At 41.3% G+C, this 109,813-nt stretch overlaps 2 protein-coding genes and 1 long non-coding RNA gene across 5 annotated transcripts; 1 reads left to right on the top strand and 2 right to left on the bottom strand.

Moving 5' to 3' along the window:
* Positions 1-20,273: 20,273 nt before the first annotated feature.
* On the bottom strand, positions 20,274-39,654 carry TLR5 (toll like receptor 5). Of its 3 annotated transcripts, XM_015857231.2 has the most exons (4): positions 35,425-39,654; positions 33,486-33,592; positions 30,440-30,633; positions 20,274-24,091 (listed from the first exon to the last, which is right to left on the bottom strand). In XM_015857231.2, exons 2-4 carry the CDS (start codon positions 33,486-33,488, stop codon positions 21,502-21,504), a joined length of 2,787 nt encoding a protein of 928 aa, XP_015712717.1. In that variant the 5' UTR covers positions 33,489-33,592; positions 35,425-39,654; the 3' UTR covers positions 20,274-21,501. The 3 variants fall into 3 exon arrangements, with proteins under 3 accessions (XP_015712717.1, XP_032299290.1, XP_032299291.1); XM_032443399.1 differs by lacking the exons at positions 33,486-33,592; positions 35,425-39,654 and adding an exon at positions 26,419-26,530 and having other exon boundaries at positions 30,440-30,546; XM_032443400.1 differs by lacking the exons at positions 30,440-30,633; positions 33,486-33,592; positions 35,425-39,654 and adding an exon at positions 26,419-26,740.
* On the top strand, positions 29,571-53,114 carry LOC107311036. The gene is made up of 4 exons (XR_001553839.2): positions 29,571-29,667; positions 30,113-30,341; positions 45,217-45,346; positions 47,749-53,114. It is a non-coding gene; the product is annotated as an uncharacterized LOC107311036 (long non-coding RNA).
* SUSD4 (sushi domain containing 4) lies at positions 42,518-102,371 on the bottom strand. Its single transcript, XM_015857237.2, has 8 exons — positions 102,145-102,371; positions 67,696-67,908; positions 60,925-61,104; positions 57,697-57,885; positions 46,539-46,730; positions 45,935-46,079; positions 44,491-44,873; positions 42,518-43,605 (listed from the first exon to the last, which is right to left on the bottom strand). Exons 1-8 carry the CDS (start codon positions 102,263-102,265, stop codon positions 43,577-43,579), a joined length of 1,452 nt encoding a protein of 483 aa, XP_015712723.1. The 5' UTR covers positions 102,266-102,371; the 3' UTR covers positions 42,518-43,576.
* Between the last annotated feature and the right edge of the window lie 7,442 nt (positions 102,372-109,813).

The following is a 109,813-nucleotide window of genomic DNA, read 5'->3' as shown; positions in this document are numbered from 1 at the left end:
GCCTTTAAGACATGGGCCTTAGGGGGCTCCTAGTGAACACATCTGCGGAGCATAGGATGTTTTGAGCTGGTTAGTTGAGATTTATTCTGAGCCAGCTTTCCATAACTGCATACTGCATAAGGAAACCCCTGACTGCTTCTACTAATAAATGCCATTAAATAATGGTGAGGTAAGCGATGAAGACTTGCTTTATATTTTCATTATATTTTTTAAGTCCTCAAGGGTTGATGTAGTAATAAAAAACAAATGGGCAGATGAGGAGTTGTAGTGTAAGGTGCTCTTAGAAAAGACTGAAATGGGCTAGCAAACTGTATCGCCGCTGTATGTGACTTTGCCATTGCCTCCCTGCTAATCTCCTTTCTGAATCACATAGCTGGACAAGGAACAATCAGTGAATGAATTCCATGAATGAGAATCTTCCTGGGAGCAGGACTTGCATCTTGAGCCTGATACCTCAGGAAGGAAGACACTACTTAACCATATTAGACACCTCAGTAGTGTTGCCCATAGGCTCTGTATTCAAATTACAATTACATTTGTAGGGTGGGTAACAGAGTGGTTAGTTTAACTGAAATAGTGTGATCATTTATAGTAATCATTCAAAATATAACACCATGCTTAATATATATAATCACTCTGAATGCAGCAACCTCCTGCAAAGTGTTTGTCGATGGGTTGGAAGCTTCTATACTAATATAAGGGAATTTTTAAGTTATTTACATCATTTTGGTTTTTTTAAGAAAATTAATATCCATAAATTTACAATAATCTGGAATTACTTTTATTCTTTATTACTTGATGTAGAAGTATTCCTTTAAAAATGCTTTGAATTAGGAACACCTCCAACTTTGTCATATGGAGTCCTAGCAGTTACTGTAAGAGAGGTCTAAATATGCAAGTTGACAAATGGCAAAGTTTTAGCACTGTAAGAAATGTCAAACGTGATCAAAATAGAATCTATATAGACAGTATTATGCTGCTTAATATAGGTAGCAGATGGCTGATTTAGACCAAATTCACACTGACTTCATTGAATTGGACCTTAAATTCTTTCCACATGCTGGCAAGCTGTATTAAATTTCACTTCTGCCAGCAATATGCCAGTTGATGATAAATCCCCTCTGTTGATGGTAACTTTCTTCTCCAGGTGACAGAGGAGCCATCAAGGAGAGGTGCTGTGCTGGACCTCATACTCACCAACAAGAGGAGACTGGTGGGGAATGTGAAGGTTGAGGGCAGCTGTGGCTGCGGTGACCATGAAGAGGTGGAGTTCAAAATCTTTAAGACAGTAATTTTTATTTATTTATTGCCTTTTTTTGGATGCCCTTGTAGCTTAATGTCTTTCCTGACGTAGTACTGAATCTGATACATGTCAAATGTAGCTCTTTTGGTTGTTAAAATACACTGAAGGTAACTAATTTTCCATGTATTTCTTGTAGCTGTAAAACTGCTTCTAGAAATGGATTTTCTCTTGCTTACGCAGTTCTTGAAACTCAACTTGTGTATCATAATCTCTGATCCTTTTTCGTTTGAGATGCATATTTCCACTTGGAGAACACAATGTGTCAGCTCTCTAACAGTTCACAGCTGTTTTTTGCCATTAAATAGGGCAGAAATAATGAATACAATGTTACACTGACACAACTTTGAATACTTACATCAGTTTGTAGCTACGTGATTTTTGGGGTTTATTTGGCGTAGCATTGAAATAGTGAAATCTTCAAAAAGGCAGCAGGGAGTCCCTGTTCTGAAGCATGAACCTTGTAACATAAGTGACAGGTAGTAGGTTATTCTTATCTTCTTTGTTTAGCATCATCTTCACGCACACACCAAAAGACCAAAAAAAAACCCGAAAACACTGTAAAAAAGTAATTCAGGAAGTATTAAGCAAAGCATCATAAAACTGAAGAATGCTCAGGCTGGAGTGTCTTGCCAAGAGGTGAACTCTGCTGCTTTCTCAGTTCTGTATGGATCTCACTTAATATGTCCCATATGAACAGCATGGTCCTGTTGAATGGGAATTCAACAAACTCTGACATAATTTAGATCTATAGCCTTCAACTAGTCCAGCTAAGGTAAGGTGAGGAGAGACTGATGCATTGAAATACTTTAGTACACAATACAGAGGGACTAAATATCTTGAAAATATGTGGAAATCACAGTATTTGAAACTAAAGGCTTATGTTCTTGCAGTCATAAGCATTAAACTCAGCAGTAAACAATAGCATGTAAAAGACTGTTGATGTTTTAATTAGGGAACTGTAAACTTCTGTGCATTTAATATTAGTGGCAGTTTAAAAGAGCAAATTTCATGAACATGCAATAAATGTTGATGTGTGTTCAAGAAGTCCTGTAACTCAGAGCCTGAACTGCCTCCTGAACGATCAGCTCAAAACTGAGACCAACCATAAGAGCAAAACATGAGTCTGCCTGTCCATCTTCTGGCAGATGCTACCTCGTTATGGGCAGCAGAGGAAGCAGGTTGAAGTCTGTGCTTGTGTTTTTCCCCTGAAGAAAGAAGCTGACTAGCACAGATGTTTCAAAGGTCAGAAGGCAGATAAAATCATCTTACGAAGTCCTTCTGAGGCTGTGTAGAGGTAACTGAAGCCTTGTGGAGGTGCTTGGATTTTTCACTTGCCAAATATATGGCCGGATTTTCATAGCTGTTACTGATTTCCAAACTGATTGTCCAGCTTTTCATTTCACCCAGGTTATATGTAAAAAGTGACCTGGTCTGTTTCTGTTTTGGCACTGTCAAAGAAATACTATGCCCTTATGCTTAAGTTCCTGTATATTTTAGGTATATAAAGTCTAGAATAATATTCCCTAGTCTTAAACTCCTATTGTTATAAACTGACATTTAAAGTTGTCATTACTTCAGCATTTTTATTAATAGGCCGGCACTGCAGAGACACATAAACTCTGTTTTCATTTATCATTACTTCATGATTGTATTTCATGATTCCTTTAAACTAAAGAAGTGTAAATGCTGGCCTTGCATGCACAGATGATTCAAGATATCTACAGTTAGCTTTAAAACTGCTTGAAACCACTGGCAGAAAAATAACAACTTCATCTGTAGCAGTCAAACAAAAGCGTAATGTACTTCATTTCTAGTGGGTCTCTGTACACAGCCCTGTGTCCAGCACTCACCTCTCAGGGCTACTTCCACCTTCGTTCTCTTTCAGTTCTTCTTTCCAGCTCAGCTCTGGTTCCTTGCAGTGTCTGAATGACCTACAGGGTGAGAGCTGGTTGTTGTACTGCAAGGGGGCAACCAGTCTGGTGAGGCTGCAGTTATGCTGTTTTGTGTCTACTTTTTAAACATAGGTTTCCAGTCACAGACCTTGAATGAGACCCACTACTATATCTCTCTTTGTTCTCTGAGCAGGAGAGATCTCCAGCAGTAAGGCAGGTGTGATGGCTGACACTGCAGGGGACCCTGGGCTGTGCAATCCCCAAGGATTAGTCCCCAGTCCTGAGAAGTATCAACCATTTATCTTTATTAGGTCTACCCTCTCTGGGCATCAGAGAGTGGCTCCCTCCTGGTGCTTCTATACTGAAATCCTTGCTGCCAAAAGGCCTTGCTGCAGGATGAGCCCCCTCTTGCTCAGGTAGGGTTTTGTTGGAGCCCCTTGTCAGCAGAGAAGAGCTGCAAGAACTCATTTATTTAAGTGGCCTTGCCCATGAGATAGCTGTTGTTTGCATTGTAACCTCCTCTGCTACCTGGGGACTGAGAACGGGGCAGGGGCAGCATGAGCTTCTCAGGAGACTGTAAATCTAAAGGCCACGGGTTTCAATCTGTTTTGTCTTCTGGCTGTGCTAGAACTCAGAAATTGTCCTCACGTCTAACACTTGCTGTCTTGTTCCTGCCTTTTGATCCACTTTAGCCTGAGAAGCCTGACTGATGTGAAGCCTTGCTGTAGTCTCCGGCTTTCACTATTGCTCTGGTTTCACATTGTATTTTAAGATAAGAAAAGCACAGATTTGTTCAGATGTTGCTGCTGCTGCTGGTGTCTTCCCCCTTCCCTCCACCCAAGTCCATGCTATCTGGAAATGGGTCCACCCTTCCTTAGGAAGCCCAGACAGCAAGGAAGCCACAGCCTCTTTGTATTTTTAATTTAGATGTGCCTGAATGCATGTGGATTTCCTCAGAGCTATCAAAGCTCTCAGATTGGTTTGTTTTCTTCTTTAGAGGATCTGAAGTCTTATCTCCAGTGTATCCAACTGGTCACAGATCGTTTGTAACCCCTCCTGCAGTGGAGGGGAAATGGGGAAGACAAACTGGAGCTATGCCAAAAGGCTACCGTTCTCAACCTCTGACATCCCTTCTCCGCAGGATACCAGCTGATCCGTGATTGATTATCTGAACTGGGATGTGGCTCCCAGCTTGGAAGCTTTGCCATATACTGAAATAGTTCAGTAAGTGAGATCAGAGAGCTCCTGGCTGCTTGAGTTAGGGGTGCAGCAGACATTAAGTATGCTGGCACCTAGGGCTCATTGCTGCCACTGAGAAGGTGGTGTGTGCATCCGGGGCTGTGGGGTCATGCCTGAAATCCCTCTGCTGTCATTGTGAGAAAAAAAAAAATTCTTCATGCATGAGATGAAAAACGATTTTTAGCCTTTGAGGCTCAGACAGCAATTACTGTAACATGGAAGGAAAAAAGAAAAAAAAAGGGGAAAGTGAAAAAGAGAAAGGTTTCTTTTGTGTTAACTGCTGTGTCATTGTGTTGGACCTGTGTGTGGAATAACATGGAAAAAGTGGAAAAGCAGAGGAAGAAGTATTTTCTTCCCTCACTGAGGTAGCAAGCTTGGTAAATGGGTTACTTAGTTTTCATAAATGTGGTTACTTGACCAGGCAAAGGAAGGGATTGACGTCCTGTGGTACTCACCCTGTTCCTCCTTGCCACCTCAAGGCATTGGAAGTCAATGCTGCATTGTGTTTGAGGCTGTTTTATACAATATTTTGTAGTAATTGCCTTTTAGGGACAGAGAACCCCCTCTTTCTTGATAACTGGTAACCTATTTCATGATAGGGTAGAATCGCTGCTTACGGTGCTCATGGGGCACAATGCATTTAGCCCAGTTCTTTTCTCATCTTCCCTGTGCCAATGCTTTAAACTCAGTATATGCTGCAGCAGTGTGCTGGCTTGGGGCAGTTTAATTCAGTTGACTAATCTATTGTTTCTATTTGTTTGTTTGCATAGGTTTTAACAGGAAAAGGTGTGGAGTTTAGTCTATGGCAGCAGACAGCACTCACCCATGGCACCTGGTAATGCTTCTTTGTGTGCACTATTCATATGAATCAAGAAGTTTTAAATATTGTGTGCTAAAATGCTGAGATTCAGGATCTTCCAGTATGTAGATGTAGAAGCTACATAGCTTTCTTGAAAACCTCTGTACTTATACACAGAAACCATCACTGAATTGAGGTTTTGAACAAATCCTGTTCTTACAGTATCTAATTCTAGCATTTTTGCAGTTCAAGCTTTCAAATACACCAGCATACTTTGCCTAAGGAAGCTCAGGTTTACATTCGCTTCTAAAAATGTCATCTTTTATTTCCAGCTTTCTACGAAAATTTGGCCTTTCTTCACATGTATAGATCTGCCCGCAGTATGCCAGTTCATTCCTTATCTCCAGAGGGGCTGCCCTGCTTTGTTATATCTAGAGCTGGATTTTGGGCAGATGCACAGATGTCAGTGGGGACAGCATGTGGCTGCCTGCTCCTCCTCTCCAAGCCTCAGGCCATTGTGGGAACCTAAAGCCTGCTCTTTGCTTCTTCAATACCAATTCAAGGTACTGATCTAGTTTTAAAATCAATGAATAGATCCAGCTTTGGCAACAATAGAAATTGAATGTTAATCTGTGTTTGTCTGTAGCTGCTGCACTCTTGTGGGACCATGCCAAGCACACAGCCTTGGCATACCCATTCTCTTGATGAATGATAAGGAGAATAGCTTAGAAATTATCAGATGAATCCAGAATCAGAACAATCTGAGGATACATTTTAGAGCTTCCCTAGAATGCCATTTCACACTCGAGTACTTAAATTGTGAACTTCGTTCTCATATCTCTAAATCTCCCACTCGTCCTTCCTCTACTGACAGGTTTACTTCAAGCACAGAAGAATGTTGATCCCCAGAAGGGAAGACTGCCAGGCACTACATGGTATCAGCAATCTTGTGGACAGGACAGCAGCAAAAGAAAGTGCAAAATAAGGCAGGTAGATTTGTTCTCCAGTATTTTTGTTCTGCATTGCTTCTACAGCTCTTTGTGGGTCTTCCAGATTTTACACATAAGTGTGAGATCAGCTCTGGAACACAAGGATGTTACCAGAGAGGCACAGATACAAGCAGTAGGGAGAGACAGGTAATTAATGTACATATTAACTACTCCTGATTCAGAATTTACACAGCTCCAGGAGAAGGTACAGTCTTATAAATTACATTTTCACTGTGTTTCCATGACTGTTCTTATTAAAAATTATGTATGAAATAGAAAGATAAGCCTAATTCTCAGGTGGCGAGTTAAATCTATATTGGTGGCAGAAGAATAAATCGTTCTTCTGACTGGTAAATAAAAGACTGAACTTGCTACTCCAAGGGTTTTTAATATTGATTGAACAGGGATAAAAGGGATGTATGTAGAGGCAGAGGAGCTGAGCCTGAGTCATTTATGTGCCTCTGAATGAGTATATTACTGTCTTGTTGAGTACTAGACTTCAGTGCTTCAGAGTTAGGAAGCCAGACTTAACAAAGGCAGTTTGACCTTACAGGACACACAATTAGAGCAATCAGAATTAAGCACGGTGTGCAGATGATGATGGGAACTGTGTTATGGGTCCTTGGTGGATACACAGACGGTGTGCTGGGAAGTAACTAGTACCTTAACAGGTGGTTGTTAATGCATTGGCGTGAATGGGAGAAAACACCCGTATATGGCTCATCTGCCAGAATTTAAAGAGGAAAGCCAAATTTTTTTATCTTTTTATTCGTTACCTTGACATGGGTTGCTACTCTCTCTACTCTTCGTACTGCTATAGGAATTTTCAAGGCAAATGAGTTGTCTCGTTTGCCTTTCCTACTGTCTTTCCAGTGCATCCTGTTGTGGCTGCCTCAAAAAAGGTTTAAATCCTCGTTGTGTTTCCAATGTAATTATGTTGAAGTGTTGAGGGACAAGGGTGGAGAAGCTATTTTTCCTTGATCTCAGTTGACGATCAGTTTGTCCTCCTGAAGTATGACAGCTGGGATCTTTGATCACTTTTCATTGGCTGGTGAAATATTAGATATTATTCATACAAATACATAATTCAGCTTTTGTTCTCTGATCTGGTTTTGCTGGACGATATCTGAGCTGAAGAGAAATGAACAAGGAAAACGCTGCACTGATGCAGTGTGACTGATGTTACATGAACAGAGATTGCAGGTTTTTCCTGCCCTCATTTCCTCTTCCTGTTGGTCCTGAAGTTAATGAAGATTTGAAAAGAATTATTCAGTATTGCGTTTGTATAATAATTATTGATATTATGAACAGTGAAGTTTTTAAACATGAAACATACTGACATTTCATTGGGAAATTATAAGTGCTGTTGCTGTAGGGGGTTGTATTAAATACAGCGCAAATAGTATTTATTCAAGTGAGGCAGGAAGTCAAAACCTTCCCCGAGACTTTATAGTTCAGGAATTTCTTATAAATTTTGCCAAGAAAGCAACATGTCTATGAAAACAGTTTCTGGAGTAAATCAAAATCCTCGTTGCCCTTAGGGACTCACTGAGATGTTCTTCTCAGATATCAGCTGCATGAGAGATGAAAATAAATGCGTCTTTCTGACTGACTGCTCTCCTACCTCATCTTTCCACCAGCCTGAGGAGAATTAGTGGAGTCAGAGTTCTGGAATGCACATGGAGTTGTCAGGAATCTTGATGTTTGAGGGGCCTGAGCCTTAACTTAAATCCTAACAACAGTGGCTGAACTAGCAATCTTTTAAAGAAAGAACAAATATATTAAATTTAGCCATTTAAAGAAATAAACTCTAATTATCAGCCCTATAAATTACCATCCTTAGCTGTAACTAGCCATAGACTGGCAGCAGCAAATGCTAGTTTAGTTCTGCTTGCCATTCAGCACGAGATAGAGAGCAAGAGTAAGAAACACAGTGAGGCCTATGCTCCTGTAAATGTCCTAAAAGAGAGAAGCTGGAGAGCAAACAAGAAACTATCAGTCTTCTTTCCTAATTGGTCTTCAAACTGATGGCTGAATGATGGCCAACTTCAGAAACACAGACTGCCAGAGACTCATATTGTTGTTGAAACTGTTATGACCACAATTTTGTTCAAATACAGTTTGTAACATCTTGAGTTGTGAGTGTTATTTTAGTGCTTATGAAGTGGGGAAGCAACAATATGAGAAAAGCAGAAAACATAATTTTGAAGACCTTTGCAAACAGCATAAGCACTTCATTAATTCCAAATCTTTCACCAACATTTTTACCAAAGATGCCAAGGTTTCTGTGTGGCTGTTTGACGTTTTCTCTTTTTATGTATATAGATTTCATAGGAAGATGATTCTCACAATCAGACTTTTGCTGGAAATTCATGTTTTATGTGTTTCTTGAAACAACAAAACCCCACTGTCTGATAAGGTTAGCTTGTTCTGTCTAAGAACTTTGATCTTGTTCCTGCCCCTGGCCTTTGTGCAGCTTTGTCTCCTTTTGTATAAATCACAGCCCGGTCTTTTCATTCCAATTAGGGAAGAATGTCAGGTATGCCTGTGTCAAACTGCCCGCATAACCTTCACTGCTTGAAGGTACACACAGACCACAGCCTCTGTGTAACAGAGCCTAAGGTATCTGGTTTATCTCTGTCACTTTTAGGTAGAGTCACCTTCTACACTGACTTTTTCAGCTAACTTGACTGAATTGAGTGTCTGCCCACAGTTTCAGTGAAGTTATTTGGGCATTTTAGATGCTCATCAAGATCCAGATGTATTGAATTTCCATTTGCAATTACCTTCTTTTCTAATCTCAAGTTAGACTATTCCAGTAATGCTTGGCTCTACTTTTTGCTGATTTCTATTTTTCACACAAAAACAGTTTGTTATTTTGCTTAGCAAAAACAGTGCTGTAAATGTTTATATTTCATACATTGTACCTTGCAGCCACTTTGAATCTTCAAGATCTCTATCCAGTGTTGCCATACTTGGAGATATGGATTAGTCAGGTTCATCTGGTATTTCAGATATTGCTTGGAAATGAGACAGAAACCACTGGGTTAGACTCTGACGTCTTCCACATGTTACTAAGACTATATAAAAAGACATTGCAGATGCTGAAATACTTCCATGACTTAACTGTTCTCTCCAGATACTTACACTTAACCATTCTGAATCCATTTTGTTCAAGGTCAATTGCATTTATGTTTGGATGTTGGAAACAGTTTCGTTTTGTAGTGTGTGCAAATGGAGTGAAAGTCACTGAAGTCATTCATGTGTAATCCAAAGCCAAATACAGTACTCAAAACTAAAAGAATTTTGCCTTTAAAGTGTTATTGATGGATTACCTGGTTCTTCCTGTTCCAATAATAGCTTATCTGATCCTTTCTCTGAAAAATGAAATCACATTATGAAATTACATTAGTGTGCATTGAGAGAGTACCAGTTATCTGCTCTGACATTTTATATATTGATTGAAACTCCGAGAGGCAAGAATGTCATGATTTACAGCAGTACTGTGGAAAACTGAGAAGCAGATGAGGTGAGGTTACAAAACATAAGCAGTAAATGGCACAGGCCTGACAGAGCTGCTCTGTGATTGGGATGTGGGAAGGAAGGACATGAGGAGTTCTGGTTCTCTGACGTAGGTTCGGTTCATTTGGCTGTTTTATTTTTCTATCTCATCTTGCCAACCTATGTGGAGCAAAAACTACTGATAGTAAGAATATGTAATAATACCTAACCCAGAATTTCTTATTTATAGATCTCAAAAATGCTTCAGAAATGTAAATCAACAAAGATGCCCAAACGTCGACAGCCCAGTAGGTTGCCAGGTCAGCCAGGGCAGCCCGCAGCACTCACAAGGCTCAATCCAGAGGTCTGTCCTCTGGGCTGTGTGGCCTCTAACCACAAGAGCAAGGAAGGGTGATGTCAAGAGTGTGTTCCCATCCACAGTCTGAAATAGCAGTCAAGTTGCATATAACTTAAACTGTTTTGTGAGGCATGTTTGGTTTTGTCAGCCTGCCAACCTTGGCCACTAAGAGAGAGCACAGAGTATCTTTTAGTGGAGGATTTTTAAAAACAAGTTTGGTTTTTTGTGTGTTTTTGTTTTGTTTTGTTTTAATTGCTATTTACACGTTCCACCCTTTGCCCTTTTTCAGCTGCAAGGAGATCTTGTTCTATTTTAAAAGCTAGGGCAGGAACTTAAGGCTAGAGACTGTGGCCAAATCAAACAGGAATCTCACCAACCTAATAGAGGGCTGGCTGATAATAAAGGTTGTCTTCCTAAGCCTTTAAAGTTCTGTTCCTCCAAATACATTCACTTATCTGAAGCCTCTGGCTTCCCATGAGAGGGTATAAACATCTCCCTGTGCAGCAGGGTACCCTTTGACATTAAGAGGAAAATACAACTCCAGATAAGTTGAAGAAGCTTTTATGTCTAATCTCAGTAAGCATTCAGAGGCTGTGAATGTCTTTTCATCCTGAGTTGTTGGGGGTTTGTTTTGTTTTGTTTTTTGACTTGGAACACATTTTGCATGGAAGTTTAGTACATCCCTCACAGCTTTTTTATTTTTCAGGCCAGTCAGTGCAGTGCTTGTTTGGTCAGAACTTGTGTGTTTACTTGGCATCTTCAGTACATAAAACTAGTGCTGTTTGCATGGCTTCCATGCAGCCAGTTCTGCTAATATTTTAAGACTCTGACTAATGAGGCTTGAAAGTAAATGTTTTCTGATGTTAACATTGTACCTTACTCACAAGAGCGAGGTTTGGTATTCTATTTTTTCTCACTGGCAGAAGTTTGGATTTTGTCAATTCACTGGTATTCCTAATTAGGGTGATTTAAATAGGTGGAAAAGCTTTTCATCTTTTCATAGGTGTTGAGAGGCTGTCAGTGAACAGCTCATAGAGAGCCCGGCTCACATAAAAATGCATGAGCTTATCCATGTGATTGCTGAGCCACTGCACTCCTGCAGCAATAAGAATCGACTCCTCTAGGAGTGCTGGGCTCCAGCGTGCACTCCTGGACCTGCTCACAGCTCCTTGCTTCATGTGGCACTGTGGGATGGGTTGATGGTTGTATAATGATAATCTTGGAGGTCTTAATGATTCTGTGATTCTGTCATACAAATGAAGTGTGGGAGTCCCCCTCTGCCTCCCAGGCCCTTCCACACCAGGTGTTCCCAATATCCCAACCACCTTACAGCTATATTTATTTCCTTGGAGAGAAAAAATTCCCTTGAGGCTCATGACACAAACTTGTTTTTAGATAAAGCACATGTATTCAACCACCATAATTAACCTTCAGCTTTAAAACCTCCCTTTTCAGATCAGCTCCCTACAGGCTAATTTTTCTGTTTGCAGGAATGCAGGAGCAATGCACAGATGGGCTGTCGGGATACTTCACCTATTCATTAAGTTTCATTAGGCAGAATTTGCTCTTTGCCATTTACGAATGTGACACTTTCTGATATAATTAGTGTTACTCCAATCAGAATAAATGGCTGCTTCATTACTTTTAAGTGGGTCATTAAAGTGCCATTCCTGTCTTATGCCTCTGAAGCTGACAACTGTACCTGCACACTCCCTTTTGTGAAGTCAAATCTAATTTCAGAAGGCAAATGGAGAAGGTAACGTATCAGGGCAGATGCTGCTTGTGGCTCCTGCTGAGAGTGGTTCCCAGGCAGCTGATTTTCCCATGTGCTTGATACTCTGATATACTGACAGAACTATTTGCTAAGGCACCTTTTGAAGAAATTCCCAGGGGCATCAAAAACCTGGGAAATATTTAAAATACATATGGATAATATTCTGTTACTGTATGAATTCTAGTTAGAACTGTGTGGTTGTTACAGGGGAAATGCGCAGACTGTGGCTTATCAAGTGCAGACCTTGGATCCTTGCTTTCCCCACACTTATCCACAAGGATGTCCTCTTTCCAGGGGTCACGCACTGCTTGCTTGTAACCTGGGTCTAGTGGCTCTTTGTGTTTCGCAAAGAGGTCTTGCAATTCCTGAATCATTAGATAGCACAATGCTGTAAGCACCATTTTCTGAGGATTGAAGGGCAGAAAAACTGTGATTCTTATTTTGGGAAGTGACAGAAACATCTATTTTGCGAGGGAGATTTGAGAGCAGTGGCTCAATGTGACCGACTCTTTCTGGTAAATTCTCCTTCTAGATACAGAAACCTTTGACAGCTGCATGTCAATGCAGCTTAAGGCCAATGCAGGAGATGCTTAAGGCCACATCTGCAGGAGAGGCATCCTGATAGTTTGGGATATTGTAAGGAAGAAGCAGGATGGAAGCTGAGATTATCTAGTTGTCCTCATGAAAATCTAATGTTAGTTTTAAACTCCTCAAGAAGGGGAAAGATTTCAGAACACGGAGCGCACGTTACTTTACATCTTGCTGTGGGGTTAATCTACTCAAGATGTAGTAAAAATGGCTTTTCCTGAAACTAAAAGATTAATGGAACCCCCAGGGTAGGTTTCTATTGATGAAAGTGTGTCAGACTTTGGATTGCTAAAAATGTTAAGAAAAGCACACAAACCCAACAACAAATATGCCACTGCCCACAAAAATCCATCCATTCATTTCTCTGCATTTATTTGTTTTTCAATAGTTTCCTCCAATTTTCAAGATTTTTTTTTTCCTGCCTTGTAGTCTCTGGTTCTCATTTTACCATGACTTTTCCCCCCAGTTCATCCAGGTTGCAACCATCAAGATATTTCTCTGGCTCTCATCTCAAGTGACTCATCAAAGCCAAAGCATCCATTAATCAATCACTATTTTATCAATCAGCTTTATTTCTGGTGGTGTCTTTCTTTGTAGTGCGGAAAAGTTGTTTGAAGATGTTCTTCCCATCCTCCCCAAAATCAGAGGATATCATGGAGATGAGCTGCAAGCGATATCCCCTGTGATCACTACGCAGTGAGTAGGTCAAAATACACAGAGGTGTGAAAAAAGACAAGAGGGAGCCAGACAGGAGGGATTTGTCCTTCTAGGCACATAGTGATAACTCATTGGGTATTATTAATGCTTGTACACTGGAGCCGTAAAGGTGAGGGTTTGGCCAAAGGTTCATAGGTTCGGACAGGATGTGCTGTTTTGTAATGCAAATGAAATACAGTCAAAAGGATATGGAGGGGACTCTGACCTGAGTGTAAGGGCTACCAGGGGGTCACTGGAGTTTGGTATACATAAAGTACAGATTCCTCCAGAGAAGCTCTTCCTCAACTTTTTCCTTCAATCTCAGGCAAAGGGGTAAAACAAAGGTCAAACAGTTAGTGTTCTGAGCTCATCTGAGAAGCAACAGAACCTATAGCGTGGCAGAAGGAAGGGAGAAGCTTTGCAAGGAGAGTCACTGTGGTGCTTCTGCAAAATTCAGGGCTTTTCGATGGACTTCACCCCTGTTGTTTTATCATTCATGTGAAGTATGGGCCAGTTTCTCGATAAATGGCCTGCTCCCAGTATGGATAACAGACACAAGGAATACTCCCTTCCTTTGGAAACTGAGAACAACCCTGCTGTAGCAGGTATCCTCTAATATTAGAACTGTATCACAGAGGCTGGCATAGTGGAGTCATGCAGAGGAAGTGTCAGTAGCTTTGTATCTATGTCCTGTACGGGGTTGCCATGTGAATGGGACAGTCCCCTGATGTGCCATCAGGGCAGTTGCACCCTGTGGTTGGCTGGCTGCAGCCTGGCTCGTCTCTCTCTGCAGGGATGAGCTGGTAGATGACTGGATCAACCTTCCCTATAATGTTTTGCTACAGCTGCTCTCAAGCATTTTATAGACCTTCCTCATCTCTTAGCTTGCAGGTAGCTTATTCCTCTCCTTCAAAGTGTCTGGTACATGTTTCGGACTGCACACGTGTCCTGGTGTGGAAACGGTCACACTGCCAAATCCTCCAAATGTTGTAAAATTCCAAGAGCCAGTCCAAGTCTCTTAAAATAGCACATGTCTGAGCAAACTTCCTGGGGTTTTTTAAACAGCCTTCTGATGTGTGTGTTGGGGTATGAATGGAACTGCGGATTGCTGGAGTGTCAAGGGGGTGAATGTGTATATACCCAAATGAGAATATTATGAATGAGTCTCTTCAGAGAAGAACAGTGATGAAAAGGACACTGTTAGCAAAAGCGACCGCAGAAGTACGAGCAAATACTCGGAAGGAAGAACACCCAGGGGGAGGAGTGGGTTCCCACTTTCCAGTGAAATACATGAGTTTCTTTTCAGACGTTATGCTAAATAGGAAAGATTTTCCAGTTTTAGTAAATAAAAAACCAACAAAAAACATCAAAAAGAAAACCTGAAATAATGTCTGTCCTCAGTGAAAGGCCTTTGGGGCACGATGGGAAGTGCCAGAGCAATGTACTTCCATGGCAGTAGGGCAGGCAGAGCTCTCTTAAAAGGAAGTACATTTTAATAAGTTGCACTTTCACCTGTCATTGCAAAGCCTCACTATTTTGGATGTGTTGACCATTGCAGCCCTCTGAAAATAGGCAGATTTGCTGGACTCCCCATGAAAAAGATGAATGAATGCGGCAGTAAAGACAGTGATCTGCCCAAGATTCATTCAGAGTTGGTCATCTTCATTGTGGGCCTTCAGCTTCTCACACCATTCTCTACCTTTCATTTAGTCCTTGTACCTGCAATGTAAGCAGATGAGGAACTGATAGGGAATGTGCCCTCTGTAGTAACGCAGCTCACTGCTTTCTTTTACCTTGGAAACTACTGCTAGCTTCAGATCCAGTTTTCTTCTAGTTGTTGGTAGTTCTGCTTTTGCTTAGCTGGGTTCTTCAGCTTTCAGATCAGACTACAGATCTTCTGCAACCTGTATTTTCTTTCACAAGGTGATTTTTTTCCATCTTGCAGCCAGGGCCCAAGCAAGGAGAACGGTGTAAAAACGGGAAATGGGACAGAAAACTAATAGGGCTTTTCTAAAGCCTGTCTTTCCCAGCTGGAATCTGCTTTATCTGCCTTCCATCAAACTAGTGGGCACGGTGGTGATGGGTTGACAGTTGGACTAGATGATCTTGGTGGTCTCTTCTAACCTTAATGATTCTATGAAATTGGATTCCTTACTGCTCCTGATAAGGAACTGTAAAGCCAGGAATGAGTGAAAATCAGCTTGCTTCTTATTGATCTGCCACCTATTCCTTGTTCTTGCTGGAGCATCTTTGAAGAGTACCAATGGATCTTGGTAAAGGTACCATGTGTTGTGGATTTCTCTTTGCTTCACAGGAGCTTGTATTTCTCCTTGAAGCATGGGTTTTGCTAGAGGCAGTACTGGCTGCTACAGCTAAAGGCTGGGCTGGCATCTTCTTACCAAGTCAGGCCTCTGGCAGGAGAGGCATAGTCCAGATTTCAGAGAAGGAGTTTAAAGGTCTCTGTGAGCTTTCACAGAACCCTGGTTAATCAGTGTGGTGGATGTGTCTGGGTGAATGGTTTGTAGGTCTTTCCTGGCTCTTATCCATGACACACCCATTCCTGCCATGCGTGACTCACAGCACAGGATGGTCCTTTCCTGGGTGAGCGCAAATACATTTGCAACAACCAAAAAAACAGGAATTCTTCACAACGTAGAATGAGGGAGATAACAAAAAGGAGTCACAAAGCCCTCAAAGATTGGAATTAAAGAAGCTGACACTGAGAATTGCTTCCAACATGAGCAATTGGAACATGCTCACTGTGTAGCTTGTTGTTTTGTATGAGGATTCTCTGTTTGCTCCACTGCTCTCCATGCAGGCTTGAAGCAGTCTGATAACACTGTTATACTCTGGGAGCTTGCAGAAAGCAGGTGCACAGGTGATCAACCAAGTGCAGTGACTGCTCATAAATCTCTTTTTGCAAGAGGCTGGTGAACTGGCAAAGATTAAGATACTCTAAACAGCAGTGTATCATTAGAGGCATGCTAAATAGAATGAAGACTTCTTTGATAATGACTGATATATACATACAATGTAATTATTATCATTGAAAATACCGACTTCCTTTCTTTGAACATCATGTCTAAACAGGAAAAAGCTAACCTTCCTGTTTGGAGAATTGTTAGTTTCAGAAAGAATATATTTTTCTCTCCTACTTGCAGTTTTCAAAGATTTTATTTTTAATACAAATGGAAAAGACAAACAATAGGCTATCTGAAAGGAAGGAAAACTGCGCGTCTGAAGCAAACATAGCTTGCTATGAATAGATAGTCTTTGCTCTACGAAATAATTCATGTCACATCTATATACCAAACTTTGCATATTGGGAAAGGAAACGTGGACTTATTTTTGGCAGTACGCACACAGCACAGAAAGCAAAAGGTAAGGAAGGTTAGACAGGGAAGAGAACCCTCCTTCAATCCCTGTGCAAGAGAGGATCACTGAAAAGTTGGGTTGACCCAACAGTAGTGCCTAGGTACGGTACCAGATTGAATAAATAGTCTGAATTTAACATTTCTACTTTGTGTTTAGCATGGAGTGTTCTCTGTGGTTGACATCTGTGCTCACAGTGGCCTTCTGTTGAAGGAAATACCAGTGCAGCAGCATCTGCAGTTCTCTTCTATTGTATGGAATCTTGATGGCTGCCAGGAGCAGCCCAGTGAAATTGAAGACCGAGTTGCCCAGCTCATCTTTACAAAGGATGAAATAGAAAACAGGTAACTAAAAGGTGTGTATGCAAAAGTGTTGTACCCCAAAGAAGAACAAGATCTTTGTCATCACAAAGGTGTTTGTACCTTCCTGGAGACTGCCAAGCAGCCTAATGGAAATATCACCAGCAGAGGCTTTGTAAGGACTACTGATGTGAGTTTGTCTGTGTGGGAAGTCTTTGTGTTGTCATTTCTCTTTCAGGTTATTTCATTTTTTGCTGAGCCTATTTATCAATAACAACTGCAACATTTTGAACAGTTGAACTACTTATGTGCTGTAAGGCCACCACCCAGGGAGGTCTGGAAAGGTGGCCTGTGTTGTCTTCACCACCCTCCTTGTAAGTTGTTCATTCCTTACTCAAGGCCTGACCAACTTATTCACACTTCCTATTTAAGTGGAAGTGTTGAAATACTTGGATTATTTCTTAAAACGTTGGCTCTTGTATCCATGACTGAATGAATTTCCACCTCATGACCACAGAGGAAGTGTAAAGATGTGGTCTTATGGAGTAAAATGATAAACACTTATCATTGTTTTGTAATCTGTTGGGCTTTTTTTTTTTGTGTGTTTGTTTTTTAATATACCAGTCTTCTGATTTTGAATGCCCTATTTCACAGAACTGTAAGATTGCATTTGGTAGAGCGCAATGAAACGTAGCAACTATTTGCTAGTGGTAGTCCTCCTTAATCTACTCTAAGTATAAGAGATTTCTGTTTGATCTTGTTTGCAGACTCAGACATTAAATCTTGTTCCTTCTCTTGTCTTTGCTTTCTTCTAGTTTCCACTTGGAATGGAATGCAATGAAATCTCCTTTTGAAGAGAAGATGCTAAGGCTGTTTTATATACCCTTCCTAACTTTGGTGATGTCCCAGAGATCCATATGTGCTGCTCCTGCTTCATTTGCAGTGTTTCACCACTCACTCCTGCCACTCAGTTGTGTATTGCTCTTCATCTTTAAGTACTTTGCCAGGTATGGGTCTTGCTTTGTGATTTAACCGGACTGCTGAAATTCACAGTTCTAGCAAGAAGACAACACATTAAAAGCCATTGTAAAATAATCAGTATCATATGAAATTGAGAAGGTGAGATACAATAATCTGAAACCCAGATGGTCTCTGGCAGTAAGAAGTAGGAGAGCTGTCATGCTGAGAAAGACCCAGAAGTCAGCAAATGAGCTGAGATAATGATGTAGCACAAGAAAAAGGAAGGCAACATGATTCTGAGTAACACATGCATAAGCGTCCCACTCGAGAGAGTGAACTCTGTAGTCTTATCTGTGCTACCACAGAGATTGTATAGCTGCTGGAATGGGAGCAATGACAGATAGTAAGTGTAAATTAAGAAGGCGATAGCCCTAGCAGCATACTGAACCATCTCCCTGAGGAGGCATTAGCAACTGGGGTTAGCAAATGTAACTGGACGATACTTCGATGAGCCCACTGTGTGTGGATGGGAAGGGGAGCTTGACCGGTTCATGTTTATAATACACACTGGAATGGTGGAAGTGAGGTCTTACTATCAAGTATCTCAGCTGATACCATGTGGCACAGAGTCAGTGTCCTCTGAATATTTGCTGTGGTGCTACTGCAAATACATTCATCAGATTCCATCCTAATAGCTTGTTTTAGAGCCAGTGTCACACTTCACACCCTATTCTGGACATTCTCCAACAAGTTAATGTCTTCTACTGAGGATGATGAGTAAAACTGATGAGAGTATCCTTAACTGAAGAGCCATAAAATCCTAATAGAGCAGTAATGTTCCCAGCAAGCCTAAAGGGAATCTGATCAATAGTTATGAGGTTGGAGCTCAATTTATGGCCCTAATTCATCAAGTGTAGACATTCTCCATTTTTGTACAGGATGCTTTTGCAATTTCTGCTGAGCAGAGCAGTATGAAGTCTGCATAAGCCCTTTCTCAACAGTTCCTCTGGCTTTGTCATTTAAGAAGAGGTGACTCCACTGTGGTGGTGATCAGAGTCCTATGATCTATTCGAAGTCTATTTTTCAGTCTATAGGACAGACTGTGCCAACTGGGAAGACTGCATTTGTTCTCAGAGTCTCAGGCTTGGAGTGGTTTCACAAAGAATAAAAAAGAAAGTTATTTCAGATTTCCTTAAAGTTTCGCCCTGCATTTATTCATATGCCTGCAAACCACCCTGCAATCAGGAATGGTTCAATAGCATTTTCTGCTGCAATTGCCAGCCCATTGGAGCAGAATTTGCAGAGCAGACCAAGGCTGGGCTGCCTCTGTTTTTATGACACCTCTGTGGTATAAGGATGTTTTCTCAGCTGCTCCTTACAGTTGTGATCACTTTACGATTCCGAAAAGGAATATAAAGATGGAGGCACGCAATGAAATTTCATCCAAAGTCTTCATTACCTCTGTGTAATAAGCCAGACCTGTTCAAAGTCTGAAGTATGTGCAAGTTTGATCAAGCTGCCTCCCACCCATGGCAAAAACAGTAGAGAGAAGGTTTTAAAACATTGCGGCAAAGCCTTGGTTAAAGCCATCTTAGCAAACTATATCCACTTGCATTCAATAGTTCCTGCATATGTTAGCTGAATTAAGTTTTAAGTATCTGAAATGATAAGAAGTGTCTTATAAGTACAGACTAAGGCCCAAACTGGAGAGGGCATTCTATTACTACAATGAGAAACGTTTTGTGAAAGTCATTCAGATGTAATTTAAGTATGCTTTTAGAACTGCCATGTCTTACACCATGTGCAGATGCCTCAGCTAACAGTCTAGACCTGCATATGATCTTGATTGTACAGATTAATTCCTCCTTTGGCTGCCTGTCAGTGATGCTGAGTGATATTCAGTACTCTCTGACATAACCTCTGACTTAAAAGAACGCCTTTAAGTATTTGCACTGACTGGGGTAAAAAAACCAAAACAGTTTGACATTTTTAGAGACCTGAAAGAAGGGCACAGCGATGGCTTTCCTAACAGCCTGCAGGGTCTCTGGGAGGCTGGGGTTGCTGCTTCTTTCTCTGACCTTCTGCAGCAGCTTTTGTCTGTAATGTCAGTGGCTGCAATGGACAGAGGCAGGAGTATAGAGAAGCCCTCGCCGTTACTTGAGCCAACAGCGACACCCAGGGCTTTCTGAGCACAGCCCGGTCCCTTTTTCAATCCCTCTGCCCCAAAGAAACTTTACAAGATTTAGTCCTTTTCTGTCCATGAATGTCTGCACTGATTGAGACGGACATAATATTTTATTGTAGTAGTTGTATTAATAGAATATTGAAAGTAAATTAGATCATTCACAGGCATTTCTATAATCAAGCGGCTGCATTCACACAATAGATTGTACTTCCTTATTTCTATGATAATAGTTAAGATGGTAGTTTTTGTTTGCAGTTTATAAACCCATCCATTTCTGCATCTTCAACACAGAGAAGAATTCACCCAGCACATCCTGGAATTATTTTAGTAAGATTTATTGAGTACATGTATAAAACCAGTTCAACAATCCACTCCTGGAATATATCACATTCATAATAAAGGGTGCAGGTTATACGTTTATAACAGTCCATGATTGTCATGGTTGGGATAGAGATAATTTTCTTTGCAGAGGCTCATATGTTGCTGTGTTTTGGATTTTTGATGGAAATAGTGGTGATAACACACTGATGTTTTGCTGTTGCAGCAAGCAGCTGCACAGTGCTGAGCTGCAGTTGTTGTTAAACCACAATGATGGACCAGAATTTTATTAAAATGACCCTGAATGTCCCCCTGAAGATGCATGCCTAAGAAAAGAAAGGTAAAACAATGATAGAAGAAAGAGCGTACCATACATTTATCACCCAATAAAACTATTTCAATAGAATCAGAAAAAAAAAAAAAAAAAAAAAAAAAAAAAAAAAAAAAAAAAAAAAAAAAAAAAAAAAAAAAAAAAAAAGGGAGAAAAGATCTTAATTGGTCAGGGCACAGGATGTACCAAGAACAACCCACAGGATACACAAGTTATCCATATATTCCACTTATATTCCAGCTTCCTGGCAGCCACTCATGGCTATGGAGGTAGTTTCTTGTTTGGTTTTCAGGCTTGCTTCAGATCCGAAGGGGATATCCGCTCCTCTTAGCTGAGAAAATGAAACAGCAATAAATGAATCAGCCCAATGGCTGTGGCTTCACCACCCAAGGAGAAGGGTTGAAAAAGGGAAAGGAATGAATGAAGTTAAAAGGTTGCATGTTGCAGCTGAGAATGTGAGCCTAGCTGAGTAGGAAACAAATGAAATCTATATAGCACCATTTTAAAACATAAAGGTGTAAGGCATCATCACACAGTACAATGGTCTCTTTTTGAAAAGAATAAAAGAGATATATAAAAAAAGGGCATCCTCCTGTCACTGAAAACAGAGACCTGAAATATGCAGCACTCTGAAAATCAACTGTAAGTTGTTTGAAGCTGAGCATCCAAAATGTGAGGCATTCGTGATTCATTTAATTCTCCTGAAAATAAATGCCCACTGTCCATATGGTGACTGCACTTTCTTGGCTCTCAGGTTATTTCCAAGTTTAGTAGGACTTAAAACAAAGCAGTTGTCCCTGTACCTGCTTTTTCAGGGAAGGATGAAGCAGATCTCTTTTGTCCTCCCATAGCACAGCTAAAATAGAACATATTGAGAAAGCCAGCAAGCCATCAATGTCAGCGTGAGACTGTCGCTATAGTTTGCAGCTCTGTACCACTGACATCCCTTTGCACTTTTTTTTCCTTCAGAATTTGGGAAGCAAGGCTATCTAAAAACCAGTCTATATCTTGATAATCTTCAGGCCAACGCAGATATCGACTCCTTTGTAAAAAAATTCGAATTGGTTTGTGTTTCATCAGCTGATATTGAGAAAGTGACCCAACTACTACCATAATGAGAACCTCTTTCAAATCACTGAAGTACCTGCTCTGGGCAAAATTAAAGGCTTCAACACACCACCCATCTTTGAGAAACTGCTTGGTCACAACACAAATTGTTTTCCTGCTCTTCCAAATAGCATCACGAATGTTGTTGATATGTTCTTCCCCAGGCAAGAAATCTCGTTCCTCAAAGCACAGGGTAAATCTGTTTTTATAAAAATATTGTGAATCCAGGTGCTTCAGCAGAGAGTTCTGGACCCATTCGAAATCATTTTTGCTGTAGCACAAATATGCATCATACATGTATTCGCTTGTATCTGCTGCTGGTGGATGGCTTCCTATCAAAGTTTTGGTGATGGTCTTATAGCAGACAAAACAAATCCCCCGACAGCGAGTAAGAATAATGGCTGACATCTGAAACATCAGAAGGGTGACAGTGATGAAAATGAATAGTGAGAACCTGAGTGTCTGCTGGAGTTCATCTTCATCACAATCATCATATGTCAGAAGTGACACTGGTACACCTGCTAATGCAGGTGGGTATACACAGTACCTGTCAGACTCTGAGCCAGCTAGGGTTACATTGGTTTCATTTAGCCACACTAGTAGGCTTTTTAAAGCACAGTCGCAGACATACTTGTTATGTGTTATATCCAGAATACTCAAAGTCATAAAGACTTCAGGCTTAGGGGAAAAAAGCTGGTTTCCAGACAAGTTTAGGTTTATTAGGCTTTCTGGAAAAACCCCGAGAGAGAGGTGAGACAAAAGGTTGGAAGCTAGATTAAGTATTTTTAGAGATGTTAGACCATTAAAAATCTCCTGTGGAAGAGCACTAAGGTAGTTGTTGTTCAGGTGTAGAACCTGAAGTTTAGACAGTGACCTGAATACATCCAAACACAAACCTCTCTCCCACACAAGCTGTAACATATTTTCTCCTAGATCCATATAAATCAACTGGCTATTTTCTATAGCATTACCATGTTTCACACAATAAGAGAAACGATTCTGTTTTAAGAAGAGATACTGCACATCCGGAACTCGGAAGAGAACATACAGGTCACCCAGATTTGCGAGCCAATTTCTCTCTAATTCAATATGTGTTGCTGCTATTGCCGTGTGAGCTACAGACATCAGCTTATTGTCACCTAAATAGGCATAAGTCAGATGTGGAAAGGAAGGGAGTGTTTTAATGGCATTGTCTCGGAGATCAATTATTTTCAGATTTACTAATTTACTGAAAGATTTTTGACCAATCATCCCAATATGATTTTGTTGTAAATCAATATACATTATACTGTGTAGTCCCTCAAAAGTATAATCATACAATTCACCTAAAAGGTTACTTGAGAGATTGAGAATTTTTAGGTTTTCCAAGCCAAAAAATGCTTGCTCTTGGATTTGATTTACCTTGTTTCTGAAAAGGTTTAGGAATTCCAGATTACGAAGGCTTTCAAAGATTAAAGAATTGAGAGAGAAAATGAATCCACGGGAAATATCAAGCAAATTAAGATCACTTTTTGCTAGTCCTGTAAATGTGTTCTTATCTGGATTTTTTAAGTTATTAAAGCCAAATCCTGAGCCAATTATATGAGTGCGAAATGACAAATATTTGATTTGAGTCCCCTTAATAGCTGTGCAGAAATACTGGACTCTCTCTGTGCTCCAGCCATTCTCACTAACGTCCAGTGTGTCAAATGTAATATTTCTGAAAGGATTTGGGCACTTGGCCCAGACCTTTTTATCTGTCTTATACAAAGCGTTAGAACTGAGGCTAAAGAATGAAAAGTGTTTTCCTTGGAAGCTGGTAAGATTACTGTCACACAGGTTGGATATATTGTTGAATTTCAGGTCCACAGATTTCAAGATGGTTAGATTGAAAAATAAGGGGTGTGGGTAAAGTTTTGTGATTTGGTTTCCTGAAAGATTCAATTCTTCCAATGAGCTCAAATCTTGAAAGTAACGCTCTTCCAGGATGGAATCTCCGAGGTTGTTCTGAAACAGACCGAGTATGGTCAAACGTCGCAAACCCACAAAAGAATCGAGATCCAGCAGAAGAATGTTATTGAACCCCAGGTCCAAGACACGAAGGTTTGGCAGGTTCCTGAAAGCTTCTTTTCCTATGTAAAGAGGAAAGACTTTCTGTGTTCCAATTTCCAACAAGAACAAATTCTCCAGCAGTGGAAATGAAGTTGCAGTCACCTGTCTGATATAGTTGTAAGTTAGAAAAAGCTTTGCAGTGTCCTTTGGCACAAGTGGAACACTCGTGAGGTTGCAGGAATTATACATGGCAACTTGGTCTTCTAAATAGCAGCTCCTAGATGTGCATATATCTCCTGCTAGTAATATTCCAAAGGCAATTATTAGCTGTTGGTGTAACATCATGAATCTGCATGAAAGAAATTAAAATATTAAGATTAACTCCACTATTGACTGTCTGTGCAATAAGTTGGATAGCAGCTTTTTAACTGTTGTAGAACAAATGACTACTGTCATGCTAAAAATGACATGAAGATAAATCCCAGATCACTTTCTCTGAAGTCTATGAGGTATCATCTGATTGTCTGATTGACTGCTCAACATATGGGTCCTGAAGAGACACAAGCTCTCAATATGTGAAAAGTAACCCCACTGCAACATGTCTTAAGATCAGCACCAAAACTCTGCTAGTTAAGTATGATAATCTTGGTCTAGCTATTTAATCTGCATTGTGGAATTGACTACCCTGGTGTATTAGCTTAATTCCTTAATTGGTTATCCAAATAACTTTAAGCAGTACGGATTACCAAAGCACAAGTGCAGTCACCAAGTCATCACAACAGGGCAAGCCAATGCTGCTCTCTTCCTCAGCTCTCTCCTTGTGCTGGCAACAATGCTACTTGGAAATTAGGTTGTTGCAGCTCAGTAGTGCCTAGCAGCCATGAATGTTTAGAAGGGAGACTTGACTATGACTCTGAGATTAGCCCCGCAATGTGAAATTGTTCTTGAAAGAGTAGTAAAATCGTTTTAATATGGGCAGCACTAGTGCTAGCAGTGAAGGAAAATAGGAACGTGGTAGCCTGAAACTGCTGCAGGATACAAAAAAACCCTACATTTGCTGAACTGTAAATTTCTAAGCTATACAAAAAGGTACACAGCATAATTTATGTATCTCATTGATTAATCCATTTATTAGTTTATTCCTACTCTGGATTTTCCATGCATTATGCCATCTGTCTGCCTGTCTCTCTCTCAGGCAAAAACCTCTCCAAAACAAGGCGAGTCTTTTTTACTGAGCATGATGTAGAGTAGAGCAAATTATTAGCACCAGAGTAGTTGTTTCTGTACTGTAGGTAGAAAAAACAACACCACCACAGTTAATTAAGATTGCAGCCATCTGTCTCCCCTTTTTAAACAACCTTCATTGAAATGATTTACCGACTGCGTAAGGTTTTTGGTGACCTCCAGCACAGTCTGCTTAAAAATTGCTAAGTGTAAATCCTGGTGGAACCAAACAGCTCTGATGGCCACCAAACAGCTATGAGGTATACCTGTTCCAGACAGGAAAAAGAGTTGGGCTTTAAGCTGGCGATTAAAAAGAGGTAAATCCCATTAATTGTTATGATTTATGCACACACCATTCTAAGTAGCAAACTGCATAATACTGTAAGTCTTCTTCATTACAACAAAATGTTGTAGGCTGTTTTTAAAAAGGACGCAACTATTCTAATTGCTCAAATGCTACTGCTGGTTTTCAGAAACCAGAGATCCAGAGCTCTGCATGTTGGGTTTTGTTTCATTCTGCTGCATTGATGAGAGAAGGAATAAGAGGTAAAGGGAATGGGAGAAGTAATAAATAGTGGGAAAAACACAGCAAATGCTTTTGGGGTCTGTATGGAAAATTGGTAATCACAGCCTGAACCTCTGATTAATCAGCTGAGGCAAGTGTCGAGTCAGCTGTGGGAGCACAGGTGAGAGTAATTCAGCTGTGCTCCCAGAAGGGATAGAGCTTGACTCCATCTCCTCTAGACCTCATTTAAGGGCTGACCACCACTAAGTCAGCATCTCTTGGAGATTCCTCCCTGGTGGAGATTGTCTCAGCATTTCCCAGTGAAGGAATCCATATTGGTGAGTTTTTCCTCATAAATAACCTTTTGAATATCTGTTACCATGTTTGTATCATTCCACCTTACAGGGTTGAAAGTTCTAATTGGGGTTTACTCCTTACCAATATAAATGATTTTACAATACAAGGTAAATATTCAATCTAGATCTAAAAGTAGCAAGCAAATGCATACAGAGTGCATGTATTATAGCTTTGGTCTCAGGCTCTGCAGGAAGTATGCATGTGGATCTCTGGAAGCAGATACAGCTGCTTTGAGTAGCCTGGAACTGATCTCTGTGATTGTACTGTGGCACCAAAAAAAAATGGGAAGGGAAATTAAGAGTACCTGAGAGTGGAAGCTGCAGAGGTGCTTGTCCATCTCAGCTCTGTACAACTTAGGACATCCACATATGCTGTCAGGGAGCAGGGCCTGAACTACAGCTGAAGAGGGGGACTGAGACTGTGACCTTTGTAATATATATGAGCCAGAAAGGAGGTAGCTGTCCATGGAAAGCCACAAAGAAATTGTCATCCCCCTTCCCATGCCCCCAGCAAAAATGCGCTGCAGTATGCGCAGGGAAATAATGAGTCAGGTACCCTGTTTTTGCTGATGGCTGAGAATGTTCACTTACTTGCATAAAATTGACATAAAAGGGAAACTTCAGTTTCAGAAGTGGGTTTGAGTCGTAGTCGTTAGCGTGCTTACTCTCCTCAGCAGCCTCCTCTGCTTCTGCCACATAACCCCTGGGTCAGATATAAACCACCATATCAGTTCACCTGATGTGTACTAGCTGTCACATGCACCACAAAAGCTCCCAAGGGAAAGAGAAGAAAAATATAGGTTCAAGCAACATCAGCATGTATTTCTTGCCTGTAAAATTAATGCACAGAGGCCAGCCCTCTTCTTTCCCTTCCATACCCAAGAGACAAATTGTCCATTTTGATTTTTCATCCATAATGAGCTGGGTTTGTAAAAAAAAATTACACTGATTTAACATAAAATTAATCTGCACACTGATTTCGCCATCACTCTATAGTTTTGCTTGTGAATGTCTACAAAATTACACTTAATCCAAGTCCTGTATGCGCATATCCAGAGCCAGACTGACTGAACAGAGACAGTTTCATACTCCTTTAACTACAACTACAGAGTTTGCAATAGATTCTGTGCGTAAGTTTCTAGACAGACTGGAGCCCTACCTCTGCTTTCTGACAAATTGGTTTTAAATCCAATCGTCAAGAGATGTTTCTGTGTAGATAATCATATCATTTCAAATGTTACGGTTTTGATTTTTAGATACAATACATTCTTTCTATCTTCTGTCCCTCTTCTGTGTTTGCCGGAGCTGTTATATAATGAACTGAGGATCGTGCCCAGATAGAGCTTCTGAATTCCACTTGAATTATTTGTAGTCTTAAGTAGGATTTTTTTCTGACGCACAGTGCTTCTCTCTCCATGACATGCAACGTTACTGACAAAAGTTGCAGGACATCAGCCTCTGAACTTTGGAAAATGACGCATCCAAGTGGAAGGAGGCACTGAAAGAACTGGGAAAGAGTTTACTACAGCTTTCCAGTCTTGCAGAATGAAGGAAATACTGATTGAATGCAACATTATGCTAAAGAAGCGCATACGGGCAACATGAAGACGACAGGCACATCAGGTTCTAATTCTGTACTCAGCTCTGAAGTTGAAGGTAAACTAGCTTTTTCAATTCAACAAAACAAAATTAAGCAACCATTATTGTAATTCCAGGAGTTTATCAACTTCCAGAAGAGCCCTCCCAGCTCTTGCATTGTTTGCACAGTAGCCAAGCTTCAGTAGGAAAGATATAACATACTGTTACCTGACATAGATACGTGCTTATAACCTTGTGGTTAAAGCAGCATCTTTAGTAGATACAGCCACATCCTGATGCTGTGGAGAACACTGAGTCATTTTTACTTCTTGGAGAAAGTGCAGATCAAGGAAAGTAGCCTTATCTAAAATGTTACATGTTTTTCTTCACTCATGGTATCACTTATGGGCATCTATCTAAGGGACTGATTATACACACTGACTGAAGGGCAACCTGGATTTGATGTTTGGTGAAATCTCTTAGGGGAAAAAAACCAAAGACCTTCAAGAAGCACCCTCATTCTTTTAATCTAACAGTAAGCCAGCTGACAAGGAGTTTGTTTATGACCCGTATCTAGGCCATAGCAGAAATCTTAAAGTAAGATCACAGACAGTAAGACCAGCCACATAAAGGGCAGTGAGAATACGCTATTGTGAGAATATTTTTATGCTGTTGTCCTATTAGATCAAATCTACTTACTGAAACAAAAATAAGGCTCCATGCTTTTTCCCTGGCTCTAAGCCATCGTAATATATGCACTTGGGCTTGTAAAAAGCTGTGCAATGTACACAAACTGTCCATGTGGGGCCCCACTGGCCAATTACAGTCTAAATTAAAAAGAAAAAAAAAAAATCAGATGATTAATGAATGTGCCCTTCCAACCTCCTTAGCCTCTCCCTTGAGCTGCTATAGGATGCTTAATCCAAAAACAACATTTTTCAACTTAAAATCAGAAGGCATGCTATATGGCAGGTGAGTAGTGAGGCAGTTCCTTTCACAGATGGGAGACCTAAAGCAATAAGGCGTTACGTGACCTGATGGAGCATAAGTACCATAAAAAACAACCACTGGTTTGGGTAATGAGAAGCTAAATATTGGATGTAATTATCTAGTTCCTGTTCATCACTTAGATTCATTTTTATATGCCCTAAGATCATATGGTGAGATGCAGACATGTGCACTTCAAGGACCATGATTTTTCTACTCTTCTGTGCTTTCACAGTAACTAGAAGCAGCCAGGTTTAGCACTCTCACCTGAGAAAGATCAAAGAGATGATAAGAAGTAACTATCAAGAATGACAGCTAGGTTGGAGGTTGCATTTTGTTTTCACTTAAGAGAGGCCAGCACTCAGAGATTTGACAGAAAACCCTAAGGAAGGAGTGGAGAAAGGCAGTCAGAGTGCAACTGTGAGGGTCACAGGCAGAATTCGGTACAGCCTTGCCTACAAAGCTAATCTTGTAATAAAGCTAAGCAGCACTGTCATGCCAGTGAACTGGTGGTCAGGCTGAAAGCAGCAGTAAGGGCTGGTGGCTGAAGTCAGCAAATATTACTCAATGGCTGGCTGGAATGGAAGTGACATGGTGGTCCCTCCATCATACCTCCAGCCCAGTCTGAGCAGAGTACTTACTAAGGAATTATTAAAAGATCATAAAGACAGGTGCTAATAACAGACAGCAAAGAAATATTTGCTTTTGCAAGCATGTTTTCTGCACAAATATATTTAAAAACTATTGAAACATCATAAGCTGCAACTTAATTGAAGTTAGAAACCCGCTCCACTCTTCCCTTCAGACACTGAAATGGTACTTTCTCAATTTCTTTGCAATAGGACTAGAAATAAGAATAAGATAGTTGTAACTTGCCATTGGAGGTGGAAAAATGTGAGAACTGTATCTGTAAGTAGAGTTGAAAGAGGCCTGTTCTTAAAAGCCGTTGTGCACCGGAGATGTAGCTAGTGAAGAAGGCAGAAAAGCGCTTGGCTTGCCTGAAACAGTCACTGCATGAAGTAGCTGGTGAGTCACCTGTACAATGCAGTGCCAAACCCTCCTGTGTCAACAAATACCCACTAAGTGCTGAAGCACTGGTTACTTTGGACTCACTGGGACACAAGAAGTTGTTGCACAATAACAGGGCTTCAGAAAGAAGCTGAAGATTGGCAATAAGCTTTTCACTAATTAGGAAGAAGACAATGTCTTATCTGCCCTCCGGCGTAAAGTTGAGCTGGATGAACTCTCCCATGACCTGGGTGGATGCTCCTTGCGGTAAGTCACAGAATTATATGTGTACTGTAACGGCAGATCGATGCACTTTGAAACAAAGCAGCGCTCACTACTGCATTTGGGTATTGTCTGAGCTAGAAATATGCTTACATCAAAATAGTTACATACCCAGGTTTAGATGCAGGCTGCTTGGCCTTGGCATTGCTGGGCATACACAAAATGCTGCATGCTCGGACAGTTGAGTGTGACAAAAATAGGGCAGAGAACTCCTCTGCTAACCAGGCAGGTGAAGCAGGGCCTCATCGAGTCCTGCCTTGGATGCCTATTGTACCTCTTAGGAATTTCACACCTGAGGTCTGCCAGCACCTCACCACTTTTTCTGCAAAGAAATATTTCCTCATATGCAACCTGAAGCTCCCCTGGTAACTTTGCCAGCCTCGGGTAGGGGTGAGGTGAGTTGCTGGATAACATAATGCTTTATTAACAGGTGAAGTGCAACTCAGGTGGATACCAACTAACGGCTCAGAGGGGGAAGACTGAGGTGGGAGGAGCAGCTCGGCACCTGGACAGCCACGGGCTGCAAAGGGCGTCCAGAAGGACACCTGCTGGACAGGCATGTGGTCTGACCTGCCGCAGGGGCACCCAGCATCAACCCTCCTGCTCACATCGCTGCAGAATGAAGCCCACCATCACGCCCAGAGAAGCAGAGCATAGGGGTAAGCGCTCAGCTCGCTGCCCGCAGCACGGGACACGCAGATAATATTTGAGTGCCCTCGTTTATCCCCGTCCCTCGCGCTGCTCCGCCGGCACTCACCTCTCCCGGCCGGCTGCCGGGGATACGTCTCCGGGCTCTCCTCCCACCCACACGCGGCGGGGGCTGCGTGGGGTTACGCCGGTTGCGGCTGGAAGGCGATCGTGGGGCGGGACGGGTCGCTGCGGCACCAGTTCGGAGATGCCTCCAGAGGGCGGCCTTCCTGCTGCGGGGTGTGCTGGGCTGTGATGGAGCACCTGTAGAAGGCAGGCACCGCAGCAGTGAAATTAGCTTTAAAGTGCTAAATGTGCGCTTCTATAAGGGCACGTAGCGACAGGACAAGGGGAAATGGCTTTAAGATGGAAGACGGCAGATTTAGACTAATTATCAGGAAGATATTTTTCACTGCGAGGGTGGTGAGACAGTGACACAGGTTGCCCAGAGGCTGTGGATGCCCTTCCCTGGAGGCGTTCAAGGCCAGGCTGGATGGGGCTGTGAGCAGCCTGGTCTAGAGGGAGGTGTCCCTGCCTATAGCAGGGGTTGGAATAAGGTGTTCTTAAAGGTCCCTTCTAGTACAAACTGCTCTGTGATCTTTGTCACCAATTTGTGAATTACTGATATTTTTGTCACTTCTCTATTAGGTACTTATAAGTAACAGTACATACGTGTATTTTAATGGTATCAATGCAACTCTTTGGTTGCCTGTGATCCACTTGTGATAAATCAGGAGGGAGATTGCAAGGCATTCAGGCACTGAAGGAATAGTTCCAGAGCCACAGAAAACAGTACTTGTGTAGCTAGAGATTAATTGTGCTAAGTTTGGAATACTGCATTTAGATGGAACACAGGGAATTAGATAAAGCCAAATAAAACAGCCAAGGAAAAATGCTACAAAATTCTGTCAGATCACTTGGGTTATTAAAATTGTCTGTTCTGGGCAAATTTGCAGCTTGAGGAAATGGTTGTGATACTTAAGCCCAGGTAATATAATACTAATTTTCTGCTTGGTCCTGCCTTTCTCTTTTGTAATAGAAGAGATGGAACTGGATATCTGAAGTTCTGAATAAAACTGTGCTTACATGTTATTACTACAAGTGAAATCTTGGTTCTGAATTAAATCCTTTCTTTTCAATTATTAAAAACCTCTGAGTTTAAAATATGTAACTCACAGGGCTCTATCAAAGATGCTGACACATTCAGCTCCTGAAAGAAATGAAACAGCTCCATGGTCTGTTTAGCAGACTGTTTCTTTCTCATACTCCCCCTGACATACACACATCACGTGCACATCACAGCACTGTGCTGACATCTTTAATGCCTTCTTGCACAGAGGAAACAACGTAATTTCAAGTGGATGCAGAGCGTGTTGTGTTTTGATTACAAAATGAACTCCTACACAACCATCTCGTGTTGTTCTGTCATTTGCTAGAAATGATGGAAACTCAAACCAAAGATGTCTACCTGCACTGTATCTGTGCAAAGAAGAGCGATGCTCCCAGCTCCCCTTTGCATTATGCTGGTCACATACGTGTGATGAGTGAGATACCCTCACCTGCAGGTGCCACTGCCTGCAGTTATACTGAGCTTCAGTCAGGCATTGCTAAGCTCTGACTGGGATCCCAGTCACCATATGGGGTTAGGAAAAAAGGAAAAGAAAGGACATTTTCTCTACTATGCACATCAAAACACTAAAAATTACAAGTAATCACTCACAGAATTTTACCATGTCCTCAATTTTTTGCAGCCTCTTGAACTTAAACATTGATACATTTAAAATTAAGGATATTAGTGATTGCAAGAACACATCTTATATGAAAGTTCATTTCTAAAAGGCCAATATGAGCGTTAGCAGTTTTTGTAACAAACAGTCATTTGTTTCATGTTCTGGTAAGGACTTCATCAGGTTAATAGGGTGTTTACTGCCACAGTTTATTACCAGCTATGATGTCTTCTCTACTTGTGCTTGTAAGACTTTCAGTGCATACCACTCCATTTTCAACACGCTCATAAAATATATTAATAATCTACAATCTTTATAAGCCCCCTTAAAATGCAACGGGGATATAATCTTTACTGAAATAAGATCCAAACACATGCTCTCCCTTCTATTTAATGGAGTGGATTTAATACTGGAGAAATGTGCTTCCAGCTAAAGTGCAGGCCCTTGCGTGTGCTGCTTGTGCAAACGATGTTTGCCAGCTGTAAAGAACTCAAGCTATGAAATTCTAAGCCACAGAAGGTTATCTATGGCAAATGACTCATGCTTTCTAAATTAAGGCCTATAACTGCGCTCTGGTGATTAATGCATTAAATTACTGATTTCTTGTATGTAAGTGCCTTACCAAATGTATTTCTTATTGTGCCTCTGGGCTCTCCTGTAACGTACAATAAGCAGGTGAAATACATGATCATTGCTCCCAGTTTTCCGCTAAAGCAGGTTTCTACCCACAGAAGATCAACACTGTAATGAAGTCATTATTTCTGGAGATATGCATTTTCATGTCTTGCATAGCTAATGAGATTAGGTCTCTTTACCTTGAGTCTCAGTTAGAATTATCATGTGAAATATCAAGAATTATTTGGTGTTTGGTTTTTTTTCCCCACCTGGATTTCACAACAAACAGACGAATCTGGGATCTTAATAAACATCCTGCTTTAAAAACTGAAAGTCAAGCTGTTGGCTGTTGAGTGGAGAATTACTTGCGTCTTAGAAAGGTTTTATCAAAGCAGTGAACAAAAGTATGTCCACAGAATGGATAGAATAAGACAAGATACATCTCTGCATGTCAAAAGATAATTATTTTTCCTTTGTGCATATAGAAGGATCTAAAATGAGCTTCTACAAGTGATATTGTTCTGCTGCAGGTAGCATCAATCTTGAGCTAGATGTGTGTCAGTGAGCTCCATTCTTACTGAGCCTGAAAGCTTTTGCACTCATGTCTTTATAGCCTTGGCCACCACCGAGTTCAATCAGAAATAGGATTATGTTAATATGAGCAAAAGAAAGAAAGATCAGCAAAGTTTGATCAGTTTATGAAAGTGCTCTACCAATCTTGGCATTAGAGTAACTTCAACATGCTACGCTTCAGCTTAAAAATTCCCATATTACCATTTTAACACTTGCTTTAAAATGGAAGATGATTATCTGACTGAAGTTTCATCTGTTGAAATTAGTGTGGTCAGATCTTGGTAAGACAGCTTACTGAGCTTTGAATTCTGAAAAACAAGGCAAAAAATACACCAAAGGACAGTGTTTTAGGCACAACTCTGGTTCAATTTAGGTACAAAAGGTAGGTTGTAAGAGATAAATGTGCTCCCATGCTTAAAGCTGCAGGGTCTAGCCTTCAGACTGCACAGCCCCAGACTGTCTTAATTCCACACCTGTATGGGGCACACCCCAGTTCTGCTGGGCAAGACAGACAGAGCTGCAACTTCCTTCCCCCCATGTCCATGCAGAGCAGACCTCAATGCCAAGCAGCCAAGCATTATTCTGTTCCCCCTATTCCCCCTGTTCTGACCTGAGCTGAAAACTGGACTGTAGCATACTGGTCTGTGCTGGCTCCTGTATTGCTGAATTATCCAACATTTGTATGTGAATATGCACACATGCGTGTCTGCACAAACTCAGGTCTCTACCCATGGAAACACCTCAGGAATCACACAGCAGTATCAGGTAAGACAGCTGCTAAAGAGAGACAGAAACCCAAGAAGTAATTCCTGCAGCGTTAACAAAAAGGAGACATGAAGGTAAAACAAAATCCACCAGTAACACCAAAAGAAATGTCCCGTGAAATTGAAAATTGAGCATGCTGACAATATGCCAAGTTTCTACGTGCAACTGGGATTCAAAAGTCAGCACCTCCAAGACAGCCTTGTGCCTCCTCTTGCATTCAAGATATCTGTCACTTAACAGCAGCATACTCAATGGGGATGCCTTGTTGCTTCATTCTGACCACTTCTCCAAATGTGAAAATGACAGCTGAATTGCAACATGTCATTTTTGCCATTCAAAAACACAGAGGCCAAGGAAAGCAAAAGAAAAAGCACAGGAAATTACAAGGAGGTGATGGCCTTGTCTTGGTGTCTTTGTTGCAGCCCTGTTTCCTTTCATTCCTTCTCACACAGGGCCCATTCTGACCAAGCTGCTTTCATCCTGACAGCAGGTTGTTGTCCAGGAGTTACCTGGAGGAAGAGCAGGAGGCAGCTCAGTAGATGTCCCACTGCTCCTGACTTCATTTGCACCTGAGAGTTCAATCTGTCTGATAGGAAGTGTTTTTCACATTTGTATGACCTCCTCTTGGATTCTATTATCTTCTGCTTTGATGTGACAGCAGTTTCTGCTTATTTCGTGCTATCGGCAAAAGCCCAAAAATACTGCTCTTATCTACACCTGTTCCCACCATGGAAAGTGCTGCCTAAGGAAACGAGGGAGACTGCAGAGGCTATGACTCACTGTCTGTGAAGTAACCATCACTTCAGAAATCACAAAATGGCATGCTTGCTGTTCTAAGCAACCACAAAGGTTGCTGCTTTGTTGTTTTTTTTTCTCCTTTACTTTATATATTTGAGATGATTATGTGTTCTATACTTGCACTACTGTTGGATTTCCAGCTGGTTTGCCTGCAGTGCTGTCACGCTGTGTGAGTCTGTGCAAGGCCAGGCTTAGTGAGGAGAGGCAGCAGGTGGAAAGGTAGAGAGAATGGGGAGCAAGAAGGGCCTGGTTGTTACTACACTGTTACCTCACACCTCACCCATTCCTTTTAAACCTGACAAAGATGATTGAAACTTTCCTTGTTTCTCTGCACTGATGGAGCTGCATGGGTCAAGGCCTACAGCCTACAATTCTCCATGACGATGCTGATGGAGAAGTCTCAAGTAGAGTATTTCCCATTTACCACAGATTTGTGCTCTTTGCATTTCCAACTTTCTTCTTGGAATCACAGTTGTGTTTGGCATCCCTATCTACATCTAAATCTATCCACATTTGGAATTTTAAATCTGTCACTGTTTGGCAGCAGCTCCCCCATACATTTTCAGCATATACTCACTGTTCTCCACAGACTTGTTCTTCATTTCTTTCTCCAACTAAAGCCTTAGTTCATCCTCCTTTTAAAGTACAAAACACTCCCTTCACTCTGCAAAACAGAAAAACACCAGTCAAACACCAAGGATCTTTAAACTTCTTTCAGTTTCTGTTATTACACACAACTCTCTGAGCAATGCCCTGGGGTGCATGCCTTTCACATTCAGTAATCAAATCTTTTCTGCTGTGTTTAAATATGTACTTACATGGCTGAGGCTGCTTCTCTCCAGCAAAAGTACTGGGGCAACACCCCTCGTGCTAGAAACCAACACAAAGCCTGTGAGTATGAAATCCCATTTTAAAACCAGGTTTGGAAGGCAGAAAATCTTCTCAAGACAATGTGTCCGTGTAAATGGATGGATGTCATTTCCTCCCTTGTTAGCTATTCTAGAGCAGGCAGATCTTTGATTTACATCTGCTGTCTCCTAGTGACATAAAATATGGTTTGGTGACACAGTCTAAATGAAGAAACTGAAGGTCAGAGAACAATTCATCACCTCCTCACTCATGACGTCACACAAAGATATTAGGTATATTTGGGATAATTTGACATCTGAAGATGAAGACAACGCTTTGCTGAATTTAAAAGGTGCTTCAGAGGGTAGTGGCTTTGTTTTCATTGAAATCAGCTGGAGCCTCAGCGTCCCGCATGGTGTAATGAAACTGTCCTTTCCCAGTGAGCAGCTGTCAGTGCCTGGAGCTGCTGAAGGCTATTGATGACAAGCTGAAGACTATTGCATAGCACCACACTGTGAAGGCTTCCATGAATGCAGAATAGCCTCAGTTCAGCTAACTGGAGATGCAGCACCAGAGGGGTGGCCTTAGGCTGAGCACTTGGCAATTCTTCCCCCACTTATTCCATAAAACAGAGAACATAATCATAGAATCATAGAGCAGCTCTGGTTGGAAGGGACCTTACAGATCATCCAGCCCTAACCCACCCCACTGTGCAGGGCTGCCCCAGGCCCCATTCAGCTTGGCCTTGGGCACTCACAGCTTCTCTGGGCAGCTGTGCCAGGGCCTTACCACCATCCGAGTAAAGAATTTCCTTCTAACATCTAATCTAAATCTCTCCTCTATTGGCTTAAAGCCATTCTGCCTTGCCCTATCACTATCAGGCCGCATAAAAAGTCAGTCCCTGCTCTTGCTTATAAGCTCCCTTCAAGCACTGGAAGGCTGCAATGAGCTCTCCCCAGAGCCTTCTCTTCTCCTGGCTAGACAAGCTCGCTCCTTCAGCCTTTATCACCTAAATCTTTTAGTAGCCATGTCTATCTCCAGTAAGATGCACTTATGACCTGTCAGCACAGCACCATAAGCTCAACTAAAACGCTGGACTTTTTACAACTGCCACAATGTCCTGTTAGTGTCTGGCTTCAATACTGCTGGAGCTGTACTGGAGCTACACACACTTTGCAGTGTGAATGCATACGTAAGCAAACCTGGTGTGGTGGTTGTACAAAATACCAGGGGCATCGGGCTGTGGCACTGGACAAACCAACCTGTTTGCTGCAGCATACCAGCAAAAGCCAGTTATAACAACCTTCAGTAACATTTATATCAGTGACAGACTGCAGACATTTATAGTCTTCATCAATGATCAGGCTCAGCTAAGCTAAATTGTTCTGCAAAGCTTTATAGTAAGTAATTAACCCTGAATTATCAACAACAGGCAGCGATGGTAATAGTTACAAAAGAGAGAACAACTGGTTGTGCAGTCATTAGCTCTAGAGCACCAAATGAGGCAGGCAAACAGCATGGGCTGTGGTGGAATTAATAGGAGGGATGGCAGCAGCAAATGCCAGCTCCTGCAGGGAGGGACAGTGATGGGGGACTGAGGTAGCTGCTGCAAGACTCTTGCTTCAGGAACAGCAGCCCGTACGCAGCAGTGGATAGATGGGAGTCAGATGCTGATGGTAATAAGGCATTTCAGCATTAAAAATAAATCTCGTCTAATTAGGTATTTAAGAGAAAAAAAAGAAAAAAGACATGAACCTGACAGCTCAGCAACTGGCAGCTGTTTAGTTCTAGCAATTATCCCAAGGATAACAAATCCATACTGGAGCACCAGGAAGTGGGCAAATGAAGTGCCCTGCTGTGCACCCTGCACTCCCTGAACTGGGCCAGCAGTGTCCGTTTTCTGAAGCTATTGGAAAAGAGGGTATTTCTAACACCTCAAACACTGAACCCCCTAAAATATTAGCTAATTCTTTGAGAACCTTTGGCTGTATACTCATGGAGGAGCATTCACCTGTACCTGTGAATTCAGGGCCAATGAAAGTGAGCTCACAAGCTCAGGGCCTCAGCAGACAGATCAATCATGCACGTAGTGATGCGGGCTTCCCTCAGCATCCCTCCCTGATGACTTCCACGCACCATTTGTCAGCAGAGCGAGAAGCGCTGTGTCCCTTCTTGTCCTCTCTGCTGAGAGTGTAAATGAGGAAGGCAAATATGAGCAACCTCTTCATAGGGATCGGATGTTGCCTGCTGGGTACTGTGCAGCAATTAAGCAACTTGTTTCACATCCCAGCATGTCTGAGACTGCAGGGTGAAACAGCAATGCTAGCTAGAAAAAGAGAAGGACAGTCAAAAGATGTACAGAGAGGAAACAGAAAGCAAACAACAAAATGAAAAACATGGACCCAAAACAAAAGAGCATATCATTCATGGGGAGCAGAAGAGTATTTTGCAAGCGGAAGCTTGCAAAAGAGGCTGCTGACCCCTCCAGACAAGGAAGCATGTCTTTCCTCTCTGCTGCTTGACTCTATTTTGAACCAGTTACATTAACCAAACAGCTCCCTCTGCTCCTTCTGGAGGACATGGGGAACTTGTCCACATATTGCCCTAGACTTTATTAAAATGCAAGCATCCTTTCTTCCTCCTCCAAATTTCTCGTTGGGATCTGACTGTTTTTTGTTTGTTTGTTTGTTTTTTGTGTGTGTGTGTGGCTGCACATCCTGACGTGGGACAGCGACTGCAAAGCAGGGCCTCACCCTGCCACAGTGCAATCCCCTGCAGAACCACATGGAAGGGACGAGAAATGCCCTTGACAAGGGGACATGCTGCAGGGCTTGGGGAAGATGTTCACTTACTTTCTGGCTCTTTCTGCTCCCAAGAATCGCTGCGAGCCCAAGGACAGGAGCTGGAGATGTGCATCTTTCATCCTTGCTGCTCCTCATCTGACAGCTGATATGCTAAGCTGTGCCAACAGCTGCAGCACAGCACAGACTGGAACAAGCAGCTTTTGTGGCATAGGAAGGAAGTTTTGCATAAACATGACAATGGTTTCTGCACTACAGCACCTGAGCTGTTGTTTTCCCTTGAACTCAATAGGTGTCTTCAGATAATTGCCAAGAGAGGATTTACTTCACCTAATGCACAGGGAGTATTAGAGGGGTTGCATTCATTTGGCTGCCTGAGATAGATCCAAAACCCAGAAAATCCCATATTTGGATTTGTCACAGAACAAAGTTCTGAAATCAATGTCACTGTAATGCAATAGGGCTTAATGCACAGGATTTCACTGGAGTTCAGCACACGCTACGTGAAAAGCTTCTTTTGGTGGAATAGAGAATATTTCTGGCTTTGATAAATCATGACTGGTTTGCCCAGCACCATCAGTTTGATATGCAGTCAGCCCCTGTTTATTTGAAATCTGTCACAACAGAGCTTTATAGCAAACTCCCAGACCATTTCCTCCTGCCTGTAACCATCCCTAAGGCTGGAAGGTTTCTCCTGATATCTAACCTCAGTTTCTGCTGCAGCTAAGCCTATTATTGTTGTCCTATTTATGTGGATGCTTCCCTTCTACTTTGCAAAGTATGCTTCTTACAGAAAACCAAATTTCTCCATCCCCTCTGGTCATCTGTTGTTTACACTCAGCACTACGTGATCTCTAACATGACCTGTGAGTGCAGGCTTTTCCAATAGTTGTTGATTCTCTCTGCTTGGCTCCCCTCCAGCCACTTCACATTTTCCTAGAAGAGGGAAAAAAACTGCTCAACATTTGACACAGCGCTCTGGCTGAGGCCTGACTAGTGCTGAGTGGAGCTGAAGGATCATTTCATGCATTTTAAAAGTTACTGTTCTTCGTAAACATCCTCACATTGACATTTAGCATTTTCACAACAGCCAGGTCCTGTTGAGTCATGCTCAGGTTGTGATTCGTTCGTTCCCTGCAGAGTTGCTGCTAGACCTTGCATCCCCACCCTCCCCCCCCTCTGCAGGTCAAGCCCTTGTTTGTAAGCTGGTGTTGAAGGCTGCCCTGTTGCTCACTTTTTCCTCCTCCTCATTTTTTTTTAGGAACAGCATGCCAAAGCTAGTTCATATTTTTCTTTCCTGGAGTTCTCAGTATGCACCCCCTCCTCCCTCTGCTGACAGCACACGGGTTGTTTGTCTTCGCTAACATGCTGCTTCTCCCCTCACCAACAAAGGTTTACCCGGGTTTGTTTTTCATTCACATCCAGACAGCTCGAGTGAAAACAGCTCAAGATCTGCATGAGATGCACTCCTCCTCCCATCTGGCTTTGCATGCACGGGAAACATACTGTCATGATCTTTGCAGCTCTCCAATCCCTAAGGGCATCCAAAGCATCCACCTTCCAGAAGCTCTGGCTTGGAGCTCGGAGTGACCTGAGTTCTCTGGCCAGGGCTGGGGGCAGCCCTCATCCCTGGGAACCAGCTCACAAGCTGGGGTGTGGGTGCAGATACAGGGTCCAGCAGAGCTTTTCCTGACAATTTCAGCCCAAAGCAAAAGAGAAGCAGAAACAGTCCTCTGTTCTCCCTGAATATTCAAGCTTGCAAAACCTCTAAACGCAAATCATGCAAGTATTCTCCCCATAATACCCTTTCAGGAAGCCCTGTAAGCAAAGAGTAAAACCTCTTTTTCAACTTTGCAAGTTATATTTAGTTCATAACTATCAAAGGATTGTCGAGCAATATCAGTACATCAACGTTTTCTGGTGGAGGTGCAATTCTGCACTTTTTAAAATAACAATGGTCTAATAAGCCATAAACTTAAATTTATTGAGCTACTCTGTCTGACCTCCTTAGCTGAATGTCTGCAATACAATGCACACAGCAGTGTCAATCTGTAGAGCTCTAAGTATCATCCAGAAGCTTTTACAACAGAAATTAATGAAATAGAAGTCCAAAAACTTCATAAGGAATGAGATTTTGCAAACTGTTAAAAGACCAGCTAAGGCAGATTGCATGACATTTTGCAAAGCACCTATAGTAAGTTCAAGCTTCAATGACATTACAAAACAAAAATCACTTAGCTGACCATAGGCTTGCCAGGTACTCCAAAGCTGGTCTTATAGCACTCTTAGGTTGTTTGCTGGTGTGATGATAAGGAACTTCAGCTGACAGTGCAAATACGTCTGGAAAGCATGGGACCTAAAAAGAAAGGAGGTGGCAAAGAAAGTACCAATATCTGATAGATATGGTGGCAATACTGAAAATTTCACCTGAAAAAAATTGAATAGCATTCAAGATGTGGTCACAGTAGGACTGAGTACAGGGGGATGATTACCTCCCTGCTCCTGCTGGCCACACCTTTTCTAATACAAGCTTGGGTACAACACCATGGGCTTTCATGGCCACCTGGACGCACTGTTAGCTCATGTTGAGCCTGCTGCCAACCAGCACCTTTTGTACCAGGCAACTTTCCCCAAGCATGTGTCAAATGCAGCACCCAGCACTTACCTTTGTTGAATGCCATACTTCTGTGTGTGGCCTCGCTATCCAGATTCCTCTTCAATACCTTCCTGCCCTTAAGCAGACAAACAGTCCCACCTAACTTGGTCTCACTTGTGAACTTCCCCTCATCCAGATCATTAAACCAGATCTAGTACTGAGTCTTGGGGAGTGCCAAGACTTATGAATGTTCAAATAATGCAGTAGGTCAGTTTCCTACTCCATTTCATCCTTAGTGCTAAAGACTGAGGCAAAAAAGGCATTAAGTATCTCAGCCTTATCCATATCTATAATCACTGCATCTCTTCTTACACCCAATAAAGGATGGTGTATGGGAAATTGGTAATCACAGCCTGAACCTCTGATTAATCAGCTGAGGCAAGTGTTGGGTCAGCTGTGGGAGCACAGGTGAGAGTAATGTAGCTGTGCTCCTGGAAGGGGTGGAGCTTGACTCCACCTCCTCTAGACCTCATTTAAGGGCTGACCACCACTAAGGCAGCATCTCTTTTGGAGGTTGCTCCCTGGTGGAGATTGAGAATGATCTCATCAATGATACAGGGGAATAACTGAGATTAAGCTAATAGTTGCCTCTCTGCTTCTTGTGGCTGTTTTTGTTTTTCTGGCCTCTGTTAGTTTCTGACTGGCATATAGCTTTGCTGACAGGGTGCTTATAAACACTTTCTTGAATGTTAGCTTCAAGTCTATCATAATGCTGCCCTAACTCATGAGTGGGGTCAGTAAATGCTGCCACAGTGCAAAGAAATCATTAAATAATCATTAAAAAAAAAACACCAAAAAAACAAAAAAAAAAACACAAGAGCAACTTCTTCTAAGTAGAAGGTCACTACAAGAGAGATATCATAGACTTACTTAAAATATCAAATCAGAACTTGGTCTCATTTTTTTCCTTTGCTTTGGATAAGCCCACGGTGGCAATCTCTACCATTAACATATGGTGAGTTCTTCCTTAAAACACTGCCAGTTTAACATATGTTTCATTTGCGCAATACCATAAATAAAGTGGGAAATTTGCTTGGCTTTCAAGAAGCACATGAAGCAGCCAGGAATTTTTCCTGACAAATGACAAATGGCCTGTGATACCACAAGGCTGAACTATCCCTACAGTCTTTAGCACAATGCTCTGGTGTAGCATGCAGAAGAAAGGAAAGCCAACAATAACAGGTGTAGATAAGCTGTGGCCCTGCCATGTGCTCTACCTAAATAAAACCAGTCTGTCCAATTGGAGCTAGATAATGGATATAAAATGCTGTAGAGTGGGGGATTCTCCTGTCATCCCATCTTTCAGGAGGAAGCTGGTGAAAGAAGGAAGGAAGGGGAAAAAAAGGCCAACTAGACACAGTCCAGTAAGTCAAAAGAACTGAAACTGAACTTTATTTTTTTTAAAGTATTCTACAATAATGGCTCAGAATACTACCGCAGCACACAGGGACAAGGCAGTGCTCTGGGCTATGACTGTAGATTACTCTAATGAATGTATTTGTCAAAGCTTAAGGAAGGTTGAAACGTGGCAGTTCAACATTTCTTAAGCAAATATTTCATTATTTTAATGCTTTCTAGGTCTTATGATAGCAGGGTTTATCAAATGCAATGTAGTCACAGAAGTCTTGCATAAATACAAATATTGATACTTTACCTTGAATATTGTATATTATATAAATTCTGCCTTATCTTTAAAAAAAATCTCCAGGTCATTATGTGATCTGGAGTCTTTCCTTTTCTTTCTCTGTAAGAGTTTTTAAATATATATATATTTATATATATATTTATATATATTTGCTATCATACATCAAGGTACATATGAATCCCATCGTTTCTGTTGTATTTTCTGCAGACATGGTATGAAACAAAATAACCAATAACCAAACCATTCGCTTTCTGATTAACACAGGAAAGTCAAAGAGGATCTTTCCTCTTTTGAGTGTGTGTTTCAGGACTAGGGGTTTAGTTGTTGTTGTTTTGTGAATTTTGGTTTTTTTTTTTAAGTTTGAAAGGATTCTTCATAAATTAGAGGTCCACAGATCATTTAGAGCAGTCTTTATAAGCAAATTTACATACTTTGACATGCTTTTGTGAGGCAGTTAGTATCAAAATCCAACAGTATTTCTACAGAACCATATGCCTTTCTGCGATGCAGATATACATTTTGTTTCTAAAAAGCCACAGTTCTTTTTCTACATCTGCTCTCATCAAATCCCCAGGATTCATTCATAAAATTGCTGTTCCGAGTGCTGACGCTGTTATCTCCACTGTGGATTAAGATGTGCACACAATCTGGTGACATCATCATGTGGAAGATTGTTAAGTACCCTCCCCAGATCCACAGACAGTCTTTTCTATCTCTGAGCGCTCAGGATTCATGTCACCCAACAATGCAATGTGATGTTGACATGTCTCCATTCAGGCTAAGGGTCTTCTTCCATCAAAGGAATCTCTAGAGAAAAAAGAGAAATGGTATTGATTACTGATTGGGACTTCCCTTTAGATATTTTCAGAGTAGTGTTATTAGCAATTCAGAAAAAATAGAAATAGAAATGCAAAAATCTGAACAATACATAAAGAATCTCCAATTCTATACCTTATATGAAAATCACAGAATCATAGAATTGAGTTCGAGGGGATCCTTAAAGGTCATCTGGCCCAACTCCCCTGCAATGAACTGAGACACCTACAGCTTGATCAGGTTGCTCAGATTAACCTACTTAGACAATCCATGTTTCCTAAAACAAGTTAGGCCCACCAAACATAAGTGCAAACATACTTTCTACTACATTTAACATGGAATCGGCACTCAGAGTAGGCAGAGCCTTACTGGCATCATCATCATTCCTCCCACCTCCTTCCAGCTGTCCTCTCCCACTTGTGATGCCATTAAAAGTCAGCCCCAAACTTACGGTGCAGGAGACTTCTTCCACCCCAGTCTTCACCCACACTTCTTTAAATGTCTCTAAGGAATGCTAACTAGTTTCTTTATTAAGTTGAGAAGGCTCTGTTAGAACTAAATGAAATTCTATCAATGCATGCTCATTATTTAAATGCAGACAATAATACGTGATGATCTCCCTTCTAATACAGGGTCCTCTCCTGCATGTTCTCATACTGTGACTCCCATGTCCATATAGTATATGTAAAGTCTCACATACCTTAGACTGAAGTTTGTCATGCAGACACCATGAGCTTGTCAGCAAACTAACTGCTAACTCTGACTGGGTATGAAATACATGGTGAAAGTAAAAAGCAGGTCAGCCGGCTTTATTGTTGCCCTGTCTGTACAAGCAAATGTCTAAGGACTCACGTATGGCACCCATGTGTGACTCACCATCTGTAATATCAATCCGTGGGCTCGTGGACACAGCCTCCTCAACAGTGCTCCGGGATGCATCAGTTCGATCTGAGCCGGCAAGCGCTGCCGCTTGGCATGCCGGGGGTGAGTACAAGCTTTGGAGCAGTTCAGAGGAGCCTGATTGACTCTCACAGCTCTCAAATTCACTTGGCAGCATGTCTGTAATCCTGGGGCCAGGATAAGCAGGAGGACTTTGATCTTCTGTCTGCAAAATATGCCCCTGGTCCACTGTGGCTGAGTATCCAGGTGCCAGAGCATTCAGGCTGCTGCTTACAGCTTCATCGTAGGAAGGCAGCATGACAGGAACACCGTCCACTACCACGAAGTCGGGGTCACCCACAGAGCCCTCCTGGCTGCCTCTAAGACAAACACAGGAAAATAATCACAAAAAGGCAGGGGGTTCATAGAATCATTTGAGTTGGAAAGGACCCTTAAATACCATCTAGTCAAACTCCCTGTAGCAAACAGGAACATGTGCAGATAGATCAGGTGCTCAGAGCCCCATCCAACCTGATCTTGGATGTCTCCAGGGATGGGGCACCCACCACCTCTCTGGGTTACCTATACCACTGCCTCACCACACTGATTGTAAAAAATCTTCTTTATATCCAGCCTAAATCTGTCCTCCTTTAGTTTGAAACAATTTACCTTTGTTCTACCACAACACACCTGCTAAAGAGTCTCTCCCCTTCTTTCTTACAGACCCCCTTTAGATACTGGGTTTCTGAAGCACCTTGGACCAACTGCTGAACATAAGGAAACACAACACTTCCTAATGGCACAGACTGATGCTACATGGCCATTAGCAGTCATGGAAATGTTTGCCTCACAGGTCTGCAAAAATCTGTTCAGATTGACAATCAGGTGGAACCCGTTACAATCGGATAAATGACACAAGTAATGTGAAGCTCAGTTTAGAGAAGGGAAAGAAAACAGGTGCTTGGAGGAGATAAGGAGCACCATTTGCTGTGCCATGCAGAGTAGGTATCATGGATATGAGATCACAGATGTTACTCAGCAGTCACAAGTGTCTGAACCCCTGGAAAGATGTGGGCTAGAGCAAAGAACTGTTTGCATCATATGTAAATAGGCTGTTAATGAATGGCAGGGTTTTGTTGCCAGATATTGGCCTCTTTCAGTTCTTGCTTTCAAAGGATGAGGACATTTAGCACTAGGCTGGTTTTCCTTAAAAACAAAACACTTATACTATGCTGGGAAGGTGTGGTAAACCCTGAAGTATCTGTTTTATAGTCAATTAGATCACAACAGAGACTCAGCAGGAAGGAGTTGGTCCCAGGTGCCACTGGGACAGGTAGATCAGAATGTAGAAATTAAATCAAGGGCCTCAATCCTAATAAAGCAATAAAATAAAATAGTAATAAAATAACGTAATAAAATAATTGAAGAAAACAGTGCAAACCTTGGAAGGAAATGTGTCTTAAACTTGGTCTGGAACATTCTGGCTAAAATGACCAGTAGAAGTACTAATAAAACGCTGGTAGCAGTAAATGCCACTATTTTCCATGTAGTCAGTAGAGTCTCCTGTGTATTTGGCCAGGTTTGTTCTGTAACAAAAAGACAACAATACCACAGTTGCTAGTTTATATTAATTCAACAATACTCAGAAAGGCCAGTTAGAATGAGAGATTTCTTATATGTATGTTTTATATGTATATACATATACATGAATCAAATTTACACCCGTTAATCTAATTCCAGACACCAAAACAGCCTTAACAGCAAGCTGTTGCTGACGCCAGACCTTGCTTTTTCCCCGTGATATTATTTTTATGCATGCAATCATAAATTTAGCTTATCTACATGTTAAAATATCAATATTCTTGAAAAGCTAAATATTGAAATGGTTTAGAACCATTCAGGAAATAAAATATGCTGCATTTAATGGCATCTTAAATCAATGATTGTCACTTAAGCATGAAATAATGAGTTTCACCAGACATTACCGACCTCCTGATCTGCTCAGAAGGAGGTGCGCTACTGGAGGACATAGGCTGCTTCCTTACCTGTTTTGACACAGTAGACTTGGTAGGAGGGGAACCACTCTCCATACTGGCAGGTGATGTATTTGTAGTCATTGGTGAGGGTGTAGCCGGGATCACAGTAGAACTCTACCACTGTCCCGTGGTTGTAGCGCTCGCAAGGCCGTGGGTGGCAGATGTAGTCTCCATGGCTGACCATTGGAGGTAGCGGACAAACTTGGGCAAAACAAACAGAGAGAAAAGGAGAAAGAAGTTAACCACAGCAACTGACCAGTGTGCCTCAAAATCCCCCTCCAGGCTCCCTGCCCTGTGGGTGGGTACATCTGCATGGCACCAGTGGATGAATGCACACACCTCCTACTTTTGGCTTACACCAGAAAGCTCTGCTGTCTGTTTGCTTAAAGACATGAAAGATGGCATTGGTAAAACCCTCCAGCTTCTGGGTGAGGGGAGGAAGGAAGAAAAGGACATGCATGACTGTAGAATGGCTACATGGAGATGAAGGGGGACAGTCAGAATAAAGACAATCTCTTTCCTTATGAAGCATCTCAAATTCAGCTGTAAGATCTTATTTTGGTTTTTTCAGGGTTTTTTTTGTGTTTTTTTTTTCCATTAGCACAGTTGGCTGATTGCATTCACTAATTAAATTCTGAAATATTCAGTTTTATGAAGAAATTTGCTATCAGCAGTGCTGGAAGAGATGCTCGGCACAGGACGCTGCTTAAGCAATTACAGTTGTGCCACTGTAATTTTGTCTCACTGGGCTAAGACCACACCAGTGTTATTTGTGTTTTGTTATCTCTGAGCAGCCCCAGTGATTTCAGCAGGATTGCTGCTGGGGTGAGGCACTGAACAGAACAGAGGCTGAGACTGTGTTAATTAAGTACAGTGGTGTACATGAGGTTATGTAAATAAGACCGAATTACAACATAAACATGTGAACTTTTATTGTAGATCCCGACACAAGAAGAAATGCCCCCTCACACTGCTGGGAAATTAATAATTCAACAGAGCTGAACGAGCAGTCCTTAGGTTGCAGCAGCAATAAAGTAGCCTGCAGGCAGTGCTTTTATAAGAGAGGAAACTTATTTACTGAAAAAGTATTTGTTGATTATTATTTTCTTAAGCATTGCTCCTAACACAAAGGAAAATAGGTGTAATGATGTCTAAAATGGCCACACGCTGATCAGAGAGGGCTTAATTCAACTAACTGGATTGTTTTATTTCCCTTCAGAGGCAGTAAGGAGTTGGATCAGGGGCCCATCTATGGGCTGCCCACCCCTCCATCTTGTGCATCCCTCACACAGCCCAGCCCTACTGCATTGATTTAAAGAATGAAAATTCCATCTCTCTGAAGAAGAATCTTCCCGGAAATTACAATGCAGCTGCTTCTCTCCATGAGCCTTGTTACATGAATAATGTATTTCATAAAAAAATACACAAGATATTAAATGAATCTTCAAGAGAAGCTGATTACAGTGTGCAGCAGTGTCTGTTCCCCCATCCCTTGGAGACACTGTTTTGTTTGTATTTTCATTGGCAAGGCTCAGTAATAACTCGAAATCAGAGCAAGTAATTCACATAAAAATTCACATCCTCCATACTCTGCATACTTTCCAAAGTCTCTAGGTCCATGAGAAATAGGAAGGGTTTACTGAGAGGTCAACTCAAGACTGAAAACAATTTTTTTAAGAATAGGGCAAAGGTGTAAGTCTGAAATAGCAGAATAGCACCTTTGTCCATATCAATGATCATTCCTCTATTACAAAGAAAACAATCATTGGAAGCAACAGTTTTGGCCTACAGTGAGGAAACCTCATATATTTTTATTATACGCATTTATAGCATGAGAACAAAGACAGTAACTTAAATTCCTTTGCAATTGAGCTTTGGTAAACTATGACAGGCGGCAGGAGACGTGTGGATGCACACGGCCCTCCAAGCTACAGGGAAAGTAGAGCATGTCTTATCACAGGGGGCAACCGCTCTGATAAACAAATTCCTGCTCTCCAGCCATGCACCTGCTGCCTTTTGTGACACACCAAAACCCAAACCTTCTAATGTCATTAAGGGCCAAAGCAGCCTTCAGAATTGAAATGAATGAATAAATAAATAAATAAACTATGGCCTCAGAGCTGGTCTCCCAGCTCAGGAATGACATATTTTCCAATCAGATTAAAAACCATGCACTGTGGGTACAGCCCATATGCGGAGCTGTCAGTTTGTTTACAAATGGAGATGTGCTTTAGAAAATCTGAGGATAAGAACATTGCTCTTAGTGTAGGATATGTTCCCTGTGCTAAAAGCGGGTGCCACCCCTCCCATTGACATCCTCTCCTTTTCAAGGGAAACGATCATGTACTGATGCTGCCCAAAAATGTCTGTAAACATTTCTGTAAAGTGCTGTACTATGTTCGTTGTGAGTTGGAGTAAGGTTTTAAATGGTTGTACATCCCAACAGCTCTTGCATTGAACTCTCTTACAACAGTGGTTTCAATGGAATGGGTTTCAAAATACAGCATGGAATCATTACGTTTGGAAAGACCACTAAACTCATCTACTGCAACTAATGAAGGATTAAAGCTCAATAGAAGCAAGGCTTTCTTCTAACAGCTGGGATGTCAGAATCTGGGTTTTGGAGTCACAGGAGTTCTCCCTCATCACCTCCTATGAATGTTACGTTCATCAACTTTAAAGAACCCTCCAACAGTTGCATGGGCAAACTGGCCCCCACATGCATTTGCGATGAGGTTGATTAATGATCAATGTGAACTAAAACTCAGGTGGCAAACTTCAGCCCACTGAAGTTTTCTAGGAAAGTTAAAATTTTTGGAACCTCAGTGATTGTTCCGTGGCTTCTTTGGTAATCACAGGCTGTGGACTTCAGGCAAATGCATGAAATACATTTTCTGGGCACTGGATCCAGGATTTCTGGATGAGTCTTTATAGAGCAGTTGGCCACAGGATGTAAGGGGACTCACAGAGACTCTACAGCAGTATTCTCAGTCAAAATGTGAAATTGTTAAATAAAAAGCATGAACAAATGTGTTCATATCACAGATAAATCCCCTTTGGTAAGCTCAGCACTGCTGATGCTCAGGAAAGCTATTGGGAGGAATTCCTGACTGGATCTGACAGCCAACCTCTCCTGTTCTGAGGAGCAGTTGGATCTAAGGTCTCTCCAGCTATGGGCTTTCTGCTCTGACCAGTTTTACTGAAAGATTAGTACTCTGATGAAGAACTTAAAACCTGGCCTTGCATTCCAAACAGAGTCACATATTGCCTTGGAGAAGGGGATCTCTTTCAGGCTTATAGGAGATAGTTATTAACAAAAGACAAGAATATATCCTAGTGCTGATGTCCTGGAAGCAAAGGAAGTATTTATGGTGTCCTCTGCAAGGGACAGCCCAGTACAAGGCAAGAGTGACTCTGCTCCCCACCCACTGCCAGTGCGCACTTGTACATCAGAACAATGAATGGAGTTCTCATTTTTTCTACTCGCTATGGTCAAGGAGCTTTTTAAGCTCTGCTCAGAGGATGCTACAGTAAATCTGCACTGCTGACACTAGGACTGCATGAGAGAGAGAAATCGTTTGGCATTAGCACAGTCTCAATTAACACTGTTGGCACAGAATAAAGGTGTCACATCACTTTCTCAAAGCCAGTGGTAGATAGATGACAGTGAAGCTGCAGATACATAAAGTGCTCAAATTCTATTTTTAGTCAGTTGGTTCAGTGGCACTGTGGTTAGTAGTTTCGTTTTTGCTCAGAGTAAGCATGATGTAAATTATTCATGTTTTGCCTAGTTTTTGTACAGGAGCCAAGCAACAAATGCAGTGACGCCTTGAAATACTGGCCACTGAAGTGCTATGAAGAAGCAAGAAGCCTGTTTTCCAGCTTTGATATTTTGTGTAGTAGATATTTTTCTCCTCCAGCCTTTCATGTATCATACTGGTTCCTCTGTTAGCTAGGTTAACAGAAAAACCCAGTGTAAGGCTAGCTGTTTTCTCCTTCACATAGGAATAGACAGTGCTGGTGACACTTGCACCAAATCAAAAATAAAGCTTCTTTTGAATGCACCACGATTCTTTTCTTATTATGTAAAGAGTGAAAAAAGATTAAGATGAAACTTCATGATAAGGAAGACACTCGGGAGCCCTCACTCATCACTGCTACCCTCCTGCCTTGCTGTCTTCAGCTCTGTGTGCCTGGCTGCCTTGTACACAGTTGAAGTAGATGTATCCCTCCCACTGCAGTGCACAGAGCACCCTCAGCTCCTCACACTTGTTAAGCAAGAACAGGACACTCAGTAAAAGCTCTCAATTCTTTCAGAACACAAATTCTTACTGCCCTGGAAAACACACTGGAGTGACCTATATGTATTTCTTTCGGGCTGTCTGCCTTCCAGTCCTCTTATCCCCCATGCAGCCACAAGGCCAGCTGACAGTCCTATGCTTGGCCACCAGATGGGAGAATGTGAGAGAGCAGTTGGAAGATGCAATTGCTTATCACTAAATTGCATTTTCATGTCAGAACTGCTAAAATCCATAATTCAGTTCCAGCATATTGAATATGTATAATCAGTTCCATCCCAATCACTGTTTACAGCAGGAGAAAGCCACAGTGTGCATCCCAGAGACCCAGTTTCCCATCTAAGCCTAGTCCTTTTCCCTATATCATCTTTGAATAAGCACATCCTTGTGTATGTGCAATTTGATTTTTTTTTTTTTAATAATAACACAGAAGATGAAACCTGTTTGTTTCATATTCAGCCAAGAAGACTTTCTCATAACTTTCTCATCTAGTTTCAACCCCTCTGCCATATGCAGGGCTGCCAACCACCAGACCAGGCTGCCCAGAGCCACCTCCAGCCTGGCCTTGAATGCCTCCAGGGATGGGGCATCCACAACCACCTTGGGCAACCTGTTTCAGTGCTGAAGTTGCCAGCAAATCTATTTATTTATTCTACAGCAAGAATTATTCAAAATACCTTGTTCTCCAGTCTCCCAGTACTTAACCTTCACAGTACCACCCACATTATTTTCCACTGAAAAGTCAGTTAAGCAACTCCTCCTTGACCATTCAGCAAGTCAATGGCAGTTGTACCCTGGATCTTGTGACTCCACGCTGCTTGCTCTCACCCTTAAACAACAACTTGGTACTCACTAAAACGGCAAGGGAAATCTTTCAGTGTGAGCACAGTGAAAAGCACTTTTCACCTTCCACAAAGCGTGAAATGAATTGAATAATCAAGTTTTTAATGAAAACTTACTTCTCTGGTCTAGCTCTGACCAATAACCATCTTGCTGAAAATCACTATCACTGATACCAGCTGGTTGAGCCTAAGTGAGACCTTATAAAACTGGTTTCAAGATAGTTTTAATGGTAGTTTAACTGATTCCCAAAAGCAAACAGAAGGTGATTTACAACCATATACTGCACATAGAGCTTCCTTGCTCCTTGGAGTTAAAGATTATGGAGTCCATTTTGCAGTTCCAGTCAGCCAAACTCCTACAAGGAGTTTCAGACCAACTCCACAGTCACCCTCAACAATCCTTCCATCCACAGTGCACAGCCAGTGAAACACTGATCTTACTGCCAAAGCCTTCAGTTTCAAATGCATTTCACGATATATATGAGCAGAAACATACTTAGAGGAAGCTTTCACCTATAAATTATATGTTTAGAAGTGCAGTTTTTGTTTAAACTACAAAAATTGATTTTGAGTTTGCACCAATGGAGAGTATAGGGTTCTTTTAGCAAGATGCCCACAATCATCTTCAAGGAAATGTTTATACTAATTACTCACAGAGGACTGTTTGAAACATCACAGTCTCATTTACAGCAGATCAATTTTGCTTTCTTCATCACTCAGTTCTAGTTTTGTTTCTTCCCATTCTCAAGACTGGCTGACTTTATGACCACTAATGGTCTTTTTAAGACACTGAGATGCAGAAACTGAATACTTGGCCTCATTTCTGAATGTGGAGCCAACTGCTTGCAATAATTTTTCTATAGAATTGATGCTTTTATGGCATCTGATTGCCTGAGTTCCAGCTGCCATCAGGTACTGTGCTCCAGTGACCTGCTGTTAACAGCTGCTCCCAAAAAGAAACAGAGATAAATACTGAAGATGGATTCCTGTTAAAGAAATCATCAAACAGAAAAACTTCTCTTGGGTAGGAGAAAGATCACTCCAGGAAGTCTTTTCTTCCCAGCTAAGTGACAATTTCTATGAGCAATGGATATAATAAACTACACCTATTGTTTATTGACTTGTGATTGGGATGCTTATGGGTTGATTGCATTAGTTGAGCTTAGGTGGGGACTGCACAGACATAGCAGGGTTGTTATATTATTATAACCCTCTTTAATTGCTATCCCTCTTTCCTGGTAAGAGATAATCCCTTGAGCCTGCTTGGTGTTACCTACACCTGTCAGTAGGACCTGATGGAGGAAAGGAATGCTAAATCCAGCTGCACCTGTAGGATAAGAGAGCTCTACTCCAGGGCCTTGCTGAAGGCTGAGGAAATCAAAACGTACCTTCTGGAAAAAGGAAAAACACAAAGACCCATCCCCCATACAGTGATACTAGGGGGGGAAAAAATAGTAGTGGTAGAGGAAACAGTAGTTGATAATACCTCAAAGCCTGCCTACAAGACTAGGAAGAAGTGAAAAGAGTACCAGTTTCTGTTATTTATGGATAGTTACCAAGTGCATACCCATGCTGTTTGGTGAAATTATCTCTATTCAAATGTTAGTTCTTATCTCTGAAAGTGAACAAACCTACACAGCAGGTGTATAGAATCTTCCACTGTATAGAATCTATATCTATACTTCTCATCAATTGTGGAAAATGTCCTGTGACTGCACTGCATAGCCAAATTTAATGAACCTGTCCATAATGCACAGAGAAATTTGATTCCAAGCTAGACAATGTAGTAATCTTTTCCCTTCTGAGGAGCCCTGCCAGATTTAAGTTAAAGATTAATACTATAAAACAGCCCATGGGGAGAAATTTTGTCTGCTTTCCCCCACCTAATCCTCAGCATATTTAAAGCACTATGGATAAAATACTACATGCATCTGGCAGCTAACATGGAACCGCAGGACAGAAATTATGGCTCTATAAAAGAGTTTGGATGTCTGGCTGATTCAGGAAATGCTAAGGAGTTTCTGAAAGGTACACAGGTGACAGAGCAGGTGTAAAACAATGATTTACTCTGACAATCCCATGCATCAGGCAGAAACAGAAGACATAAAAGAAACAGATTACAGGTTGTTCTGTTTCTTTCTTGAAAATCTATGAACAGTGCAGAATGTATCTACTTCAGTCACAGCACAGATCAAAGAAGATTTCTGCAATGCAAAAGAAGTGCAGTCACTTAGAAATTAATCATATTTATCATCTTCAAACAATGTATTCAACTTGGAGACAGTTCCCTAAATTCTCTGTCTCTTCATCCCACCCCCAGTGAGAGCTGTAAAATGTCCACCTCTGTCTATCATCCTGTCCTGTGATGTGTTCTGGTTTTCTTTCTACTTTACTCTAAAATACACCTGCTGCAATTCAATGATCTGAGAATTATTAAGCAGTACATCCGCAGAACAATATGATTTGTCTGCTGAGTATTTTGTGTCAATTTGCTCTCTCCGAATTCAATTCTTCTCCACACGTCTCCAGCTGTGGATAAAGGTCTACAGATGAAAGGCAGAATCCTCTAAGAGCACAAAAATACAGACATTCCAAGTCATCTTTGAGCAACTCTGTAACACATTCAGCCTCTACATTCGTACAGAGTGGCCAGACACATGCACTGCTTCTACAGCTTTGGGTGATCTATGGTCCAGAAACCCTTAGTATTATTGAAGTACCTTTTTTCTTTTTTTAAGAAAACTTTCCTTGTAATTTTATCACATCTGCTTCCTGTGACTCAAACATCCCAAGTGTGGAAGACTACCAGCCTATTTTGTCCTTTAGTTAGTGGATGAAAGTAGTCACCAACAAAAAGGTGCTCCCCAAGTAAAGGAGCTTACGGATGTTGTTTGCTGCTGCTACTTGAGCACTTACTGTTGATTGCCAACTCTGAGAAGTATTTCTCTAGACACTGAGTACATTCTGAAACCCCACCGCAGTCAGCGCAGCTAAAAACAAGGATGTTATGTGCCTTATGTTAATATTAACTCAGTTAACTTGGATAACCTGTTTTGCAATATTTACCTTATTCTCCTTCCCGGCTGCATGCTCAACAGTTGTAAGCACAGAACAGAATCAGAGTATATATGAATTTTATGTCTTAATATTGCAGAGTATAATAGAATAGTTCAGTTGGAAGGGACCTTCAATGATCATCAAGTCCACCTGACTAATATTGTGAGGGCTAATCAAAAGCTAAAGCACATTACTAAGGGCTCATATTGCTGCCCTGTGCTCCCCCTACAGGATTTTTATCTGTCTGAGATCTGCTGCATCAACATTATGAAGCCTGAGAGCACGCTTCAGTTTGTCATGTTGGAATTTATCTAAAGCCTTCTCAAAGTCAACGAAGAAACATGGAGATAAATCCTTTTGTGCTAATGTATAATATCTCAGGCTTAGGGTTGCTTACTTTATTCTGACTCTTGAATGTAAACTGATTACAGACAGACTTTTCATTTTTTCCCTCCCCAGTGTATTGCTGTATGTTCCATCAAGAATTGGAAACATTTTAAGGATAAAGTATATCAAATGTACAACTCAGTCTTGATTATAGTATTTGGCATCAGTAATTGTTATGTAAGAATGAAGATTTTGAAGCTTTCTTTCAAAGTATCCTGTGTGCAATTGGTTAGAGACTTCAAGCCACTGTTTTGAAGTATTAAGTGGCTATGGAATTTCACCTGCAGTAACACCTTCCTCCAGTGCTCACTCATGACTTTTTTTCTGCCTACATTCAATGTCACAAACATCAGATCCTCTCTGTTAGGGTCTGTCTCACTGTATTATCCTCAGAGTCTTCATGAGAAGTATCATTCAAAAACTATCCTGTATGGTTGCCTGTTTTCCCAGAACATTTATATCTGTAGCATGCTTCATCAGTAACAGTTCTTACATGACCAGCTCCCTCTTGTTCTCTAGCAATTTCCTAATGCTCTATGTAGATTGTTGTGGGCTTTTTTTTTTTTTGGCTTCATTTCTGACTTTGCTGGGAAGTTTTCTAAATTCCTTCCATCTCCCATCTCCCTCAGTTTCTGTTAATTTCTGTAACCAGCAGTTGCATGCTTTTATGACTCCTCACCCCCACTCATAATGAAGTGGTTTTATGTACCAGTTTTGAAATTCTGTTACTCAGGTTTGCTACATTTTCAGTCAAACCTACTTACAAGAACTTGTAATACTTTGTTTTACATACTCAAGCTTAACCTTAGCTCAAGAATCTGTCAGTTCTAGCTGCAGAATTAGTTTCAGAACTGTTTTGATATCTCAGTGTATCTGATTTCCGGCTTTTGTGCTCAGTTGGGCTGATGCTGAAATCAGGCATTCCAGACAATAGAATCACATCTGCTGTTTGCTATCTCAATCAACTTGTTTTCCCTCATAGTCTTAAATATAAAGCCAGGATTACTCGATTACACTATGCGCACACTGCTTTAGATTCCAGCATCAGAATTACAAGCAAATTTCCCCTGCTTTCCTTGCCTTGCCTGATTCCCTTCTCACACTCTGCAAGAGCTTTCCTTTACATCTTGTTGGAAGTCTTCCAAAAGGAATAAGATTAAAATGGAGAGTCCAGATGGCAAGGTGGGTAATCATATGCAGATCATGTTCTCCCAGTACTAATGGCTAGACTTTTCTTTTTTTAATTTTTCCAAATCCTTTGTAATATCTTTATTCACCTCAAAGACATTTTATATTTCTATTTAGCAGTTGGCCATCCACGTCTTTTCCCAGAGTTTCCTTACATTTTCAAGTGTTTGCTCACCTCCAACATTTTGGGAAACCATCACATTTTACAGGAAATTTTTATACAACATATGGTAAAATCTTCAATTTATGCTTTCTTTTCCCCCATCTTTTGCATAACTGATTTTACAGAAGGCAATTGCTAACTCGCATTAATTTCTGCAGATGGATAATTAACCCCAAACTGGTAATTTAAAAAAATAAACCATATTAATAACTAAATAAACAATTTTCTTTGATTTTCATATATCTTTAGTACTGTCTATGAAGTTTCAGTTCAAAAGAAGTTTAACAAACTTCTGCATAGTTATGGAGTTTCACTACAGAAGAAAAAACAACATAAAGAAAGTTAAAGGTGTAAATCAAGGAATAAAAGAAGAAAATTCAGTGTTAAGATGCTTCAACTTAGCCTTCAAATGACTGTAACAATTTCAAACACTGCTGAAATAACACAGTTTCCTCTAGCACCATTCTCTCATATAGCTGAACCATTTTAACTGAAGCTTCTCAAATGATTCAGCTCCAGGCAGACACTCAAAAATCAATGTGAATGTTTTAAATTTGGCAAAGTTACAAGCATTTAAGAAGAGGATCTCATAACAGTAAATACTTGGCAATCTGTGCTAGCGGCATCCTCATTTGCCTGAGCTGTAACAACTTCCCCAATCAGAACTAGCAGCTGCTTCTGAGAAACCACTGCGCACCACTGCAGTACTTACTGCACATCAGTACCATGTAAAACAATCCTCACACAGAAAATATCTTTTTTTTCCTATTAGGAAAATGTCCTGAGTATAAAAAAGCTTCTCACAAGAGCTTGTGAAAGCTCTGCTCCTGCCATGTTGCAAACAAGACAGAGCTGAGCATCAGAAAGCATGATGCAGGGTAGAAGAAAGGGATGGATTACACAAGCTGATTGTTCCTTCCCACCTTCAGCTACTGTGACTCTACACCTGAAGTGCTATCAGATCACAGTGTACGCCCAAACCTCCAATCCTGCACATATATCTGCTTTAGTGAGATGGCTACTCCATATAATGCTGAAAGTGAGACAAGTGAAGCCATGAACTGGAAAACCCCAGCAGTTGACTGCATGCAACATAAAGCGAGTGACTTCAGCACAGCCTTCAGGAACATTGTACAGAGTAGAACTGCATATACAGCCTGAGTTAAAATCATATTGAACATGCTGGTTTTTGCAAAATTAAAAGCAAGATAAACAAACAATAAGACATTTACCTTCCACATCAAGGCACCTAGGTGGGCTATCTGACCAGATAAGATTATACATGCACTCAAGGAACTCTGCCCCTTCTAGTTTATATCCAGGAAAGCATTGGTAATACACCACTGTTCCTACTGAGAAGGAGGACTCGAACTCAGATACATTAATGTAACTATGAGGAAGAACCAATGGCCTCAGGCAACCTGCAAATTAAGAAGAAGGAGGTATCTTTTATTAGAAGGTGCTCACCTTAGTCATTTTAACACACCCCAGTAAGAATTCCTAGATTGAAGAGTGCAGTATTTTTCACCTTCTCTACCATGAATGGCAGGACTGCATGTTCTCCCTCAGATACATGTGCCACGTTATTCTTTTTGAAACTCTTCTATTGTTTAACCCCCATGCTTTGTTAGTATGGGATTCAGTCCCAACAAATCCAAGGAAGGTTTACTGAAAATTGCAGTATTCTGTTGCACAAATATTGGCTGCTTCAGCAGATGGCAATCCCTTTTTGAGGTAGAATATTCAATAAATAAAGACTGTCATTCATATAAACCATGAGTTTTATTTCTCCTCTTAAAACTGTTGGGTATACCTTAAATACTCAAACTGCTCTTGTGCACACAACTTTAAAAGAGATGCAGACAGAATTAATGATTTCATGGTTCTAAACAGAGAAAGCCTAGAGGGATGTCATTTCCTATGAGCAGTCACATGATAAACACTGAGAGAGGGCTCAGATCAGACTATCAAAGGTTTAAAATACCTGTTACCAACAGAAATGTTAAATGTAGTCAGCATCTCTATTCTACCTCTAGAATTACTCTCAAGGGATTTGTGACATGGGTGGTACTCAACTGTGACAGTTAAGTGGTCACCAGCTGTGTTTGGTACAGCAAAGAAGAGGAAACAACAGTGAAATGAATAGATATGAATGTTCTGACAGGTTATTCACAGATATTCAAGGCTTGCTTTGAGGTGGTATTTAGAGAAGATATTGTACTAGAGAAAAAAATACAGAAAAAAATAAAGGCCTCATGGTATTAGAAATGACCCACTGGATAATAATTGTGTTGATTTAAATTTGCAACGATATTAAGGAAAGATGATTACTAATCAGGGAATGATAAATATTACAAAGTTAGGAGACAAGCATGAGTTTCACTATGGCAACCAGAAACGGGTCTCTTGCCACTACAAGGAATTTATGAAGGATATTCGCAAAGGTTCACATAATGTTAAGCCTGACAGAGAAACCAGAATCAGACTGAGAGCATCTCTTATAAGGTGGTAGCACTGCTGTGGATGCCCAGCTACTACCTATAAAGGGAAAGTCTCCACAGTACTTGTAGTAATTATTTCCTTCCAGTGGCCACTTGAGGAAGAGGGATGAAAACAAACGCAAGTAAAGCTTGAAAGCTTTTTCCAGCCCACTTTACTACCAAAGCAATTACTTCAACAGCTGTTTTACTAGTGGGTTATCTCCTTGGCCTAATAAACCATAGGCATCTTATCTCCTATTTGTTTCTTGTACCCCAATCACACATGCCCCTCATGTTAACTGCTCCTGCAAACCAGGCAGCCTGCAGAGCAGGATGACATGAGCAACCTCCAATGGGACAGAAAGGAGGAGTGCTGTCTGCCCAAGCAAGACCAAGCTTGCACTACACTGGGGAAGATTTCACTTTTCTGACTCAGCACTTTAATGCCCATGAAGGTCTTCGCAGTGCAGGATCAAGATTTAGTGGAATCTGTAAAAATTCTAAGGGTTTGTGAAAATCCCCAGTCTCCAAACACATCCAGCTGCCTGGAAACTTCCTTTTGACATTTTTTGCCCAGTAATTCACATCATTCCAGATCAGTAATTATCATGACTATTACATGTCAAAAATAGTCTGAGGCTTCATTTTTCTCTGTTCTACAATCCTTTCCCATTGCTCTGTCAGAAAAAAGACATCTCAGCATCATGAGTCTCCAGCCTGTTATAAAGAAAGGGCCGCATAAATGTAATTGTCAGGCTCCCCACTGCAAGTACTTGAGGGCCTTTGACAGTATTAGTGCCTAATAAGGTCAAAGTAATAATAATGATTCTGGAGTTAAATCTGTAACAGGATTATAGAAATTAGCAAAATATAGAAGATACTGGAAACTGAGCTATCTATTCTGTAACTCTCTGGCAGTTCCAGCACTTTGCCCTCATGCAATTGACTTCATAACTCTACTGCTTTTAAAATTAAAGTCATTCTAATTAAACATTGAGTATTGAGTAGTAGCAATTGATTGGTATTCATTGTATAAATACAGCAACTGAAGAAAGTAACAACCGAGGGCTACTTCTTCTTTCCCTCTTAATGCTGGCTGTCACAAAATTTCCACATGGATCTTCATTAAACACAGTATCTTCAAATCCACCTTGTAAGAGTTCCCCTCACCTACCTGCACGTTCTAATGTCCTGTTTTTTTAATCTCTCTCTTAGGGATGGTGAGTTGGCATGGGTTAAGCCACTCTTCTCAGCACAGTCAGATAAAATCTTTTGATGCACTTCTGCAGGCCAAGCTTGAACTGTTTAAAAAACAGCAGTACTAGCATGCATGTGAGAAAGGTGAAATACTAACAGAATGAGAGTTAGCTCTCATTAAATAAAGCTGGTTTACTTCTCACAGTTGAAGCAAAGCTGGGTTCCCAAACTACTAATATTACAAGTTCTACAACTAATGGTTTTACTGGCCAAAATAGAATCCTGAGTTTTCAGTCAATACCAATCAGTTTAATGGACTGTGAACCCAACTATTGATTCTGCTGAAAACTCAGAGATGAATAGGTTTCAGGATCTTCTCTCCTCTACCTGTGCCCACTGCACATGGCAAGCAAAGGTAAATTACAGTGAGAAACTTACACCTCTCCATAAATTGGCACAAAAATGTCACCTGCCCATCAAATCTTTTTCTGATATTCTGGTTTAACCTTGACTTCTAAAAACATGATACATCTCTGTAAGATCATAAACTATCAAATAAAAACAATTTGTAATTCAAGTATGGATGTGTTCAGAAACCAGCATCTTCTTTTCTGCAGCAAACAGTGGGGTGGAGAAACCCAAGTATCTTAGAAGAAGAGCTACTCAAATACTCTACAGTGGGACTGAAGAGACCACTGTCACCCTTACAACTCCAGGAAGAAATACTAGCAAGCTATGACAAGGTACATGAACTATAAAACAGGATGTTCTGATGTACTAAACCTTGACAAATGGGCAGATTATCCCAAGTTCCATCGTCTTGACAAATTGAAACCATGTTGTCTAAGTCAGGGTAACGGATCTGGAATCCTTCATGACAGCTGATTATTAACTTATCTCCAGTTCTGTAAGTCTTGTTATGAATCTCTGCATCTTCAACATGAGGAACAAGGCAATCTGTGACTTCATAAAGAAAAAAATTGACTTAATTAAAAATAGCACTGCTAGCTATTCAATAATCAAGCTCTTAAGCAAAAATTATCAGTTAATATAAGTGCTCTGCTTAAACCATTTGGATAAAATGCATTTCAGCAAATATATACTTTCCCTAGTTAACCATCAGTTACAGAGTCTATAGTGTGGTACTAGAATCTGATGTGTTAAAGTAATGGATCATTCCCCAAGACGTTTTTAAACAAACACAATTAAGATAGTTTAGGAAGTCTCCTTTTAATTCTCTCCTTCCATTCATCAAGTGCAAATTACACCGCACACTGAGACTACACGACGGTCCATGCGACGGCAGACTCTTTGACAGCACCAAGGACAAGATGAAAGAGGAGATAAAATACAGATATGAACAAGGAACAAGGGGAAACTGCAGTGTTAGCAGAGAGACAGAATGAAAATCAGGTACAGCTACAAGGGCTTACCCAGGGCTCCATTCCACAGAGTTCATTTTGAGAATGTATTCATGTTAATCTCATTGATTCTGTTTTAAATCAGGCCATTTTATGTGCCTGAATTCATATGCCTTTAGAGGGTGTGAGATTTTAAGCAACTAAGCACTATCTCAGATGCTTGTAAAGACTCTCAAGAAGTGGATTGGCTACAAACCTCCAGTGATATACAGGTATGGGCTCTCTTAACTGTCTGAGATACATGTATCAGGTGCTATAATCAATTCATGGTATACGCTGGTGCCAAAAACACCAAAATATAAAATAAAACCCCAGTGACTAAAAAATGAAAGATGCTGTGGACAGTGGAAGGAAAGGGTGAGGCACAGTTAAAAACATTTCACTAATGCTGAATGATTAAGAGAGATGCCAAGAGGATATGAAGGAATAGTCCAGGTTATCCAAAGTTCATCCTCCCCATGAATGCAAAGAGAGACTAAACAGAAGAGAGGAAAAATATCACATACCGGGAAAATATAATCAAAATTATCTGGTTTTCTGCCAGCAGTCAATCCATGACACAGATGGGGATATAAATTTCCAGGCATCAAAACCCATGAAGTGGTTCAAATAACAGCAAGCAAATAAAAATATTGCAAGCCTGTTTTATGCTGTTTTCTCAAATATTTCTACCACAAGAGGTAATCACCTTCATTTGAGGAATGTGGTATTTACTAAAAAGAATTTTCAGAAGTCCTTTGAGATTTGCATAAAAATGAAAGTTTCTGCCATTTCCAGCAGCAATTCTTGCTGAAGAGGTGGAGGGAACTCCAAGTTTGTTCATAGCAGGTTACAGCAAGCGCATACAAAGTAAAGCAAAAACATGCTTCCTTGTTAAGAAACGCAACTCTAAGCAAGATAAACTGTAGTTTAGCATAGCACATGCAAACTACTAAGGGCAAGCACGTTTCATGATGTCTTCATAAAATCACAGAATCATTCAGGTTTGGAAGGCCACCTAGTCCAATCCCCACCATGCCCACTAACCATGTCCCTCAGTGCCACATCTCCCACACTGCTGAAAAGAGCCTGGCCTTGCCACTTTGCTCCCCACACGTCAGGTATTTATAGACCTGGATCAGGTCCCCCCTCAGTCTTCTTTTCTCAAGGTTAAACAGACCCAGTTCACTTAGCCTTTCTTCACAGGGGAGATGCTCCAGGCCCTTCACCATCTTTGTGGCCCTCAGCTGGACTCTTCCCAAGAGATCCCTGTATTTTTTGTACTGGGGAGCCCAGAACTGGACACAGTACACAGAAATCTACAAGATGCACTAGGCTAAGAATGCAGGCATCCCCCTTCCAAGACTGAGCATTCTTCACTCTTGCAGGCAAGTTAATAAGTGAAGCAGACAGTAGAGGCTGCCCCATAAGAAACACCTGATGCAAACCTCATCTGCTGTCATGCAGAGGCTGCCCTTGGTACCTTCCATGGCTGGGATAGTATGGATGGGGATACTGCTCTGCAGCCCTACTGGAAGAGGGCTGAGATAGATAACAGAAGATAATGTCAATGAGCAGCTCACTCTCTTGGCACAACAGCTTTCTGTTGCTACACAAGAAAAAAAGACTTATATCTGTGCTGCAGTAACATACGAGATTTCACTTCCAAAGCGGGGGAAATTGATTCTGTAACAATGATCTATAATAGCAACTTCATTCTTGTTATTCCAAATAACAGCTATAGATCGAATCACTTTAATCAGATAGATGCTGTGCAAAGTTGCTCACTGTACCATTATATGCTCACTAGATCCTGGCTGGCTTGGATAACAGCCCCATTACAAGCCCCAGCTAAGCAGGGGACTTTTATATGACAATAGTCACACACTTTTTTCTGATGCCTCCTGAGCAAATGGTTTCCTGCTGGCTGAGTTTGTATTGTTTAGCACTAGCCAGGAATAAACTGCAGACACCCTCTCTTCACAAACAACTGGATTAGCTTGCACAAACTCTGCTAGGAAAAGCTGAGAAGCAGTGACTGAATTTTAAGATGTCCCATCCTAGAAAATAAACTGCTTAATTTCAAGTACTTTCCTGCAAATCCATGGAAGCCACTAAACCATTTAATGGCGTACGCAGCCTTTAACCAGCATCAAACAGTAATGGCTATGACTTACAATCTTCTCTGCCATTTTTACACAATCTGCTTATATTGAATGTGTGAATATTAAAATGGTTCAGCCCAGTGCATGCCCTGGTTAGGAACACATTCCCTTTCTTCCAGAGGCACAAAGGCAGCAGTCCTTGTGCAGGTGGGGGAAGCTGACAGGCCCCACACTAATGTCATCCCAGCCTACTCTTGATGAAGATACACATTAGGATGAAGATACACATGGCTTCAGCAAATCATGCTCTCACATGTCAAAGAAGGATATTTTTTAGCATGTAAGATTTGTTAAACTCAATAGTCCAAGTGTTTTAGTTTGTATGCAAACAATGCAGTGGAACATTGAATCACAGAATGATAGAATGGTTTGGGCTGGAAGAGACCTTTAAGCCCCTTCAGTTCCAATCCCCTGTCATGGGCAAGGCTGCCGCCTACCAGCTCAGGCTGCCCAGGGCCCCATTCAGCCTGGCCTCAAGCATCACTCAGAGTTGTTCCTTCCAGCCCACAAGGGAGGAGGGCCACCCTCTCTCCTTACAGCAACACCTATAGTGTTAAAGCAACTCAACTGGAGGGGTATGGAAATAGTCACGAAGAACACGCCATGTGAGGGAACAACTCATCTGCATACTATCCTCTTAAAAACAAAGATCTAAGATCCAAATTATCTTTCAGTAGTATTGAATCTATACTAATGTGCTAGTAGAATCATTCTGAAGATGGAAAGCATGAGATTTCAGTGCATATCAAAGGCCTTCTCCTTGCTGCCTTTGCTTGTATTCCAACAGCACCCAGTGGCTTTTCCCAAGATTAGCAACCATCATACCAAACACAGGCTACATGCATGATGAGGTGTGTGTGACCAGGCTTAAGAATTAAACACTGTGCAAGAGTATTAAAAGATGGAGATTAAAAAAAGAAAGTCTTTGGTCATCTCACAGATCCAGGGACAAAGGCTAAGAGAAATGAGCGCTAAATGTCATACAAGGAAATTGTGGCCAAACAGTTTGAGCCCATTACATTTACTGCCTGTTTATCATCCCTGCCACTGGGAGAATGAGGCACTGAGCACATCTCAAAGGCATCTGCCTTCAGGAGCACTGGGAGAGCAGGACACAGTTCTCAGCTTAGTTGTTATCCCCACACAGACTGTAAATTTAGATTCAATCTCATAGGAAAGAGGCAGCATTTGTTACAAGTAGGGCAACAGTCTCGGCAGCCACATTATCACAGTGGGAGAAGATTAGATTAAAGTGTGAACAACACGACATATTGCTCTTAAACAGTAAATACAAAATTCCTACCTTAGAGCTTTGGCATTTATGTGCATAACTGTATTAGAACTGATGGAAGTTACACTCACAACAGGCCATAGATCAACATGAGAGCATAACTCTAAACAAGCTGATTCTTGACAGTGCATTTACTGGCGCCTAGTCATGCAACTTTATTCTTGCACTGACACTTAAAATCACCTGCCACTTCACAAAAATGACAGTTATAAAACCCAATTAACTGGGTGAAGAGCATTCTTAAGATTGTTTACATTCTGAAACAAGTTTCCTTTTTTCCTTTTGTAAATACCATTAACTTCTGATTAGAGGTTATTCTAGCAAGCATAAAGACAATAGTACTTCATAGCATATAGGTACAAAATCATATGCAACTACACTTAGCTGAATCCAAACTCATGAAATTAACTTAAAAATCAGCTGCAAGTTACTGAACATTTTTACTGTTCGAGCTCAGATGGCAGTGTCTGATCTTTACAAGTACAGTATAACAGCAAAGGCATGGAGAGTATACCCCAGTAGCCATGGCAATCAGCCTCTGCTTTAACCGGGTGAATGTCATATAAAGCTTGTTTCACCCTGTGATAAGTTAATGACACATGTTAAAACATTAACTTCCTACTTCAGCAACAGTCCTTACAAATTTCAAACGCCGTTATGGAATTTCTGCAATGAAGACTTCTACCTACATCATAGATAAATCATGGGTCAATCACAGAATGGCCTAGGTTGGAAAGGACCCTAAATCCCCTAAAGCCCCATCCTCAGCCATGGGCAGGGCTGCCCCCCAGCTCAGGCTGCCCAGGGCCCCATCCAACCTGGCCTGGAGCAGCTCCAGGAATGGGGCACCACAGCTTCTCTGGGCAGCCTGTTCCCACAAACACTGTTTAAACTCCTCCTTGACTGCTCTGCTCCTGTGCTCCCCACCTCCCCATCGTGCTCCTTCCTCATGATTCTGGTCCTGGTACACACAAGAACCACTCTGAAAAGCACTTTAATAAATGGGTTGGTCCCATGATTGCCAATGAGCCTTTGTTTAGCATTTCTTCTGAATCAATAGTTATATTATGCATGGGAAAGAAGAATTTTTATTTTTTTTTTTAACTAAACCCTAGAATTGTTTTAAAAATACCTGAGGGTAGCACCATTAATCAGGAAAGCACTTATATGCTTGCCTCACTAAATCCTATATCAGGGTCCTACTCTTCAGTCTAAATAATCAAAAGTATTTTTCTGTATGCTTAATTTTCAGAATAGAACTTTAAGAGGACTAATCACATAATTACAGCTACGCTCAAGTTTAAGTGCTTTGCTTGATCGGAGCAGTGGCTTGCAACCGTTTTAAATTGTTCTGTGCTGAAAAGTAATGATTATCTCCTAAGCGCCTGTTGTCACATCATCCATCACGTCCTTATCTTCCAATTTCTTTTTTTTTTTTAATAAAAGAACACTTGGAGGAAAATTTTATCACAGTGATATTACTGGCAGCTCTGCCATTGAAGGCACTGTGATCTGAAACTTCTTTCACAGATTTCCATAGATTTGGACTGTTGGAGCTGGGAAGAGGTGCCACTATAGCACTTCATATTCAATAATACAGGTCAATGCTTATTTTAATAATGTGGATGATACAGGTGCTATTTCAAAATTTCTATTATGGTAACTCCATCACTATTTTTTTTTGTGGTCTGTAAAAAGATTGTACTGCATGACACAGTGTTGAACACCAATATCTAAACACATCAGTGCCTTGATGCTCTTCTTCTTTCAACAGCCTGATTGTATCTGTAGCTAAATGGCTTGAGGACATAATTATCAACAGGGATGCATGTTATTAGTGAGGCTGATAACTCAAGTGTTTTGGCCTCATGCTGCACTGATTATGACAGCACCAAATAATTCCATGACTCGTGTCAGCGTTTCATCCTATCTACATATGTACTTGAGGTCTAGGCATCAAAGTTCCTCAGCAAACACCACCTGATAAAATGACCATCACCCCCTTTCTTCCCATCAAGTTGATTTCTCTCAGCTATGACCTACAAATTTCTTCAAACTTGCATATAATTTCAACATTGGAAATCAAGTAAAATCTGTTAGTTAAAACCAAATGCAAATTCAAAAATGCACGACAATAAAAATAAGTTGTTTTATGCATAATAGCCTGACTTATCTCAAAGTAAACTTCTACAGTGACTTTAAATTTTTGCATTTCATGCATATTTGATTTTCTTACTTGAACCATGCACATGCCATAAAATACAATTGTTTAATACTCCTGATTAGCAGGAACAGTGGCAATGGAAGTTAATTATATTTTCCTAGTAAGATATTACAGAAAGAAGTATTAAATAGGCAGTTTTAACAAATAGCTATAAACAGTTTACTGATAACAGAGATTGGTTTCTTCTTTCTCTCTGCATCAATTTGTAACTGAGTAAGATATTACTTTTTTTTTTCTTCAGAATCCTTTATGTCCCTTTCAACACATAGGCACACACACAGAACCTCTCACAGTACAAACTTAACAGAGGAATGGTGATCATGGATGGGAAACTCTGGTATGTACCATCTAAGATCCATTAAAATGGACTCCAGACTCCAGCTTGTGTCTAAGCACAAACCACAACAAGGACAAGGTACACATACAAATGAGAAGCGCTAACACTGGTGAACTGCTTTAAGAAAACTGACTTACCTTCTTGTAGGCACACAGGTTTATCACTTGGTTTCCAGCTAAGGGAGCCATTAAAGTGTCTCACACAAAGTTTTTTTGAAGTACCATTAAGCCTGTATCCTTCTTGGCAATGAAACCGGACTACCACGCTTTCAAAGAAAACACCTGCACTGGGTGTCTTGTATCCATGTTCAGGAGCTCCAGGGTCCGCACAAGCATGGAGGTCATCAAACCCTATGTCAGACAAAGATACAATCAAATTGTGTTCATTCAGTCCTCATGCAGCTATAATCACACCTTGTCTAGGCTTCCCCATTGGTTGCTCTCCATACAGGCCTTACATCTTCCATTAATGTTCATTATCAATTATATGTGGGTACTGGGTGCTCCAGACTAGGGAAAGGACCAGCCTCCAACCACAGAACAAATACAGGGCAGACAGAAATATTTCTGTCTGGTTAACTATACATAGTTAACTATGGAAGAAGCAAGAGCAAGAACATTCCTCAACAGCTGACCTATACAAAAATTAAGCACTGACTCAATCTACCCATGGGGATAGCACAGTAATGTATCTGTAATTACTCTTGGGGACTATTGGGTTCTACAGGCCTTGTACAGTTACTGGAAAGAATAATAATATGCCAGAAGCAGAGTGGAAGAGGGAATAAAGAAAAGGGCATGAAGCCTATCACGCTTTTAAACAGAAGACAAGCTGCCAGGCACAGCGAGATTTTGAGTTGTACAGGACATCCACCAAAGGAATAAAAGACACTCTAATGCTGGAGATGTGTGTTTTCCCTATGAATCTGGCTTGGTGGCCCTACTAAACTCTTAAAACACTTTTATGAGAGTGTTGTATTACAGCATTCATGGCAGAAGGGATTTTGTAGAGCCATTTATATCCATAAAACTAACTGTAAAATAACAAACAAAAAGCCAACAGATGCAATCATTAAATGCCTGTTTATCACTTAATCAAACCTATTTCAACATCATTTGCATAAAGTGAGGTTTTTGGAGCTTGTTTTTTTTACTGCAAACTAGCAATGGTTTAGCACAGTACTGAACAAGTACTGCATACTGAAAGAGCAAAAGAATTTTGCAGGAGAAACAGCAGGGGGGCAATTAATGCTGGTGGGAGAGGTGCTTGGAGAACTCATAAATCATCACATTCTGCCTTTAAAGTTCTGATTTTAAAATAATAGCATTGGAAAGCCTCAGCTACTTCCTTTGTTATAAGCACAAAGGGCCTCCATCGTACAGTCAGGGAGAATTAAGGTATTACAGCAGAAGACTTTTCAAAACAGATTTGTTTCCCAAACCACTGAAAGGCTCAGAAGAGCCACCAGAAGGTCTGACACTTTCCTGATTCCATCCCATGGGTCAAGGTCACTGTACTGAACTTTCCCAGCAGGCTACCATTTTCAGAAGGTGAAGTGAAAGCAGGATGGCCAGAACCCAGCATCAATGCCCACATCCACGCAGCCACCCCCGACCTCCAGCCTCTGCAATGCTCACATACCAATGGCACTTCAATTAAGGAGATGCCACTGGCATTTCCTCTCTTTGCACTGCAATATTGCACACTAAGTATTTCAACAGCTTATTTAGCTGAGAGTTAAGTCTCAGTGTTTTCCACTTTATGTTTGAAGCTTCTGGCACAGTGTTCAAGAACAGCAATGCTAGAACATTCCTGAGAGCTGTGGTGTACCAATTGACCTCAGTAACATCAGAGCTGGACCCTTTACATGACAATAATTTCTATATAGTATAACCTTATTAAGGTCAATCCTACGCTGTCAAAAATGAGTGAACACATATCTGATGTGCAGCTTGGTATAGTAAGTATTTTTGTCTTGTCATCTTTGGTTTCTTTCTGTTATCAAAGCTATGTTTTTACAAGCAGCTACTCAAAATTGTGATACAGTACTTTATTTAACGGAAGGAGCAATATCATGTCATGGACTGGACATCTTTTGCTTTGGTCATTTTAGAACCTGAATAAATCAGACAAAAAGTGTTTTCAGCCAGAGACGTAAGATAAATCTTGTGAAAGAACCATAAAAATCTCATAAATGGGAAAGCCATGGTTACAGCAGAAAAGTGTTATCTAGCAGGAAAGAGTATATCAAATAAGTTTTAAAATAAGTTAGAATGACAATGAATTCTATTTCTTTACAAACCCTTTAGTGAGTCACCGGGGATGAAAAGAATGAAATTTCACTTTGTCTCCTATACTGTTTTCATAGTTAGAAAAAGTGAAAAAAGGGATTATCAGCGTCTGCTAGTAAAAACTGTGCAGAACACCTATCAGTTAAAGCAGTCAATTTTCATAGTATCTTCAACAGCAAAAATTTAGTAAGACCTGCAGCCATCTTCATAATCAGCACTGTGTCGCTAGCACCAATTTTATGGGATGATATTGTATGGCATTAAATCCCTTAGTTAGAATAATCTAATTAGAAGACTTTCTGTATCATGGCACCTTTAAGAAACTCTGCTTAAAGTACAGCAAGCAATAACACTTTCTGATGAGGCTCAGGAGCATGCAAATTCATCATTGCCATTACATGCAGCTGGTACAGAATGTACTTCAGTTGTGGTATTTATTGTATTTTTACTGCTGGACCATCACGAGGCCATCAGAAAGTGACAATTCTTTTAACCTGGATTGAGTGGAGGTATTTTATATGGGTTTTTAATTTACCTTATATACTTGGTGGTGTTGTTGGTCAGATAAAAATTATAGCAAATGAATCAGAAGACCGAAAAATAAGCAGTGCTTTCCTTGGGGTGTAAAACAGTTACAGTCCATCCGAATGGAGTGTATTACTGGAATCCTGAACTGTACGTTCTCTCACATACAACAGTTCATCTTGTCTCTGGATGAAACGCCTGAAATATCAGAAGGCTGTTATCTGAAAAATGCCAGAAGTTCCCAAATCCTGTTCAGTTCTGAATTAAAGTAACAACTCCTCACACTACTGGATAGACTGCTCAATCTGCAAATTCATACAGTGTGTTCTCACATCAGCTTGGAGTCTTGATAAAATATTCCGATCAGAGGTTCAACATGAGTGTCTCCATTAACAGACTATTCCTTTGGAAAACAGACTTTAATGAAGTCTGTAAACTGGCAAATTGCTCATTGACAAATATAGCCATTCCCATTCCCGATGCCAGGGTAATACAGACACACTTCACCACATTTGTATGTCTGTGAGCAGTTTTCTCTGTCTGAAGTGAGCTGCAAAGACAGCCACACTCCACTGCTAGAAGAGTGCTCCCAGCAGAAGTCAAGTGGACAGAAAGGCAAGGGGTAAATTATGCATCTGCAGTCACATGTAGCCACAGCTGAATTTCAGATATGCCTGAAATAAAGCAGGGGGAAGAATCCTTCCATTTATTTGCATTTCCCAGAATCTTTTTCTCAGTTTCCACCTTTGTCTTCCTCATTTCCCTCTCCCCTCATCGCCACATCTTACTGCATCCTGTAAATTCATGCTGCTGCTGAGGTGATTTCCAATCGAGATCAGATGCATTTCTGTGCCTCCAAAGCTGCTGTACAGCAATTCACTGACAAACTGCTGATGTTGTTACCTCAGAAACAGTTGCTCTTGCACTAGAGAGACATCACCCTCATTTCAGTCTGTTACATATGCACAGTGAAGGAAGAGTGATATAAAATGTGTAATAATATTAAAGATATGGCCTGCTTTCTGTATTTGTCTTCAGCTGTGACAGTATGATGGAGACAGGCTTCTCATGCACCAATACCTGGACCTGGGCTCCCTCCATCACCAAATTCTATTTCAGATGCAGCAGGGGGATTCTGAGGCTTTGCAGACTGTGTCAGGACCAGGCTGCCTACATGCACATTTTGTAAGGAGCCTGCAAACACGGCTAAAGTGGGTTATCTTAGGCCAGCTCACAGTAAAAAGCCTTATTAGGATGAAGGCAGAAAGGCCACAAGTGCAAAAGCACTGAGGGCTTCCTCGTCTCATACAAAGGAAAAGTCATTTTCATCCCTTTAACAGTTTCTGCCTGTCTCTGTGAAAGCCACACAGGCACAGCGTTTTGTGCCTTTGGCTGTTTATGCTTCCTTGTGGATGGTGATGTTAATTGAGCTATCCACATACCACTGTAACAAGGAAAGGAAGGATGTGCTCAGAGTAGCATCTAGCCTTGCAAGTGAAATGAAATTATAAACCTGTAATTTCATTAGTGAAATGCCTGCGAAAATCTAAACTCTCTTTAATCCCATAAGGGTCACTAATGCTTAAGCTTCCCTGAGGCTTCAGCTGCCTCAGAAAACCTGCCCTGTTTAAGATGTGAATCACAGCCTCACTGACTGTCCTTGCAGAAAGCTCCCAACCTCAGCATAGTTGGATATCCCTTCTCACTTGGCTGAGCCTTATCCAGCGCAGCACAACAAGCTGCTGGAAGAGAGGGAGATGTTCAAATTACCGAGGAGAAACAGAACAGGGGTGGGTACTGGGCATAAGCCACAAGTTATACCTATACAATCAAGAAAATCATTAGGCTCCATTCTTCCTCAAATAAACCAGGAGTGCGACCAGAAAAATAAAACCAGTCACTGTGTAACACACGTCACAGACACCAAAACATCTGTGTGCAACAACAGAGAACGTGCAAGCTGTGCAAGCAGCAACTAGTTCCAAGAGAGGCAACCCACCATCAAAAAGGCTGAAAGGCTGCCTCACTCACAATGACTCACTATTCTTATTATTCCACTTAATGTCATCTCCTCCTCCAACCCTGTGTTCTTCAACCAGCTTCAAACTGACTCACCACCCAACCCCTGCACCCTCTAAGACCAGAGGAGGTCCCGGTGCTCCCACATGTACCTCACCCAAGGAGCTTTGCACATCATGCTGATGTCTGTGCCCCCACTTGGTAATGCTTGCTTTACGTCAAGAGGACACTGTGGATGTGCCATCCTAATGAGGATGGCAGCCTGCAGCCATTCCTTGCACAGTCCTATTAGAGGAACAGCTGAAAAGGAGTAGCGGTTCAGAGATGCTCCCAAGAGCCATGGTCAACCTCAAAATCCCTTCTCAGGCATGACATGTCCTTGGGCACTCCAGTGCTAAATCAAACTGGCATATCCCTGGAAAGCCTCACGACTGCTGTTCCCTAGACAGAAGGCACGGGAAATGGAAGGCAAGGAGATAGAGCCAGGACAAACCAGGGCTTGAGAGGTTTTCCAGGAGTCACACCAGAGCTGCTTCTGGCCAGACACCCACCAGTAGGAAAGGGGAAGGATCTGCATCCAAATGTCAGGCTCAAGCCACTGCATCAATGACAGCAGATGCCATAACAGCATCGTTATTTCAGGGGCCATGCCTCCAATTAGGCATTCCAATTACACTTCAGAACTCAGGGATGACAGCACACTGCAGCTGGTGCCTACCAGTATAGGGCAGCAGGGAACAAGCTGACTTTTATATTGATGGAGGTGATGACAATTTATAGTTTTGTATGTGAAACCTGATACAGGATCTGTCCCTTTGTTACTTGCACATGAAGCTAATACAAGTGGAAAAAAAAAAAGAAAAAAAAAAAAGCACACTTAAAATTGCTGGAAAAGGAAGAAGATGTAGAATGAAATTGGCAAAGCACTTTAGTAAACCTCAAAGAAACACTAAAAATGTGTTAGTTTCTTCTTGAAAATGAGTTTCTTCTTATTAATACCTTAAACGGCACAGGCCTGCCCCTTTAATCATATCTACTCCTTAAAATTAATACCGCTATGTCATCTTTGTAAATAAGAATTTCATTTATAATGCAGGAAGCATTTGTTGATTCCAGCCCTTTGTAGTCTCACAACTCTGGCTGCATAATTTATGAATCCATACGAAATGTCACATGCAACTCCGTGATCCTCTGAACCTAGCATCACTTAAATAACACAGAATAAAGCAGAAGTTAGATCAGCCCGTGGTTCTACTGACAGAGCTGAGCACTTCCCACCATAGTTTATTTTGGTTACAGAGAGTCATCATTGCTCTCCTGGTGTGTGTCAGGGTGAATAAGAGCCAACTTATCACAGAAGGAAGACCACAGCATCCTATACTATTATACTGGCATTTAGCTCTGGAAGAATTTAGAATGGTGGCACGTGCATGCTCAGGCCCAACCTGAGGCCTGTCCTGCTCAAGCATTAAGCAGAAATAAGTGAAAATCTGAAACCAGGGCCTGCTTAACTTTCTGCAGATATAAAGTAAATTATCTTCTTCTCTTCTATTCATACAGTTAGTTCAGTTTAATGATTGCTTCTATTCAAGCTGCAGTCTCTAGCAGGACTTCAAAAAGGATGAAACTGGATTTTTCTTTTCTATGCTGTGAAAAAGAAGCAGGTGAAAATGAGCAACTCCTGCCAGTTCAGTTCCTTTGTGTTTTCTTCTTTTCTTTTTACTGATAATACTTCAGGTTTCTAACTGGATTTTAAATACAGAATTTGCTTACATACACTTATTTTTGTCAATGTTTACCACATAGATTAATCTTAACTCCTTCAAAGTGGTTTTTCGTCCGAATGCTATTTCCACGCTTTTTATCTGAATTCTGAACAACTCTCAATTGTGGCTTCAGACAAACACACTTTGAAGTGGATGATGAGTTTTCTAAACAATCTGATTAAAAATCAATCAATCAAATCAAAATCTTTTACCATAATAAAACCAAGGATGCAGTAAATGCACTTTAAGTTCTACCTCTCCTTCGACAAACAAGCACATATCTAACACATCCTCCCATTCAGCTTAAGGAACTATAATAAAGGTTACACTTGCCAACACATGTTTGTTTCCTAGTGACCCAGAAGAACCATCATAAGGAATTAAATAAGTAAAAATTAAACATATGACACATGAACATATTGCTCAGACCAAGATTTCCTTTCTACTGATCCAAATGTATAGGCAAGCTCATTATTTTGATTTAAATCAACCAACCCCACTTGTATTTTGTTCCTCACACATAACGCTTTATATATTATGAGTCTAACGATTTCATTAGAGTTGCAATATTGTCAATGTGGGAATCCAGCCTTAGGTCACTGAACAGGATTAATAACAGCACAGAAAGCTACTAATAAAAAGTGCCAAATAAAATAAAGCAATACACCTATAATTTTAAGAATGTTATTGGCCAGGGGTATTTTTCAGTATCTATAGGCTCTGTCATTTATCAGTTCCCTATGTTTTGTAGTCTAGGGAAAATTAATTACCTTTACCAAGAGTTGGTTTAAACATTTTTAGTCTAGACGTGCATCGCCTTAGGAAATATAGCAAAACAAACAAACAAACAAACCCAGCAACATAACAAATGAATCATGAGTTACTACAGTAATATTTCTCATAGGCCAACAGCATATAACATTATTCATCATTGCAAATCTGAAGTAATGAAATTACACCTACAACATCCAGTAGAGAACCATCATTCTGGGGGCTGATATTTACTCTTTAATCAGTTACAGACTTCCCTACATAGTGTCACATGTTTACTGCACACAGTAGTATGGTAATTCAACATTTTTTTTGCATTTCAGCTGTGTAATAGAAATTGATTTTATACTTTCCCCCTAAGAACAAGCAGAATTGCATATAGAGACAATCAGGATTAATATGTGAATATTATAATTATTGTAACTTTATTATAAAGTGCACAGTAGAGAAAACTGGGAGACATGGGATTTTAAAAGCTGGTACATACTCAATGCACAAGAGCAGGCAGACAGTAACTCCAGCTCTTGCACTTGATTCTTTATCATAAGTCCTCTGATGCTTCTGTATACTCTGACAGCTCTTATGCCTTACAGTGCTTTATTCTGCATGCACCTATCCATGAAACTGTGACCTTTCCTCTTAGATGTGAACTGCATCACAGTCATCCATGCCTTATTTGCATCTTCCTCTTCTTTTGAATGTGCACTATTTGAGAACAATCTGAAAGACTACAACACTGCAGAGTTCATCTGCTTGGCTTCTGACAAGGGCTTAACAATGAACCAATAAACAGGCAAGAAGTGGATGCATTGCTTGCTGCCTAATTATTTGGTAAGCCATGGTTTTGCCGGCCCACTTGGTATCTTACAAGCGAGGACTGCCATGTTCCCTTTCAACTTTGTTCCAGATCACACAGTAAAACACTTCTACTTGAATAGGCTTTCTACTCAGATAATATCCATGGGAAAAAAATACACTGACAGATTTTGGCCCCAGTATGGACTAAAGGAGAACTTCTGATTTATAAGTTGAAAAGTGACTTTATGTGCCTATATTTTGCTAGTGCTGCCAGCATTAGGCACCAGTTTTAGTTTGTTGTTTGCCTTCACAAGAATAATAGCAAGATTGCTTTTTATTTTGACAGAACAAGACAAAACCACCAAACTGTATAGAAAAGAAGACACAGAGATAATGAAGCACTGTCATCATCGTGAAACAGTTGTTACTTATAATTATTCATTTTAAGTGCCCTCTCCTGTGAGTTATTCTGTCCATAGTGCAAAGACTGGAAAAAAAAAAAATCAGAGGCAGGCAGATGATGCAGAATCATATTTATTCCTTCCCTTTTGACTCAGAATCATATTCACTTCATTCAGTTCAATAAGGTTTGCCCTGAGACCCCTCTTCATCAGACTGAACCAGCCCAGTTCCCTCAGCTGCTCACCATAATACCTGTACTCCAGACCCTTCACACCTTTGCTGTCTTTCTTTGTAAACACAGTTATTAGTAATAACTACATAACTGCAATTAGGAATAATTATTCAACTTCAATAATTATTATTATTCTACAGTTCCCTAGATGTCTCTTTTCCACATACAATTTTCCAGGCCTTCTCCATAGGGGGCCTTCTAAATTGTTTCAGTGACAAACGTGAAAGGCACATTCTCAATATTTGTGGCAAGGTTTTTAAGATGAAAATCTTACAAATCTTTAGTGTGCAAAGAACCCTCTGGTCCAATATTTCCCCTTTCAACACAATCTGCTTCCTCTCTTGCCATTTTCTTATCAGTTGTGCAGTTCTCCTATTAATCCAAATCTTCACATAGAGTTTCCCTGGTGGCAGTTTACTAAAGTCAAGACAGACACTATCTGCTGCATTTTCCCCGCCTGAGAAACCAGCTTTCGCCTCAAGAGATTAATAGATTAATCTGACACAACCTTTCTTTAGCACATCTATGCTTTATTTTGTTCTTAATGTACCTGCAAGATTTTTAATTTCTTTAATTTCTAAAGTGTGGTGAATTGTTCAGCTGGAGAGAACCAAGTTCTCTTTTCACAATCTCCCAGATTACAGAGATTTCCAATTTTGTTTTCCTCTGTGCGTAATACAGATACTATCTTAGGGCACTGCTGGAAGTCGCCCACTTTCAGCTATGCATATGACAACGAACTCATGCAGAACAGGAGGAAGCTGAGGACAGAAGAGAAACTGGAGGAGGAACAGCAGGAGAGACTCAGTAAAGGCACAGTGATAAGATGTAGTGACATACAAAGATATGTTTGCCTGGTAACCAGCTGGCAGCGGTTTGCATGGTGCTACCACTAAGAGAGAAGAGAGAAGGACGAGAATGAGCAGTTTTAGGAGGGTTCCCAATAAGCTAAACACGGAGCTGGAGAGGAACAGGAAGGTAAAGAACCCTCAGCCACAGACAGTGGAGCAAAGAGGAAGAGCAGCACACTGAGACAAGGTCTTCAATACCAAGAAGAAACTGATGGAGTCAGACCAATTTTGGAGTCTATTAATGCACCAGGAGAGCCTCTCAAGAGTTAACAGCCCATTCTTTTGGAACAGAAAAACCTGATGTTTCCTTCTGTTGTTCTGTCTTCTTGTTTTGTTTTGTTTTTCTGCTGACACCTCCAAAAACTACAATGTACTCTGCATTGACAACAGTGAAGTTGAAGCTGTCAGATGAAATCTAATGCCCTTTATATAATACACACAATCTGCTGGCAGGCACTTGAAAGACTGGGACTTTACAGCATTCCTGTGAATGCATATTAGGTAATGCTGAGATATCTGATGCTCAAAATATTTACATAAAAGCCAATCTGAAAATCACACACACTGGTTAAATTTAAAGAATACAGGCATATGCTCTTCAGAAAGTAATCACATCCCTCCCAATCATGAAAACAGATTCTCATCATTTTGAAGGACTACAGGAAGAGGAAGCTGTTACTTAATATTTTATGGTGCTATAAATTGACTAGCTGGGAGCTAGGAAAGGTCTGGAACTAGCAAAGAGATTGTTCTTCCTTCTTATTCAAGGTATAAGAGTTTTAACCACACATACAATGAATTTAGTTAGAAGTTATATTCCTTCATAGATTCGAGGATTTCTGAAGTTCCTCTTTCCCCTGACGATTAAATGGCTCTTTGCAGAGCAACAGCTGCAGCAAACCTAGTCAAAATAACAAGCATGCAGTACACAGATCCATACATACATGCTCTGCTAGAAACAGGCAGCATACTCAGATTCATAAGCATGCCAGTCCCCTAGGATATCATAATTGTGTTTGTTCTTTTAATAACTTTAGGCTCCAGTGATCAGAATAAAAACTCTAAGCTGAAGTTAATGCTTCATCCTTAGTTCACCCCACTACCCTGAATTATGTAGTAAGCGGACTTAAATGCAGGAGTCCAGCTCCCTCCTTACACCATAGACTTCAGCCACACATGATGGGTTGCTTGATTGTATTCAGGAATTTTCTTTTCAAAGCTTACATTGTTCTTACAAAGTATTTGGCTCAGTCATTTCTTTTTATAATACCACAGATTTCCAAGTCTGCCTTCCAGTGTCAGATGAATTGCAGTCTTTACTAATACAAGCAACATACCAGGATTCTGGACTTGCATAAACAGTTATTTGGACATTTATGTTCTTCCTAATTATGATGTGTACACATCTCTAACCTTTTTCCGCAGCCCAAAATACAGAGATAGTTAAACAGCTTATTAAGAAAGCATGGTCTTTCAGTATCTACTTTGGCTACAGCACGTCAATACCGATCCTGTGATAATAAATCATTTCTTAATTCTCTTATCAGCCTTCAAATCACTGTATAACCAAGACAGGCATGTATATTACCAATTTACATGAGGGGCACTCAGTAAAACAGAGTCAGGTCAAAAACAGCACAGGCTAATAATGTGGTGGTGAACAGAAAGCCTAGTTTCCATTCAGCCAGCACCCTGTCCAACATGATGACCATATTAAGGTTAAATGAGCAGAACTTGCCTACAAATACTGTTACCTTCATTTCTGGCCACCTTTATAAAGAAGAAAAAAATATATATTTTTTTCTATCTGACACTATTCTGAGCCTCATTTGAGAGTAGAAGTGAACTGCTTTAGGAAGTTAATATTAATATCATTTGTTCAGGCCTTATTGGGTTAGGCAAGCCTTGCTCTATTCTGTACAATATCTGTACATGGATACCTTTTGTTGCCAATAATTCAGAACAGCTTCATTTCAAAACTCTCAACTTATCTGTTGACGAAGCACACTGATGCAGTCCCAGTCCCAGTTTCTTGACCATTCCTTGCTGTCTTCCAAAATTCTCCCTTAAAATCTCCTTTCTTTCTTGCCATTCTACTTAATAGGACTCATCCACTACAAATCGGCATTCAATGCATGGTATCATAATTGACTTTCTGGAGCTGCTAACACCTCCACTCTTAATACAAACCTTACAAGGACCCTGAGGGCACTGGTAGACCTTAATGGCACTGATTAACCTCACCTGGGACACCTGCCCATACCCTCTGCCCATGAACCAGGGGATCCAAAAGTCTCAGCCCTGCGCACCCAGACCATCCTTGGGCTACACTATTAGGTGTTCCTGTCTCTGATCTCATCTTCCTGGGCCCCATGTCATAACCCCATCTCCTGCTGCCTTGACTGGGTGCCTTGGGTTGCATCTGAGTGGTTGATAAGCACCATCACCAGCACCCAGCTCTGCCCCCCTGGAGCCAGGGGGACTCTTTGGGACTGTATTGGTAAAGAAATGGTTATGGTGGGGTCACCCTCAGCTCCTGGCTCCTCTTCTGTGGAAAGCCCCACTCCCTCTGCTTCCTGCCACTAGCCAGGACACACACGTCCTCAGTTCCCTTCACTGCTTTCCCTTCCTTTTTCTGTGCAAAGTCCAAGTTCCTCATCCTGTCCTCCCTATTCCCAGTTCTTTCTGTGCTCTACCTTTCTTCTGCATTCTCCCCAAGATATGCTTTAAGATGCCTTGCTTTTTCTTAGGCTTAAATTTATCTTTCTACGCGACCTACCCACCCTCCATTTCTCCCCATACATCACACTGTCTTTTAAAGCCCCTCTCAAAGCCCCACTTACATCATTTATTCTTTCTGGGTGCCAGACCCAGCTGCTTTCCCTTTGAGGGTTTTTATCTATGAGGCCTTTGAGTTTAGGTTGTAAAATCCAATGACAAGAAAACATCTTTCCACACTTGGTGGTCTCTTACATCATCTGCCCTATCTGTGGCCTGAAATTTTTCAGCTTTTAATTAATTTTCTGCATTTCGTCACAGTCACTTTCTGGAATTTCTTCGCTTGCTATTAATTTTCCATGAATACACTGCTGTACCTACAAACAGAGAGGCTGCCATTGATGTGATCTGCCTTACTGTCAAGATTATAAATACCTGTTCCTGGTACAAAAAGTACCACTCTGCTGCTGATTCTTGACTCGAGCCATTTCACAGCCCACATGCTGCTCACCAAAGGCACATCAATCACCACATGTCAGACAGAAATGACCTCCACAACCACCCACAGTAGTTAGCAGTTCTCACACTGAGACAGTGCTGCATGGTGTGAATTATACACCTTGACCTAGTGCTCTTTGCCACACACACGGCATGCCTATCCTCCATGCATTTAGACCTACTGTTCTCTTAAAACACAGCACCTTGTGTGCTGTCAGCATCATCTAGAAACTTGCTGCTGGACAAAATTATATGGAGTTGTTACATCACAATGTCTGCTTAAGACTAAGATTAAAATAAAAATTAAGGCATAGCCCAGATATTCCTCAGCTACAAGGATATGGACAACTGTCATCTACTATCCTTCGTTAAAATGGCCTGAGGAGCAACCTGAATGCTTTGTTGTGTTCGAATTAGGCCTGACTATGTGAGCACAATTGCATACCTGTGTGCTGCTCAGAAAGGAGCTATGGGCATATCCTGCACACCACATGCATGTATTCACACCCATAAATATGTACTCTAGGCTTTAGCTTTAATGTACATCTTAAAACTCAGCATGTTTCCCATTTCATATATATGATTACCCATACCATACACCACTTGCACAATACAAAAGCCTAATTGAAAATGGAGTGAAGATGGAGGTCAAAGGATTGTATCCCATGGAAAAACTGAGGGAATGCTGATATACCTTAAAGCTTCTGTAAGCACAGATTGCTTGAAACACTGCAGTTTTCTCTTAGGCAGCAAGGGATGCTGCCTCAGCTCTGTCAGCTGCTCTGCAAGGTATGGAAGAATTACAAGTAGAGATACACCAAGTTGGGATGAATGCATCATATATTTGGAACTCATTTAAACAGTAATCAGGCAAACTCTGTCTAACAGGCAAAAATCCCATCTTGTTACAGTTACTTTTGAAATATAGCACGCTCAAATGAGGGAGGAAATTGTTTTAGTGGGATTTATAACAGTAATGAAGAGTTACATTCTTTTTGTAATGACATTGTGTGATACATTTTCTCTTCTGGGAGTCAGCTTCCAAAGTATTTTAATCTATCTCAAGATTCAGCAAAACTGTGAAATCCTCATGAGTACCAGGCCTGTACATAACTCAGGTAATAGCCTTCAATTACCTCTCCATTTTGGTTTTATTTACATAGTAGATACAAGACTTGTTGAAACTCGTACCGAGCAGCGAGCCATCAAAAGAGATTTTTCCCTAATTCACAACTGTGTTCTTTGGGGATAGATGAGGGTAGAGGGGGAATCATAGAATTACCAAGGTTGAAAAAGACTTTGAAGATCATCTAGTCCAACCATCCACCTACCACCAATATTGCCCACTAACCACATCCCACTAACCCAGTGCCACATCCCCATGGTTCAAATATCTCTAGGGACAGCAACTCCATAACCTCCCTGGGCAGCCTGTGCTACTGCATCACCTCTCTGTCTGAGAAGAGATTTCTCCTAATATCCAACCTGAACCCCCCACCTGGTGCAACCTGAGGGCTATTACCTCTTATCCTTTCATAGAGCAGCAGACTGCGAGGACCCAAAGGAATACAGCATTTTAACTAAAACCTTCTGAGAATCTATTCATAGCCTACAAAAATAGATGGACAACACAAGTATAAACAGCACTTTTTAAGCAGTGCTTAAAACCAGCCCCTGCTTTGGCACACAGCAGAGATGCCAGGCCTGCCTCTCACACCACCATATTTTACATATGATCTGAAAGCTCAGGGAAAAAACATACAACAGATGAAGCAAATGGGAACTGAGAGATGCATTTTTGAAAGCAACATCATTATTTAAAGAAAAAAAAAATCTGCACATTACACTATTTTTATTTTTTAAAGAAAAGTCAAAGCTTACAGACTTTTTCCACACCAGGTGAGATAACAGCTCTTATTCTTTAAATAGTCAAAAAGGGGGGCTATGTTTTCAAACAGTAGATCTCGTGTTCTGCTCCTACGTGAAATTACTACTCAGTAGCAGTGGTAAATGAAATATTGTAAAGTAAGGCTCATATTCTGCTGAAAATTCTTCAGCTATCCCTGCAAGAAATTACCTTTCTCCTCTTCCATGTAAAACTGCATTGCTGCTCTTGCACGACTGATGTGTTCTTGGTTTTGCTTCTTTAGTTTTGGAACGCTAGTCTTATTTAAGTTAATGTAACCACCAGAGGGAGCCTCTGATAAATTTATAAATAATAAAGAGCTATTGAAAGTGACAGAGAAATTAATGAAAATAATTATAGCTGAGAAATGGAGTTCCAAGAAGCAGCAGTCTTGCCTCAAGACCAAATTCTATTTCAGTGAAAGGTTTTGTAAAAAGATGGAATTTATGGTATAACTTGCTCCCTTGAAAATGGAAAGCATGCAAAGGAAGGACAAGAATAAGACTGTGATAAGAGCACCTTTGATTAACAGTTGCCTCATCAAAAAATGCACTAAACCTTCCATCTCAGCGAGTAGCTACAAGCAATTTAGATTACTCACATGAGCCAGCCTTTTAACACTGGATATTAATACAGAAATACACTGAGGTAGTAAAATGCTATCAAATTTTCAATATCTAGATACAAAGCATTCAGCAGATTTTGCAAAAGAAAACATACAGCCTGTTTCCTATGCACGGAGCTTCTGTGTATACAGGTTTTATATGCATCATGGCTTCCTTGCCAAACAGATGGATGAAAGCAGAGTTCTTCAAAGAACAGAGTAGAGCTTTCTCAGACCTCTCAACATCTTGCACAATCTCCCTCAAGCTCCCTAGACAGCTGACCTTCAAAATGTCATTAAAAATATGAAATATTAAAAGTACACTACGAGGAAGCAGCATCTGTGTTTTATACCCTAGTCCTTCCATGGCTCTTCAGAAGAAATCTGCCTTAAAGCATATATTGCTCAGAGGATGAAAGAGGATATAGTATGTTTGTGTCTGGTAACTTCCACAGTGCATTTATTGAAATATTCATCACTTGTTCTAGTCTCTGTACTACTTCTGAATTGCTTATGCCGTTTTTGAGAAGATGCTTGCCATATAAAGACTTTGCATGTCATTATTCTTAACTATCATCCTTCTAACCAAGAAATCTTGCCAGAGGGGCTTTACTTCACAATCATAATAACTTCGGTTTTAGATTACTTAGGGTGGAACTGGGATGTTTTCCATTCTGTTCCTACTAAAGAAGGAAAATGTTGTTAAGCAAATACGAGGCTGTTTTGCTAGATGATGTGTGGTACATACCATACTTTCTCAAGATGCTTCTCTTATATGCTAGGGGACTTCAGTTCTTACCCATATGCAAAGTAAATACCCTACTGGAACCCATACTGGTAACAATGATTATTTGTATTATTGCTTTTGTTCCCCTTATCTGAAATAACTCCTCATAGTAGAGTTAAAGAGGGTTAAAGTAGGTGATTGCTCTGAGAAAGAACACAAGTATCCATAATGAGCTTAGACATAAGCAGGCTGGAAGAATGGCCTGATGAGCAATGCTGACTTCAGCTTTTTTGTAACCCGAGGGAGTGTACAATCCAATGTCCTTTCAACTTCCTCCAGCATGTCATTTACTTTAAGAAAGCAAACTGATGCTTTCTTTCATGCAGCTCTGTTCTGACCAACACTCCCCTGGGCAAAAAGGCAAGCATTAAGTATCTGCAAACCCTGACGCACTGAACACTGGCATTTGATCCAATCTTGTCAGACAAACTGCCAATAAAGCACATCTCTAGTACTCAGGCCTCGCACCTGGGCAAGTTATGTCCCTGCTCCAAAAACCCATAATACAGCAACACGTCAAATTACTTACTGTGAAAAGTAACTTAATTGGGCACAATTATATATTTTGTAAATCTTGTTCTAACATTTCCAGGAATCCTAAGCTACAAAGGCAGAAAGAAACCAAGCATAGAAAATTTCAGCCTAACAGTTGTCATGTTACAGGGCACTGAAAACAAGGATTCCTAATGAAGCAGCTTTAGCTACAGATGTCACCACCAACTCCATCTTCCCTAACGCACCTCAGTCCCTCTCATCTACACAGCTGCTCATCGCACCTAAGATAATCACTGTTATATAATCAGCTCCAGCACTTGATATAAAAGTTGATGTCATGGTGATTTTGAAAAACAACATTTCTATTAACGTGCTACCTCCAGCTCTCCCACTTGGATGACTGCAGACTGTCTCCCAGGATGTCCCAATTCCTCCCTGCAGAGGTTTTTCATGTATCTTAATAATAATTCATAACATTTCTACAGCACCTTTTACTTTCACTCCCACTGACATATTCAGCTGTGACTTTTAGAGCAGCACTAATATTGCTGAAGTTATGATTGCCTTCAGTATGCACTAAGGCAATATTTGCAGGGAAAAGAAATATATTTTGCTGGAGTAATTAAGATTGTTATTTAAAATGGACCACCTCACAGGCATGCAAGACCTTCTTCATGAACCCTGCTTCATTGTCCTTACTACAATTTTGCACTGGAAAATACTCATTTAATGGCATCCTGGCCAAATATTTGATTGCGAATATGACCTAACAAGGTTTCTGGAGTTGAAAGTTTGGAAAGATTTTATATTTAGAACCAGAAGCAAAATGTAATCAAAGTAGAAGTGTATTTCCAAAAGCCCTTCTTCTCTCCCTCTCAGCACTACTATCTTCACTGATCTCTTTTCTCTTTTGATATATATAAAAATAAGTGTGTAACTATTTAAATTTTATGCAGAAAATTAAAAGGTGAATAAATACATGTCAGAACAAAGAAGACACTGTAGATCAATCTAATGCAGCAGCAATAAAGAAGAAAATGAGATAAAGTCACTTTGCAGACCTTTTCTTAGCACTTATTTTTCCTACTGTCAGCAATCACGTGCCTGACATACATTAGCCTACTCCCAGTCATATAAAGGAAAAGCCAAAATACAGTGAATAAACAACAGTGAACAAGGTCTAAAAAGCATAAATCAAATTTTCCATTTGGCATGGATATAAAAAGCTAAAAACTGAAATATCAATATGCTCAGCAGAGGAAGACATACAGATTTCTTCCACGGTCCCAGCAGCAGCTCCCCGTCTCCACACACCTAACTTCTACTGCCAAGCATAGTTCAGTTTCTCATCCCTAACTGGCATCTCTGCTGGCTCTGTGAAAGGTCACGAGGATGGAAAGCGTGATGCAGGAGCCTGAGCAAATGAAAAATCCATTTCACATTTGCGAGGTCCTTTAATACCTACTTAGATGGCAGAAATCTTTTGTCACTGTTGAACTAAGGTCACTGAATCAGGAGCTTAAAATATAACCATATTTTTATCTCTCTGTCCAGATTCAAGGTCTCAAGGCCATCATGGCTTTTTATGTAAGCAACCAAGACATGCCTCCAACAGAGCAGTCATCTTATTCCTACGCAACCAAAACGTGGTTGCTGAGTGTTCAGGACCAGATATAAGCAGAAATGTCTCAGAAACGTATATATGCCTATGAAATCAGTTATTTTGCATCACAATTCTTAAAACCATTCACTTTACTTCCCCGTTGCCTGCATTTGAGAGACATTCGATCTGATCTGTGCAACGGAGATGTACATCTAGGATCAACTGTCAAACAGCTAACTGTAATAGCCAGCATATTCCAATAAAAGCCAGTTCATATGACCTTCTGCATCTTTGTTTTACCAAGGCCAGAAACACTCCTGCTAAGCCATCTGTTTCTGTTATAAAAGCAACAACACAAGGACACTGAAGAACGTGAGCTGTGCCTTAACAGTTTGGTCCTACTTGCGCCAAGGCAGCATACGGTCACGTTGTGTTTCATAAAGAAAATAATGCAACAAACCACTCCTAATTTCAGCTGAGAATAGTAGCCAGACTGTGTTAAAACACCTCAGTCAGTCATAATAGCAATAACACTGATGATAAGAGAAATAACAGACCACAGTATCAGGCCATACTTACGTCTCTATAGCTTTTTATTTTCTAACAGTCACTCCATTACTTACATTGCACTATAGGGCTTTAACTCTGTACTGAAAGTGTTGCTAAATTGTTTCATCTTGATCAAGCACTATATATTTGTTCTGGAATAAAGTTATAACACATGTGAAAAGGGAGAGGAAAGGTAGATTACATGCTGACATAAATAAATATTTCCTAGGAGCTATTTTCAGGCTGGGATCATTCAGTCTCTTGAATTTGAGCAAAACAGTCCACATGAGGACTATACCTACAAATCCTGATGTATAAACCTGAAAAATTCAAATAGAAGGCCTTTGATTTTCAGCTGCTTCTTTATGTTAGGAACACACTGCAGCCTCACATCCAGCTTGCCTTGAGTCCATGTCCTTTGGACACGAGCTGCACATCACAAGTGGAGTGGGTAGAAGATCCACACTTAAATAAACACAGTTTCTTGATTTAAGAAGTCACTGCATCCGGCAAACACTAGAGCACATACTGGCATGAAGAGCTGAATAATAAGCAGGTAGAATACAGTATTTCACTCCAGACCAGAAGCATATCACACAGAAACCCCACAAGCTTAAATCTGTAGCAGTGTTATTTAACCAATACTAAATAACTGCAATTGGGCTGTTAAACTTGACGTTTGGAGCATGATACATTAATGGTCAAACAAGAGGTAAAGCCAACCATACTTGCCTATTTGGAAACCCTTTTGCCTTAGTTCACCCATCTTGTAGCTCAGGTGGCATTATCCATCTATAATATCATATATATATGAACAACCTGTATAACGTGCAGGCACTGTAGAACATTTACTGACAAATCATCGCACTTAGTAGTTCCCTGGCTGTAGTTGGCTCATTATGCAAGCTGAACTTTACATTTAAATACGGTGTGTGCACACAGCATGTATCTTGGTATTTGCTTTGTTTTTTTTTATACATGTTGTTAAGGGAAAAGTGTTCTGCCATACAAACCGAAGGTGCTAAACACAATAAGCTACTGTCAGTCTTAAAACACAAACTAATTTTTTATAACTGCTGTGTTGCATAAATAGATACTTGGAGTCTGTTTAGAAGCTGATTATTTATGTAGCACTTTATAATACACTCTTCAGCAACAGCACTATTTTCATGCAAATTTGTACTGAATGTATTATTAAAATACACGCCTTTTGTCTAATATTCAGATGCGAATGGTTCAGTAGTGCTACTCTGATCAACATCAGTATTGTAAATAAAATGAGCCCCATTCAGCTGTGTTACAAATACAGAGCTGTAAGAATATTTTGTAATTAATATTCCCTGTATTTCCAGAACACTGAGCAGATGATATCTTGGTAAAGATATTTCAGTACAGTGGCCAGAAGTCACTTCCCACTGATGGTGCCATAAGGTGCTTTGGGGTTGGATCTGGTTTCCTAAGATAGCACGAAACCACAGATTTCACCTACATTTACTACAAACTTGGGGAGATCACTGGTGAAAATGAAGCCCTTTGGTTAAACCTGTTGTGCAGTTATACAGTCAATAAGCAAACAGAGGTTAAACTGATGCTCCATATGAAAGATTATTGTGATAGAAAGATAATCTATGATAAATGGGAAATGCTCACCGATGTTGAAGGTTCACAGTAAACTCCATACAGCAGTGACTTCCAGAGAAAGAGATCCTGCCTTAGTGGCAGTCAGCCATTAAATGAGATCTGGGAGAGGTACAGCCAGGCTCCACTCCTTTTGGTAGCACAGCTGAATTGCCTTCACCTGTGCTCCTGCAGCTGACTCATTGCTTGCCTCAGGTGGTCAATCAGAGATTCAGGCTGTGATCAACAGTTCCCCATACACCTGTGTTCTCCAGCACTTTCTTTTTATGTTAATAACATTTGGTAGGTGGACAGTTGGACTAGATGATCATAGAAGTCTTTTCCAACCTTAATGACCACAGGATGTTACCTCATTTGTTAGGGCTCAGCCTTAGGCAAACCTTTTACACTGAATGAGAATATTAATACTTATGGGAGGAACTCTGGGACCTAAATGAAACCCAAGTCATCAGTTTCCAAATAAACTGCAGACCTGGTGCAGTTTTCAGAGACAGCAAGAGTCTCTTATGCTAAGTTTTATAAATTACAGTATGAGGTACAGCAGAAAAAAAATTCTCATGTTAGGTATCAGTCTACTACAAGTCCTAAAGCTGGCATTGAGGCAAAAAAAAACACCTGAATAATGTACTAGATATTATATTTTAAAATATTTTCAATGTCAACATTGTATGGCTGGAAGTATACAGCCAAAAGAAAAAAACTGAAAATTGAATTCTTCTGTTCACTCAGTTCTGATGCTTTGCTTCTGATGCAGCCAAGCATAATGGTCTTTACATTCAGAAAGTACAGCAGAGAGGCCACAGCAGCAGCCCTGTGTGACAATTGGCTGTCAATGTAAAACTGTCAGGGACAGGAGAGCAATGCTGTCTCTCGGCACATTCAGTCCTGGTTTCCCCTTCAAAAATGACAATAATTATTGGTAATTGTTGTCAGTGTCTTGGGACTATGAGGTAGATAGGTATCCCAGTAAAAGAAAACATTCAGAGGAAAGCAGCTGTAAATCTGGAGCTAACAAGTGGTGACCTGCTGAAGGGATCAATGAACATATACAAATCCCAGCAGCACTCAGCCTGCTTTTTAACACACACCAATTTGATATTCATTTCTGATTTTATTACAAGTGAACCTTTCAAAATCCTGCTCCTATTTCTGACAGCATAACTTTGCATTCTGCATTATATATGTATAAAAAGCAAGATAATCATGTATATTTTCTGCTCAGGCAATTGAGTAAGCAGTGGGTGTTCACATATGTGTAAACGCATATGCTCAAGTGTTCATCCATACTAACATTTTGGTTTGACAGTGGCTAGTTCTATGGGCAAGCCATCAGAAGGCAGGTTGAGGCATAGTAAGGAAACCTGTCCCATCTGCAAAATGGAAGCAATCACGAGCTATCAGCAGAAACTGAGCTCACAAAGAACTTGAATCTCACAATGCAATAGTGCCTAAAAGGCCATGCCGTTAAAGAAAATCCTAAAAATAAAGCCATTTCTCATCACAGTATTGCATCCTTTATTCAAATGTCTAACATAGAAACAAGCAAGCAAAAAAATGCAGCTGTCCAAAATCTTTACCATCTGATCTGTAACTCAATGACCACTATTAAAACCCAGGAATCCTTTTGCAACCAGCCTTATGCACCAGTAATGCTATTTGCTTTTTCCTGCCAGCTCAGGTTTTTGTGTCCGAGTGGAGTATTGCAGCTGACACCATTTCTTTTCTCTGAAGAACAGGGAAAGCAGAAATCCTCTGAGTTTCGCTTCTCTGACTGTGCAGAGGATCTGAGAAAGCTGGGAGTGCAGGTGGGCAGTGCAGTGTGCACAAACATGCCTCTGAACCCATCAAGTCACCCAATAAAAGATGTAGAAGGGATACTTGAGCTGTTAGATTCCCTAAGGTATCAGATAACAGATACATTTTTCTACCTCAGAAATTTTTATTTTCATGTATTTAGCCTAAAATGAGAATATCTGTGAGGCTTTTGGCACTGACAGCAGGCCCCGTCCACTGGATCACAGTTGATGACCCTCCAGACAAGGGTTTGGATTACGGTGTGACTCTAGAGCTGTACTATTCAGCAACTAGAAAATGCTGCAGTTTGCATGGAGAGGGTACAAATGAGCTCTATTCCATCGTGGCACTTTATTTCCTGAGCCTGGATAGCTCCTGACAAGAAAAAGGATTTGCATCCCAGCAGCATTCAACACCCACAGACCCTGACATATTTAGCAAGAGGTACAGTGATTCAGCACACAGAAGAAGGATTAAAAATAGTGTCGTTGTGGCTAAATTGCCTCCACTGTGTCTCTAAACACTGACAACTTCAAAGCAGCCCCTTACCATACCTGAAAACTATCTGCAATTGCATGTCCACAAGCAAAGGTCATGAGACATCCTCCAGACATGAATGCAACAAGCAAAAAGCCAACAATAATCAGACAAAAGAGCCTGATGGTAGTTACTGACAGAAATCATGCTTCCAATTCTATGCACTGCAGCTTTAAAGAGGAATCGGTTAAAAAAAAAAGCAAGAAGATTGAAGCGCAGCGTAAGCTTAGTGGCATCACTGTGCCCCAGGATACCACAGAATGGATACAGAAGAGCTCAGATATACAGAGACTGATTCTGATTCCACTATCTGCAATCAATGTGTTTGCTTCGGGATAAAACATCCATAATCAATACTGAAGGAATGCCAGACAGTGCCACTCATACTTGAATGACTGATCAAGAAATAAGTCATCCCCATGCAAAGCTTACCCTTGTGCATCTGCCAAGGTCAGTGCCACTCTGGGTTATCAGCTGCTCTAAGTGCTGGCTGACTTAAAACTGCCTAGAGCAAGCTTTAAACTTACATACGCTGTTTCTTTGACAAAATGTCTGTGTCTTGCTTTATCTAAGTTTGCAGTCCCCTGATAATGCAAGGCACATTCTTCCCCTGTATTCCATATTCTCCACCCTTTATCTGAGCCCTCTTTGGCTCAGATACATCTCCCATATGTAGCACAATGAGGCTTGATTATGGAGAACATATGAGTATCACTGAACTGACATTCATCATCATACATCTTTCTTAAGAAATAATTCAAATTAGGTCTAAAAACTGTTCTTATTATTTATTATTTTTATTCTTTTTCCCAAGAAGAGGTTTCTGTAAGTGCCATTTCCCACTGTGATTTAAATGGAAAGTAAATCTTTTCTTCACGTTCACGTACGTGCATGCAGTAATCTCCTTATCAAATACGCTGCATAGCCACTATGAGCTACTATCTAAGACCTAAAACCCATGTAATCTGAATGAAGCCTTTTGCTTTGGTCATCCTGTTAGCAAGTATCCAAAAGGCGCAGCACCTCACCAGTCAGCCCTGTCCCTCAGAGCAGCTCAGGATTTGAGTTCTCCTCCACATGCAATAAAATCAGTCACCTTTTCTGCTTTGACTATTCCCAGCAACAGTTCAAGTCCCAAAGTGTCTAAGCAAGGACCCCTGCCACACAAAAACTCAAGTAACGAGGCTGCTATGAAAGGAAACCAAAGAGATGTGTAGCATCTTGCACAAGTCCAACTGAAAACAGATACACAAAAGTTAAACCTCTCACTAAGACCAGTTCGTTCAACAAAAGACACAACTTTTCCTGGTAAGGAAAGATGAACCTTTGATCTGCTACCTCCCCTTCAGAGCTAAAAATAATAGTGAGTCATGCCAGCAGCAGTGTGGCTGTTTAGCTTTACAAATTCAGGTCATTAGGCTTATACGTACAGAAATATTCTAATCCTGACACATATTAAATGATAGTAAGAACATCACCACCAGAAATGTTTCAAAACTCAACACATAGTTCAAAATTAAACAAAAGTGACACAGTCAAATTCAATATGGGTGTCAAGACTGAAATTACTACTGCCACTGTGAAGTGTCTTGTAACTTCCCAGAGAATCTCCAAAAAAAAGGCACCCATCCAACCATTCATTTTATTTTGAAAATGGGTCAGGGGAGGAAATAACTGGACTGACAAGGCTCCATGGGAAAAGGACAAGAATGAGTGGTCTTCAAATGCTGAAAGGAGAGGCTGTATAGCCTACAAAAATAGTAGAGAAGGTACTACGGAAATGCTGAAACCTGCTTCTTCAACTGAGTATACTGAAGAAGCCAAGGGCAGGAATGCCTAAAGGAAGAATTCTTGGCCCCAGAGCTGGGAAACAGCTGGACAAATGGGAAGTGCTGGACTTTAAGGCATCCCTTCTACCAGTGTATACAAAGAGCTGGTTGAAGTAGGAGCCAGCATCCTCCACACAGCTTAAGGCAATTTCACAGTTAGGTCTCCTCACAGAGTATGGATTGGGCAAGACAGAGAACAGATGGGCAGATTTCACCCACCTGCCCAGCAACAGAAAATTTTACCAGATAGTAGCATGGACACAGACTCAATGTGGTACCAAGACAGACAGCATCCCAAGGAGCACATCAGAGAGCAAAGCACTGGAACCTTCCAGCTGGGCTGGTAGAACTGCCCATCTACATCAGACAGATGCCTCTGAGCCACATCTGGACAATTTGTTTTAGAACAATGTCATAAGGCCAAATCTCATCTCATACAACCTCCGATCATCCCTACCTCTTCAACTGCCACGGTCAAGTGAAAGAGACAAAGTGAAAGAGCCAAAGATCCCTTGTAGGTACTGGCAGTGATGCTGGCTGATCAGAGCCCAATGGACTGCTTCTGAGGGAAAAAGGAAATTCACAGAAGAAATGGAAACTTGATAAAAAGGAAAACTCCCATAGCATTATCCTATTTCCACAGAAGTTCAGATCAGGTGAAAAACAGCAAATGATATTTCCAAGGTAGCGAATAGCAGCATTGTGTTAATATCCTCAGTAAGCTGCCATTCATGTTGACTCCTTAAACTCTGCTGCAGCTGCTTGCGCTGCTTCAGTTCCGTACATTTTATGATAACAGAATCACCTGACTGCAGAGACAGAAAAAAAAAAATCAGCATACAGAGAATATTTTCTTCTAACTATGTTTGTGTATACAGCATTGAAGGACTTTTTTCTCTATTAAAACTACCAAAGAATTAAACAGATTCCACTACATCAAAAATTGACCTTAAGCATCAAGTGTCAAGGTGAATATACAGCTGAAACATTGTTTCCTAGACCTACTTGCTCTAAGGACAAGGTTTTGAAGAGGCTGGAGGTTGAAGAGATCTTCTTGGTTGGGAAAAACAAGGAAACCTTCACATAAGCAGAACCAGAGTTGAAAAATTTGACTTTGATTGGCATCCTGGAAAGAAACCCCCAGCAGGTCAAGGCATTGCAAAAATACATTGTTCAGCCTGGTTTTGACAAAATCCTTCTCCCCACAATGAATGAAGTTTATCTGATGGATTTATTTTTAAAATGGAATATACTTAAGGAATGAAGTCATCCCCTTTACTTACTATATAGATACTAAATAAAAAATGAAATAGAATCTAAATACACTCAACAATATTCTGCTTTCCATCCCTCACATGAATCCAATATTCTCCTAAAGGGAAGCATTAAAGGCAACAGTCATCCATTTTACAGTGTGAAAAGAAACCTTGCTGTAAGAAGCAACATAAGAATCTCAAAATAACTGTCCGTGACAGTAGTATACATTTTTACAATTTCTTTGCTGGTTTGGGTCTTTTGTTTGTTTGTTTGTTGAGATTCTGATTCATCTCCTACATATATGCAGACATCAAGCTAGCTATCTACACATAAGATTAATGTGGGCACACTCTAATGCACTGATGCATGGTTGTATGTGAAGACAGCTACATGCCCCTCCTTACTAACAAGGTTGTCCCATGAGTCTGCATGCTCTTTCTTGTGTTTGTTTCTACTACACTTTTTACAGCCATTGTGCAGAGTGGAATGTCCCATGATGACCCCGTTTCAAGAAGTTCATTGGTATAACAGAGCTGGGCTTTACCTACTCACATATGCTTATCCTGGTTGGTGAGCCCTTGCACTGTGATTTTCACTTTGGACTAAGGTATCCAAGCGTTTGCAAATCACTTTGGTCTTGACAAATTAAGTACTAGAGGACATCTCTCTTCTGTTGGTCTCTAAGACAAACAAGCTGGATGAGGGCATCTGCAGCAGATAAACAACAGGCTACAAGCAGGGAATGTCTCTGCTGTACCCAAAAGATGGACTCTGCCATTTGAGCAACAATTCCTCAAAAAAAAAAGGCAAAGGGAAAGGGAAGGGGCTCAAAGGGAAGAGGCTGAGGCCTGAAAAGACCCCTCTCTTCGGAATGTGAACCATACAGGGTGAGGAAGAGTTTTAAAGTGTGGGTATTACACTGGGACAGGTATCTGAATACTGCCAGAAGGCCACACTACAGTGGAATACTCTCATTTTTACCCCTACTCATAACAACACCATTTCATCTTAATTCTTTCAAGATCGCTTCTAAGCCAGTAATTGCAATCAAGCTATTTTACAAGTCCAATTTACAGGAGACCAAATTATTTATTATTTATTTTCAGTTCTAAGTGGATCATTTGTGTTTTCTCTGAGTAAAATGATGCATAGAAAACATCTCTAAAAATATCAACTGTTTGTCTAAGTAGAGCGATACAGAAAAATGACTCTGCCTCACAAGCACCCGTGATTTTCAGAATACAAATCATTACTACACAAACACAGTAATAGCACGTAGGCTTATACATGGTATTAGAAACAGATGAAAGACATACTCCTCGCTGTGAAGTTCTTACAGCTAAAAGATCCAATTTCCTCAAGCAAGAAGTCTTCTCAGTTTCAATCCCCACACCATCACAGTCCTTTCTTATTAATTCAGCTCTGCACGTTGTTTTAAATGGCTCAGATTTATCTTTTAGCCTAAGAAAGACATGATTTCCCACACATCATCTAATATTCTCAATCCACCGCTGCCTGTGCCTCTCAGAGTGCTGAAGGACACAGTCTTCCTGGATAGCCACCACCAGTGCTCCTTTTACTGAGTGCAGGAACTCAGGCATAGAAGCAGGTCAGCTCTAAGTAGCTGATCCTTAAACCTCTCATTAAAACTGTTTATTTGCAAATGCAGATGGAAGTCTTAAACAACTGACTTGCTTTTGTGTGGATCTCAAGTACCATGGGCCATTCAGTACATACAAATTCACTCAAGTCTACAGAAATAAAATACAAATTCACTCTGGTGCAATTTAGTGTGGGATTAACCAGGCTGTTTGCACTGTGATCAAGTACAAATGATTGGTCTAATGTCCCCAAAGATAACAGACTACGTAAACAGGCTTTTTTTATTAGGAGGTCCCCAGATTCATTCCTCATTCTTTCCAATCATAGCTTTGGAAAATCCTTGCAACTCCTTCCAAACTAGCAAGGCTGCTGGTTTGATGGCTGCTGATAAGATACCTGACCTAGTGCTGAAGACAAACTTTGCTGTCACCTTAACTAAACCAGAAAAATGTAAGTTAAACCTTGAAGAACCATGCCAACTCCTTCTGCACCAGCAGCAATATATGAACGTAGGGTATGAAGTAAGTCTTAGCTCTCAGACTGTTAACTAATTGCTAGTTTTTCTGAGACATTTTGCTGGGCAGGGGCAGTCAGGTTTCTTCCATTCCTAATCAGGACAGGCAGAGATACAACACTGGCACACCAGCAGAGGATTCAGAAGTAAAGAGGTATCAGAAAAACCCTCTCAGTGGTTGAGAAAGTAAAGCACTCAAAGAGATAACCAGGGAAACTGTAGAGTTTCCAACAAAAAAATCTTGAGTAACTTCACTGACATACATCCAAGAATCCTGGCCATGGGCTGAAGGATGAGCATCAAGTGCTTCTGAGGTCTCTTCCAGTCTCATCTCTATAACTCTGCTCTCAAACTTATTGCCCTACCTACCTCCAGAAACACAGAAATAATGACAGAAGTGAGAGCAGAGCATCTAGATTACAGGCTTCTACTTCTGCGCATCATCTCCTCTCTCCCAGCACGTACAAGGACTTTTCTCTTGAAACTGCGTAGTGCTCTTCAGTCTTCTGACAAATCAACAACTATGCACGCTGGCATTCTGCACTACCAAAAAAGATCTGAAGGCTTTGTGCTTTCAGCCTCTTCTTTTCAGTTTGTTCTGCTGGACTCAGGACTGAGCGTCCAGCAAAACAGCAATTCTCTTGATTCATGGTTGCATTGTGTTCTGCGTTTTCTCTTTGGTGGTGCACAAAGGTGTATTTTTAGGACACTATCTCATGATCCCCTTGATAACCCAACTTTGAAATAATCTAATCCTCAGCAACCTAACCTATTTTTTTCTTCAGTCCATTGTAAGCCTTGTCTCCTCTTTTCAGTTTCCAAGCGAACCCAACCTTTTTAAAGATTTTGTACTTTTTTACTGAGCACAGAATTGAGCTTTACTTAGAAGTTCTGTTGCACCCTTGTCCTGGGCACGCTTCTCATCTCCACGTTTCATACAACTTCACCACCTGCAGTCAGAGATTTCTCGCAGCAATCAGCAAGGAATCAGTCACTGTATCTATTTAATCCTTCTATGTACTCTACATTATAACTTACGTTTCATGAGCAAACAGAGCTCTGTGGTCATGCGGTGCTCTTCTCCTGCCTAACAGCAGAAGTACGGTAGAACAGTTTTAAAGGCACAGGTAATGCTTTTCTAATGTTCTTCCGTGTAAAATATCATTGTGAATCACATGATCCAGAAAGGCAGAAACATTCCCATTAATGTGTGCTTTTCACTATGAGAATCTGCATGATACAGTTTTTCAGTGCTTGACCCTAACTTACAATTTTTCATTATTATTTTTTTATTATTATTCAGGAGGAGATGCCTTCAGGGTCTGGAAAAATGCTATATGCTATATCAGACATAAAGGAATAAGGCAAATAAGCTACACTGGAAAAGCTGCCTCTGTGATTTGCTTAAGTAGCAGTTTACAAGAATAGGAAATCTGCTGCTCATTTCAGTTAGAGGAGAGTCACAATCAAAAATTCCTACTATAAAGGCTGTGCCATATAAATAGGAATTAGGTATTTCCCCAAGTTCTATTTATAAAAGAAAGTGCTAGACTAAGACCCAGAGGATCTCTTCTCAGTCTACAGAAGGATTTGTTTCTTACATGAAACATGTCTTTAAGTCACTGAGTCTTTCCAATGAGCAGAAGATCAACCCAGTATGGGCACCACACAGTTCGGAGCAGCTAAAAGGCCGTGTGAGTCAAGGGTGACCTATCAGGAGCATGAATGCATGTGTTGTGCCAGCAGGTGCTCAATACATGCAGATGGCATCAAACTCTTCCGCTGGCCTCAATATGCAGGGAAAAAAACACCACAGTTTGGGCAAATTCCACATGCAACCCAGATGCTGGGAGTGTAAGACAGTCAGAAGTTGCAAATGTGCATGTTGACAATTGCTATGATGCACAGCTCCGCTACAAAAACTACTAGATGTACTGCTTGAAATTTGCTTCATTATGCTCTGCTTGTGCCAAGTCAAAGAAAGCGGCTGAGAAGATGTAAAGCCATGCAAAGAGATGCCTGTTTTACAGTTAAATTGCTGAATTTGGTATGATGCATATACCTTCAGCCCCCTTAATATACAAGCAAAGCTAATTTTTACACTTGCTGAATCCAATTGTACACACTACACCACTTAATCCCACAAGCTCATTTTCTGACCAATTTAAGTTCAACACTCGATGCAGCTCAGTTTTTCTTTCATATTAGCACTCACATATAGCAAATATGAACTTGGGCGATGATTGATTGTCCTTTTCATGCCTAAAACCTCATCGAAAAGCACAGCACAAGTGTAATGCTTTCTTCTTTTTAAATAACATGTGTTTCCTTGATAAAGAATTAATTTGAACCAGAAGTAGGTGCTTGGAAAAAAAACCTGGAGCATATGACCCATGCTATAAAAAAAAAATAAATCCAAATAACAACAACAAAGAAAGATAACTTCTTCCTAATCTTCATATATTTACAAGACTGTTCAATTAATAACCAATACTAAAAAAAAGTAAATAATAATAATAAAGTAAAAGGAGTTAAAGAACCATTCACTGCAGTAAACTTCAGCTTATAGTTTGTCAAAATTCGTATTTCTCACTCCTGTCACATTTTCTTTGTGAGGTTCTTCAACCACCTCATAAGAAGTCTATGAAATAAATCGCTTATCTACTTTATAGTTCAGGAAAATCAAACAAAGAATAAATAAGTCCTTTTTCTAAAGCTATAATCATCCATAACACAGAGATCATAATACAGACTATTGTGATTTTGGAAGCAAGAAAGCCAATGGGGAAGCTAACCTCTGACTCCATATCCCATGGTAAATCAGGGCCATACCTCCACACTGCAGGGTGCTAACACCCACATCTTGCAAAGCTGCAGGTGGGAGGATGTGCCACTACGACAGATGATGAGCTCTCATCCTTGGATGTTGCTGGCCTTGCCATCTGAATATAAAATGGAACCGAAACGTCAACTTCAGTCTCAGAGAAGGGAAGGGGAGCTGCATGGGGCAGATATAGGATCAGAACTGATATACGTCCAGGACGTGTGAAATCTGTTCCTTGCAGAATGTCCAGATCCTCCAGTGAGCTGGAGGTTAAGAACAACACTGCAACCTACCTGATGATTTTGCAAAACATGTGGACAATTCTAGGCTAAAATGACTGTTTTGCTTGACAAGTGATGCAGACACTGAAAGGGAGTGAGTAAAATACACTCACTACAGACTTAGAGAGAGTTGATCAGGAAGCATTCTGGCATTTCATAGAACAGTTTTTATAAACAATGCCAAAAGTTTATGTAAGGCAGTTACGGGGAAACTTTGGTAGCTTTCTTTTGCTGAAAGCAAGGTAGACAGGTAGACAAAAGGTAAGCTCCAGTGCAGGTCTTCATCACTACCACACAGAAAATTCATCTTATTCCAAGTATATCACTTTTAGAAAACGAACTGATCCGGTTTTGGTAGCCAGTGCTTCCAAAGGCAACCATAACCAAGACTCCAACGCAACGCATGAAAACCACAAAGCTACAGAAATGCAGCTTTAGATTGGGAAAAAAACACTACTGTGCATTGTATCACTGGTATTCAATGTAATGCTTAAAGACTACACAACACATTGACTTTGTTTGCCACCCTGCACAGTGTTGTGTGCTTCCCATCTTAAAAGCACCCAGTGATGTGAAGGGATGCTGCCTGCAGAGCACATGCCAGGGGAACTCAACAACTGGATTACAACACCCAAAAAGCAGCGGATCACCCATCCCCAACCCAAAACTGTGGGCAGAGCTGCCCCTGCCCAGAAGGGCACTATCATGCCTTGAGACGAGGCCTGGTGACAGCCCAAGGCCTGCTCCATGCCTACAGAGATGCAGGCCCTTGGGTGATGCAGCCCCGATCCTCCCCATGGGCCCTGCAGGGGATCAGTGCTGCAGGACAACACCAACCCAGGAAAATAAAGCCTACCATTACTAGCCCTCCCAACCTGCTCCTACTTTCTTCTTTTCTTTCTTTTTTACTTCACTACAGAATTATGGCAAAAAGTAGGATAAACAAAGATGATGAGATGAAAGCTGGAGTATGAGAGATTTACTTTATCCTCGGTGTCAGCAAACTTAAATACATCTGGGAGGAATCAGGCATATTGACATCTGAAAGGTTTGTTCATCTAAGTTCACTTCTCTAGCAAATTTTCTGCTAGATCCTCTTGGAGAAAGTCGGAATGTAATAAACAGAGTTATTCTCTGTAGGGTTATTGACAAGGAAAAAAAAAAGAGTCATAAGTAGTATTGATTTGGGGTGAAATGGTACGACGCGACAATCAATAGGGCTTAGTCAGACAGAAAATAGACGGAGTCACGCAAGTCATGACAGGGTTGTTATAGGAGCCAAACTCTCCTATCAGATAAAGAAGGGAGGAAGCTATAACTGGGATCCAAACGTAAGCAGTGGATGGATTTACAGAAAAAAGCTAAACCATTCATTTTCGTTATTAATATGCAAGATGCTTTTTATTTTAACGCATTGTCAATGCTGTTTTTCTAAATCTTTTGAAACAAATTCTTTCCACCTCTATAGTATTTTTATTAAATGTCATTGGAGCTCTTTTCAAATTCCCTGCAAGTATGATTATCCTTATTTAACAGATAATGAGAAGATATAAAGAGAGCGGGGCCACGTTTTCCAAAGCAGTTGGTAGTGCCGTGTGCCTTCTATCTACATAGAAACAACAGATGCAAAGGTCCAAGGAAGCCACAGCTTTGGTTGGTGACAGAGAGTGCTTGGAAGTTGTCAAACTCTGGGTCGCAGACTGAGGAACATGAGCTGAGCCTTCAAAGGGAGCCATGCAAGCAAAGCGAGCTCACTCACAGGTACAATAGGCCATAAAATAGGAGGAATCCTAAAGTGCAGTTCTCTGATCTAATTACAAAAGTCATTATTTTACCCCTCGGATGATTCAGGGTAGAAAAAAAAACATCAACAATCATATATTCTATCACATGAAAGATCTGTGCGCTTACAGGTATTTCTATAGCGTGTAACTTCCCAGTACAACCCCACAGAAAATAACAGCAGCAATAACTTAGAAAGAGCAACGAATCTTTCCGACTGGTTATTTTAGCCATGCACAAGCGGTCAGTGTGTAACCTTTCCCTTGACTCCAGGCAAGATTTTAGTCTTGAAAGATCCTAAAATGCCTGACAAACATAATTTGATACAGAATCAGCCACATTGCCGAGGTGAACAGCAGCAGTGTTAATAACAACCAGCATCACGGAAGAATTTATAGCAGGCTGCGATGAAAACTACTACATCCAAGGGAGACATAAACTGCATCTTGAGGAACCTCTTGCACTGCTCAGCCAACTAAATGCTGACAAGCAAACTGCAGTATGCACACGGCTCTGGGGAGAAAGGGGTCCTTGGGCCACACTCTGTTTTATGAATGGAGCCATAAAAAGGAAGTAGGGAACGACAGGAGCTCACCCGACTGCAATTGCGTGGAACGCACAAGTATGGCAATCCCCACACTGGAATGAAAGCTGGCCAGGAAACCACGGGAAACACAGGAGCACAAAATGCCACTGATTTCTAAAGAGGGGTTCTCAGAGACCGCAACAGTTTAAAAGCTTGTTTAGCTGGAATCACATTCACAGTCATGGGATTTCTATTGGAAAATAGCATTACAGTCCTGAGAGAAAATTACGACCGAATAGAATCAGAAGGAAGATGGACAGGGCGACCTCCCCAGGTCCTCATCGGCCGAATTTCAGCAGTTCTACGGTCAGTGGCAGAAAATGCTTCAGGATCGGAGCTGCCGGCTCTCAGGCATCCCAAATATTTTGGCACAACCCTCTGGCATAAGAAGCCCGTGCAGTTATTGTATCAAACTCTGCCTGCCATTAGCGATGTGATTCAATCACGAGCCGCCTTATTCCCCCTGTACAAAAATATATCACCATGCCGGAGTGAAAATGGGAAGCTGCTCTCGTTATCACAGCTAAGTTCGTTCTGCAGCAAAGCAGTTTACTTTAAGACTTTTCCCGCAATCCACGTCTAATTACGGAATCAGTTTCAAGCAATTCTGTAATTAAATGTACCTGCTCGAAATATCTCAGAGGCTCAATAGTTTATAAAGATAGCGTACAAACGTAATTAAAACGAAAAAGGCCAACCGCGACTCGGTCCTTCCTCCAGGAGGAGAGCGCTGAAGGACGTTCCAAGCGTTCCTTTTTGGACCCAAACCACCTTCTCCCACCCTGCGTTTCTGCTCGGGGACTGGCACCGAGAGTGATCAGAGGGGACGACCGAGGGGCACCGGGCTGGGGGAAAGCTATTTAAAATAATGGTGCGAAATAATAACAGGATCGCGCCGTACTCACGCGGCGCTCCGCTCCCCAGCAGGGACCCGGCTGAGGCTGCGTCCTCCCGGGGGGCGCACGCGGGGTGACCCGGAGGGGGGGATTCCCCGCTCCGCTCCCCTCGGGGCCGCACGGGGAGGAAGTTTCCCCGCTTCTCGCTCCCCTCCCCAACCCCTCCACCCCGGGGCCGGGGCGGTACAGCCCGGTCTCCGGACAGAGCGGTGGCCGCCGCCGCTCACTCACCGCCCGCCGCCGGCCCCGGGCCGAGACTCAGCGCCAGCCGCAGCCAGAGCGCGGCGGCCAGCGCCCGCCGCCTCGCCGCCGGGAGGGCACCGCCGCCGCTCGCCTGCTTGCCATGACACATCTTCTGCCCGCCGCGGGCATCCGGGGCGCCGCCGCCTCCTGCAACGAGAGATCCGCTCCGCTCCGCCGCCTCGCCGCTGCCCGGGGCTGCGCGCCGGCTCCGCGGGGCGCCCCCGCCGCCGCCTCCGCTCCCCGCGGCGCCGTCAGCGGCCCCGCGCCGCCCCCCGGGGCCCCTCCGCCGTTGCGGCTGGGCGGCACGCAGCCGGGCGGCCCCGCGGACGCGCGCAGGCACACGAGCGCGCGGCTCTGCCCTACCTGCGCGGGGGGCGGCGGGCAGCCGCAGCGAGCACCTGCCCGGCCCCGGGGAGCACGGCCATGCGGGACCGGGAGGCGCCGCCGCTCGCACGCATGGCTGCAGCGGGGATACGACCCCGAGCGGGTCGCGGAGCGGGCGGCCGGGAGGAAGCGGCGGCCGGGAGGATCGAGTCGGTCTGAAATTCACCGCCGAGCAGCAGTGAGTCAAACGCTGTCTCATGTCTACGGCGGCGGTGGATGTTTCCTGCTGCCACCTACAGCGTGCGGAGCTCGGGGCATTTCCCCGCTTTGGTGTCGTCTGGGCAGGGAAGGACCGACGGACCCGTGCGGGATCCCAATGGAATTCCACCCCGATGGGATGGAAATCAGCTTAAAGGTCGTAACGGGAACGAGAGGAAACACGCTAGTGACAAAACGTGCCGAAGCAAGGCCGTAGCCAAAGACCTGCGGGCTCCTACCAACAGCCCTATTGTGGAAACAGCATACCTTGGTGCTTTAGGGTGAATATTCTGTGCTGTTAGAAGTACGCATAGGGCTGGAGTCCCATTCGAGTTTCAGCTACCTGATGCTGGCTCCTCCAAGCTCAAACTTAAAGCAATTCAAGGGGGATTTGAGCTCAAGTCAGTGCATCATGCATTGGCTAAAGAGCAGTGTAAGAAGAGTAGTTCTTTATACTCTCCCCTGGAGAGAATGGGCATCTCGTAGGGAATTACAGGTCTTCCATTAAGGAAGGGAAAGTATGTTGCTGATTTTGAGCCTAGTGACTCTTTTATCACTTTACTGCTCCTTTTCAATAAGAAAATGTGGAAGCTGTAGAGCCTTTTCACCTGGGCTTGACCAGATGACATTCACCTCCTCAGCCAGCCCAGCAAGGTTACTGACAGGTCACCTAAGCTGAGTAAATAGGACACAGGTGCAATAATTTGATGGAGATGCTTCTGAGGCGATAAGCTGTTGGTTACTACAGGTGGCAGGACTGAGTAATGAAACCATGATTTCTGTTTTCTGTAATAGGAGACCCTTCTCTTTGTGTCACTGGTTTGATAGCTCTGATTTTTGAAGTCCAAATAGCAAAAGGTAACATCCCAAGCGAGGTAGCACCACTCCTGTTTCATGCAGATTAAAATGCAAAGATTTCAGTGCGGATGGGGGCACTACAACCCTGGTACAGACTGCATGAGGAAGAAGAAATGGGTATAATGTCTGTACTGATAGCTCCCACTTAACCCCTGATCCTGCAGTTGGCTCCCTCACCTGGGTGTGTGGTTCTGCTTGATCAAAACATGCAGCCAAACAGATCCGACCCCAAAAGTGATCTTTCTCTCCAGGCCTGGTAACAGTAGCCCTGCACAGAACTAAACACTGGGCCCACTCTTACAGCATTTCACCTAGAGTTTGCTCGCAGGCCATTATATTGTGACAGGTGATTTGTACTTATAGTATAATATAAGATAATATTTGGCAGGCCTGAGCCTGCCCAGGAGCAGGGGACGCACACAGGGCTGTGTGTGACTGGCACCAGCAGAGCACTCTGTGTGCCAGCCAGCTCAGGCTTTCCACAGTGCAAACTGTGTGCAAACTAGGTCAGGCTTTGCTTAGAATAATGTGGTCCTACCCGTGTTTGTTGGATAACTTCACAGAGCTCTCATCCAGAAACAGAGAAATTCTGCACTCTGAGGGATTCCAAACCCCTCTCTCCTAACTTTTGTCAGAGCGTAGATGCTTTAAGCACTGCAGCTGCAACTATGAGTTGTATATGAGAACTTCGGACAGTTCTAGGATACACAGTCTCATTTTTCTTTATTAAATTATTAGCACAGCATTAGCTCCAGCTGCCTAACATTTCCAGGTCTGGTATGGGAGATACCATAGGCCAGAGACCATTTCCTGGAAGTAGCTTGCATATGGTTTATCAGTTTTAGAAAGTAAATGAACATTAATGATATGGACATTGACCCTCCTGTGCCAGCTGGACCCACTGCCTAGGAGCATTGTGAACACTTCTGATTTCCTAGCGGAGACATAGCCCAGAAAGTTGTGTATTAGTGGATGAAGATGGGTTTTACCTGCTCATAAACAAAGTCAGAAGGACCTGTCCCAGTGATGTGGCTGTTGGGTGGGTTCTTTGGCTAGATTCTGGTAAGGATGAAGGGATACAGTGATGACTGGAGCTAAGGAGACTGGAACAAGCTATTTGTGGTAGTGTGAGATAGTAAATAAGACAGCAAGGCAGGTTACTTGCAGTTGAGTATAGGAGTGCTCAGTCCATGAGGAAGAGTGCAATTTACTCCAGAAGCCTGCAGTGAATTATTCTAAAATCTAACATGGCAGTAACTGACGCTGAGGTTTGGCTGGCAGGACATCACCCCAGGCTGTGAGTCCATATTGTTGCCATACGTCCTCCAGGCCTCCTGGCCACAACCTAGCTTCCTTTTTCGTGGGCCACAGGAAAGAGCAATTGCTTCCCAGCCCCCTTACATCACATTGCTGAACTAAATTCTGGTGAAAACAAGGAGAAATGTGCAGTGGTGCGCTAAGAAGAATTCTGACTGCCTTACAAGGCACAAAGCTATTAAGAACTAAGATTTAATAACGATCATGTCATGCAGTTACAGCAGGTAATAACCTGGGATACGTGATATTTCTTGTATTCTTATCAGGCTCAAGTTTTCAAACCTTTTCAAACAAATATGTGAATCATTGCTGACTTTACCGGTTCAGTTTAAGCCTCCTCTGTAAATCAGGTAAAAGTTTCATGCAATTTCTTCATACATGGAGTATGCTGTATTGCTGTTTTAACTTAGAAAAACTGATGAGTTTCCATTTCAGTAAAATAAGGTGTGTGGGGGTAAGATACACATCATTAACCTGTGCGAGCGTACCAGATTGTCATCAAGGAAAGTTTTCCTCTTCTTTGGAGCTAATATTGATGTTAACACCTTTACGTTAGTATTTGTGAACAAATGAATCCCTGAGTATTTTCCATTCTATCTCCAAGTGTGTTTTGGTTCCTACCAGAGCCCACTTGAAGAATCTCCTCTTCAGAGTGTCTCTGTGTTTGTTTCAACAAGAGGCTCCCCCACTCCAATCTAGGCAGATTTGCACTGGAGTTCTTGATTTCATCACTTCATTTCACCCCTGTCTAAAAAGGCCATCTTTCTCACCTGTGTCTTCCTGAATAAGATGATTGCCGCCCCTGCAGTAATTGCAGGGATTGCAGGAAAGCAATTATTCTAAACAGAATGCTTTAAGGCGATTGCTTTGAAGAGAAGCTTGCCTCATAAGTGTGCTTTCAAGAGCAGATATGCTATGAGGAGGATAATTATTTTGATAAACTCTGAAGCACTAACAATGACGATGGCTCAAGAAGAGCAGCCCTAAAATAGCTGAGGTCTGATCCTGCCAATGCTCAGGGCTGGCACCGAGGCTTTCCCTTTCTTTAAACACAGTCACTGTTGTTCAGAGGTGATGGCACCTGGATGTAAAAGGCAAGACAATATGAGAAATCTTTCTCCTTCTCTAAGCCATTATCACTTACAACCATAAAACCACATCTGGGACCAATTCACCAGCATTAACAATGATAAAACCAATGTAGTTTTACCAATTAGTACTGATTACACAGGGAAGGTGGAGTTTGCCCTACATGTTTTGTACTGACATTTTTCACATAACTAATGAAAAACCCTAATCTAAAGAGCACTTTAATTAGCATAGAATGATACTTATTTATATTGCCATCAACATAGCTTAGAGGAGATTACAGAGAATGTTACCTGGCCACCTGGGGAACCAAACTGCACAGGATTTACTGGAAGGTTTGCTCATGAGCACATGAACATTGGTCCTTTTCTGCCAAACTGTGCTTACCACCACGGCTGTGACTGCGCTTGGCTCTTACTTTCCATTAGGCAGCAACTTCCATCAGATGAATGTGAAGAGAAGCAGTTCCAGGATCAGAAACAATTTAAATCTATTATGAGTACTTCTCATCCCACAGGACAAGAGGAGAGCAAGCACAAAATGCAGCATCCGATTTGCAACACCATTCTAAACACAAATGGTACTCATCACCTTTAATTAAAAACTGGTGCCTTCTCTTGCACAACCCAATAAGCCAAGCTTTCCACCGAGTTGCAAAAGGAATGGTCTGCGTGACCCAATGGGATACAGGTGAGTGTATCTCCTGTCTGCACTGTGTTTACCTTCAGGCATTTGAATAACCACTAAGAAAGTAGAAAATTACTGCAATGGTGGTGAGACACTGGAACAGATTGCCCAGCAATGCTGTGGATGCTCCTCCCTGGAAACATTCCAGGCCAGGCTGGATGGGGCTGTGAGCATCCTGATCCAAAGAGAGATGTCCCTGCTTACACAGGGGGGTTGAAACTACATGATCTAAAAGGTCTGTTCCAACCCAAACCATTCTGTGATTCTGTGATTGTGTGCTACCTTTTTTCTCCTGTAAAGAGCAGCTTTATGTATTCTTTCAGGACACAGGAAAAGAGAAGAGAGGGACTGGAGAGGATTCCCCATGAGAGGAGAGGAGGAAAGAAACAGAGCAGATGCATTCACACCTGTTCCTTGATGAATATGATAAAAGCCAAGGCATGAAATAAACTTCTAGAGAACAATCCACAATGGAAATTAAGTACAGTGTGTATTGTTACAGCCAAAAGAAAGAGTCCAAAAGGAATAACATACTGGCTAGTTGACATTAGGAGACTTGGGAGAAGCAGGATTTTGGATGTGAGCTGTTGTCATCTCTAATTTCCTTCTCTATTTTTCTACTTTTTTTTTTTCTTTTTTTTTTTTTCCTTCATGTAGCCACAGAAAATAGCTTAACACAGCTATAGCCGTATTGCCACTCAGCTGTGCTGACTGTATCAGTCTTTCTTTTGGCTCTTGGTACAGAAAACAGTTCAGGTTCATCCAGGTTTTCCCTGCATGTGATCCATTCTCCTTTTTTTGGTTCTGTGTTTTGTGATTCGCTGCCTGGCAGCTCTGATCAGGTGAGTTGATAACAAATCTAAACCTAACTAGAAAAGTCATGATCACCATTCTTGCACTCTGTGGCCACCCTGAAATTCGTAGCAATAAGAGGACTATCTTGAACTGACTGTATGATGGCTTTCAGGTATTTGAATCCCTATAGAATTCATTCAGTTCTTTACACTTGCTAATGGAAAGTGAATCTATCCAGGTCTAGTCTTCATCAACAGGTTAATTGACATAATATTAATTATTCCTTTTTATTTAGTGCCATCTTAAGGCATCTCTCCTCTTTGTAATTAGGTGTTAATGTTAATTTATGTGAGGTGATTGCTTTCCTCAGATTGCAGACCACAAGCTGAAATACAAACTTTTTTCTCCAGGGTAGAAATGTTAACGTATTTTTTAGTGCATAAAGCATCAGGTATAGCATGCATGGCTGGGATTGTGGATAGTGGTGATGATGGCAATAGCTTGAGATTATAGGCTCTCAGAATGTAATGTTAAATGTATCTTCATTTAATCAGACCTTCTAAATGTCACTGACCACCTCTCATTTAGCCCAGTGTGTTCAGTATGCTGAAGAGTACTGGTGTTTGGCTAAACCTATGCTTCAATAAGCACACCCCATTATCTTGTGGCAGCTTGCTCAAATAAGTTAATTACTTTCCATGTGGAAATAAGATCCTCAGCTATCCAGTTCGAATTTCAGCTTCCATATACTGATTCCTTCTGACCTTTTTTCTTCTGCTGTAAGAATACTTTCTTAACTGTGATCTGGACCTGCTCAAGCTACTAGAGACTAGTGGCAGTAAGGGAAAAGCAGGGACTAATGGATAGTCCTCTCTTGGAAGGTGAATCCTCTTCTTTGGAGCAACAAATCTCAGGCTTGCTTTTGCTGTTGAGAAGCCTGACCCTTTCCCAAAAGGATTATTCCATGTTAGGTGATGGCAGCCATCACCTCCAGTGATGTCTTTTTAGGGAGTTACCACTGTCTGTACACACTCTGCTCCTAATAAAATCTCTAGCTGCCTTATGCCACCAAGAATTAATTATTGTCTTTTTTCCCCTCTCTCCATTTTCCATACTTCACAAATTCTCATATAGAATTGGCTGTTCTGTTATGCTTTTGAGTTGACAACCAATCAATTCTTATTCTTAATTGCTGCTGTCATATTTTCACAGATTCTAGAAGGCCTCTCAGGTAACTCTATCATCTTTCTTGGAATTGGAATCAAGGAATCACAGCTTTTTGGCTATTTATTGACCTCATCTTGAGAGAGCTCACAGTTCTCAATCATATTTGCTCTTTATGATGTTTTTTATTCACACTATCAGATTCACTGGATTTTCTTCACCTTTAGGAAATGAGTACTTTTCTTTTTGCCCATTTTGAATATCAGCAAGCAGCAAATACAATTCGTTGGCTGACCGCTGCCGTCTGGTCCAATTAACTTTATTTGTCATAGAAGGGTTCATCATCAAGTTGGTGTAGGATGGATGTTCTAAGTTAGAAAGTTCACATTATCACTTTTAGAAGAAGTGCCTTTGAAGAGCCACAGAGGTTGTTGCAGATTTTCACATACACAAAGCTTACACAGAAGAGAGGAGCTTTATATGAGAAATTTTGTTGCAAATGACTTGATTCAAGGAGTTCTTGTTTGATCTGTCACAGCTGAGTCAGAGAGAATTCGAGACCATTTGGGTGGCAGGATGGATTTCAGCTGATGATTTATTTATGAATCTGAGAACAAAGATTATTTATGACTGCAAATGTGGGATAAACTGTAAAATTTCATCTATACCTGAAAATGAATCGCAAACATTAAGTCAATATTGCAATCACAAACTTCCCTCTAAGTATACTATTTAGTAAACATATCATTATCTCATTACATGTGGTCTTTGCCCCTAAAAGGTTACAGTCTCATTCAGGCAGGAAAGATTTTTTAGCAGAGGAAAACATAATGAAATGATTGGTTTTGAAATAAACAGACATCAGTTCAGATTAGAGAGAATGCACTTTAATTAAGGCATCATCCAGAAAACTTCATTTGCAAGGGACGCATTCTGCACCAGGGAATGCAAAAGCTGCTATGTTAAGGACTTTACTGGAACAAGAAACTAGTCCTCTTAGCTTCATGTGGAAATGATTTTTCTATGCCAAGGTCATAGGTCCACCAAAAAAAGACATAAGATCACAACTTCAAAAGCTGTATGCTACATTTAATCCTCCTTACAATGGGCTGAATGTACTTCCCCACAGTTTGGTTTTGCTCAGAGCTGAAGCCATTAGCATGCA

The sequence above is a fragment of the Coturnix japonica genome, chromosome 3, assembly GCF_001577835.2.
Source record: "Coturnix japonica isolate 7356 chromosome 3, Coturnix japonica 2.1, whole genome shotgun sequence".
Taxonomy (NCBI): Eukaryota; Metazoa; Chordata; class Aves; order Galliformes; family Phasianidae; genus Coturnix; species Coturnix japonica.
The sequence above is the reverse complement of the archived record's forward strand: the minus strand, read 5'-3'. Positions and strand labels throughout refer to the sequence as shown.

Bases quoted from the DNA above. Each gene is read 5' to 3' on its own strand.
- TLR5 (XM_015857231.2), bottom strand. The intron at 24,092-30,439 runs GTGAGTGCCGGC...TCTTTCATGCAG, and splicing joins CCGGCAGCCGGCCGGGAGAG to ATTCATGATGTTACACCAAC.
- SUSD4 (XM_015857237.2), bottom strand. From the start codon at position 102,265: ATGTGTCATGGCAAGCAGGCGAGCGGCGGCGGTGCCCTCCCGGCGGCG. The intron at 67,909-102,144 runs GTGAGTGAGCGG...TGTCTGACATAG, and splicing joins CCCGGGGCCGGCGGCGGGCG to GGTTTGATGACCTCCATGCT. The intron at 46,731-57,696 runs GTAAATGTCTTA...GTTTTGCCCAAG, and splicing joins TAGGTGCCTTGATGTGGAAG to TTTGTCCGCTACCTCCAATG.